The sequence below is a fragment of the Lynx rufus genome, unplaced genomic scaffold, assembly GCF_022079265.1.
Source record: "Lynx rufus isolate CCGP_SWC_20201006 ecotype Redwood Valley unplaced genomic scaffold, mLynRuf1.p SCAF_8, whole genome shotgun sequence".
Classification (NCBI taxonomy): Eukaryota; Metazoa; Chordata; class Mammalia; order Carnivora; family Felidae; genus Lynx; species Lynx rufus.
The window spans coordinates 32,020,945-32,165,123 of NW_025814896.1; the positions used below are offsets into that span (position 1 = coordinate 32,020,945).

Sequence of the window (144,179 nt, forward strand, 5' to 3'; positions counted from 1 at the left end):
ATGGTGGAGGGCAGGAGCCTGCGCTGACCAGAGAAATGCCCAGAAAGACCAAAGCCTGTTGAATGAGTGCACTTGGCGAAGGTGAACTTACAAAGGAGCCATTGTGCCCCATGAGTGGCTTTTCCCCGGCAGTCCTTGAGAGCGGAGTTATTTGACTTTTTATTGTCTTCTTGGGGCAAGGACTTCCTCCTGATTCCACTCTATCATCCTGGGAATTTTTTTCCTACAGATCCAGGAAGAGGGAGGAAATGAAGGGAGGCTCAGAAAGAAGCAGTTTAACTTATATGAAAAATATTTTGACTAACTCATTGAGTTTGTCAAGTAAAACAGTGAGCAATGTGAGACCTGGAGAGAGGCAGAGAAATTCAGAAGATTCTGAGAGAAATGTTAAGGACAACTGTTAGAAGAAGGCTAGTGGTAAGTTTATCTTATCACCTTAATTCAGAGCTTGCTCTCACTGCATTTTGTTTTGTGGTTGAGTGAGGAATCCCTTGCTCAGAGCTCAAAGTCCTAACACTTCCTCGAGTTAATCTCTGAGATGGTTTTCTGAAGGGGATGGTACATAGGGTGTGTCTGTCTCTGTGATTTGCTAGCTCCTTCCTCCTTGCTTGCCACTCCTCCCTCCCCCCAGTTCCATGCTGTCTGCAGATTAAATAGACATTAAGAGTTTTCTGTTATGACAACCTCTTCACAGCCGGGGCTGGTGGGAATGGCCCTTAGTTTAGTGTTGCTGGCACTCAGGGGATGGTAGGTTATATGCTAAGAGAAAGAATGTGAGTGTAGTGAGTTCCTTTTGCGGGGGGGGGGGGGGGGGGAAGCATTCCTGTCTAGGACCTTGAGATCCTTAATCAGAGCAGAATACAGACTCATTCTCCATGGAAAGGATTACAAAATCCATGATGACAATATAATTTAAAAACAAAAACAAAAAAGCCAGTTTTCTGGGGGTCAGGAGTCCATCTTGGAAAGATCATGTCTGCATCTAGGCACTGCCCATAGCCCAGCTCTGTGTGTCTACAGAGTCTCAAAGCACAAGAGAGAAATAACGCCAGTGAGTCACCAAGTCTAGCTATTTGCTGGGAAGGTGACTTCAGAGGGAACCCAGCCAAAGCTGGAGGCATTTGTGCAGTTGGAAACTAGATTACCAGCCTGGCCCTGTTTATGTGGGACATACTGACCTGGGAAGGACTAGAGCTCCTTTAGTCCTAGGGGTGGTCCAAAGCTGGGAATAGTAACTCTGATTCCTTTTAGAATAATCACATTCTTTGCAGTTTGTTTATGTTAACATCTTTTTGTGTCTCTCTTCTGGGCAGGCCCCTCCTAACCTCCTAACTTGAGGACTGATTGACCTTCTAGGCATTACTCCCAATGACCCAACTTTGAACTAACTGCCCATGTGGCAAGGTGATGTGAAGATACTTTCATTCTGAAGGAAGACTCTAACAATACAAAGGAATGAATATCTAATGGTGGAACTTCAGGTACATAAAGTGTCCAAAGACGTTTTGGGCCAGGATGTTCTACCTTGTGCTGTTCAAATGATCGACTAGGTAGCCTCCTACTTTACCCTCTTGAGAGGTTGGCTCTGCCCTTTGGAACTTCAGAAACATCTGGCTCATTGTCTTTCTCAAAGGTTAGTGGATTTCAGTTCACTCCAAGGACTTACTGATAATGGGTATTTATAACTTGATATTATCAGTGGACAGTAGGTAAGTGCTTTTCTCATCACTTTGATAGCAAAGGGAGAGTACGTTTACATGCTGTCTTCAGGTATGGCGGGGAGGTGGATTTTACTACCTTCTTTTATAGAACAGGAATATTAGGAACCCCAGGAGCTGAGGCTGCGAACTCTCAGAGTGTCACCACAGACATGAAGTGAGCACTCTGCCTCTCTCATGAGTCTGTCTGGCTATCCACAACAAAGGAGGCAGCCAATTTAAGATAATAAACCCAACGAAGGGGCTGTCTTCACATTTTTATTTTCTACATCAATGGGTTTGGAGCATTTGAGCTTTGTAATTACACATTTCTCCTCGTTTATGCTTTCGCTAGTGATTTGCCCTCTCTTGGCCTTTAAACAAGCCAGTTTAGCAACCATGCATTCTGACATGGGGTTTTTATAGCACACACAAAGGGTATTTCTAAAACACACAAAGGATTTAGGTCACAGATATCCAGTATAAGGCTGTGTCTGCTCTATTTTAATAATGCTCTTAAAAAATATTTTATGAGTTCAATGTGCTCCGGTTCATTAATTTAAATGAAAACTTAAATCATTCCCTAAATTATAAATTATTTTTGACTTATTTTCTAAAGCTAGGAATAGTACCACTGATTCTTTTTAGGATAATTGTATTCTTTATAGTTTATATATTTTAAAATCCTCTTAGCCATTTACGAGCTTTGTCTCTGTGACTCGGTTTCCTCATCTGTGAAACAGACATAATAGTACCTTAGCCACAGCATTATTACTAAAATTACATGAAGAAATTCATGTCATTAATGCCCTTAGCACCGTCTAGAGTGCTCTACCAAACTTAGCTATTGTTAGCATATTATAATTATTTTGAATTACAGAAGTAATGTGTATTGTTGTAAAAAAAAATCCAAAGAATTTGGAGGTTTATTTTTTTTATTTATTTTTTTTATATATATATGAAATTTATTGACAAATTGGTTTGCATACAACACCCAGTGCTCATCCCAAAAGGTGCCCTCCTCAATACCCATCACCCACCCTCCCCTCCCTCCCACCCCTCATTAACCCTCAGTTTGTTCTCAGATTTTAACAGTCTCTTATGCTTTGGCTCTCTCCCACTCTAACGTCCTTTTTTTTTTTTTTTTTTTTCCTTCCCCTCCCCCATGGGTTCCTGTTAAGTTTCTCAGGATCCACATAAGAGTGAAACCATATGGTATCTGTCTTTCTCTGTATGGCTTATTTCACTCAGCATCACACTCTCCAGTTCCATCCACGTTGCTACAAAAGGCCATATTTCATTTTTTGTGTATATAAACCACAATTTCTTTATCCATTCATCAGTTGATGGACATTTAGGCTCTTTCCATAATTTGGCTATTGTTGAGAGTGCTGCTATGAACATTGGGGTACAAGTGCCCCTATGCATCAGTACTCCTGTATCCCTTGGATAAATTCCTAGCAGTGCTATTGCTGGGTCATAAGGTAGGTCTATTCTTAATTTTCTGAGGAACCTCCACACTGCTTTCCAGAGTGGCTGCACCAATTTGCATTCCCACCAACAGTGCAAGAGGGTTCCCGTTTCTCCACATCCTCTCCAGCATCTATAGTCTCCTGATTTGTTCATTTTGGCCACTCTGACTGGCGTGAGGTGATACCTGAGTGTGGTTTTGATTTGTATTTCCCTGATAAGGAGTGACGCTGAACATCTTTTCATGTGCCTGTTGGCCATCTGGATGTCTTCTTTAGAGAAGTGTCTATTCATGTTTTCTGCCCATTTCTTCACTGGATTATTTGTTTTTCGGGTGTGGAGTTTGGTGAGCTCTTTATAGATTTCAGATACTAGCCCTTTGTCCGATATGTCATTTGCAAATATCTTTTCCCATTCCGTTGGTTGCCTTTTAGTTTTGTTGGTTGTTTCCTTTGCTGTGCAGAAGCTTTTTATCTTCATAAGGTCCCAGTAATTCACTTCTGCTTTTAATTCCCTTGCCTTTGGGGATGTGTCGAGTAAGAGATTGCTACGGCTGAGGTCAGAGAGGTCTTTTCCTGCTTTCTCCTCTAAGGTTTTGATGGTTTCCTGTCTCACATTTAGGTCCTTTATCCATTTTGAGTTTATTTTTGTGAATGGTGTGAGAAAGAATTTGGAGGTTTATAAACTAAAGAGTAATCGTGTCCACTCTTCACCAGCCCTACCCGGTCCTACTTTCTAGAGATAGCCACTGTATATCGACTGCAGTTTTTCTCTGCGCTTAGAACTTTGCTTGCCATCTAGCAACTGGCCATGGACATGCTTCCAGAGCAGGTTCCCTAGAGCCCCCTCTTTACATAAGATGGGTATTAGCTCCTCACCCGATCTGTCTGTGGCTCTGATATGTGTTTAGGTCAGCTTTGCACATTTCTGTGCAGTCAAATCCTTGCTCTTTCCTTACACCTTCTGGGGTATGTAGAATGCATAGGAAGACCTTCTTAGGGACCAGCATTTAGAAATACACTTCCCAGAACTGGAAAATAAAGACTTGCACAATTCAAGAGAAATTTTGGAAGATACATTACACATTAGTGTGAGTGTATTTTGCTTTTTACTGGAGAAGTTCAAAGACTGGACTGCTTTTAGGTGTCATGGACAATGCTACCTTCAGTTAAAGATGAGAAATACAGGAATGAAGACATCTTCCAATCTGCACAGCCTCTTCGTGGCACCTGCAGGCTTTTTAGAGGTCATGGTGTGGAAAGAATGGGGGGGAGAAGTCAGTAATTTGGTGCTCGATGTAGTTCAACCTGTGATTTAACCAGCATGGAGTGTAAGAAGGTGGCTTTACCTTATTTCATTTCAGAAGGTTGTTGTCAAAGATCATAACAGCAAAATCATTTGGAGACTCAAAAATTACCAACAAAGCCAGCTGAAGCCAGCAGCTCTTGGCAAGTTCTGTCAAGTTCTCCACATTCTTGCTCACATCCAGGCATTGAGACACTATCTTTGAGAACATGACTCAAAGGTATTTTCCAAAAAGACAAGTGGATATTTAAAAAGAAAAAAATTTTTGAGTTATTACTGTATCTTTGACAGTGAGGTATTTCCATAAATATTTCACTACTCATGTTTTTCCTACATTTTTCTTTTTTTCTTAGTAAACACATACTGTGTCTATGTAAAGTCAGCACAACTGGCTGAAAAATATGAGGCCCACTATTTCAAAATAATTTTGTTAGGAGTTGTGTGAGATTTTTGAAGATAAAAAGATAGTCTCCACCCATAATCTAGTTATTTATATTCTTTTTATTTTCTAGACTTTTTAGGGAATAATTTAGAAAAAATACCAAGCAATTAGGAGTAGAATATCTTATATTTTGAGATAAGGACAATTCTCTGTGTGCTCTATCATGCTAATCAGTTGGTGTGCTGCTCAGACATATTATTTTTAAAGGCACGGTGTAGCAGTGTCCTCCGATGATCCATGCCTTTATGTACTCCTCTCCCACAATGAATCAAGCCCTGAATGACTAATAGAACAGATGGGAGGGGATAGTGTGTGACTTGGCAGTCTAAGTTTTTGAATATATGGCAGCTTCCATCTTGGTCTCTTGGATTGCTTACTCTAGGACAAGGACTGGAATTAGGGCTAATGGGCAAAACCCAGCCTGCAAATTGTTTTTGCATGCCTGTGAGCGAAGATTGGCTTTCTTATTTTAAAAAAAAATTTTCTTTTTTGACATTTATTCATTTTTGAGAGACAGAGAGAGAGATCGTGAGCAGGGGGAGGGCAGAGAGAGAGAGAGGGAGACACAGAATGTGAAGCAGGCTCCAGGCTCTGAGCTGTCAGCACAGAGCCGGAGGTGGGGCTCAAACTCATGACCTCAGCTGAAGTCAGACGCTTAACTGACTGAGCCACCCAGGCTCCCCTCCTATTTTTAAAATAGTTTTCTAGGGGCACCTGGGTGGCTCAGTTGGTTGAGCATCTGACTCCTGGCTTCAGCTCAGGTCTTTAGTCTCACGGTTCATGAGTCAGAGCCCCACATCAGGTTCTGCACTGACAGCACAAAGCCTGCTTGGGATTCTCTCTCTCCCACTCTCACTTCCCCTTCTCTGGCTCATGCTCTCTCTCTCTGTCTTTCAAAATAAATAAATAAACTTAAAAACAAAAAATCAAATATAGTTTTAAAAATTTTTATTATTATTATTTTAGAGAGAGAGAGAGAGCGTGTGCACTGGGTAGAGGGGCAGGGGTAGAGGAAATCTTAAGCAGGCTCCAGGCTCAGCACGGAGCCCAACGTGGGGCTTGATCCCATGACCCTGGGATCATGACCTGAGCAGAAATCAAGAGTTGGACACTCAACGAACTGAGCCACCCAGGTACTCCTAAAATAGAGTTTATTAAAAAGGGGAGAATATGTGGCAGACTGGAGGTGGCCCACAGGGCTTAAAATATTTGCTGTCTGGTCCTTTACAGAAAAAGTTTGCCACCCCAGATCTGAGGAATGCAGGCAGCTTGCTGTGAACACACTTATCTGGAGTGCCCTGGGCCTCAGGCGGTCCTATGAAAAGGCCAATATGGAGAGGAACTGAGGCCTCCCGTCCAGAGCCAACACAAACTTCCTCGTCATGAGTGAATCAGCAGGGAAGTGGAGTCTTCAACTCCAGTTCAGCCTTCAAAAGGTTTCAGCCTTACCTGCTATCAGCCCGTATCCTCATGAGACACACCGAGCCAGAACCATCTAGTCAAACCACTGCCAAATAACTGAAGCACAGAAACCATAAGAGATAATAAAAGATCAAGTGTTATTTTAAGCCTCAAAGTTTTGGGGTAATTTATCAGGCAGCCATAGTAAATAGAATACATTATGTATTGTCCCCAGGTAAAATGCTCATTCACTTCCTTTAAAAGTTCTTGGAGGTAGGAAGAATATAAACACATAAAAATCTTCATCACCTTATTATATCTGATGATTTCAAAGCTTTGCAATAACTACTAAGATCTCAGACATCACATTCCAATAAAGGTATAGGAATCAAATTATTTCTTTAGTATTTATAAATATCATCAATGTTTTCATCTACAGCCTCTACAAACTGCCTTTGTTCCCTGCTGACATCATACTTTCGTTATACCTGGTATTCTTCAAATCACTCGTTTGCAAGGAAAGTGAATTTAGAATTGCTAGCCATCAGTCTGTCAATGACGCCATCAAGCAATTTTGGTTTTTTTTCTAAGTAGTCCTGGAAGGCATTTATTGTTCCCTTTTCACAGGCAAGGAAGTTGAGGCTCACAGAGATTAAAGGGCTACAGCCACATAATTGGTTATTGAGAGCTAGGACTGAAGCTCAGCCTCCTGACTCTACACTAAGAGATCTTGTTTCTTCACCTCTGAGTATAGATAGTCCAGAGTGGCTTTGGGTTATAGGTCAGACAGTCTTTACCATTGTGCTAGTACTGACTCTAGAAATTAAGGTCCAAGCTTATGTTCATGATAAATATACACGGTCCAAGTGCTGGGTATCTATTGGCAAATAAAACCCACATCTTCACTTTCATGGATCTTCCGGTCCAGTCTAGGAGCTTACAGTCTATCTGATACGTATTTTTTTCCTTAGACATCTATTTATTGCTTAATTAAGGCTTTATAATATCGCATGAATGAAAAGCAATAGGATGCCTTGAGACTCATCAATTACTTAACCCTTGAACTTTTGTAAGGTTTTCTTTCTTTCTTCTTAAAGCTAAATTCCCCAGATGGGTGAGTAATTAGATCAAGGTTCAGAATAACAAAGACAGATAAGATAACTGCAAACAACATCATCCCACGTTGAAAGAGCTATTCTGGTCTTTCACCTAAAGTGACTTCTTTCTGCTGAAAGAGATTTGGCAGCAGCTAGCTTAGCTGATGGCAGAAAAATCAACCATGAAATATAAAGGTTTCATAAGATTGTGACATAACCCAGTTTTTTACAGCCATTATATAATCAATGGCAAAACAGCAGGGGGACCGAAATAACTTATACCTTACTTTTGGAATGCAATAAAATCTCTATTTTGCTGTCTCCACAGATTTAAAGTCCCTATTTTGTTTTGATGATGACTTCAATTAGTTTTCATTTCTTATGCACTAACCAATTGAAAGTGGTAAGAAAGGATGGTCAGAGGCATGCTATATGGCAAAGACAAGTCATTTCAGAATTCAGAAATTTGCTCCAGGAAGCCCATCAGAAAGATAAAACTTATTATGAAAAGGCCACAGGAGAATAAAGAAGAATTAGTTTATAAGCAAACAAGTATGTTTTTTCTTTTATTATTATTTTTTTGTTTATTTATTTTTGAGAGAGGGAGAGAGCATAAGCAGGGGAGGGGCAGACAGAGAGAGGAAGACACATAATCCGAAGCAGGTTTCAGGCTCCAAGCTGTCAGCACAGCCCAACACGGGGCTGGAACCCATGAGCCGTGGGATCATGACCTGAGCTGAAGTCGGACGTTTAACAGACTGAGCCACCCAGGCGCCCTAACAAGTGTGTTTTTCAAGGAAAGGGTGACAATGGCAAAATATTCCAAGGTTTGTTTCACTGATAACAGGTCAGGAAGAAGGTATGTTTTTGAGACTTCTTGGAGAGTATAAGGGTTGAGTCAGATGGCAGTGGGGAATGCGGGACACCTGGGAAGAGACTTATTAATTCATGCATATAAAAATGCTTTTGAGTCACTGGGCTGGGATCTGGACTACAAATATGAAATAGACACAGTCCTTGCCTTCAAGGCAGTTACAGTTAGTGGGAGAAACAGAAAGGGCAAAGGAATTTAATCATGGTAAATGGAGGAATGCAGGGCTTCTTAGGAGGGATAACTAACTTTCATTTGAAAAGTCAGAGAAGGTTTCCTGGAAGAATTCCCTAAAGCTGAGATCTGAAAGATGAGAAAGACCAAAGAAGAGTGTCCCTAAGGAAGCAAACTATCTACGTAAAAAGCTCAGGGGCGAAAGCAGGCAAGCACAGAGTATTTAAGGAAAAGAAAAGAGTGTACAGGTGGAGGGTTGGGGGATAGTGGTGGGAGATAAGGGATAAGGGTCCTCTAAATCTAGTAAAGAAGTTTGAGCTTTAGCCCCAGCGTAAGGGAGTGGTGTGCTTAAACTTCATTAAAACAAAACAAAACAAAACAAAAGAAACAACTGGCTGCAAGAGAGGTGGAAAGCTGTTGTCATCCAGGTGGCAGATAATGGTGAGCTGTACTCAGAAAGTTGCTGTGTGGATGGAGAGAATTAAGAAATAGTCAGTAGATCTCCAAGAAAAAGAATCAGCAGGGTTATGGTTGTATACAGGACATGCTGACAAAGGAGGAAAAAAAACGTTCTGGCTTTGGCAACCAAATGGTCCAACTCACTGAGACAGGAGACACTGGGGTAGGAGCAGGTTGACTGAGAGGTGGGAGAAGTTTGAAATAAAGGTGACTGAAGGATATGTTGATTTGAATCTCAGGAGGAGCCTCTCAGGAGGCTTAGAGGTTTGGGAATCATGAGCATAGATGGGAAGGAGAAGATTCAAGACAGAATCCTGAGAAAGGCCCACAACGAAGAGAGAGAAGAGCTTATAAAGGAGATTTAAATGAATTTTTAAAAGAGGAAAAAGAAAAATAGGAAAGTGGTATCAGGGAAACCCAGGAAAAAACATTTTCCAGAGGGAAGGCATGATCAACAGTGCTCAATGCCATTGGAAACCAGGCTGAAGCATCAGACAAACTCCAGTTGAGGGACATTCCACAAAATAAGTGACCTGGAATCTTAAAAAACATCAACACCAAGAAATACAAAAAAAACTGAGGAATGGAGATTCGAGGAGACCAATGAAACATGGAAACTGAGAATGCAATGCATGATCTCAGATTTTTTTTTTTTTGCTGTATTTTCTATCATCTTTAATGGTTGTATAATAATTCAGATAATTTCATTTAATTATATTTGAGTTTGTCATTTTATGAAACAAACAGGAAAGTAACTTAGTATTATTCCAGGCTTTCTCTAATCACAATTTGTGTTACTTTAGAAGAATGTTTTTAGGGCACCTGGGTGGCTCAATTGGTTGAGCGACGACTCTTGATTTCAGCTCAGGTCAGATCCCAGGGTCCTGGGATGGAGTTCTCCCCACAACCTCCACACTTAGCATGGAGCCTGCTCAAGATTTTCTCCCTTTCCCTCTCCCACTTCCCAGCTCACACACATTCTCTCTCTCTCAAATAATAATAATAATAATAATAATATTTTATAAGATATATTACATGAAAAAGGGTGAAAATTGAATCTATACACTTTGACTACCAATGCTGGAAGAAAAAATGAAATTTACAGTTGCTGTGTTAGGTTTGTCTGAATATGTTTTTACCTCTGCTTCTATTTTTATTTGCCTTCAAATTCAGCATGTGGTTGGCCAAACCTCAGCTAGCATTATTTAAAAAATTCTTCTCAAGTGAAGGACTCCCTAAATTATGGGATTCTATTCTAAGATAGGAATCTGTAGGAGGATGTGAGTGTACAGGACTCTTTCAAGAAGATGGTGAAATGGGACAATGACCTTCAGTCTCCTTTCTGTGATCCTGCAATTCTGGCACTGGTGTATGGCTAAGTCGCATGCAGCATACTAAAATATTTTCATTCTCTTTGTTAATTTCTCTCTACTCTTTATGTTTTTTAAAACCTAGGCATTTAAATTTTTAAAATTAAAAATGTTTCCTGTTTTCTTCAACGTCCACCAAGAGCATTTACCAATAAGCCTTTGGTAAAGTTTAGTCAAGGGCACAAAATTTCACTGGCTTGGCCAATGCCCTCAGTCAAGATGGCGGTAGCTACATTCTATTGCCCTTACTTGCCCTCAGCAAAGGTGGCTCCAGTGACTTCCTTTCAAACCCTCTTTTCCCATAACAAATATGGCGCCTCCGCTTCCGGATTTGGATGTGCTGCTGTTGCCGGTCGGTGAGTGTAAACGGGACTTTGCAATTTTTCTCTATCAGTTGTCTTCGTGGAACAAGGAGTGCCCTGGGATTGGGATTCGGCAGGGAATCTAGGCAATGTTATCAGATCAGTCTCATAGTTGGGAAGTTATGGCGGCTTCCCCTGGCACACTTCCAATTTCCCGTACCACCCCTCCTCCACCCCAACAACACATGGCCTCTGCAGACACCTCTTTGGGGAAACCCCGTAAATTTGCAGGCAGTGTGACCGGATGCCCTTGGGTTCTTCTCCTTTTTGAAAAGCAGCTTTTTAAAGCAATAAATACATATCATAAAATTCGCCTGTTTAAGATGTAAAATTCAGTGGCTTTTCATATATTCTCAGAATTGTGCAGCCATCCCTACAATCTATTTTTATCTTTATTTTTTAAAGTTTATTTATTTAGAGAGAATGAGAAAGAGAGAGAGAGAGAGAGAGAGAGTGCACGGTCAAGGAGGGCAGGAGCAGAGAGAGAGAATCCCAAGCAGGCTCTGTACTGTCATTGCAAAGCCCATCAGGGGTTCCAGCCCATGAACCATGAGATTATGACCTGTATATGACCTGAGTCCTGAACCAGAATCAAGAGCGGGATGCTTAACTGACTTAGCCACCCAGGCACACCCCCCCCCCCATCTAATTTTAGAACATTTCCATCACCCCAAAGAAATGCCCTGTGCCCCTTAGCAGTCTCCATTCACTTTGACCTTCCAGTTCTAGGCAGTTACTAGTCTACTTTCTATAGATTTGTCAATTTGGACATTTGATACAAATAAAATCATACAACATGTGGTCTTTCTTTACTAGTGTTAAAAGATAAACTGAGGCATATTTAAAATTCTAAGTTAATTTGAGTCAAAAAGCAATTTGAATTGGGCAGGATCCAGTCTAGCAGATAGAAAGGAGCTCTGAGGAGTTGAACAAAATGAGAGACTTATAGGCAGAAGGGAGCAGGAACAAGAAAGTGATACTAGGCCAAAAAAGCAGGTTGGTTATTGCATGGTTACTCCTCTTTAGGGGATGGCAAGGTTCTATCTGGCAGATTACCCAATTAGTGCTGATGAGGCGATTCCTGATTGGTTGTGGGGTTTAGCACAAGCAAAACCATTTTGGATCTGTTGTCTTGTTTTTTAACACTAGGTTTTTATCACTAAGTGTACATGTGGCATGTATTCGAACTTAATTCTTTTATAAAGCTGAAAAATATTCCATGTGTGCATATACTACATTTTATTCAACCATTCATCAATTGATGGACATTTGGATTGTTTCCACTTATTGTCTATTGTGGATAAAGCTGCTGAGGGGTGCCTGAGTGGCTCAGTTGGTTAAGCATCCAACTTTGGCTCAGTTCAATGATCTCATGGTTCATGGGTTCGAGCCCTGCCTTGGGCTCTGTGCTGACAGCTCGTAGCCTGGAGCCTGCTTCCGATTCTGTGTCTACCTCTCTCTCTGCCCCTCCCCTGCTCACACTATCTCTCTCTCAAAAATAAACAAATATTAAAAAAAAAAATTAAAAAAAAAAAGGCTGCTGTGAACACTTGTGTAATGTTTGTGTGGATGTATGTTTTTAAAAAAAATTTTTTTAATGTTTATTTATTTTTGAGAAAGAGAGACAGAGTGCAAGCAGGGGAGGAGCAGAGAGAGAGAGAGACACAGAATCTGAAGCAGGCTCCAGGCTCTGAGCTGTCAGCACAGAGCCCGATGCAGCGCTTGAACTCATGAACCATGAGATCATGACCTGAGCCAAAGTTGGATGCTTAACCAACTGAGCCACCCAGGCGCCCCTGGATATATGTTTTTATGTCTCTTGAGCATATGCCTAGCAGTGGACTTCCCAGGTCCAAGTGTAACCTCGTTTAACCTTTTGAAGAACTACCAAACTATTTTCCAAAGTGCTGGCAACTTTGTATGTGGATATCCACTTGTCTCAGTGAAAAGACTGCCCTTTCCTTTTCCTATGTCTTGGCACCCTGTGGAAAATCAATTGACCATAACTGTACATTTTACTTCTGGACTCTCAGTTCTATTCCACTGATCTATATGTCCATCCTTATGCCAGTACTCACAGTCTTGATTAGTGTGGCTTTTTACTAAGTTTTGAAATTAAAAAAAAAACAAACATGAGTCCTCCAACTTTGTTCTTTTTCAGGATTGTTTTAGCTATTGTGGGTCCCTTGAATTTCTGTATGAATTTTTTAAGTATTTTTGTCAATGTCTGCAAATAGAAAAACACACACACACAACTGAGATGCAACTAAGAATTACATTGATCTATAGATCAATTCAAGCCATATTGCCATCTTAAAATATTAAAATATTAGATGTGTTTCCATTCATTTAGATTTTTAATTTCTTTCAACTCTTTTTAAAAAGATTTTATTTTTAAGTAATCTCTACATCCAACGTGGAACTCAAACTTATAACCCCGAGATCATGAGTCATATGCTCTACTGACTGAACCATCCAGGAGCCCCACTTTCAAAAATTTTTTTTCAGTTTTCATTGTGCCTGTCTCACATATTTTTATTAACTATATTCCTAAGTATTTTATTCTTTTTTGATGCTGTTTTTTTTCTTAAGTGTATTATTTTGTGGGGAGAGTGTGAGAATGGGAGGGGCAGAGAGAGAGGGAGAGAAAGAATCCCAAGCAAGCTCCGCACTGTCAGCACAGAGCCCCTTGAGGCCCTCAGTCCCACAAACTGTGAGATCATGACAGAGTCGAAATGAAGAGATGGACACTCAACCAACTGAGCTACACAGGCGCCCCTTAATCTTTTTTGATGCTATTGTAAATGGAGTTATGTTCTTAATTTAATTTTAGGATTATTTATTGCTAGTGTATGTAAATATTTACACAGTATTTTTACATATTTTTTATTGGCAGTTTAAAATCATTTGCATACAATTTTACTATATTGATCTTGTATCCAGTAATCTTGTTTAACTTGTTTCATGGTTCTACCAGTTTTTTAAGTGGATTCCTTGAGATTTTCTTTTTTCTTTTTTTAATTTTTTTTTTAACATTTATTTATTTTTGAGACAGAGAGAGATAGAGCATGAATGGGGGAGGGTCAGAGAGAGAGGGAGACACAGAATCCGAAACAGGCTCCAGGCTCTGAGCTGTCAGCACAGAGCCCAACGTGGGGCTTGAACTCATGGACTGTGAGATCATGACCTGAGCCGAAGTCGGACGCTTAACCGACTGAGCCACCCAGGCGCCCCTCCTTGAGATTTTCTATCCACAAAATCACACCTTCTGCTAATAGAAATAGTTTTACTTCTCTCTAATATAGAAGACTTTTATTTCATTTTCTTGCCTCATTGTGCTAGCTAAAACCTCCAGTATAATGTTGAATAGAAGTGATCAGAGAAGACATCGTTGTCTTGTTCCTGATCTTAGGGGGAAAACATTTTACCACAAAATATGCTGCTAGCTATGCATTTTTTTTTCAAAAAATACCCTTTATCAGACTGAGGAAGTTCCTTTCTATTTCTAGTTGTTGAGTGGTTTGATCATGAAAGAGTGTTTGACTTTATCAAATGCTGTGTGTGTGTGTGTGTGTGTGTGTGTGTGTGTGTGTGTTGTGGTTTTTGTCCCTTATTCTTTTTGTCCATTATTCTAATATAGTATATTACATTGATTCATCTTGAGATGTTAGAACAACTTTGAATTCCTAAGGTTAAGTTCCACTTGGCCATGGAGTCTAATCCTTTTTGTATTTTGCTGGGTTTGGTTTGTTAGTATTCTATCAAGGATTTTTGTGTCTGTATTCATAGTATTGGTCTGTAGTTTTTTGTGGTGTCTTTGTCTTGATTTAGTATCAGGCTGATGCTGAGCTTAGACTAAATTGGGAAGTGTTTGCTCCTCTTCCATTTTTTAGAAGAGTTATTTAGGGAAGGGAATGACAAGTGTAGTGGGAGGAAGTGGGGCTTATTGGAGAACCTGAAGAAAAGCCATTATGCTTGAAGCCTGGAAAGCAGTGGGGCCTGGCGTTGGAGGATCTGGGCTAGAGAGAAATTTCTGGATGGTGATTAATGTCTCAGAGGAGGAAAGAAGAGGAGAGAGCCTTGGGCTAAACATGGAGAAAGTCCAGTTGCGGATGGAGGATGAGCCACAGAGCAGGATGGAAGGAACAAAGGCAAAGAGATGGGAAGACAGGAGAGTGGTTCCCTGGAAAGCAAACAAAGGATGGCAGAAGAAGGAGTTTCCAGAAGTCGTATGCTAGAGTGATTGAGTTGGTGGAGATGAGGAAATGAACCAATTTAGACTTTTGAGAATTTTGTGGATAGGAGAGGAGACTGGCTGTGGGGAGTGCAGGTGTCAAAGATTTCCGTTTCACTTTTCTTTCTTTCTTGACAACCTTTGTTTGAGAGAGAGAGAGAGAGAGAGAGCGTGTGCTTGCACACGGGAGCCAGGGAGGGGCAGAGAGAGAGGGAGAGAAAGAATCCCAAGCAAGCAACGTGGAGCCCAATGTGGGTCTCAACTCATGAACCATGAGATCATGACCAGAGCTGAAATCAAGAGTCTGTTGCTTGACCAGCTGAGCCACCCAGGCACCCCACTTTCTTGACAACTTTAAAAAAAAGTTTATTTAATTTTGAAAGGGGGGGGGGAGAGAGAAGGAGTGGGGGAGGGGCAGAGAAAGAGAGAGAGGGGGGGACAGAGGATCCAAAGAAGGTTCTGTGTTGACAGCAGAGAACTCCATGCAGGGCTCGAACTCACAAACCATGAGATTGTGATCTGAGCTGTAAGTTGGACAGACGCTATAACTGACTGAACCACCCAGGCACCACTTCTTGACAACTTTTAATGTTGATATGATTTTATATCTTCAAAAAATTGCAAGACTTGTACAAGGAACTCCCAAATAGCATTTTCCAGATTCACCAGCTGTCTATACTTGCCCCATCAATTTACTTTACCATTCTCTCTCATACACACACACACACACACACACACAGAGCGCTATTTGAGAGTGTGTTGTGCACACCTTTCCCCCTACCAATTAATGTTTGAGTGGCATTTCCAAAGAACAAGGACATTCTCTTACATGCTAGGTTTTGTTGAAAATGGGAGCAATTTGGGCATATTGAAAAATCTAAGTGAAGATCCAGTGGGAGAGAAGTGAGAGAAGGGGTTGTTGTCACTGAGGGCTTGTTGAAGGGTCTAGAGAGCAGGATTTAAGGTGCAGGTGGAGGGGTTGGACTTTGCCACAGGAGGGACAGCTCTGTGTTGTGAAGAGGAGTGAAGCAGTGTGCAGACATCAGAGACTTTGTTCTGCTTGACGGGTGGTGGAGGAAGTTCCTCTCTGCTGGATTCTGTTTCCTTTGTCAGTTAGGAAGTGAGCAGATCTACTGAAAAGAGCAGGAAGGCGTGTGGCAGATGGGAAGCGTCTGAGTTAAAGAAGACAGGAGAAAGCACAAGAGTCAAGGAGAGGGGAAGAGGAAGTAATGAGATAAACATCTCAAGATTCATGTGGCCAAACAGCCCATTTCTAGTTGATGTTTATTCAGTTAGAGTGAGCCAGCTTGCTCTATTCAGTGACTCATGTCTAGCCCCGCAGAGGGGGGAGATAAACTGAGTTCATCTAGGCGAGGGTTTTGCCAAACGGGTGTGATAAAAGAACACAATGGTTCGGGAAGGGAAGTTTAGGGTACTGACAAGATAATGGACTATAAAATTCACTGGATAAGAATGAAAGAAGTAAGATGGCTACTGAATGGGAAATAGAAGGGCAAATGGATAGGAGGTAGACTGGGAAGATGGAAACCTGTAAATTGTTTTCTAATTATTACTACTTGACTTATTGGATCTAGATATTATTGAGCATGCATTCTCTACTGAGTATTTTCCATCCACTAATTTCATATAATTCCTATGACAACCCTATGAGGTAAGCACAGGCATCAAGCCATTTTTATCGATAGAGGAAACAGACGTTAGTGACTTGCCTAAGGTGACACAGCTAAAAAGTGAGTCTCTAACTTCAGAGACCCTGCGTATCTCTGGACTGCTCTGCAGAGCTTCCCAGCTGTGCTCCTTGCTCCACTTTGACCCTCCTCTGACTCACACTTCACTTAGCTAACAGTGTGAGCATTTGGAAATGCAAATTGATTGTACCGGGCACTAACTCAGAACCTTTCATTACAGGTCACTGGAAATATGTAAAAAAAGAAGAATTAACAGATGAATAAAGACTTGGACAGGTGGATAGTTTTATGATAAAGAAAATCATAGTATGATGTTAATTGTGAAATCTAGACGGTAGCTATAGGAATGTTCATCAGATAATTGTTTCCAGTTTTCTTTATGTTTGAAACTTTTCACTGTAAAAACATGAAGGGAGGGAAGACCTTTGGCTGAAAAAAGAGATGAAGCTAAACAGCTTTTTATCTGAGGACCCTGACTGACTTGGATTTATAGGTTGGTAAGAATCTGTAGTCATGGGAGAATGGCTGTCTTCTCTCGGTAAGCAGGTTTTGATGTACCGAGAGACATCTTGTGTCTGTGCCCCTATGGTATTGGAAAAGAACACTTAGATTGTATAATTAAAGCCTTTTTTATTTTTTTAAGTTTTATTAATTTATTTTGAGAGAGACAGAGACAGGGCAAGTAGGGAAAGGGCAGAGAGAAAAGGAGAGCGAGAATCCAAAGCAGGCTCCACACTGCCAGCGCAGAGCCCGATGGGGGCTTGAACCCATGAAACCATGAGATCATGACCTGAGCCGAAACCAAGAGTTGGAAGCCTTAACAGACAGAGCCACCCAGGTGCCTCGGCACTTTTTTTTTTTTTTTTTTGAAAGATCCTTTTAAGCAATCTCTACACACAATGTGGGGCTCAAACTCACAACCGTGAGATCGAGAGCCGCATGCTCTCTTGACTGAGCCAGCCAGGTACCCCAAGTACTTTTAAGAGAGGAAAATAAGCTCTTCTGGAGAAGGAAGTGGAACCCCGTGTTAAAAGTTTTAGGGCAGAGATAATCATTGCATCGTACTTGTCAGCTTAGGTGGTTACAGGCCATAGGAAGGGTCTCATCTGTACCTATTACTTGCTTTCTCCTGGGCAACTTCAGAATTCCAAAGAATGTTTTGCATGCACAGTTTCTTACTTTGCAATAAACCAGGTTCTGCCTTTCAGTAGACTTTCTTTTTTCTTTCTTCCTTCCTTCTTTCCTTCTTTCCTTCCTTTCTTCCTTTTTTTTTTTTTTTTTTTTTTTTTTTTTTGTTCAAATGCCCAGTTTGGAATATATTTGACATTTAATAGCAGTGATTTCTAAAAGAAAAGACAGATATCACATCCATCTGCTGCTTGTATCACTAATGACACTCTTGCTTGATGGTCAATGTCAAGGCTCCTTTTCAGGCAGGCAGGATGTACTGCTGTCCTTCACGGAACTATTTTTTCCCTTCCAGAAGCCTCCAGAGCAGTGTTTGTTAACACGAGGGGAGAAGGAAGAGACACAGATGCCTGTGGCGGAGGTGTTTGATGAAACTTCAGGCTTGGTTGGCTAATGTAATATGTGTGAAGAGACAGGATGTTCTTGCTTCTTTGGGAACCTTGATCCCTCTGCTTCTTTCAGAAGCAATCAGCTGCTTGCTCTCTTGGCTCACTCTCTGCATGGGCGAATGTCCACAACAGCATGCGACCGTTGTCCTCAAACAAGAGGAATCTTGCCAGGCCTCTGTGTTGATTTGTTTTTATACACACCCTATCTTTGCCTGATAGGGTAGTCCTTTGGGCTGTGCAGACACAGGAGGCTGGGAGGTCTGGGAGGTGGGTTCATTCCAGATTGGCATTTTCTAGATGAAGTTTCTTTGGGCAAGTTACTCGACTTCTCTCTGTGTCTGACTGTCTGATTGTAAATGAGGGTCGTGGTAGGATTGCCTGCTTCATGGAGCTATTGCAGATGAAGCTCTTCACACAGTGCTTGGCACCCAGCAAGCACTGGATAAATGTTATCTACCCTTATTATTATACTGTTCCTGTTATTCTGAAATTGCTTGTTTCATTCAAACATATGTCTTTGAGATCTTTCAGGTTCCAACTGTCATCTTAACAGCTGTACAGTATTCCATAATTTGGAATACCACCCCCTCCAAAAACTATTCCTTCTCTAACGCAGTTAGATAAAGCAACCCAGTCATTAAAGCTGCCATTCCTCATTGACTCTCTTTCTCTTTAGCCCCTTTGCCTGTTCAGTGATGAAGTTCTACTCTCATTTTAGTTCCTACATATGTTCTTAATCTGCCCCCTGCTCTTGATTACCCTACCCTAGTTCACATGCTCCTTGTCTCTCACCAGGACCATGGCAGCTGAATGAATTCCTGTTGCTTCTAAGATTGCTGGCCACTGGGCTGAAGCGCTATAAAGCCATCTCCCATCCAGCTGCCAAATCTGCAGATCTGACCGTGTAAACTCCTCTGCATGGCACGTGGCGACCCACGGCAGTCATGACGCGTGGTGTTGGCTACAATATGATTTATTGATGACAGAAATTTATGAGGCAGAGAGTTGCAGAGGGTTTAGGCTCTCCCCAGGCCCGTAGTTATTTTATAGAGAGGTGGGCAGAGCTGAATGCACTGTAAAGAACCTTCCAACAGAGAATCCAGTACCCACAAGTAGATCGGGGTCTACCTGGGGAGGGAGGATGAGGAACACCTAATTTTATTTTATTTTATTTTATTTTATTTTATTTTATTTTATTTTAGGAACACCAATGTAACAAGAAATGTCCAAGTGATGAACCCAATAAAGCACCTTTGTGGTCTCGAAAGCTCAGCCGGAGCGTTTGTGCATCCAAGTGGCTATCAACAGCCAAGCCTCGCTGTCCTTTCCAGAGCTGGGAACAGAAGAGCCCCACGGCCATCCAGCTGAAACCACAAGGTTTGTCTCTCCCCAGTTACCCATGTGCGATTGTTCTTTGACTCTCACTTTAAACTCCCAGCACCCCATGGCACTTGTGGTTGCCCAAGCTGGTTCTACTTGCATTTGCGCTGTCCCCCAGGCATTGGCCTGGCCTGTCCCATGCTTGGAGATGACCTTCTCCAGAAAACTTACTGTTGCTTCCTGGGTTCTTCTCTGTCTTGTCGTTGTGTTTACATGGTATGTTGGTGCGTTTGCATCATCCCAGACTGTGAGCAACTTGAAGGAAGGGTCTATTACATTCACCTTTGTATACCCAGGGCCTGGCGTGTTAAATCATTGGCTAAATGCATGTTTGACTAGGCCACAGATAAAAATACAAGTCACCCATAATCTCACTAGTCAGCAATTAAACCACTGAATTAATTATCATTGAAGTTTATTTGGGATTTATCCTTCAAGATGCTTTTTTTCTAGCTATAGATATGTGTATTTCTCACTTACACAAACATACACACACACACACACACACACACACACACACACACACACATACACCCCACACATGATTCTGCATTTTATAAAGTCTGGATCAAACCCTACCTATTGTTTAAAAATCTTTTTTCCACATAATGTATCATAGACAGTCTCTCTTCTCATTACATATTCTTGTAGTCCTTGGATTATCGTGTTGCACAGTGCTTCATCCTTATCAGACATGCAGTTTATTCTCCAGCTGAAATTGTTAATCTTTCTGTGTCGAGAGTATTTGTTTCTCATGATGAAGAAACATGGTAAACAAATACTGGGTCTAAAGTAAGCACAAGGAAGACTGTTACTAATGGGAAAGTATTTTGGCCAAAGTACTGTTTGGCCTTTAAGGCGCTGGGACTTTAGTCCTTCAAGCTGTGACTGAAATGGGGGCCTCCTCTTAGGCAATGCCTCTTGTATTGAATTATTTTTTCCACAGCAGGACTATGGCGACCCAGGAAGCCACTCCAGGCAGCCAGTCCGAGGAGAGCAGTGCCTTGGATTTGCCAACAGTTTATGACATGAGAGATTATGTGCTGCAGAGACCCCACCAAGAGGCTGACAGTGAGGCTTTTAGTTCTGTAGAAGCCCTTTCTAGTCCTTGCTCTTCTGATGCAGATCCAGGTAAGAAACAGGGTTTAAAACAAGCTAACACTGACACCCCCCCCCCCCATACATACAGGTATGTGGTTGTTTGTTTCTCTCTTTTCCAATAGCACCTCTCTGAGGAATGATTCATTGTCTCGGGTAGAAAAACATCTTATCTAAGCACAACTGTGGGGAGAGACTTCAAAGGACAAGCTCCCTGGTGAAACCACGAGGAGCTATTTCCTGGAGGCCTTTTTGTCTGAGGACCTTTCTAATCTCCATCCAACTGCATTCAGAGGTTCAACAGGGAGAGGGTGGAATTGAATTTTGTTTTGTTCTTTTAAAACTTCAGAAAGTTGGGGTGCCTGGGTGGCTCAGTGGATTAAGCATCTGACTCTTGATTACAGCTCAGGTCATGATCTCATGGTTTGTGAGTTTGAGCCCCACGTTGGGCTCTGTGCTGACAGCATGGAGCCTGCTTGGGATTTTCTCTCTCCCTCTCTCTCTGACCCTCCCCTACATACACTCGCATGAGCACATGCACACACTCTCTCTCTAGAATAAATAAGTAAATTAAAAAATAAAATAAAAACTAAAACTTCAGAATGCAGCAATGTGGGCCTGTTAAATGTTACAGGTGACAGTAGTAGGGCACTCAGTATTCCTCGTATAGAGTATACTCTGCATTTGGGGAACAACTTTTCCACAAGTTTCCCTGACTGAATTGCCAAAAAGTTTATTATTTAAGCTTAATGATGATTGTTGACGTAGTTACTGACCATCTCTGGTTGTAAAGCCCTTGTCTTTCCCATTCTTTGCCCAGTCCAGACCTGGAGGTCCACAGACCTGGGCCCAAAGCTCTCCCACTTACTGGCTCTGGGACTTGGGGCATGTTTCTTAATGTCTCTGAGCTCTGTGTAGTTGACATCATCACTTAGATTTCTGTTAGACTTCTGGAATTTGATATATCCTAAAGCAAATTGCTAATTCCTCCACCCCCTCCCCAGTCCATTTCCCCTTGTATGTACACACCTGTTCGTTGACCCTTTCTCATCTCTAAAAAGCATTTTTACCCATCCATTCACTTAGGCCCAAACTTTGGAGTCATCCTCAACCTCTCTCACATCCAGTCTATCACTGTCAGCTTTACTGCCAGAGAAAGATCTAGAATCTAAACCGTTTTGCCACCCCCTCTGCTGCCACTATTGCCTGTCTTCTGGATTATTGTTACAAACTCCTAACCAGCTCTTTCCATACCTGCCCTTGACCTCCTACACTCTCTTCTCAACACATCCACCAGAGGATCCTTTTAAAAATGCAAATCAGATCATGTGAGCCCTTGGTGCAAAACTCCCATGGCTTCTCATCTGTCTCAGAGCAAAAGCCAAAGTCCTATGGCACCCATGCCCTCTGGGCCCTGGGTCTGCCACGTCTCTGCCCTGACCTCCTACTGTTCTTATCCTCACTGGGCGGGGCCTCTGCCTGCCACCTCTAAGAGCCAGCCACCCTCCTCCCTGCTGACGTTCTTTGTTGTACCCTTCCCTGGCTTTATTCTTTGCCTCGGCAGGAATGCCACTGGGCACCCTAGATTTGACTTTAATTGATTCATCTCCTGGAATATAAATTCCAGGATAGCAGGTACTCAATAAATACTTGTATGAGGAATGAATGGGTGAATGTTAACTGCTATTGGTATTTCATTAAGAGATATGCTTGTATGGATGTAGGGCTGAAGCTGATCCCAACGTAAAAACATCTCTGGTCCCCTCTCCACTGCCCACACATGTAGCTTAAGGCTGGTTAGGAGTAACTTTGGAAAGTTCCATGTATAAGGAGTGGGAGTCATAGGCAGCACTGAATCAGGTGAAGCCTTGAATTTAGCCCCATAGCACAATCAGTGTTGGAGGAGATTGTCAGATTGCATCTGCCTCCCAGAAGAAAAGTCAAAATGTGTAATTGATGGAGACGTGGCCCAACTGTCAGCCATTAACATGTGCAAAGTGCGTTATCAACTATTGTGCAGTGATATAAATCCTGAGCCACTTCTGCTAGGATAGAACACATGCACCCCAAACCCAAGTGGGTCCAGTCCAACTGGAGGCCCAGTTCTCACTTTGTCTTCTCCTTGCTTGGGCCTCCACCCCATTCCTACGTGCCCTGGGCCTTCATATGTCACCCTTCAGAGCCTCCCCAAAAGACGATTTGAAACTTGGACTCAGAGACAAATAGCTTCAAGTGTCAGCTTTTCCAGGATGGTCTTCATTTAAGAATACCTAGCCTTAACCTTAAAGAATGGTTTAATTTCAGGAATCGAGGATAGGTAGAAGAGAGATTGGGGAACTCTGTCTGTCTGATGTTCCTAAAATGCATCCAATTTATGTTTTCCACCCTTACACATTCTCACACCCCCCCTCTGCACCCTACCCCCCAATTTGACCTTTCTAAATGGAGCCATTCCTAGCATCCGGGAGTCTTATCTCCTCCTTCTTCCCTGTGGCCATGCCTCCTGATCTGCAGCATGTGTCTAAAACACTCATGTTGGTTTGCACATACTACCCCAATGAAGGTTCTGTGGTTACTTTTCTCTGCAGAGCTAGACATCGGAATGTCTTAGAATACAGGAATAATGATCACTCCCATTTATGGCAGCCTGGCTGCCTGTCAGGTTTTTTGTTGTTGGGCTCCATGCTAAGTGGTTCACAAAGATTGCTACTTTTAATTCTTACCACAAACCTGAGAAGCAGAAAGCAACCCTATTTTATAAATAAGGAAATGTAGATGTGGAGACATTAGGAAGCCTGCCCAGTGTTACTTAATAAATGGCGGAGCTGGGCTGAGCCCAAAGGCACTGTTTTAAATCACATTTTTATTGGAAAAAAGTTGCTTTTTATAACCTGGAAAACAACCAAGTAGATGATATCACTGAGATAAGGAATTGCCCAGAAATGAATCTAGGCAAGTTTGTTTGCTTGATACAGCAAACAACTCATTTTTGGAGGGGGGACAGTTTTAGGGAGGAATATTAAGTTTTTGATACTATTTTATTCAGACTTACATATTTAAAAGCAATCTTAATATTGTGGTGCAGTCCACCATTCTGCAGTACTTTTGTATGCTATACCATTTATTACTCACGATACTTGTTATGGTTGCTTAAAATTGGACCAGATCGGGGCATCTGGGTGGCTCAGTCGGTTACGTGTCTGACTTCGGCTCAGGTCATGATCTTGCAGTTTGTGAGTCTGGCCCTGCGTCAGACTCTGTGCTGACAGCTCAGAGTCTAGAGCCTGCTTTGGATTCTGTGCCTCTCTCTCTCTCTCTTTCTCTCTCTCCCCCTCCCCCGCTTGCACTCTTTTTTTCTCTCTCTCGAAAGTAAAAATAAATATTCAAAAAAAATTAAAAAATAAAATAAAATAAAGTAAAATTGGACCAGATCACCTAGAGCTTCCCAAGAACTGAGTGGAAATGATATCCGAAAGATATCATGATGGGAGCAGGGATTACGCTAGTATCCAATGGAAGGCAGCCACCTTTATATTTAGTAGCTTTGTAGCGGATAGCTTATGGTAGGCAAGAGTAAATGCACTTAGGTGTATCCACCACAAAAGGAACTTAATTCTGATCTCACTAAGTGAAATTTACACAGCATGGGAAGCTATTTATTTTGTTGTAAACATTTCAGAGTTGCCTTTTGTGAGAAAGAGATTTTTACTAAGTAAATTTAGGAAAGATTGTCACTGGTAATCCAACCATTACCAGCCAGTGAAATGGCTGAGGTGGACGGTCCTACACTGTGGGGGAAATCACTGCCCTAACCACCCAGCCTGATTTGCTCTTGGCTGACCATCTTGCACCTCCAGTTTCTCAAAACTGTCTATGGTCTTGAGTTTTGATTTTCTATTTATAAGGAGGACCTGGGGTTGGGGGGTGCCTGGGTGGCTCGGTCAGTTGAGCCGCGATTTTGGCTCAGGTCATGATCTCACGGTCTGTGGGTTCGAGCCCTGCATCGGGCTCTGTGCTGACAGCTCAGAGCCTGGAGCCTGCTTCGGATTCTGTGTCTCCCTCTCTCTGCCCCTCTCCCGCTCATGCTCTGTCTCTCTCGCTCTCAAAAATAAATAAACATTAAAAAAAATACATAAAATCTTAAGTAAATAAATAAATAAATAAATAAATAGGATCCGGGGCACCTGGGTGACTCATTCAGTTACGGGGCCGACCCTTGATTTTGGCTCAGGTCATGATCTCATGGTTCGTCGTGGGCTAGAGCCCCGTGTTGGGCTCTGCACTGTCAGCATGGAGCCTGCTTGGGATTCTCTCTCCCTCTCTCTCTGCCTCTGCCTGGCTCTCCCTCTCTCTCCCTCTCAAAAATAAATAAACGTTTAAAAACTAAAATTTAAAGAAGTATATATAAGTAAGATCCACTTTCCTTCCCTTCACTGCATGCTCATAGGTAGTTGTAATTACAGATTCTCTCCCCCACAGCCCTTCAGCAGATTTTGCCCACATTTTAATCTAGTTCTGATAACTCTGGATCTGTTGTTTGCTCAGAGACACGGCCTACCTTTACATTGGTCTCCGTTGGTGTTCTGATGGCTACTGTTCTAGCTCTGCTTTTTAACATATCCAGCTCCCAAGCCAACTTGCATTCTTGGCTTGCTTGTTTGCTGTTGTGTTTTGTAAGGAAGTTGATCTTCTAGAGATTGGTGAACACAGCCAAAGTTTTCCAGCTGATAGTCACCCAAGGTATCTCAGCATTGGGCTGCACCCAGCCCTAGTACTCCCTTAATGTTGGTTGCACTTAGATAGCCTGTGCTTACCTCAGAGTATGGTTGACTACCTCAAGAACTGATGGAGTATGGCAGGTTGCTTACAGAGGTCTGAGGGTGAACCCAGGACCTGGCTTCTCTAGCTACTGGGTGAAATAGGAGCCAGGAGCTGACCCTTAAGATTCAGTCAAATTAGCCCAGTTGTCAAAACCTATGGTTAAAATTCAGACGCACAGTTAGTAAGGAGATGGGGTCCACGGTGATGGTATAGAATAGCCTACTGGTAGCAGAGCACAGCCCTGCAACAGGTAATGCAACGAGAGTACCCAGAAATCCCAGCAAGTGGCAGGCAGTGTGCAGGTGGCTTATCAGTGAGTGGGAAGGTCCCAACTTCAAGGTCGGAGTCAGCATCACAGTTGTAACCTCTGGAAGAATAGCAGGCAAGGGACGAGTGGCCTCAATTTTAGGAGATGGCAGGGACCACTGGAAAAACCAGGTTTTAAGGACAGGGACCTGGGCTGAAGCCTAACTTTTATAAAGGATCCCCCATTTCACCATGTAGCTGCCTCTGGCTTTGCCCATCACTGACCTGTTCTTCCCAGCCAGGCTTTTTGAAGGGGTTGCCCATATTCCATTCTACTTCCTCTTATGATTGTTCTTCAATTCTGGGCACATGTCCTTCACCCCCACTACCCACTAGACTAAGCCCGCCCTTGCTCAGATGTTGGTGATTTTGCCCGGGAGCTAAACCTAATGGACACTTCTCTGCCCTAATCTTGTATGCCCAACTGCCATATCACTGTTCATGCCCTGGAGGAGGATATTAGCAGCAAGGGACATGAGAGTTCAGAGCACTTTCTAGGAAATGAGTTGATAAGAATCGGAGAGTATTAGTCAGGAAAACCTCAAAGCCTTGGTCATTTCAGTCTGGGTACCCAAAAGCGGGTGAGTCTGGGCTGTGTCTCTCTAGATAAACACCGCTCCTCTGTCTTGAACTGGTGTCTTGAGCAAGCATTGTCTAGCTACTTCTTATGAAGTAGTAGTAAAACAAACAACAACTTGGCACTATGTCCAACCGGGCATAGGAGTACAGAACTCCCTCCCTTCTCTTCCTGGTGAGATCTGACAGAAGAGCCACACGGCCAAAGAGGTCTTCTTGAAACAGCATTTCCATCACGTTCCTCTATTTAAATCCCTTTGAGATATCATTGTACACCCCCACTTTCCTTCCAACTCCAAACAAGCCTCCTGTGCCTCCTTGTCAAGGCTCTGCATAATCTCATGTCCAAAGCATTTGTTCAAGATTAAAAAAAAAAATTATTTTAATGTTCATTTGCTTTTGAGACAAAGAGAGAGAGACAGAGTGTGAGCGGGGGAAGGGCAGAGAGAGAGAGAGAGGGAGACATAGTATCTGAAGCAGGCTCCAGGCTCTGAGCTGTCAACACAGAGCCTGATGCGGGGCTTGAACCCATGAACTGCGAGATCATGATCTGAGCCAAAGTCGGACGCTTAACTGACTGAGCCGCCCAGGCACCCCTGTTCAAGATATTTAACAGCCAGTTCAGCAGTATTGCAATATTTTAGTAACTGGCAAGGCACCAGGTAACATACAGGTGCATGCCAGCCTAATGCAGGCCCCTGCTGGTGTCTAACTACTCATTAACACAGGCCTGCTACTCCTGTCGGGCTTGTTTTTATGCTGAGTCAGGCCTTAATGCCTCAGCTGCGTTGTTCCTGTCCTTGAAATGTGCTCCTTCCTTCCTGGTCAGCTCCAGGCCACTCCAGAAACTGTTGAGCTGAGTCCGTCAATTAGTCCCCCATACACACTTAGCGATGGGCTTGGATTCCCTGCCTCTTAGATACTTGTTTCCTTTCTCTTTTGTTACTGGGCTGGAGAAAAGCATAGAGTAAACAGAATGCAAGTGCCAAGTGAGATGGTCAGTGGTCTCGGATAAACCCCTCAAAAACAAGGTCACCAGGGTTTCCTGGAGTGAAGTTCTGTGTGTACTGCTATAGGTTGAGAAAAGTCTGAGATCGGTGGCTGATCTCATCAGGGCCCTCTGCAGCCTCTGTTCTGGAGATGCATTCTATTAGATGCCTTCTAATATAGGACAAAGAGTTGCTCTGGAGTTATTTGGCTTAGACGTTGCAATATGGAGTTGGTAAATGTTTATTTTTGAGCCCTTTCCTCAAACTTTGACTTCTAAGAGCATTTGTTGAGAAAACCGGTTGCATGTGAACAACAAACTGAATGTTTATGATTAAGTCTTGATGATTAAAAGCCCTAGCTGGTAGCCCTAGTTGTATGTCTAAAGTAAATAGTGATTTAATGTCTCCTTTTTTTTTCTTCTGGAATCTGTCAAAATCCCAATCTTCAAAGACCATTTTGTAACCTATATAAATATATAGGCATTTCATCCAAGGAATTTGCGATTTAAGAATAGATAAATGTGTCCTTTTTCCTTTCTATGATTCCTATGGTATCTATTTGTAATTCTGGAAAATTTTATTTCCATAAGAAACTTTAAGCTCTTGGGGCGCCTGGGTGGCTCAGTTGGTTAAGCGTCCAACTTCAGCTCAGGTCACGATCTCGCGGTCCGTGAGTTCGAGCCCCGTGTCGGGCTCTGGGCTGATGGCTCAGAGCCTGGAGCCTGTTTCCGATTCTGTGTCTCCCTCTCTCTCTGCCCCTCCCCCGTTCATGCTCTGTCTCTCTCTGTCTCAAAAATAAATAAACGTTAATAAAAAAAATTATAAAAAAGAAACTTTAAGCTCTTAAATCTGAAACTTCAAAATAGAATTTGTATATAATAACTATAGAATTCTGAATGTGGTGTTGTCATCTTAAATAGGAGTCAGGATGTATTCTACACATGTAAATAATGGTAAAGACATTTTCCTTAGAGGTGACAATCCAACCTAGAAGTGACATCCAACCTAGCAGCTAATGACCCAGCACCCTTTAAACCAGACCTGAAATATAGGGAGGAAGGGAAAGAAGGAGATTGAGGAACTAATTCTCTGAGAAATCAGAGAACAAAATCTGGTGCTTACTATCCCATGTCCAGTTGATGGGTTTTATTTGGAAAGTTTGAGTGTCCTGCATGCCAGTGCATTTCTGATTTGTTACCACTCATTGGGGTGAGTTCTAGAGATTCAGCCACTATAGGCTTCATTTTTAGGTCCAAAACAGGATGTTGAATTCTTTGCTTGCTACTATTGGAAGGAAGCAGTGTGTCCTAATTGTATGGCCCAAGCAGTGAAGGATAAACTATCCGTGTATATGACTAAGGCCCACAGAATTACAGAATGTTACAGCCCCTGGGCCGGTGGTTTTCAAACTGTGTTCTAAGCATCCCTTTAGGAGCTATAAGGTCAGGACTGAACTTATGGGGGCCCTGGACTCTCCACTCTTGCTCTCCATATCAACTTATTTGCATCATAGGCTTCTAGATGAGCAGTCATTGGAAGAAAGGATGTCAGGGCCAAACAGTTTGAAAATTGCCAAGCTCACCCAGATGTGTCATTTTCTGCAAGAGAGTGTCGAAACCCAGGATAATGAAGAAAATCACCCAAGGTCACATAGCAACCTGGTCACTTCTATTTTTAGGTGGCCCTCTCTACAGACTACTTCTAACTGTGACTTTTCTATCCCTTTTCTGAAAATAGAAGAATATTCTTCTCTAGTTTAGACTGCCAAATTGTAGATAACCTTAAATAGTCGTTAAAGATAGTAGTTTAAGAGGAGAGTTCTTTTCAAAGGCTCAAGAATGCTATTTGCCATCTTTGACATCGCTCATTGCTCCTCACTTTTGAGTTTCAAGGACACCTGCTATGGGAGAAGAGACTTGTTTACTTCTGTGTACTTTGCCTATAGTCACAGGGTTTTTTAAATTTTAATGTTCATGTATTTATTTTGAGAGGGGAGGGGAGGGGCAGAGAGAGAGAATCCCAAGCAGGCTTCATGCTCAGTGCGGAGCCCAATGCAGGGCTTGATCTCACAACCGTGAGGTCATGACCTGAGCCCAGATCGAGAGCCACATGGTCTTCTGACTGAGCCAGCCAGGTGCCCCAGGAAAACTATACTCTTATCACATTTTATAGCATTCTGAATTTTCCTGCTCGCAAAATAATGAAATTGTGTGGAAATTTTAAATAAATTCTAAAAACCGACAAACAAGCCAAGAGATTTAACTCTGTTTCTTCACAACATATTCAGTTGTTATATCCAGAATTTTCTTCTGTAAAGAACTCTTCGAAAACATTAGGGAATGTTAAGCGCAGTGCAAGTGAAAACATGAGGAAGCTACCCGTGGGCCAATGCCATTTTAGAACATGAGTTTGAGGGAGAATGGGTTAAAATAATATTCTGTGTTTTCAGCCAGCAAAACCCAAACAGCTGCTCCGGGTCTAGATCCTGGAGATGGTGCTTGGCAATTGCTTGCCATGGGGCAGTGTTCGAGTCTACTGCCCTCTAGTGACTATTTTTTACATATTCCTGAGCGTTACTGAGAACAAGAATTTCAGTGTACCAGATGTGTTAAGCCTTTATAATTCATCCTTTGCAGAGCTTTTGTGCCTATTAGAAATAAAACTTCAAGTTATTAGAGATTTTTTTACTCGAAATCTGAGACGCTAACTTGTCTTAAGGCCACCAGCGTTAAGTCTAGTTACTGCAAGTGCATTATATAATTTGAGGACACCTTTTCATTTATCTTGCTTGATTGATTGCAGGTGAAAATGTAAACATAAAAATAATATCTGATTTTTTTGTGTGCATTTGCCAAGAAAAAGTTGCGTTCTTCTGCAAAGATAAGACCAAAGGATTTAAATTTGCTTTATTTGATGAAATTATAGTAGCATTAAAGGGTAATGAGATTTTTAAAATCTTTCGGGATTTCTGATCTGATAAGATGGCATACCCATGACTCCCTGCTAAGTACAACTATAAACCATGGAAACACGAGAGGTGATCAAGGAATAGTGGGCAGTGGTAAGAAGAGGAATTGGTTTCAGGCCCCAGGACTGAAGGAACAACACAGAGGCAAAGTGTCTTCTGTTCTCCCACCTACCAGAAGAAGGTGACCAGAACTTGGTGCATTTCAGCCTGCAACCTAGCAACAAGAAGGGGCCTGGGTAGGCTCATTTCTCCACAGTACTGAGCAGTGGGTCATCCCACATCACCAGGAGAGCCCAGCACCCAGCAAGGGGGCATCTATAGCAAAACCCATCATAGTAAGTGGCGAGAGGAAGCACTCTCCTACATTGGGCCAGAGACTTCACTCCTCTGCTAAACCAGACCCAAGTGGCCCACAAGCACAAGTGAAGGGATTCTGCCAACTCAAGTAGTGACCTGGGCCGAGAATCCCCTTTGTCTTTGTGGGCCTGAGATTCCCCTTGCTCCCTACCTTCTTACATTCACTGGGGCAGCTGGAGGCACTGGAAAAGGGAAATCCCACAACAACAAGCAGCCCATCTGGAAAACCTTCTCTTCCCAGGGGGCCTGAGATCAACCCCCTACCAAGAGACACCCACGGGCTGGGTCAGTCCTGCAGGCAGTTCCAGCAGGGTGCTATGGGAGCCTCAACAGTACCTCATAAACCAAGGAGACCAAGATAAGCAGCAGAGGCTCTGAAAATTAAACTGTCATTGGAACCATGCAAAAGTAGGCCACAACCTGCGTGCTAAACCTGAACAGGATGGATGTGTGCTCAAGTACAGGACTTAAATAGCGCCAAGGTCACTCGTCATACCAAGAACCAAAAATCACAACGTGAATGAAAAGAGTCACAGACACCAATCCTGAGATGAATCAGACACTGGAATTTGCTAAGGATTTTAAAGGAATCACCATAAAAGCACTTCAGCAATCAGTTATAAATTCTGTTGAAACAAATGAAAAAATAGAAAACTCAGTGAAGAAATACAAGTTATAAAAATACCTAAATGGAAATGATGGAAATGAAATAGACCATAGCCAAAAAATTGATAAATTGGACCTCATCAAAATTTATTAAATTTGTGGGGCGCCTGGGTGGTTCAGTTGGTTAAGCTTCCGACTTTGGGTCAGGTCATGATCTCACCACTCGTGGGTTCGAGCCCCACATCAGGCTCTGTGCTGACAGAGCCTGGAGCCTGCTTCAGATTCTATGCCCCTCCCCTGCTCACGCTCTGTCTCTGTCTCTCTCTCTCTTTCTCTCTCAAAAATAAATAAACATTAAAAAAAAATTTTTTTTAAATTTGCTCTCTGAAAGCCCACATAAAAAGGATGAAAAGATAAGGTACACACCAGGAGAAAATACTTGCAAGTCTGTTGTCTGACAGAGGACTAGTATTTTGAGTATAAAAGAACTGTCAAAATTCAGCTGCAGAAAAGTAAACACTTCAAATAGAAAGTGGGCAAAAGACATGAAGAGACATTTCTCTGAAGAGGGTATCCAGATGGCAGATAAGCACATGAAAGTATGTCCAACATCAGGAGCCATCAGGAAAGTACAAATTAAAACAATAACGATACCTACAGAAATGGCTAGGATAACACCACCAAATGCTGGTAAAGAGGTAGAGAAGCCGGACCACTCACGCATTGCTGTTGCGAGTGTAAAATGGCACAGCTACTCTGGGGAACGGTTTAGTAGTTTCTTGTAAAACTAAACATGGAATTACCATATGAGCACCTGGCATTTATACTCTTGGACATTTATCTGGCAGATGAAGAGTCACATTCGTGCAAAAGCCTATACATGAATGTTCGTAGCAGGTCTCGTCTTAACACCCGAAAACTCGAATGTCCCAGATATCCTTCATCAGGAGATCGTTAAGTAGATTGTGGTGCATCACTGGTATGGCCAGTGAATACCGCTCAGCAGTAGAGTAATGAGCCATCCAGACACACAGCTTGGATGAATGAATTCCCAGGGAATTCAGCTCATGGGGAAAAAAGTGAATTCCAAAACTTGACGTACTGTCGTCCGTTACACAATATTTTTGAAGTGCAAACATTTTTAGAAATTGGAGAACAGACTAGTAGATGTCAGGGTTTGGAGTTGGGGTGGGCAGAAGGGAGGTGGCTGTGGTTCTAAAAGGGCAATGCGTGGGATCCTTATGATGAAAATATTCTGTATCTTGACTGTGGTCATGGATGGGTGAACCCAGATGCGTGATAAAATTGTAGAGACATACATAAATGCATACAAGTAAACTGGAGAAATCGGAATAAGATTGTTGGATTTATTAATGCCAGTATTCTGTAGTTGGAAGTACATTGAGGGAAAGTAGGGAAATGTTCACAGGATTTGTCTGCATTGATCTCTAGCACTGCATGGGAGTCTTAAATATCTCAAGAAAATTTTCAACCAAAAAATCTGTCGGGCATCATAAAAATCCTGGCCCTTTTTCTTTAAATGCTTGTAAGCTCACCTTTTCTTTGTTTTCTTTTGTTTTCTTGTGTTTCTCTGAAATAGTTGCATTTTTCTCTGAAACAACTGTAAAAATTGCTATACAAATAAACAATTCCCTAGCTTTGATCATTTTCATTGTTTCTAATGTGTTGTTGTTATAAAGGGCTGTGTTCAACATCCTTCTGGTTAAGCCCTTGTATTTATCTTAAATTATTCTTCAAGCTAAATTCCTATAAGAAAAATTGCTCTGGTTAAGCCCATGTATTTATCTTAAATTATTCTTCAAGCTAAATTCCTATAAGAAAAATTGCTCTATCACATTAAAACTTTTTTTTGACACGTGTTACTAGTTTGTCCTTCCAGAAAAGGGAAGAAAACCATTTTTTCCAAGGCTCTTCTCAACACTAATATTATAATTTTTTGAAACTTTGCTAATTATGGGGGGGAAAAAGACTTTTGTTTTAATATGCATTTCTCTGATTATAGTGTAAAGAAATACTGTGTTTTCTTGGACATTTTCTTTTTTATGAATTGCCTGTTTTCTATTAAAATTGTCATCTTTTCTTACTAATTCATAAGAGTACTTTATACATCAAGAATACTAACTCTTTAGCATTTTTTACAATAATTCATCCCAGTTTTGCCTTTTAATTTTTATACACTCTCTGATTGAAATTTGTTTTCTCTAAAATGACCAAAGTAATGGGTACTTTAAAAAAGGTAAAATAGGGGCGCCTGGGTGGCTCAGTTGGTTAAGCCTCCAACTTCAGCTCAGGTTGTGATCTCATCATTCATGAGTTCAAGCCCCGCATTGGGCTCTGTGCTGACAGCTCAGACCCTGGAGCCTGCTTCAGATTCTGTGTCTGCCTCTCTGTCTCTACATCCCTCCTCCACTTGTGCTCTCTCTCTTTCTCAAAAATAAATAGACATTAAAAAAAAAAAAAGTAAAATACCACAGATGAAAAGGAAGCAAAAAGAACATTCTCTATTCTTCCCCTCCCTTTCTACTTCCTGGTGGTAACCAGTAGTGTTGTGTATATTTTTAGGGAAGTGTACTATAAATGTATATATCTCAGTGTTGGTAAACTGTGCATGTAAATGTGTGTATTTTAGTACGGTTGATTATGCATAGCTTTTAACTTGTCAAAGTTCAGGAAAAAAAAAAAAAAGAAAACAGAAGTAAAACCAGTGAATCACTGAAGTAGTAATTAGTTTATTGTGCATACACTAAAAAGACACTGCAAATTGGGAGTGCTCAAACCAAAACACAGAATGAAGCTCAGAGGTATATTGTTATAAAGCAGCTTATGTAGTGTGGAGGCAGTGACTGGCTTTTGCAGTAATTGGTTACAATATTAGAATTTTCTTAAATGTAAGGGTTTGGTTAGTGGTTACCTCCTATTAGTTTTGGGGAATAATTTAAGTTTTGCTTATGATTTTCAGACACATAACCAAGAAGTGTCCCAGGTCAAGTTAGCCTCTCTTGTCTTGCAAAGTAAACTAAATTAAGCTTTACATGTATGACTAACTGGTTATGTCCATTCAGGGAATTTTCAAGTCTGGTCTCTGTTTGTGTTTGATTTTAGCAAACCAGAAATCTCTAACAAAAACATACTGTTTTCCAACTTGCCTTCTTAAAAATTTATTTATTTTTTATTGTTTTTAAATGTTTATGTTTGAGAGAGAGAATGAGCGGGGCAGGGCAGAGAGAAAGAGGGAGACAGAATCCGAAGCAGGCTCCAGGCTCTGAGCTGTCAGCACAGAGCCCCACACAGGGCTCGAACTCACGAACCGTGAGATATTGACCTGAGCTGAAGTCAGACACTTAATCAACTGAGCCACCCAGGCACCCCTCCAACTCACTTTTTAAAATTCCATGTTCTATCACAATCATCTTTAGATGTTAATAGCTCAACCAAAGGTCTGTGTAGTATTCTGTAGTACAAATACACTATAATCTTTTTCACTGTCCCCCGTTAATGGTCATTAGTTTGTGTCCCAGTTTTGGCTACTACAAGTAAATGTGTTGTTTCGTTGTTGTTGTTGTTGTACAGATTTTAACTTCTTACATAGTTAATTTTATCCATCAATGCTTCTGCTTTGGTATAATATTTAGAAAATCATTCTCTCCCAAGATTATATAAATTGGGTATCTCCTGGTAATTTTACAGTTTAAATTTTTTTTTTTTTAATTTTGAAATGTGTTTCTTGGTGTAGAATGTGAGGCAGGGTGATAGCTTTATTATTTTCTCAATGGGAGCCAGTTGTCTTAAAGCTACTTATTTAATTGTATCATTTTCACTTAAAAAGATCATATTCTGCATTCTTATTTTTGGTTTTGGAGCTAGACTGGTTTGGGTTTGACCTTGATTCTGACCTGGGGCAAGTTGCTACACTTTGCGTTGTTCAATTTCTTCATCTGTAGAATGAAAATTATAATATTGCCTGCTTCTTAGGTTGTCATGACAACTGAATGAGGCAACAGAGCTTAGAACATTTAGTAAAGGCTAGCGGTCATTACTGTTGCTGCTGTTATAGCTAGTAGTGCCCCTGTGGGTGTTTCTAGACTTCTACTTCTTTGTTGAACTCCTTTCAACAAGCAACTATAAGCCTTACCCTTTATGGTGCTCAGTACTGGGCAAAAAAAAAAAAAAAAAAAAAAAAAAAAAAAAAAAAATGATTTGTACTGGCACAGAGCCTTTACAGGGAAGTTATTCTGATTCATACTGACCCAAAGTATCCACAGAATTATTTCCTAGAATTTGCTGTTAGGATAGATGTTTTCTGCTAACTCAGCGTATAGTTGTAGGCAAATTATCTAACCCTGTTCTCATATAATCTCTTCATTGCAAATGTAGATGTCAACAGATGCCTTCTCATTTGCAAAGTGCTTTTTTTAAAAATTTTTTTTTCAACGTTTATTTATTTTTGGGACAGAGAGAGACAGAGCATGAACGGGGGAGGGGCAGAGAGAGAGGGAGACACAGAATCGGAAACAGGCTCCAGGCTCTGAGCCATCAGCCCAGAGCCTGACGCGGGGCTCGAACTCACGGACTGCAAGATCGTGACCTGGCTGAAGTCAGACGCTTAACCGACTGCGCCACCCAGGCGCCCCTCAAAGTGCTTTGATTTGTATTTGAAGAGGCTTCCGTGCAGTTTCCACAAATCATCTTATGGTGAAGGATCCCCATTAATTTCAGGTGGCTTTAAGCAGCGCCACGTCTGTGAGAATGTGTTTTATGGCATGCTTTTTTTTTTTAAAGGTTTTATTTTTAAGTAATCTCTACACCCAACGTGGGGCTCAAACTCACAACCCTGAGATCAAGAGTTGCATGCTCTACCGACTGAGCCAGCCAGGCGCCTTTATGGCATGTTTGTTAGAGGTCTATCTAACCAGTCAATAGTCAATGAAACATTTGTTTATTGTCCTCTTTGCATCTATCACCATGCTCTAGGTTGAGGGTGACATAAAACATGAAATCGTGTGGGAACACATGATTTCTGTATGCAGGGAGTTGAGGCTAGTTGGGAAAATAAAATATGCAAACTTAAAATAAGAGGAACAAAATCAGGCAGGGTAGGTATCATAGCTTCACAGAACAAATAAATAGAATGAACAAATTCATTTAAGAAAATAACATCTCTTCAGGAAAGAGCAGGTATCTTATTTCCCATGTCAGAATTCTCTATGAAAAGAGTAGCTGTTGAAACTATTACATTCTGAGGATGCTAGAGAAATATTACTTAATGAATAGAAATTAACAGGTTATTTTACATTTACAGTTCCCCAGAGAAGAACAATAATACAAAATTTAATCAGATCTTGGAGGAAACATTTTTTATAACCATTTATTACTAGACCTCAGAGTTTCCTTATTTATTGTCAGTACTTTTAAACCTGCAGAGTTTTAAATTATGCTTTAAAGTTGCTCTGTCAGCCATAGTTATTAATAACATTATCAATATATCATTAATGAAATATAGAGAAATAGTCATAATAAGAAACAGGGAGTTGCTCATTTGTGATTTCAGCTGGTGTCTGTGGAATTTTTCCTTTCATGATGCATCTGAGAAGTACCCTACAGTTTCCCACTGCTTTATCTCTGGCTATAAATTCTCAGCTAATTGCCTAAATTTGAATTTGAGCTACTTTGTGAAGATGAGAAGATCATTGGTCTTTGTGACCAAGTCTGTGCCTTCTTTCTTCAAAGAATGAGTTGATTGAAATATGTTGTCTTTCAAATCTGGACTTCATGAATATAGATTATGTGGTAACTTCCTACAGGTCCAAGGCAATAGCAGCCTGAGCAAAAGTATGAAATGGCAAGATTTCGAAATTGGGAAAAACAAATTTGGAATTATCTACATAAGGCTGTAAATGAGCATTTTTTAATGCATTCGAATGCATTTAATGCATTCGAATGCATTTAATGTATTTTGCGGGCTCAGTATGAACCAATAATATCAGATAATCCTACTTTACTTATTTTACACAGTGAACACTGTTTAACATTATTTTCAGACATTCATATTACTCTCTATTTAATGCTTTTTATTCATCCAGTAAGCGTTGAGTAAGTGCATGCTCTGTTTTGAATACTGTGCCTGCTGTTGGCTATCCAGGTGCCTTACAGAATGGTGGAAAGGAAATGAGTTTCCTACTGCCTGTATGTCCATCCAGGTAGAATCTTCCTACTTGTAATCTGTTTCTGATTTCATCTACCGAGGAGGTAACGTGGCATTTACCCATGCGGTGGACACTCCATAAACATTTCCAGGGTGTTAGAACATGGGAGGTGAACTGAAAGGTAACTGGTCTCTGCCGGTAGTAGGCTGTAAACCTACATATCACTTTTCAAATATTAACTCAACCTTCAACAGGCGTGAGAAGTTGAAGTTGTTTGCAACTAGCCAGGAAGTAGGAAGGATATTGAATTCGTTTCAGCATATTAAGAACTGGGAAGAAACAGCCATAAAAAAGAATGAAATCTTGCCATTTGCAACAAAATGGATGGAGCTAGAGTATATTATGCTTAGAGTATTAGAGTATATTATTAGAGTATATTATAGTATATTATTATACTATAATTATATAATATACTATTAGTATAATATACTAGTATATTATAGTAGTATATTATATAGTATAATATACTATAGTATAATATACTATAATATAATATTAGTATAATATACTAGTATTAGAGTATATTATTAGAGTATATTAAGCGAAATAAGTAAGTCAGAGGAAGACACCACATGATTTCACTCATACGTGAAATTTAAGAAACAAAACAAATGAGCAAAATAAAAAAAGAGAGAAATGAACAGACCCTTAACTATAGAGAACAAACTGATGGTTACCAGAGAGGAGGGGGGGAGGGGTGAAATAGGTGAAGGGGATTAAGAGTATGTGTATCATGATGAGCACTGAGTAATGTATAGAATTGCTGAATCACTACATTGTACACCTGAAACTAGTCCAATACTGTATGTTAATTATGTTGGAATTTAAAAAAGAAAGAACTGGGAAGGAAAAAAAAACAGCTCTGGATTCTATTTTTTGCTCAAAGTTTAACAGGAAGCTTTCTTACATCTAACAATGTATGATGTGATTTAGAAAAAATTTAATCTACCTTTTCTGATGAAAGAAGGAAGCAGGAAAGAAGAGAGGGAAGGAAAGAGAGTTGGGGGGAGAGAGGGAGAGATAAATATTCTTATTTTTCAAGACTGTTTTGAGGAATAAGGACAATGCATGGAAAGTACCGAGCACCATGTTCACGCACACTAAACACACTATTAATAGTATCTGCCATGATGATCATGTAAAATTGCATGTTCCAGGAAATAGTATTTGACTGAAGGCACGTCTACATTTGTTTAAGAAGTCACGTTATGATGACTTTGTTACTCATGAACTTAGAATGACTTGATATCACTGACCTCTTTGGAATTATACACCCCTGGCCATGTGACAAGACTCTGCCGTTGTTAGAGACCTCTCTGCTCCCTGTTTCCTGGGCTACTGCTTGGACTCCTGGCATGTCACACATGTACATTGGACCCTTCTTTTGTTATTGTTGTTACGTTTTTTTATTTATTTAAGTTTTTTATTTATCTCTATACCCCATGTGGGGCTCGAACTCACTACCCTGAGATCAAGAGTTGCACGTTCTTCTGACTGAGCCAGCCAGGCGCCCCAACATTTGCCCCTTCTGGCCGCTGTCACCAACAGTGGTTCTCTCTGAGATTGTGTTTGGGTTATCTGTTGCAGCCTAACTCCTCCAAAACATAGTGACTTGAAACAACAACCATTTTATTAACTCTCACAGTTGTGTGGGTTGACTTGATTCCGCTGGGTAGTTCTTATGCCCAGTGTGATGTTGGCTGGGGTTGCAATCACATGGGAGCTGGAGTTGTCTGAAATGTTCAAGATCTTATTCACATCGCTGACAGTGGATGCTAGCCATCAGCCAGAAGCTCAGCTGGGCTGTCTACCGGAACACCTCCACGTGGCCTCTTCATGACCCAGGCTTCTCACAGCATGCTGGCTGAGTTCCTAAAGGGAAGATCCCAAGAGGGAGCCTTCCAAAAGAAGAAAAGCAGAAACTGTTAGTCTTTTAAAGGCTTGCCTCACTTCTGGTTTATTCTGTAGGTCAAAGCAGTCACAGACCAGCTCAGATTCAAGGGGTGAAGGCATCAATTCCACCCTTAATGCAAGAATGGTACATGCACACAAGGAGAGGACGGGGTTAATGCGTGGCCACCTTACTATAGAGTAAATACCACATTCCTTTAAATTTGTCTTAACTAAAGTTAAGTAATAAATAAAATAATTAACTAAAAAACTAAGTCTTCAGTTATTTAGTTATTATTTCATTATTAACTAAAAGACTTAGATCATTTATTTATTTTTATTTTATCAACGTTTATTTATTTTTGGGACAGAGAGAGACAGAGCATGAACGGGGGAGGGGCAGAGAGAGAGGGAGACACAGAATCGGAAACAGGCTCCAGGCTCCGAGCCATCAGCCCAGAGCCTGACGCGGGGCTCGAACTCACGGACCGCGAGATCGTGACCTGGCTGAAGTCGGAGGCTCAACCGACTGCGCCACCCAGGCGCCCCAATTTATTTTTATTTTAGAGAGAGAGAATGAGAGTGAGTGGGGGAAGGGCAGAGGGAGAGAGAATTTTTTTTAATGTTTATTTATTTTGAGAGAGAGAGAGAGACAGGGCAGGGGGAGGGCAGAGAGAGAGGGAGAGAGAGAATCCCAAGCTGACAGTGCAGAGCCCCAACACTGGGCTTGATCCCACGACTGTGAGATCATGACCTAAGCTGAGATCAAGAGTCAGATGTTTAACAGACTGAGCCACCCAGATGCCCCGAGTCTAAGTCTCTTAAAAGGACACTCACAGGCTCAAGGTTCATGCCCTGGAAGTAATTCTGGAAAAGGTGGCCTAACCTTTGGAACCCAGACCGATTTGTCTTGGATCCAGTTCTGTGGCACTGGGACAACACTTGTGTCAGTATATAAACATGACAATAATCTTCAAGGAAGGAAAATCGATATCCAGTTCTGTGGGAGAAAGTTTAAGTCCATTTGTGATTATAGCTAGCTCAGTAATTCTCAACTGAAGGTGACCTGTCCCCAGGGGATGTGTGGCAATGCCTAGAGGCATTTTTGGTTTTCGCAACTGGGATGTGAGGCAGTGCTACTGCCATCTGGTGAGTAGAAACCAGACGACAGTAAACATCCTACAACGTATAGGACAGCCATCTTTCACAACAAAGAATTTTCTGGCCCCAAATGTCAATAGTCCTGAGGCTGAGAAACCCTGAGCTGGAGCAAAGGTTCTTCCTAGACTGCCTTGTAAGTTCATACAGAGTGCACTGCTTTTTATACTCCAAGGCATCATTTGTGCCTTTCATCTTGTGAAGAAATTTCGTATCTATATATTTCCAGATTAAAATTGTGAGATTTCTCTAAAGGCTCTCAAAAGCTGCAACTTATTTTTATTTTTAAGTTCATTTAATTATTTTTTTAGTAATCTCTACACCCAATGCGGGGTTCGGACTCAAGATGCCAAGATCGCATGCTCCTCTGAGCCAGCCAGGTGCCCCGCTGCAACTTCTGTTTACTTCTGTATGTAAATAATTTATATACAGAGACTGGAACAAAGTGGCTGGTAGTCCACACATCCTACCTTTCCCCTCAAACTTTCAAGAACTGACAAGAAAAAATTACATCTGTGTCTATATCCGTCTGTGTCTATGTCTCTATCTCTATTTCCATCTCCATCACTATCTCTGTCTCTGTCTTTATCGCTCTATCTCTCTCTATCTTCTGGCAAAGTAGGGGTGGTCACTATGGGCCAGAAATACTGAGCCTTTTTGAAAGGCTGTATCAGCCAGAAGGGGTGAGGTTATGCCGTGGTAACAGAGCCCCCAATCTAAGTGATTGGAGAGTGCACAGTTGATTTCTCATTGATGCTGCATGTTTATTCGGGCGGTCAGGATGGTTGGCACCCTTTCTCAAAAGTTGCCCTGGTCATGTGGAGGAAGAAAGAGAACTCTGGAGGGCGTCGCCCTGGCAGTTTAAAAGGACAAGCCCCAAGAACCCCTTCTGCTCACAACTCATTGCCAGAACTATTGACATGGCCCCATTTCCACAAAGGAACCAGGAAGAGCAATCCTGGAAGTGCCTGCAGCAGGAAAATTAAAAATATTTGGCATATAGGTTTACTGACCCCCCTCAAAGGCCAACATGGAAGGAAGGGATCTGACAGAGGGAAGAAGCTACAGCTCAAAGTGTGCACCAAGGGAAACCGGAGGAAGTAGTGGCTCCTGAAGGTATAGGGAGGGGGAGGGGACCCTGTACAGTAAAGCAAGTAATTAACTAGAGCTGTGATAGGAATAGCCTGGGAGGCTGGCAGCCACTCATATCCTAGAAACAGAGAAATCAGGAGGGCTCTATTTTAAAATTTAGAAATTTTTTAATGCTTAAAAATACGTGATGTGCTATGGAAATTACATAAAGTCTGTAAAGTCCTGTGTTCAAAATCACTATGCCTACTACAGTGCCTGGTACACGGTATGTGCTCAGCGAATACTAGCTGAATTGAATGGCAACACTAAAGCAGACGCTATTGTTGTTGACGAAAGGATTCCTAAATAATCATATATCCTTAGCAGCATCCACATCAACAACAACAGCACCCTGTTATCCTGTCTCATAGATCAGGTTGGTTTTGGAAGTAAGGCAGTGTCCTGGCTCCTCATGAGGTCACTCAGGAATACCTCCATCAAGCTGCCAGCATCAAAATAAAAGGCATGTCCACCACGGGGATTTAGATCCTGGCTTCCTTGGTTTCCTAGCCGAGTCCTCGTTTTTCCTTGCAGCCTCCTTGACCCACCCACCATGACTGCTTTCCTCACTCTCCCACTCTCTCAGCTGGTCACCCAACTTTCCTTTGATGGCCTCTGCCTGCATCAGGTCTCCGGGGACAGAGGTTAGAAGTGCATTCTGGAGTCAGACCGCCTGGGTCCAAATCCTCCACCCACTCTATGACTTTGAGCAAGTTACCTACTTAAGCTTTCTGGGTCTCCTTTGCAAAACTTGAGTAATACTAGCCTACGTCGTAAGACCCTGTGGTGAGTCGTGAATGAGGTGACATTGTGACAGTTCTTGAATGGTGCCTGGCCCTTAGTAATACCTGATCCGTGCTATGGGTCATCATCGTTGCTGTCAGTGCCACGTTTCCTCCAAGCTCTGTTCCCATCCAGCTCCCAGGGCTTCTCCCGGGAGGGGTCCCCATCTCTCTGCCCACTTTCGCTGAGCTGCATGGTGGTCTTTCTGATTTGGTGGGTTTTGTTTTGAGTCAATTTTCCAGTGCCTCACAGTCCCAGGATATCATTTGTAGGGCTGGCTTCGTGTCAGCTTATTTCTAGCTTTTAACCCACATTGCTTCAAAAAGGATTACATGGCTCTGTGCCCTGGTTTCCTTCTCTGTGAAACAGAAATAATGCCTTTTTCTTCCCCCTTCCCAGGGGTTTTGGTTTTCTTTTTTCCTTGGCTCTGCCTTTATTTTATGCCAACTTGTCAACTTTTGTGTGTCCTTAAAGCCACCTTCAGTCCTTGATGGGAAGAGGTACAGGTATTAATAAATAAAGAAGCACATAAATAAAATAAAGAGTAGTTATGAAAGCGCTGGAAGAGGTTCAAAGCATCACACACACAAGACGTTTTTAGTCAGTAAGTGGCAGAGATTGGAAAATCCACTCTGTAATTTTGTCTATTGAGCTTAGAAATGTTCAAATCATTGTAGACTTCATGTGATATTTACAGAAAATAGAATGTACGGAAAACGTGGAGGAGATACATTTGCTTTGGTCCTTTCAAGAGAGAAGTTGTGAAAGAGTCAAGCGGCAGAGCTGAGAATATGCTTTTAAAACATGTGACCACACGTTCTTAAAGGGAAGAATTAACACAGAGATGACAATAAATCTCTCACCCTGAGGAAGGGTTCACTGCAAAGGTCACACATGAAAATGATTACAAAAGGAGTGTAACCTCTCCTCTAACTAGCAGTCATGATCCCTGACATTTACTGTTTACTTGGCCTTATCCCAGTAAGCAAAGGTGGGGGGGGGGAGGATACTATTTTTAGCCCCATTTTACAGTTGAGAAAACTGAGTCCCAGTTAGGTTATTTAACTGAGGCTGTGGTAGGAGTAGGCATCCTTTCTCCCGAGCTTGATCAGTGATGACCACTTGCAACATTGTTCCGTGCTTAACCGGGTGATTCCTTTAAAATTCTCTGTCAGCATGCTACAGGGCCAGGGCCCATGCCAAAACAACGTGAGATGGGTTACATTTTGCTCAAGCTCCCATTTGACCTGTTTACCAGCCCTGGCCATTCCTTCTCACTTGGCGGATTTATTGGTCCTCAGCACATACTCCATAAGCCCGTAACACTTGCAACTCAAAAGGGGCTGTATTTTATTTTATTAAAAAAAATGTTTTAAAAATCTTTTTAAATGTTTATTTTTGAGAGAGAGAGAGAGAGAGGCAGAGAAAGGGAGACACAGAATCTGAAGCAGGCTCCAGGCTCCAAGCTATCAGCACAGAGCCCAATGTGGGGCTCTAACTCATGAACCGTGAGATCATGACCTGAGCCAAAGTTGGACACTTAACCAACTGAGCCACCCAGAGGCCCCAAGAGGGGCTGTATTTTAATACAACATTCTTGAAAGCTTGAAGGCATTTTTGCTTTACCTTGGTTCAACTGCAGATCTCTTTGAGAATCTGATAGAAAGAATAAAAAGCTTTCCCCAGGGGGGAAAAAAAAAAAAAGGTAGGGAGCTTCAAATGTGGCATGGTTTCACGGAAACTCCCTAGAAGCCTGGGCCTCAAATTTAACATTTAAAGGAATAAAACAAGAACCCCAAGAGCAGGTGGTGGTGGGCTTGCAGTTGGGGTGTTGGGAGCCTGTCTCCTGCCTCCTCAGTCAAAAGAGGACGCTGTTGGCCTCCGTGCTGGATTGATAAAATTAATGCAAAACATTAGCACAGAGCAGGAAAAAAAAAATGACCAGTTTATACTGTCTCCTTTGTATTTTTTATGTGACTTCAACGGTTCCTGCAGGCCAGCTTTGTTTGCTCCAGGTCTGTAACCTTTCGCTTTGTTAGAGCTGATCTGTGGCTGCACGAGAACATGTCAGTCTTGGCCTGACATAAGGGATACCCCAGGAATGTCATGGGGGGAGTTGCCCAGGATGAAGGTGCCCATCAGCCATCCCTGTCACCTAGTCCTGTCTCCCGGTGCCACTTGACACTTTGTGACTGGCATGGAAACACCTGCTGGTGCATCGAACAGGAATTTGTGTCGAGAAGCAGGGTTTTGTTCAGTTTGGCACAAGAGGTTTCCTGTTGACTTCTGGAAGTGTTTGCAGGCGTGGGGCAAATGACAACAAACAACCCAAGAGTTCCCACTTACTCAAAGACTCCTTGGCAGTTTGTTTGCTGGAGAGAGGGCTGCGTGCTGGTGGCGAGCTAAAGCCTGTGCGCCGCGGGGGGATCTTGGTGGAGTCCTGGCAGTGGGAACCCAGGCGATGCTCCGGTGATCTGCGGAGAGAAAAACCAAAATGCTAACAACGCAAACCCCGAATGCCCTTGTTCCCTCCGGGAACATAGTATTGTCCCAAGCTCAGAAAGCTGTACCTTAGTGCCTAACTTTGGGTCTAATTGTCATGAAGCTGCAGGGTGGTAATGGTGTTTCCCCTTCATTCTCTTCTTTATCAACCAGTGCCCCAGCCCCCCTTTTGCATTGTTTAGGACGTTAGGCCCTTCTACAGCAGTACATTGTGTCACTTTCTTTTTTATGTAGTATCTTAAAAAAAAAAAAAAGTTTATTTATTTTGAGAGAGAGAGGGAGCACGAATGAGTGCAAGCAAGGGAGGGGCAGAGAGAGAGCAAAAGCCAGCAGGCTCCGTGCGGTCAGTGCAGAGCCCGTTGTGGGGCTCGATCTCACGAAGCACGAGATCATAACCTGAGCCAAAATCAAGAGTTGGACGCCTAACGCCACTCAGACGCCCCTTTATGTAAACCTTTCTAAAAATTGAGATGTGATTGACATATAAGGTTATAGTAGTTTCAGATGTACAACATAATGATTCAGTATATGTATCCACTGCAAAATGATCACCGTAAGAAGTCTAGGTAACATCCGTTCAATTCATTAAAAAAAAAAGGGTAAAAGGTAGATTATTTGGGACAGACAACAAAATAGGGATGCAAATACTTGAACTTTCTGATAAATTTGTGATCAGACAGAGGTGGGTCTAACATGGTAGGACTCATGGCTGGGCCTGGGTGGCCTCCGTTTCTCGGTCGAACGGGGAGAGAGTACAGCCTTTGGGGTTTGAAGGGCTTTGTGACTTTTTACTTGGTGTCCCTAGGTGTGTTAAAGAACTTGTCTGAGCCTCAGTTTTAAAATCTGTTTTGTGGGGATAACGATACCTACCCAAGGGAGTTGGGCACACAAAGGTGTCACACATGACAGTCCCACCCCACACTTTAAACTCTTTAAGCATCAGGCTCGGTGGTCTATGATGTATGCATTTACAGATTATATCTTCTTCCTCCCCGTTGAAAATGAAAAAATTTGCCTCTTCTTCCGTTCCTATATCCCATCCCTTATGATTAAGAAGCAGTGATCATTTCCTGTATTACTGTGAGGAAACAGATTCTCTGCAATAAGTGTCCCAGTCCATTTCCACTCTTACAGTCAGGCAGGCAGTTTTGGTAAACTACTTCCCAAGTGCTGAAGGAGTTAGATTAGGAGAAGGGTGGCGTTGTCCCAGGGACTGGTTGAGACTACTGGGCTCTGCTTCTGGCCATGGACAGGGAGATTCAGCATCTCCCTGTTGCTGCAGAATGATGGGAGAGTTGGCCTGCCCGTGACATGCTGCTGAGTCCGGATACCAACATGCCTTGTCACAGCCCGTGCTTGTGTTTTGCTGTGTGCAGGACATGTGAACGAGGTAACTTGGGGCAGGGGAGGGTGCAGAGTGGTGGCTGTGATGGTTGCCACATGTATCTTTCTTTTTTTTTTTTAATTTTTTTGGTAATGTTTATTTTTGTGTTTGTGAGAGAGAGAAACAGAGTCTAAAGCAGGCTGCAGGCTCTGAGCTGTCAGCACAGAGCCTGACGTGGGACTCGAACTCATGAACCACGAGATCGTCACCTGAGCTGAAGTCAGACGTTAAACTGACTGAGCCACCCAGGCGCCCCTATTGTATCTTTCTGTTACAAGACTTGCTTTTAGTGTCTGAGAGTAAGTGGTCTTGTAACCATTCCCGGTGATTTTCTGTCCAGAGTTCTCATTTTGCTCGTGAACACACTGGCTTAGGAATCCACTGGCTGGCAGCTGCATGCCAGGACAGTGCCCACCTCTCTCAGCTGGAGCCCCACGGGGCCGTGCCTCTCCTCAGTCAGCCTTTGCCTCCTGTCCCTCTCCTCTGCTGGGCCGAGGGCAGCTCTTGGCCACATTTGATTGTGCTTGAACTGTGATTCAAAACTGGCACGATGATATCATTGGTTTAAAAAATTTTTTAATCCAGAAATATAATATAAACTCTTGACTTCCGAAAATATTTCCGAAAATAATATCCATCCCGATATATCCCTATATATATAAAACACTGCATTATTCAAAGCAGCTTTGTAAGTTAGAGTCCTATTTTTGTGGAATGTTCCCGTTTTGGCAAGTCACATGCCCTAGAATTATTTTAACATTGCTGGAAAAGAGGCTCCCCTTAGACTTCCTTTTTGAGGATATAGCCTTTCTTTGTAGGTTTCAGGATTCATGTTCCCTAGAAGCCATTAGGGATTTCAGGCAAAGAGCTATAGAGAATAAATCCAAACCATATCTTTCTTTTTGTTGAATACTTACTGCAGCTTGTCTTTGAAGGCAGGTCCCCTTGTGATGAAGGCAATAGTGATCCTTTTTTTTTTTTTAATTGTTTTAAATGTTTATTTATTTTTGAGAGAGAGACAGAGACAGAGACAGAGCACTACATGGGAGGGGCAGAGAGAGAGAGGGAGACACAGAATCTGAAGCAGGCTCCAGGCTCTGAGCTGTCAGCACAGAGCCTGACATGGGGCTCGAACCTACAAACTGAGATCGTGACCTGAGCCGAAGTCGGACACTCAACAGACTGAGCCACCCAGGTGCCCCAGTAGTGATCCTTTTAAAAGAAAAGTTTAGGAAAATAAATGGTACAGAAGGTACACAATGAAATGTAAAAGTCTTGTGTCTCCTCAGTGCTTCTTCCTAGAGGTAATTGTGAATAACTTTTGTGTATCTTCCTAGATATTTTCTATGCAATTATAAGCCTAAATATTGATATAGCTATACATACACATACGTACATATACACATATTGCACACACAAAACAGCACATGTATCTGTTTTTTAGAAATGCAAATGGAATTTTATTGTACCTACCATTTTGTATCTTACTCTTTTCACTTAATGCTATATCAAGGCATCTTGCCATATTAGTACACGCAGATCTCATATTTTTAGTGGCTACGTCGTATTCTGTTGTATGGTCGGACCGTAATTTATTTAATGTGGTGTCTATTGATGGATGTTGAGGTGGTTCCTACTCTTTTAGTCTCACAAACAATCTTGTAGTGGGTTTTCTCAGTGATATCTTACCCAGTGCATTTGGTGAATGCATACTCTCATTAGTTGAATCACATCTTGAGAACTATATTGCTGTATTTTAAGTATAGGTTTCTTGTGCTATATACATAAGTAGAATGTTCCTGTGAAAGCTTTCATCAGCCAAAATGGCATAAAGTGAAGATGCAATTATCATTAATTTATATGGAAAATTTTTTGAGCATTCCCAGACTCCAAAAATAACCCCTTTTAGGCATTTCTGACACCTTAGGACACACCTTGTTAACAGATGCACATAATAAATTGAGATGAAGTACAGATGTCCACAGACACAGGTCAAAGTTATGGTGGCTCGACGCAGAGATTATGAGTATAGTTCCCAGGAAGGAGCTTGGTGGGGCCACTCTGGCTTCTCAGGTACAGCTGCCTCGGTATATAAGCAGTGAACGCTATTTTGCCATTTTTGATCAAAGTGAAAATCCTCTTTGGATTTCTTTTGGTTAGTGAAAATAGGTACTAATGAAGGTCTTTTGTAAAAGCAAAGTGGTGAGACATGAACTTTGGAAAAGTAGGGGATACCTGTATTAGTGATTTAGATTTCAGCAGAGAATATTTATAACGAAGCCTAGCAAAAAATCTCCTTAAAAAAGTACAAGAGGGGCGCCTGGGGGGCTCAGTCAGTTGAGCATCCAATTTTGGCTTAGGTCATGATCTCACGGTTCATGGGTTCGAGCCCTGCCTTGGGCTCTATGCTGACCGCTTGGAGCCTGGAGCCTGCTTCGGATTCTGTGTCTCCCTCTCTCTCTCTGCCCCCACCCCTCCCAGCGTTCACGTTCTGTCTCTCTCTCTCAGAAATAAATAAACATTAAAAAATATTTTTTAAAAAGTACAAGAAACACATTTACAAATAGTGGAAGTGTTATAGAAGCCAGTTTAGTTAGGTTAATCTTATTATTCACTAGGAATTAATTCATGGTAAGATATTTGTTTTAGAACATCAAATTAATACACCATGAAGGAATTTAAGGGGGTGGCATTTTTTAACGAGTTGCCATAGTGGCAGATACAGCACTGTGGCACATACATCCTTAGAATACGCTTCCATAGGTGGAATTAAAACAGAATAATTTCTCATAAGAGGAGGTGAGAAATTTTGGGGGTGGATTTTTCTTTCTAAAACAGTTTTCATAAGTGATTAAAATGACAGCTTTTAAAAAGTCATCAAAGAACTAGATGTATGCCTAATAGAAAGGATCTGAATGTTCATGTTTGCACAAAAATAGGCAATCCATTTTGATTCCATGAAATGAATATTTACTGGTTAGAGTCCATCTTGATGGCATTAACAGATATAGCTCTCTATAAGTAGATTCTTAGATTTATTTGCTCTGAATTCACAGTTAAATCCCTATTTCTCTTTATTTAAAAAATTTTTTTTAATGTTTATTTATTTATGAGACAGAGAGAGACATAGCATGAATGGGGGAGGGTCAGAGAGAGAGGGAGACACAGAATCTGAAACAGGCTCCAGGCTCTGAGCTGTCAGCACAGAGCCCGATGGTGGGGCTCGAACTCACGGACCACGAGATCATGACATGAGCCGAAGTCGGACACTTAACCGACTGAGCCACCCAGGCGCCCCTCTTTATTTTTTTTCATTAAAAAATTTTTTTAAGTTTATTTATTTTGAGAGAGACAGAGAGAGAGAGTGGAGGAGGGGCAAAGAGCGAGGGAGAGAGAGAATCCCAAGCAGGCTCTGCACTGTCAGCATGGAGCCCAATGTGGGGCTTGAACTCACAAACTGTGAGATCATGACCTGAGCTGGAACCAAGAGTTGGACGCTTAACTGACTGAGGCATCCAGGCGCCCCTCCCTATTTCCCTTAAAATTTTTTTTTAATGTTTATTTATTTGCAAGAGATAGAGACAGAGTGCAAGCTGGGGAGGAGCAGAGAGAGAGAGGAAGACACAGAATCTGAAATAGGCTCTAGGCTCTGAGCTGTCAGCACAGAGCCCGGCATGGGGCTCGAATTCAGGAATGGTGAGATCATGACCTAGACCGAAGTTGGACACTTAGCCGACTGAGCCACCCAGGCGCCCCCTATTTCCCTTTAAAGGTACATGCATGTGATCAGGTGTCTGATTGCCATCATCCGTGTAGCAAATGCTGTTTGCCTTGCGTGAGTGGGTCCCCGGTTCCACAGCTCAGCATACACCTGAGTGGAGTGCCATTCTTCCAGCAAGTATGAGTCAGTGCCATTGGCCCTTGCCATCGGCAGCCACAGCCCGGACAAGTTTTCTAACTACCACTATCGTGTTTGATAGCAACTGCATCCATCCTCCCTCATTTGTGTAGGTAACTCAGGTATTTACACCACATTTCTCAACCAGGGGTGATTTTGCCCTCCTCACTCTAGAGATGTTTGGCAATGTTTGGATACATTTTTGGTTCCCCTTCTCCTCCTCCTTCTCCCTCCCCTCCTTCTTTTTTGAGGACCAACATAGATTGGCCCCACTTTTTATTTTGCCAAGGAAACACGTTGAAAGCAGCCCATACCACTGATTCCACAAATCTACCTTCATTTCATAAAAGAAAAGCTAATTTAATTTCTGAAATAGAAGGAGGACCTAATCCCCAAATAAAGATCAGCCTCGTGTGGTTGCTAGTTTTCTCACTTGGCCATGGACTGGTGAGAATTTCATCATGGCCTACCATGAGTCAGAGGCCAGTGCTTGGGATGCTTGGCATACATAGTGCAGAAAGCACTGCTTACAGTTCCCTGATGCTTAACAGGCAACTGGAAAATGGTAGTAGTATGAATCATAACTATTGCTTAGAGATGCTGCTGCATGAAATTTAAGAGCCCTTCCTTCCATTTCTGAAAATTCTGGTATCATTGAACAAGTGAATGGATGGCCTCTTGTAAGACAGCAAGGCTATTCTTTTCTGTGTATTAAAAGTTTCCTTTGGTGGAGAGATTTTTGTAGAGTTTATGGATCATATTTTTAGTAGATTATACCAAGCTTCAAGCTCAGTTACACCGTTTCTCTGCCTTTCAGAGTAAATCATTACACCGATGGGAGGCAATGATGCCCTATGCGTCACTCTCACCAGGCATTATGCCTCAGCAATATACTGAGTTCTTTCAGTTCTCTCCATGTTGAATTGGGTTGTTTACCTGAACCCCTGATGACTAGGCTCTTTAAAAATGCAGTGGATGTTGTTTGTTCATTCAAGAAATGATTTTTGAGTACCTACTATGTGCCAAGCCCCGTGCTTGACCCTGGGGATACACAGTGAACAAAACAGATAAAGGTCTTGCCTTCAAGGAGCTTTTACTATAGTTACTGCCCTCATGCTTGGAGGGGGTACACAAGGGGTAGAGAGATAACAAAACAAATAATCTATCAGCTGGTGCTATGAAGAAAGGGGATGAAATGTAAGAGATGGGGGTGTGATTTAAGCACCATGGCCAGGAAAGGCCTCTTGGATAGGTGACTTGTGAGGAGAGTCTAGAAGAATTTTAGTATTAATGGAGTAAATTAATACATTTTTCTTGCTTATAAACTTATAATTATGGGATAAAGAGCTTCTGTACTTTCCTATGGGTGGGAGAAAATGCAAATATTGGAAAAGAGCAGTTGGAGAGAGAATCATATATTTACAACACTATTTCCTCAGAAGAGGAAAAGGCAGAGAAACAAACAAAAAGAACTGAGTCAAGTGGTTGTTCTTTATACCAAGAAATGAGCCAGCTTTTCTCAAAACACCTATTACTGCCTCTCTTTCGTGGCATCCTGAGTATTGATCCAGAAAGCATCTTTAAAGGTGTTAAATATTTATTAACACTGGAAAAAGTAAGTCTCATCTGTGAAATTGTTGTTTGGGACCCAAGAATCTTGAAGAAAAGTACTGAACACTCATTGGTGGTTTATTTAGGAATATCTGTATATTTTCTGTTAAACATTACTGAATTTAAAATGCCTCTAAACTCAGCCCTATAGAATTAATTCCTTAACATAATCCCAAAGTCAAAAAGATTAGTAAGTTGTCTACTTTTAGCTAAATGTTTAACTTTTGAGATGAAATTGGTAACATCTTTTTAAATACGTTCTGCACTTCCAAGATTACTTTTTTTTTTTATTTTAATGTTTATTTATTTTTGAGAGCTAGAGCGTGAGTGGGGGAGGGGACAGGGAGACACAGAATCTGAAGCGGGCTCCAGGCTCTGAGCTGTCAGCACAGAGCCTGATGCAGGGCTCAAACCTACGAGCTGTGAGACCGTGACCTGAACCAAAGTCAGACTCTTAACTGACTGAGCCGCCCAGGCACCCCTCTAAGATTATGTTTTTTAGTGGCACTCACCACCAGAGAGGACTGGAAAGAGACATCCAGAACTAGCTCTAATACGTCGTGTGATGACAACAGCTACACTTGTGGTGAGCATAGCATAAGGTATAGAATTGTGGAATCACTATGTTGTACATCTGAAACTAATGTAACATTGTATGTCAATTATACTTCAATTAAAAAAAAAAAGTATCTGGGGCTCCTGGGTGGCTCAGTCAGTTAAGTGACTCTTTCCCTCTCTCTCTCTGCCCCTGCCCTGCTCACTGTCTCTCTCTCCCCCAAAATAAATAAATGAACTTTAGAAAAAAATATTAAAAAAAAAAAAAGCATTAGCTTTAATGTTCTTTTTCACCACTCATGCTCCTTGGGAGTTTCTGTGATTCTGGAATCCATCTGTCTCTAAGAGGGAGGCTGCTTTCTCTGCTAGCAGATGAGCTTGACAGTTTGACTGTACTAAGTAAGACTTTTCAACCTTGATTCTTAGCCTTAGCTGCACATTGGTATCACTTGGAGGGAGTTTTAATGATACTGATGTCTAGGACCCACCTCTAGAAGCTCTGATTTAATAAGTAAGGAGGGCAGCCTGGGGAAATCAGAATTTTTTAAAAGCTCCCTAGGTGGTTCTCATATGCAGCCAAGCTTTAAAAACCCCTGCTTTAGTGCAGTGCTTTTCAAAATGTAATGTGTGTATCAGTCACTCAGGGATCTGGTTAAAGTGCAGATTCTAATTCAGTCGAGTATGACGTGCAAAGACCAGGGACACCTGAGTAAGACTGTAGAGCAGAGGTTGCCAGACCTGACCCAAATCTGACCCAAGGGCTGATTTTGCATAGCCTTTTGGCCCTTTACAGGAAAAAAATTTGCTGACTCCTGCTCTAAAAGGACTTTTGATAAAGCTCCCTATAACCACTGAAAAATCCCTTCTTAGTAATATCCCACTTTATAGGACCCATGCACCACTTTTTTTCCTATACTCAGGAATTTATTTTTATATAAAAGTAATGGCATAACTGGTAGATTACTTGCTGGTAAACTTGATCCTTTCAAGGCTTGTTTGTAAGCTTGTTAGGGAGATTTTAGGGCAGCCTTTATGTATCGCTAGTCTGGCTTCCTACCAAGGTGTGTCCCTTTCTGGCTCTCTTATTGAATACCTCAGTTGTTCAACAAGGACTTTCCACTCTGGCTGTCAAAACATGTGTGTCCCCCAGCCCTGTGTGAGTTCTAAAAGGTGGCCAGGTCATAACTGCCCTGGCTTTGCCTGGCTTTATAGACTTCTGCTCTAAATATGCACAGCTTAGGGGCACCTGGGTGGCTTAGTCGGTTAAGTGTCCGACTTTGGCTCAGGTCATGATCTCACAGTCCGTGAGTTTGAGCCCGGGTCGGGCTCTGTGCTGACAGCTCAGAGCCTGGAGCCTGCTTCGGATTCTGTGTCTCCCTCTCTCTCTGCCCCTCCCTCACTCATGCTCTCTCTGTCAAAAATAAACATTAAAAAAATTTTTTTTTAATGTACAGCTTAGTGTCCAGTGAAAGACTTAAAAGAATAATCTCTATGCTTATTTCTGGAGTTTTATCTCTGTGCGGCTCCCTCCTCTACAGGACTTGGCTTCATAAATTTCAGGCACCTCAAATTCCAATCTCTGTGCCCTGCTTGGATTCCCCCTCCTTGCACTGTGGTCCCTAAAGTGACTCCACGCAGGTTAGTTGGGGCAGTCGTAGGCACATTTTACTTGCTTCCCTTCTCTCTCCTGAACTCCCTGTGTTCAATAACTGAAAAACGTTGTTTTGTCCAGCTTTCTAGTTGTTTTACAGCAGAAGGGCAGGTCTGGTACCAGTTACTGTATCATTGCTGGAGACTGTTTACTTGGATTTTTTTCCTTCTAATATTTTTCTACAGTAAGTAAAGGCAGGGGTCCTGTCACCATTTTATAGGTTAGATGACACAGAGTTGCCAAGAGTGCGTAAGAGGCTTGAAATCACACGCAGAGTTGGTAGGATGGCAGGATCCTGGATCACAGGACTTAACCTTGCCTCACTAACCTAGATCCCACCTGCAGACCTACACATTCCAGTGGGTGTTACAGGCAGAGTCCAAAGCAGTGGAGAAAAGAGAAGAAAGGGTAAAACAGGACAGTGGTGGAAGCGCGGGGAGAGGAAAGTTCTTTAGCTGTCTATCGGGGTAGAAATTGGGGCTTCTACAGTTACCCCAAGAGTTGCCTCAGATATCACTCACTGTCACTCATGACAATATAGAAATAATAGCCACCGTTGGCTCCATCCTTACCATTTTGCTGAGAGCTTTCAATGTATTATCTCATTTATCTTCGTGCTCTACCCAAAGAAGACACTATTATCCCTATTTTACAGATTAGGAAACTGAGGCTCAGAAAGGCTCCTCTCTGCCCAGAGACACAGCTGAGACTGCAGCAGTGCTGAGACTTGAGCCCAGATCTGCCGACTCCAGAGCCTGTGCTCTTCATCACAGGTTGCCTTTCCCTGACTCGTTGTTGATTTGCCTGATGTTTTTCCTCCTTCCACCTCATTCCGCCCCTTTAAGAGTACATTTATTTTCCTCTGACTTTAAACTAATACATGTTAATTGTAGGAGATACTGAATATACAGAACATTAGAAGGAAAAAAAAAAGCCATCTATACTCTCACCCTTATACGTATAATTATTTCCAGTCCCAAACTTGGCTTATTAACTGAAATACTCACCTTTGCTTTCATCAGTGAGTACCCAGTGAATGTGATTGATTTCAGATACCACAGGAACTACATAGAATATTTAAAACGTCACGTAACTTGTTAAGAAAGTCAGAGCTTTGTGTTTATGTGTAAAGAACTACTAGATTCCAGTGGATACACAATGAGGACTTGATCGTCTCTTTAAGTGCTTCAGGTGTGTATATGTTATGTTAAGTTCGTGGTCCTTACAGCTCCTTGCACTGTGCTATACCCATAGCCACTCAACAGATACCCTTTGATTGATTGATAGGCCTTCAGAGATGGCAAGTGAATTCCAATATTCAGTAAGCACCTACTGTGTGCCAGGCACTGTGCTAATTCCTGCAAATGAAGTGTGAGCTAGATACGGTCTCTTCTATCTTGGAACTTACCCTCTAGCAATAGAAAACCTAAGAAATCAGCCTCTGAAACGTTCCCATTAGAAGACATTCTCCTACAGTGGTATTTTTACTAGGCAAACTTGGAGTTGTTTGTCATGGGTAGGCTTAAAAAAGAATAGTTGTGAAAGATCAAGCTAAGTTCATAAAATAAAGAAGGGAAAATGTTACTTGAGGCTGACATTCAGTGATAGCTTAGCCAGCTGCCATACTGTCTCACAGGGAAAGGTTTTATTTATGTCTCTTTTGGTCTTGTCTTCTTTTCATCTCCATGTTTGATGTATAAGCTTTAGCCAGAGCCTTTGATTTACAGTGTTCTAGAGAAAGAGACCAGGGATGACAAAACCTGCCAGGCCATACCTAAAAGCCCCTGTGTTGTCCTAGATCGGAGCAGTCTGAGAGCTGCACGGAGGATTTCAGCAGGTGCTCAGGGAGAGCTTGCTGGGAAGGCAGCTCCCCTAAAGCCTCGTAAAATAAAGACCTTCCTAATCCTTCTTTGAAATACACAATTTGCTTGGGTATTGGATGTTATGGCACCAATTTGTAGGCCTTTGAAAATTCTTTTACTATCTGAGTTCAATCAATAGAGAAAACTGAAAAATCCATTAATTATGAATATATTAAATAAGGGGCTTTAAAATTTATTGAAAATCTGTAGCCAACATTTTTTAACCTCTAAAATACAGTTTACTAAAACTATAGTTACTGTTATAACATGCTGGATATTGAGGGGGTAGGGAGCTTAGGTATCTATCGGGAGTAATAACAAATTACCCCACGACTCAGTGGCTTAAAACAATAAACATTTATTATCTCATAGCTTCTGGGGGCAGAAGTCTGGGTGGCTTAGCCAGAGGGTTCTGGTTCAGGGTCTCATGAGGTTGCAATCAAGCTGAAGCCTTGACTAGAGCTAGAGAATCTGCTTCCAAGAAGATTCACTCATGGGACTCTTGGCTGGAGTTTTTGGCTGCCCACATGGGCCTCTTCATGGGACACAGGCTTGTGTCCTCAAGACATGACAGTTGACTTCTGCCTGAGTGAGGAGAGAGAAACTTGGAGGGGGAGGGGTTCAAAACAGAAGCCACAGTGTCTTTCAAAACCTAATCTGAGAAGTGACAGACCATCACGTCTGCCTATTCTATGGGTCACACAGACCAATCCCACTACAGCATGGGAGGAGACTACACAAGAGTGTGCATATCAGGAGAGGGCCATCCTTGGGAGCCATCTGGAGGCTGGCTACCACATGGGCTATGTTAAGATGGAAAGTAAATTCCAATATTCAGTGAGCACCTACTGTGTGCCACGGTTCAGCAAAGTTCCATTTAAAAGTCTATCATGTTGGTTGTATCTTCTTGAGAGAGATAAAAGTGAAAACCCAGAGCCATGGGGTTGTGTGTGTGTGTGTGTATGTCCCTAAGTCTCAGCCAATTGTACAATTCCTTGTCATATTGTAGGGCCAAAGAGCTGACACCTGAGAGGCAGGAATTGATCACCAAAAGACTTTCGAGTTTGCGTGAATAAATCTCAACCTGAATAAGACCAGTGATCCAGTACAAAGGAGAAGCCCCATCTGTTTTGTTCACTGATGGGGGCACTGACCAGGCTTAAGTTGTAGGAAATCTGAGGAGGGAACCTTTCTTCAGTGCAACATCCTGGAAACACCTTCTCCAGGCCATGGTCTATGCTCCTTTCAGTGCTCATTTTCCAAAAGGGAAAGAAAGGGACCCAGTACCATCTTGTTCGTGGAGCCCTTCCTTTATTCTCCCCCATAGGAGACCTGAGGTCTGGTCTTGAGCAAGTCACATGCTTGCTCTGTATTAAATTCTGTAACGGTACCAAAGTGGTAGGACTAGAAAGAAAGGTAATGAGTACAGTACGTGGCTAAGTCGTGTTGCAACTGGCATTTTACCAGCTATTGTTCCAATGAAGAATCACCTGGGCATTCAAATGTGAAAGCTACTGGTTCCCAAACGGCCTTTTATTTCAACTCAGAGCCTTAAATGAGCCAGTCTTATGGCATGCGAGGGGAGGTACCCGATAATAGCAGTTTCTACAATAACAAGTAGTCAGGGGGAATTACCAGAACCTTTTGGACATCCTGAGCAATGTGCAAGCTATCTGCCTGTTTGCACTCAATGCTTTTTCCAAAGGGTTATGGTTGTAATGAGGATAATAGGTTTTCATTGTAAATACAGAAAAACTTCAAGAAGAAAGCTTAGGAAGAAGAAACTCTAGAAGGAAAAGGGTGGAAAGAAGTTGGGATGGTGTTCAAATATATCTAATGATATATTGTCTTAAAACTTCACGTTAGTTTACTCTGGTTGGTTTGCTGTATTTGCTTTTGATTGTTTCCTGCTCATTTGGATATTTCATATGTTTTTGTTTTTTTGTTTTTTTTAAGTTTATTTATTTATTTTGAGAGAGAGGGAAAGAGAGAATCCCAAGCAGGCTCTGCACCATCAGTACAGAGCCCAATGCAGGGCTCAAACTCACAGAACCGTGAGATCATGACCTGAGCCGAAACCGAGAGTCTGTCGTTTAACCCACTGGGCCACCCAGGTGCCCCTTCATATATTTTTAAAAAGCAATGCAGAGGAGAACACAGTCTCCTGTTTAAAACCTGGAGGTAATCATTAATCATTGTTCCCATTTTTGTGATTTACTTGTAGCTTTTCATTGTTAACCAAAGAAAGATCATACTCTCTGTATGGTTTTGCATGCTGCCTCTTTTTCCCTCTGTAGAATAGGGTCCTAGAAGTGGAATGCCTGCTTTGAAGGGCATGCACATGTCACATGCACATCTTACAAACAGTGCCACTGTGAACATAAATGTCCCATGTGTTTTGTGTTGCACCCTGCTCACACACACACCAGAGCCGACAATTCTGAGAAGAGGCAGTTTTGTGCTATGTGTTAGGGAGCAACCGGGCTCAACTGTTCTAATCCCTTTAAATGACACCCAGCCAGATGTCACCTCCTCCTAGCCCCTTTCCCCACCCTTTCTCCTTCCACCTCCTCCTGTTTCTGACTGTAGGATCATTTCAGGTTTCTGCTGGGAAACTCACTTTTTGTGAGCCACCTTCTTTTAGCTGGGTGGAGTGTGGGTATGTGGCACCTTTGGGTTTTATGCTCTGGCTGGCCTTCCTCCAAGTTGTCCACTGGAGGCGCCCTCCTCGCCTTCCAGCATGTAGTGGATTGATAGGTGTGCACTTGGGGATTCTGAGCCTGCCTGCTGATTCTTTCTTAAGAATAGACTCCTGGAAGATAAATTACAGGATTAAGGTATTTGAGTCCCTTGGCCCTCTGGGAAAATGACACCTGCTTATCCTTCACCCAGCAGGCTGGGAAGGGGCTCATCTCCCCACATCCTGGTAATATTTACTCATTCCACCAGTATTGATGCCCACTGTGTGTCCTCACTGAGAATACCCTATGGGTTCAAAGTGTCATCTCATTGTTTTAATTTGCATTTATTTGCAAATCATTTATAATGAAATGTAATATTTTAAAAGCTGTGGCAATATACACATATTACATAAAATTTACCATATTCACCAGTGGCATTAAACTACATTTACGTATTGCATAGGCATCACCACCATCCATCTCCAGAACTTTTCTATCTTCCCAAACTGAAACTCTGTCCCCATCAGATGCTAACTCCCCATACCTCTTTCCCCAGCCCCCGGCATCCACATTCTATTTTCTGCCTGTATGGATGAAATGCAATATTTTCATATGTATTGGCCATTCACATTTCTTCACCTATCAATTCTTTTAAAATGTTCTCAGCCTATATTTCCTATCAGGACATTAGTATTTTTCTCATGGAGTGGGAAGAGTTTCCTAGGAAAGTTGAGAGTGACTGGATCAAGGATTTTTTGTGTTTTAAGCACTGTTAAGATTGGTGGGTTTTCTCTGCCTGGTCTTGATTCTGGAGAGATTTGCCTTCTTTTATCCCCTCCTGGTTTCTAAGCTGCGATCTCCCAACTGTTTCCTCTCCTTAGAAATGGGCTCAGTATTTTTTTTTTTTTTTACAGCTTTACTGAAGAACAATTGACAAAATTGTATGTATCTAAAGTGTACAACAGGATGATTGTTGTAAAATAATTACCAAGATCAAAGTAATTAACACATCCATCACCTTAAGTAGTTAACTCGTGTGTGTGTGTGTGTGTGTGTGTGTGTGTGTTGAGAACACTTAAGATCAAAAAATGCCCTAGGCTTATGGTGCTTATACAGCTATAAAGCCAAGACAGTAAACAACAAAACTAGTAAATTAACAGCATTAATTTAACGTTATGCATTATATTGTTTTGCTGAAACTAAGTCACAGTTTACAACATGAATGTGACCTGCAGTGACAATATGTAAATAAATAATTTTTGAAAAAAGAGAGAGAGAAAGAGAGAAGGAAAGAAAAAGTGGCTCAGCAGGCCTCAGGGTGAGCTTTGGTGCCCCCACTGGTCCAGCCCAAGGCTGCTTGTTGCCCAGGCCTAGAGGAAACTGGGTTGTTTCTACCTCTTTGTTTTTTTTAATTGATTTTGAGGTTTTTTATTTATTTTGAGAGAGAGAGAAACAAACAGACAGACAGATGGGAAGGGGCAGAGAGACAGAGAGAGAGAGAAAGAGAGAGGGAGAGAATCGCAAGCAGGCTCTGTGCTGTTGGCATGGAGCCCGATGTGAGGCTTGAACCACAAACCTTGAGATCATGACCTGAGCCAAAACCAAGAGCTGGACACTTGACCAACTGAACCCCCCAGGCGCCCCTGTTTCTACCTTTTCTCAGGAGCACCCCATGAACCCCAAACCTTGCTTCTTGCTTATTTTACCAGGAAATTCAAGCAACAGAAAAAGAACTTTCTCATGGCCCTGACACCTGCCCCTGTCCCCATAGGCCCCCATCTGTTAGAGTGGGTACGTTGTCTCTGCTCCTATTTAAGGCTGGTCCCTCCTAAGGTATGCTGTCCCCATCTCCTCTCTCCCAGTCACGTATATCACACCTCCACTTATCTCCTCTCTCCTGCATTATTGATTTTCCCCTCTTGACTGGCTTATTCTTAGCAACATAAAACATGCTGCAATGTCCCTCATCTTAAAAAAAGAAGTCCTCCCTTGACCCCATATTGCTCTTGGGCTCCTGCCCCACTTCTCTGTTCCTTTTTCCAGCAAAGGGCTGTGAAAGATGTGTCTAATTTGTCCATACTCACTCTCTCCCTTCTTTCCTTCCCAATTCCTCTCCAATCCCCCCCCCCCAGGCTTGTGCCTCCCCTCCCCACTCCCCACTGACCACCACCTCCCCCCCCACCCCCCCCACCCCCGCCCCCACATCCACTCCACCACTGCTGTTAGGAACTTAAGTCATGTGGCCACACTTGGCAGCGAAGGAGGCTGGCAATGCAGCCTAGCTGGTGTGCTCAGAGAAGGGGACACAGGATTGGGGGTGGGGGAACAGGTAGAGCAATGTGAAGGGGAAGAGGGAGCTATTTCAGAGCTACTACTTGCAGTTCAATGGGGCCGGATGTGAATGCACGCTCTCCTCCACGGGAACCTTAACTGAAGAATGTAAAGAACACGGCTGCTATGAATAGCGCAGGCCCAGCCCGCAGGGGCAGGGCTGCTCTTTGTCTAGCGGGAGGGCGGAGCAGACCAGCAAAGGTGCTTTCTGCGGCTGGCTTCCGATCTTGACTTCAGATGAAGGCTGCTTTTTTTGTTTTCATGTAAAGAATTGGATTCTTTACTTGTGATATCCATCAACCTTGCTATTCTATATTTCTATCAGGAAGGCGGTTTTCTCAGCTTGAATTTGATCACGTGAAAGGGCTACAATTATACATTTGTTAACCAAGCACAACACATAGCTATTTTGCTTTACAACTTGCACCTAATATATCAGTACAGCTGGTTCATCAGTTGTCATGAAGGTTGCATTTTTTTTTTTTTTTAGTAGCCCAACGCAGGGCTTGAACTCAGGACCTTGAGATCAAGACCTGAGCTGAGATCAAGAGTCAGAGGCTTAACCAACTGAGCCCCCCAGGTGCCCCACGAAGTTTGCATTTTTTTTTTTTTCCAACGTTTTTATTTATTTTTGGGACAGAGAGAGACAGAGCATGAACGGGGGAGGGGCAGAGAGAGAGGGAGACACAGAATCGGAAACAGGCTCCAGGCTCCGAGCCATCAGCCCAGAGCCTGACGCGGGGCTCGAACTCACGGACCGCGAGATAGTGACCTGGCTGAAGTCGGACGCTTAACCGACTGCGCCACCCAGGCGCCCCGAAGTTTGCATTTTTTAAGGGAAAAATGTATCTAGTATGCAGGAACAATTTTCTGATGAAATCTCCAGTTTTCTGCAATGTGGACTGGAGCTTGTGTCTTTCCAATTTTATTTGAAGATCCTAAAATTTAGATTGCCTTTTCCAAATCCTAATGTTCAGATTGCATTTTTCAAACCAAAAATTGTGGATCAATCCCTGTGGCCTGTATACATATCTCCATCTTCACGGTCATCAGAGGCCTTAGCTTCCTTTCCAAAACCACTGGACTAAGTGGGGGAGTAAGTCTCCCATTGTGGATCTTTTTATTATTACTATTATTACTATTATTATTTGAGAGAGAGAGAAAGAGCACGTATGAGCAGGGGAGAGGGGCAGATGTAGAGAGAGAGAATCTTAATCAGGCTCTGTGCTCAGCACGCAGCCCAATACGAGCTTAGCTTGGGGCTCGATCCCATGACCCTACAATCATCACCTGAGCCAAAATCAAGAGTCAGACAGATGCCAGACAGATGCTCAGCTGAGTCACCCAGGCTCCTCTCCCTTATGGGGTCTTTAAGGATGATTCCAGCACAGCCACAGAAATTACAGAGAGGCCTATGAGATGAAAGGGTCTATTGTACTCTCAGGGCCTAGAGGAAGGAGAGCCACGTGGAAGGAACAGCCAGGGAGAAGACTCAACCAGGCCGTGGGGGAGCACACCCCAGGGCAAGTGCCTTTGTGGTGGTCATGGAGGGGTCGACCAGCAAAGGTGGGAGGGCATTTTACTGGTGTGTTTGAGTGTCACTTGGTCAGAGTCAGGGGGGAGCAAGAAGAGGAGCTGTAGCAGGGACCAGCCTTATCACACTGGTGTACCTGGTTGCCTGGGCAGGTGCTCACAGCATGCTTGTGGGGGGTGTTGAGGCATCAGAAAAATGGGAACTTACAAAAATTAACAGCACATTTAGCTAAGCCACGTCCCTTCCAAAGTGCTTCATCAAATCTCTCCTGCTGTACCCAAAAGGAGGGTGCACTCCTTTAAAACAAATGAAAGGATAAATACTCGCCATAGCGCCAGCTTTTCTTGGCTCCTGTTGTACGAATGGATGGAACGTCACTGATTAACAAGCGTCATCTGCCGGCCACCCCTCTTGCATGGAAAAGCTGAGCGTCCACACAATCACGGCAACCAGCCCTGGATGTGGAGTGACCAACTGTGGAAATGAACCGTTCTCTGTAGTCCTGTCTCTACCATGCGTGGGACCCAGCAAGAGGATATTCAGGAAGAACGGAATAAGGCAGGGGCCGGTCAGTACAGTTGTAGCTGTTATGCAGCACCCCCTTGTGTGGCTGCAGGCCCCCAGCCGGCGTTTTAGGAGCTTGTTATCGGATTCCTCAATACAGCCGCGGCAGGGCTGGCACGCTTGGCAGCCCACGGTGCAAATGAAAAATATAGGAGTCTGACTCAGGGAGCGTTTCCCTTCCTGTCTTTCTTCTGAAGGAAAGGAAAGTGATTGCTGTGGAAGCTATTTTTGATATTCATAGGAACATGATGGCCTGGCTCGGCTGGCCAAAGGAAGACAGACAGCCTCAGTTAGGAAGGTGAGGTGCCATTTAAAACCAGTGACGGAGGCACGTGCTGTTGTCACCTGTCTCTGGTGCTCCTCATTTTCCAGAACACTGTGCTTTTCATGATCTTATCTGCTGCAAGAGACCTTGTACAAACATCACTGATGGATATTTTCCTTGTGGCAGAACCTTTCATCTCAAGAACTGGTTATTATGCACCTGTCCATGTGGGAAGCATGGTTTGCATTTTCTGGGCCACTAGGGGTTGTGATTTAGGCACCATCGGAGGGAGCCCTGGGCTTTTCTTTATCGTCGGTGGGTGTGAACTTGACAGCAGGTCATGTTTCTGTGCTGTTCACGGTTCTCTTTTGTTAGTCTGTGATCAAGCCATTTATTATTTTCAGATGGCGACAAAAAGTAATTAAACTCTGTTATCAAAGCTCCTACAGGAAAAATTATTTAGCTTTATCAATCCTCTGTAACCATAGCCCTCCTTTTCCCATCTTGAAGTAACTATTTGTATATGTTTTTTGATAATGTTTCTTAGGAATATAAGTATAATTTTATAGCATGAGTGACTGTGATTTGTTTGGGTATGTTTTTTGGTGGGTTTTTTTTTTTTTTTTTTTTTTAGGATTTCTTCCATTCTGATACCTTTACATGATTCTGCATTGTCACTGAGGCAGAGTTTGTGTAGGGTAGCAAGATTTTCTTCAAACAGCTTTACTTCAGCAATCTACACATGTGTCTGTCCCAAGAATTTCATCACGAGTGTCTTGCCTTCTGCAAAGTCTTAAATTCTGAAGGCCCCTTCTTTGCCCCAGCCAGAGTGGTCAGTCTAGCACAGAGGCTGAGAACTGGACTCTGGTACTAGACCTCCCTGGGTTTGAATCTGAGCTCCACCACGTAAGTAGCTGGAACCTTGAGAAACTCACTGGGCCTCTCTGGGCCTCAGTTTCCTCACCCATTCAAGGGGATGCTTCATAAGAAAGTTTCAAGAGTTCAATGAGTTATGTTAAAGCCTGTGGAATGGCACCTGGCACGGGGTAGGTTTCTCATAAGTGCTGCAGTCTGTGGCTAGTCTGTCGCGCCACCTCCCCCATCACCATGACCTTCCGCACTCCCTTCCCCATCTCTCCCACAGGCGACTCCCTGTCTGCCTTTACCTCTCCTGCTTCCACCAGCACCTCCTCCCTGAAATCTTCGCTGCGCGACCGTTTCAGTTCAGGTCCTAGGGGCGGCACAGATAACACTGTCCAACCAGGTAATTTGAGGAAAGCTTAATAAAGAGAGCACGGGCAAAGGTGTGAGCATGCATGAGGAGACCACAGGGGAAGCACAGTGCCCAGGCCTTGGCAACCCCGAGAGAGCATGCTCACAGGAGCTGTGTGGAGAGGGCTGCCTGGCAGGGGCCAGCGAGCTTGGTAGAAGGATGCAGCCAGCCCATGGCAACCGCCCTGGAAGACAAGCAGGGAGGTAAGGAATCTGACCTCACCTTTTTCTCTCCTTGATTCTCCTGCCAAGCGCCACCCCCTGGTTCTCAGCTCCAAGACGGAGAGCAAAGACACTCATCCATGCCTGCAGTGCGTGGAGTCACCTCCCAGGGCAGAGCAGGGCAGAGCCAGCTGGAGAGTGGATTTAGACCAGAGGAGTGGGGGAAAATACTAGCCTACTGCCCTGAGGCCCTGGTCTGCGGCCCCCACTCAGCTAGAGTCATGGCCCCCAGCGGTCTGGCCTTCATACATCGCCCCTCGTGGAGCTCTGCCCGGTACCTACCGCTGTGGTCTCTAACCCTGCCACATGGCCAGTCTGCAGGCGGCTCAGCAAACACACCCGACCTCTGTGCCGCTTTTCAACTTGTCACAGGGTGCCCTTCCCTCCTTCTAGGCCTGGAGAAGTGCAGCATGCTTACAGTATCCAGTCCAGATACCCTTGCTCTCTGCAGTCTTCACTGCCTCCTGTTAGGTTGCCTGTTAGGCTGGCTCTGCATGTATCCCTGCTGCACTGCATGTGCTTTAGAGCCTTACCTGTGGGACTGCCTCCTCTATAGACTAGATCACCCTCTCTTTTTTTTTTTTTATTAAAAAAGATTTTTTCAATGTTTATTTATTATTGAGAGGCAGAGAGAGACAGAGCATGAGCAGGGGAGGGGCCGAGAGACGGGGAGACACAGAATGTGAAGCAGGCTCCAGGCTCTGAGCTGTCAGCACAGAACCTGATGTGGGGCTCGAACTCATGGACTGTGAGATCATGCCCTGAGCCGAAGTGGGATGCTCAACCGACTGAGCCACCCAGGTGCCCCTAGATCACCCTCTCTTTGAGGAGACTGTGCCATACTCTTCTCTGCATTCCTTTGTGGTGCCTCCAAGTGGTTGAAATAAAAATGCTCAAAAAGTCAATTGCATTGAAACGACTAGTTGGAAAGATGCAATAAATACCACTTAACGTGGCTAAAGGTGGTGTTAGTTATGAATAATGGATTCAGATTTTTTTTTTAATTTTTTAAATTTCTTTATTTTTGAGATTGAGAGAGAGAGAGAGGGAGAGCACCCACGAGCTGGAGAGGGGCAGCTCTGTGCTGTCAGTGCAGAGACTGACACGGGGCTCAATCCCATGGAAGTGTGAGATTATGGCCTGAGTCAAAATCCAGAGTCAGACGCTTGACTGACTGAGCCACCAGTCACCCCTGGATTCAACATATTTAACACTGGCTAAGTGTATCATATGTTGTGCATAAATAACCAAGTCACTCTCTGACCCCCTGTCCCCGCATCCAGCTTTAGTTGCTGTCATGTTCTTTGGGGGCACCCTATACATCACTGTTTAGAATTTATCTTTGTAGTCATTTATTCCTTCTAGATCTTCTAGATCTTTAGCTCCATGAGGACAGGGACCATATCTGTGTTGTTCTTCACAGCATCTCCAAACCTTAGAACAGTATATGGTGCACACTAGATCCTTCACAAATGTTTGTTGAATGAATAAATGTGTTGGTCATAATACCTATGACATGTCATAACTTCAAGAGTCCAGCAGAGTGGGGATTCTAGTTTCATACCCTTCAAGTCATTTCTTGTGTCTCGAAGGGATCATTTCTTTATGATCCTCCCCCCTCATCATTACAGCAGCCACCCTTTCCACTTGTACAGGAGCAGTCTTGTACCAAGGACAAATTCCCTTTTCCTTCAAACTCCATAGGGAATATAATGTGTTTGGGGGAATTGTTTTTTCTGAAATTATCCTATTTCTCATTTCTCCCCTGATTGTGTTTATTTGTAGTTTATTAATCTGATGGTGCCAAATAAAATATATTTGATTGTTATCTGGGCCATTTCAAACCTATTCAGTAGTCTTGAAAATGTGTCATAGGGCATTATCAAGTCTTGTAATTGAAAATTGGCATCATTTTATTTTATTGACTATTGTGACAGTCTAACCAGATTTTATTATGAATGAATGACTTCAGGGAGTTCTCTTTAAAGGTCACAAATGATGATGTTTAATATCCTCAAAAAAGATTACTTTTTGGAAACGGGAAGTAGCAACACAGCCTGGGAGCCTTAATTTATTTAAGCTCTATCATTGCTCAGTAATCTTTTCATCTGCCGTTTTTCTGACGTTTAATATTCTGAAAAAAAAATGTTCTGGAGAGGAAATTAAACTTGAGGTTTGAGATAACAGGACTCTTTACAAAGCTTATATACTGGAGATATTAGAAAAAGATCCTGATTTAAAAAAAAGCGGTTAGTTTTAGAGGGACTAAGTTGGATTGTCTAAAGTGAAAACCTGAAAAAATTGGACAGATGTACTTCATAAACTTGGAGAATATTAACTGTGGGGCCATGTTGTAACAGGTTTTACTGATGCTTCTGTTGTAAACTAGTTGCCTCTTTTCTGCCTGATAATGGACGTTTAAGTTTGGGGGTTTTGTGACAGAAGCAATTAAAAGCTCAACACTGTTATATTTTTCATTAATTTACCAGTGAGTGGTTGGGTTTATATAAATGATTGATTTATTTTGAAGATAGTTGCAGTTCTAAGTTGTGTTTTACTAGACAGCTTGTCCTTCATAATATAATTTGCCTTTAACTACAATATAATTTCTTCCACCCTTCTGGTTATCAGCCTTTACTTTAGGAAAAAAATAAGCATAGGCAATATCTTGAAGATAATTTTTAAAAATTTATTTATTTATTTGTTCTGAGAGAGAGAGAGCATGAGCAGGGGGAGGGGCAGAGAGAAAGGAGAGAGAATCCCAAGCAGGCTCTGCACTAACAGCGTAGAGCTTGATTTCATGACCTTTGAGATCATAACCTGAGCTGAAATTAAGAGTCAGATGCTCAACCCACTGAGCCACCCAAGCACCCCTGAAGATAATATTTTTAAGGTGATGAAAATAAAATGGTTTGGGAGCTCTCAATCTTACATGACAGAAGGTCAGATTTGGACCAGGCTTGATATAGAACATCCTAATTAAAGCCAGGAACAGGCAAAAGCAGTGATGGGCCCTTAATACTCAGATAAGCTACTATATCTATTTGCAATATCTCCAAAAGCCAAACATTGATACCCTGCATTCCAGCATTTCTGCTCCCAGATACATACCTAACAGAAATGCATTCTTATGTTCACGGAAAGATGTGCCCTGAAACAGTCATAGTGGTGCCAGTTATAACAGCCATAATTAGTTCCTACCCAAATGCCCATCATCGGTAGAATGGAGAAATAAGTGGTTATGTATTCATGTGGTGAACACCATACATCGTTGAAAATGAACAAACTGCTACCCTTTATAACAGTGAGATGAGTCTCACAAAAATATAGGGTTGAGTGGAAGAAGTCAGATGCCAAAGAGTACCCACTGTATAATTCCATCTGCTTGCAGCAGAAAACAGACAAAGCAATCTAGGTGTTAGAGGTCAAAAAGGCAGTAACCGTTGGAAGGGTAGTTGCCAGAAGGGGGACACGAGAAGGGCTCCTGGGCTTCTGGCACTGCTCTGTTTCGTAATCTGGGTGCTGGTTAAACTGGGTCTGTTCAGTTTGTGAAAAGTAGTAGAGCCATTATTTAGGCACTTTTTTATATGATATTATAATTTAATAAAAAGTTACAAATATATCAACTTGCAAATTGGACATTGCTGTAATTTTCCAAGCTGACTCATTAGAAAGGCACAAGTATACAGTGCCACTCTGACAAAGGTTCAAGGGCACACAAGTACTGTACTGCACTGTCTTTAGGCAGAACCATATTATCTACCAAATGAAACCAAATGAATGGGACACTTCAACCTAGCCATGATTTTGTTTGCGGAGAACCATGGGAGCTTATCCAAACCCCCAGTTCCTTTAGGGGCCAGCTCTGGTGTTCCAGTTCAGTGAAATCTTTATGGCACCTCTGACCTCTGTTCTCTTATAAGCTCTGATCACAGCCACCATCGGAACTGGGTTAGAAGTTAATAGTACTCTAGGCGTTTTGTTTCTTTTGATTCTTTCTTGACTGCGAGTTTATCAAGGCCACCAGCTCCACCTTTCATTTCTCCATCCGGGGTCAGGCATTTGTGGACCTTTGATAAATATCTGACAAATGACCATTGCTCTTGAAGACACAAGAAGATGAACAGAGGCTCTGCCTAAGGCAGAGCAAGCATTTGCTTTCTTTTTTTTTAATATAATTTTTTGTCAAATTGGCTAACATACAGTGTGTACCGTGTGCTCTTGGTTTTGGGGGTAGATTAAGTGGCAATAATTGTGTTGCTTTGAATCATCTCAATTTGATTTCTCAAATCCCTTTGATATCTTTTTCTCTCTCTTTAACATTTTCTTGTTTACATGGTTGGAAATTATGAAAAAGCACACAGAAGTAAAAGAGAAACACTCATAATCCTTCCTACTCCGAAGAAAAACTCTTTTACTGTTCTGATGTGTTTTTTCTTTTGCTTTTGCTATAATGCCATTGGCTTTCATGCTCCCTCCCCTCCCCGCTGCTTTCTTTCATTTCTGGAGAGGGATGGGAGTGAATCCAGGATAGAAACTGCTCCACTTTTTTCTTTTTTTTTTTTCTACTGCTTCACATTTTTAAAGGGTACTCAGGTAGGTTAGAAACTAGGTGTGTTACTGCCTCAGTTTTCCTTACTCTCCATATATGAAAGTGTGACTTAGCTTAAGAGCTGGGCTTTCATGCCTTGCTACAGAATAGTATAACAGAAGATGTAACTCAGGCTTCTCTTATCCCCTGCTTAAGCTTTTTAGATTAGCTTGGCTGGTGCATGCATTATACTCCAAATCTCTGAAAAGAACTTCGAGTTTTTTCCAGGATAGAACTATTATGTTTACTAATATTACTGTCCTCAATCTCATCCCAGAAGCAGGATGAGAGCTTTTAAATGTCTTAGACTTCAACATCTTTCAGACCCTGAAAATCCCATGAATCCTATTTCTCTGCCTGAGAATCTGAACAAAAGAGTTGCCTCTCCAGGTAGCCATTTCTGGGCTTTTGTCCTGGGCTGAGCTGTTCTTTCTGTCTCTGGAACCAGAGGGTGATCACCTTCCCTCCATCAGCGCTGTGTGGCTGACACGCCTGTCTTCCTTGTCATGACCTGGAGCTCCCCATCTGTCATGTGCCCGGGTACACACACCATGTGGTGTTTGCACTCTTGCTTTTTCTCCTAAAATAGACTCCTGTGCTTCTCTCCTTCTTGACTTCCGGCTTTTCCTCCAGACTCCTCAAAGCTTTGTCCCTAGTTTCTCTTTAGACTCCTGAAGTATTTAAATAATACTCATTTAAATGAGATTATTCATTGGTAAGAAGAAAAATCACCCCCATAATACTGACAGTCTGTTTCTCTTGACCTTTAAAACAGCTTAATAGGCACATTGTTTTGTTTGTTTAGCTCCGCTCTGGTTGGACTCCATGTGACATTTGCATTATATCTAAGCCTGTACTTTACTGTGTTGCTATAAATGATTGTCCTGATCAGAATCCATCTAAAGGGAGTCCCCTGCTCTATAGTGTGTATGTGTGACAGAGAGACAGAGACAGGAAACAGAGAGAGAGAATAATTTTAGAAAATCTAGTTACCAGAATAGTTATAGAAAAGAGAAGAGAATGGACATAGTTTGGATTTGCACCTTTACCGTTTCCATCTTGACTAACTCTTGGCCTATGTTCAGTTACCTGAAGTGGCTCTATAATCCTCATATAAGATGCCCCTGCCGTCCTTGGCCTTGAGGAGACAAGACTTCACATGTGTTTATACTTGATGCCCTTCAAGTTGGTGACCCTTGGAATGCAGATACCTGCTGAGGGCAAGTTCACGTTCAAGACGTGATGTTTATGTTCATATTGGAAAGGCAGTGCTCAACGTTTGGGAAAGCAAATGGGCAATTCCTACCCATGTCCGAGCCTTCTCTTGGAGGCCCAGAACCAAGCTGCCTGCCAGGAGGGAGGTGTATGTATGGTGGAGCCTTTCTGCCTCTGGGTGAGTGGTTCTCCTATCCTGTGAGTCCTTTTCTTCAAACATGAGTTTCTGAAGTTAAAAAAAAATTTTTGATAGAGAAATTAACAGTGTATAACTTTTATGCAGAGGAATAACTGGGAACGGGATCATTTCTATCATGATACAGAAAAAAAAAAAAAAAAATATATATATATATATATATATATATATATATTACAGACTTATCCAGCTGGGTTGTGTTCTAATTTGACTAATTCTTTGAGTAAAATAGCTTTCTTGGGTTTTTTTTTTTTTTTGGCTTTCTCATTTTTAAATTAAAAGTAATGTGTAGTCATTATGAAGAAAAATCTACTGAGTATAGATGGATGAGAAGGGTAACAATAATGAAAACAACAGTTAGCATTTATCAAGCACTCAGTCGTGCTTCCCCATTTTGCTTCATTTCATCCTCCTCCAGTTCTGTGGGTGAGGTACCACTGTGCAAAGTCTATGGCAAAATAAATCCGGTTAATGTTTTTAACCCTCCCATCTTGAACTTATTGAAAACCAAGTCCCCCTTTTCATGAACACCTGCTGCCATCTCTCAGGACGCAGGTGGTGTTCTGCAGATACTATTCGGAAAAGGAGAGGTCAGTGGTCTCACCAGCAAGGGCCTGAACTGGGACCAGACACGCTGCCTCCCTCTACCACCTACCAGCTTTCAGATGCTTCATGCTAGTTGTGTTGATGGTGATTTAATGCGTCCTTCCACATTAAAACCTAGAGCAGGATATTAATTCATTTTTTCTGGTTCACTAAAACCAGTTGCCTCAGCCCTCGTGTCCCACTAAAGATAGGACAGGGACCCCATGTCTAGGAAGTCACAATCGGACAAGAAAACAGCCACACACAAGCTTTTAGTAGTGCAAGGAAGGAGACGCCGAATACCATGTCCTGGGCACTGTGGGCCCTGGGGGAAGGCCCAGCCAGCTCCACCTGGGGAACAGCGGGGAGGGGCATGGGCACAGGGTCCCCCAGGAGCAGTGGAGTCTCCAGGAGGAGAAGGCCAGCCAAGGGAGAGTTGAGACCATATTTGGCAGCGTGCAAGTGGCCAGGCTTTGAGCAGGATGCCCAGTGAGGAGCACAGATGGTGTTTAAAGTCAGCTCTGAGTCACTCTTTGAAATTACAGAAATTCAGGGAGAAGGATTTGGAAGCCCTCCAGCCAGCTCTGTGACCTTCTAGTCTCTCAATAACCATTGGGTCTAGCTCATAAATGGGAGCTCTCTGTAAAATTGGAGGATATAGGAAAAGTGGCAGAATGATTTCAAGAGAAGAAAAGGGTTCTCGTGCCTTAGTCTGCGAACCACTGGGTTTACCATCACTCTCCTGACTGGCTTTTTACTGGCGAGTTGCCTGCCTGTCCAGCTTTGACCAAGGTCCCAGTGCAGTGGCTTCTCAAGTCTTGCCCCATCTCCACAAATGACTGGATAAAGGTTACATAAAACCCCCAAAGCAGGGCCAGAAGGTACTTGGCTTCTCAGTGTGAATGTGCTTAAGATGGAAACTGTATTTTCTGTCGAATGATTTTTTCGTTGCCTTGGCAACTCCTTGGGTTTTTTTTTTTTTATGCTTTTGATTTCTCTCAACAACATGAGCTGCTTCCTTTGATTTAGCTCAGACGTGTGCACAGATTTCTATCTTATTCAGAGTCTCTAGCGTGTTTATGAGGTATAGATTTTTTTTTATTTTCCACAGTCTTCACAGGGTTGAACAGTGATAAATAATTTCACATAACCGTTAGCCTGCCTGATTAAACACAAAAGGCAAGTCATAGTAATTTTTTTTTGTTTGATGTCAAACACTGTAAAAATGATTCAAATTCATTTTTATAAGATATCGCTAAATATTTTAATATTAGGATTTTAAAGTCTCCAACAAGGTCTATGTGGAAAATTGTTTCCATACATTATAAATGCACATGGTTCCTTCTGTCTCCTCTTTGCTCATGGGCTCCGGCCCCATTGGCTTCCTGGTTGGTTCTTATCCTTGTTAAACCTGTTTCCATCTCAGGGATCTTCTGTTGCCTCTGTCTGGAACTTAGCTGCTCAGATACTGGCATTGCTTCCTTCCTTGTTGCATTCATGGCTCTTGTTAAATGCCACCTCTTCCAAGAGGGCTTTCTGGACCTGCCTGTCTAAAACAGGATCTTCAGAGCGCCCAGGTGGCTCAGTCGGTTGAGTGTCCAACTCCTGGTTTTGGCTCGGGTCATGATCCCATGGTTCATGGGTTTGGCCCCACGTTAAGCTCTGTGCTGACGGTGCAGAGACTGCTTAGGATTCTCTCTCTCTCCCTTTCTCTGTGCCCCTCCCCTGCTCATGCTCACTCTCAAAATAAATAAAACTTTAAAAAGTTAAAAAACAAAACAAAACAGTGTCTTCATTCATTGTTCTGGCCAGTTTGGAGATGAGGGGATCCATCTCTGGAAAACCTGAATGAATTATCAGTCATCCTATACAAAGCCCACCAACCTATAAGCTGGACATTAGTTTTTTCATGCCACACACTTAAATTATGAACACATAGCCAAAAATCACCAGATATTTGCAGGAATCCTCCATCACAACAGATAGAGACTCAGACTAATAAGAAATGAAGAACTTGGAAGAAACAGAGACAATGATGAAACAGAAGAAATACATACACCCACACATGTACACATGCACAAAACAGAAAATGGGGCAGAGGAAATCATCATGGAAATAATACAAGTAATTCAGGAGAGTGAGAGTGACAGAGGGGACACCTAAGCCAATAGCTGGGGAGCAGGCCTGGAGAGCAACCTAGTCAATGGCAGCAGAAAGGTGGAGGGCTCTCAGGGGGAGGTGACCAGGAGTGCTGGGGAATCAAGAGGCTGTCCTGCCAGTTTGACACAGGAAAAATGATACCAAGAGGCTCTTTGAGGGTGTGGGTAGAGTTAGAGATGGTTACAAAGCCAAACAAGCAAATGCAGAAAGAAAGAAATAACTATTAACTACAAAAACAATAATATTGTACAATAAAGGAAACATTCTCTTACTACATTTAGCAGTGATCAACTTTATATAGTTATAATAACATAAACACTGACTGTGGCTTTAATAAAAAATCGACATAACTGTATTTAGAGAATGGGGGAAGGTAAGCCTCTGTGTACGTGTGCGTGTATGAGTGTGCACCTGAGGCCTGAGGATATGAACATAGAATGTGGATATGAATATAGGACGTCTAAAACCGACAAACTACATTATTGTTATATTAATTAGATACACAGAATTTTTAAAACGAGAGGGAATAGCAAGTTGAGACGTAGACTGAGGAATGGGAAGGAGGCTGGGGGAGACAGAGCACTATTGTTCATTGTAAGACTTTTAGCCTCATCTGACTTTTAAAAGCTATGAGCATATATTACTTTGATAACCAAAAATTAGTTAGGAATTAAAATATAAGCTTCAAGCAGCCCTCTGGCTGTGCACATGTCTCTGATAGAGTTTGATGTGTATTTGATTAATATGAAATTTAGTCCAGCATGTGGCTGATGTCCTTGGCTGGTAGGCCCATTTGTTTAACCAAGTCCATTTTCACTTGCACACAGAGTAATTAACTCAGACTCACTTTGTTGGAAGTCATGCTGAAGACATTTATCATTTCTTTCTACACCATGGAGGTAGATTGGACTATGGCTCGGGGTTGTTGCGACTGTATGCTCATTAAAACTGGAGTAGATGCACGTGGCACTAAATTGAACTTTTTAATTACTGTAGATTTAATGACATCCCTCTGCCATGCACTTAATCTTCAGCAAATATTTACCCTTCCCAAACTGGCAGATTTGCAATTTATAGCTTGTCATGTCAAATGAAGCATTTTCTCTTTCCCCTGCTCCTAGAAGGATCTCTGTTCAAAATTATAATCATTTAAAAATAGCTGACACATTGTCTTTGTGGGGAGCTTTCAACATTTCCATCTTATTTGGAACTGACCCTTCTCACTCCTCTCAATCTTTGTATTCATTGATATATTTATTTTGGATACAGTTTAATGTTTTTATTCTGTTATCTGGGTCATTTGCATAGAGCAACGGGTGAGTAGGGGGAGGGAGGGATGGATGGATGGAGAGATAGATGAAAGATGATAGATAGGTAGGTAGATAGATAGATAAATAGGTAGATAGACTGAGAGGCCAAACTGTACTAAGCGTGTGTGGAAATACAGTTTCAGATAACAGAGAACACATCACAAGCTTTAGTCTTAAGATTTCCACTTCATAAGAGCTATGTAGTAGCTTTCCAAGAAGAGGCTAAATAACCATCATTCTATTACATCAACATAGTTTCCCAGACTTTATGATGAAAGTGGAATTAACAAGATGTTCCATTAGAAAGCCCTGAAATAACTTCAGGATACTTGTAGATGTTCTTTTAATTTGTACCATGGAACTAATGTGAGGAGCTGCAGCTGGAAGCCCGGTTATTGAAGCCTGGGTATGGATGTCGTAGGTCACTATCTGGTCATAGAAACTTTTCGACAACCCTGCCTTGTCAACACTTGAGAACACTTCCCAAACCAAAAATAAAATGGTCAAGTAAATTAATATATTTTTGAATTTTGAAGATGAGAAACTGTGAGACCTAAAATTCTAGAGGCGATGTCAGGATCAATGAGTACAGTCGATTGAAAGTTGCTCGTTATGACATAAGCACGAAAATTTGTACATCAAGACTGGAGGCCCCACAGCCATGAGCTTGCCTGTGCACCATATCATTATCCTCTTATGTGCCTTCTTAGTGTTTGGGGCCATACTTCCTAAGTTTGAATCCTGACCTTGCTCCGTACTAGCTCTGTGTCTTTGACCAAGTTTCTTAATCTTCATGCCTCAGTGTCATTCTTCATGAGTGTATCAGTTAGCTCACTCAATGCCTATTCCAGCCTCCTCTTCTTACAGAGTATGGAAGTTCCCCCTTTCAGAATCTCTTATAGCTAGTATTCTGGATGTGAGTTATATCTGCTAATCAAATGCATTCCCATAAACATGTGGATTCAGACCTAGATTATGTAGGAAGAGGGATGGGGCATGGGACATTCATTTTTAGCTGGGGTGGATAATGGCAGAGGCAGCATGGTCTGGAACTAGCAACTTTAGTGATGTCTTCCTGATTGGGAAGCTTCCAGGTTGTAGCAGAAACTAACTTGGAGCAGCATCTGTAGCAGCTCTCTAATTGTTTAGCTTTCAAATAATGATAGAGCCAGTAGCCTCTTTGGCTGATTTGAGTAGTAATTTGTAAAAGCTCAGCCTAGAGTCCGTTTGTACAGCCCTTCCAACAGCAATATATACTACGGTATACTTTTTTTTTTAATTTTTAAAAAATGTTTATTTATTATTGAGAGACAGAGAGACACAGCATTAGCAGGGGAGAGGTAGAGAGAGGGGGAGACACAGAATCCGAAGCAGGCTCCAGGCTCTGAGCTGTCAGCACAGAGCCCGACACGGGGCTCAAACTGCAAGATCATGACCTAAACCGAAGTCGGTCGCTTAACCAACTGAGCCACCCAGGCGCCCCTGGTATACTTCTTAAGTAGCCAAAGTGATTTACATCGGCTGCACCTGAAGAGTAAGAACAGTCCACTTACCTTATCGAGTTGTTGAGTTAATAAGAAAGCATTTACAGTGTTTAGAACATCTGGCGTGCTTTTTCTTTTTTAAACGTGCCTAGGACTTTTTCTGGCCCTAGTCAATGGTACACCTACAACCATAATAACCGGATATTTATTAGCTTGTTGGTTTGTTCATTCATTCATTCATTTATTTATTCATTCATTTATTTATTTATTCATACATTCATTGAAACAAATATTTGCTGAAAATCTATTCTAATCAAGAGTTGCCCAGCTGCCCTAGGATAGTGGTTACCAACCTAACTGAACATTAGAACCTTCTGGGAATCTTTTTTTTTTTTTTAATTTATTTTTTGAGAGCAAGAGACAGAGTGTGAGTGGGGGAGGGGCAGAGAGAGAGGGAGACACAGAATCTGAAGCAGGCTCCAGGCTCTGAACTGTCAGCACAGAGCCTGGCGCGGGGCTTGAACCCACAGACAGCGAGATCATGACCTGAGCCGAAGTCGGACACTTAACTGACTGAGCCACCCAGATGCCCCTAATGTTTATTTATTTTTGAGAGAGAAAGAGCATGCGAAGTGGGGAGGGGCAGAGAGAGAGGGAGAGCGAATCCCAAGCAGGCTCCGTGCTGTCAGCACAGAACCCAACTTGGGGCTTGAAACCAAGAACCATGAGATCGTGACTTGAGCTGGAATCAAGAGTTGGATGCTTAACCGACTGAGCCACCCAGGTGGCTCTATCTGAGAATCTTTTTTAAAAAACTTAATTTCTGTGCCACACAGGGAGTGTGTGTGTGTAGATATTTTCTTAATTGAGATACTATTTTCATAAAGTAAAGTACCCAAATTTTATGTGTTACAGCTTGGTGGATTTTTCCATATGTATACACCCGATTAACCACTACCCAGGTCAAGATACAGAGAAACAGAAGTGTTCATGAAAGATTTATTGTGTGTATGGATTTGGGGGAGCTTTTTTTAGAAGCTGAAGTTTCAAATGCCTTTGAGATTTTGCCACTCAGAGGTCAAAAAAAATTTAGTCCTCTGGAATAATCAGTATAATCAGGTTACTTTTCCCTTTTATTTTTCATAGTCCTCTATAAGTTTGTTGTCCTTTCTAGATTTATGGAAGAAAACTATTTCGTTTATACATGAAATGAAATTAATTTGAGGACTTTAAATAAGAGAAAATTGCAAAATATCAATAAGGCAGTAAATATTATCAGTGGTAACTTTGTGATTCAAAACCTCTGACTCTGTTTATCTTCTTATAAGTGATTGGCACAGTTTTTTGACTAAAAGAAAGCTTAACTGCTTTCTTAAAACTAACCTATACAGCTTCTTTCATGTGATCTCTTCCAAGAGAGTGAATATCATGAAAGTAAAAATAATTATTTTCCTTTTTTTTCAAAAGAGTGTTTGGAGCCAGTGACTGCATAATTAGAATTGCAAGGCTGAGGCCACTAGAGCAGCAGGCATGAGCTGAGTTAGGAAGATAAAGTTAGTAATTATTTGAAAAGCAAATGGAAATCGTTGATTACAGAGAGAGAAAATGTCATCAGCAAAACATTGAGAGCATCTGCCTTTTTTTTATAAAACCAACTAGAACAACTTTGATGTTGAATTGTTTTGCATAATTGGCTCATTACAGAATGAAACTTTCAGAAACAAAATATAAGGTGGACATGAATTATACTTTTAAGGTGATCACGTGTGATTTGGGATCAAGGTCTAGCATTGGGACCCTGTTTCAAGGATAGCTGGGACCCTATTAGTGAATTAAATAGACTCCCATCACCAAAGGAATAGAAAACATGAAGATTCTATGTAGCTCATTTCTCTGCCTTCAGGAAAAATCTCCATAAATTGACTTAGGTGATATGAATATTATCCATTTTGAGCATTCTTAAAAGAATAAACTTTGGACAGGAAGGCAGTCTGGCTATGACATTTATTATTCTGTTGATCTGGCCAGGTAAGAGAATGTCTTAATTTCCTCACCATTTCCTTAGTGACCCTAGGTTAGAACTTCCCCTGCCTTCTTGTTTCTATTGCTGCTGTCGAGACATCAACCATCAACTTAATTGTCATTCATTTATAGGTAATCTGTCTTTTCTTACTGGGTGATTTTAGAATTTTTGTTTTTGCCTTTGATAATCTGCAGTTTTATCTCATGCCTAGCAATAAGGTTCTTTTTATTTATCCTGCTTGCAAAACCCTGTGATTGCTAAACTGGACAATTTATGCTTTCACCAGTTCTAGAACATCTTCACCCATTAACTCATTGTGCATTGTCTTTCCCCCATTCCCTCTCTTATCTCTGAAATTCGAGTTAGGTGCATGTTGGACCATTTCACTTTGACTTATGTATCTCTTAATTGTTTTGTTTTCTCCATTTCTTTGTCTCTCTCTGCTAAATTCTGAGTAATATCTTCAAATCTGATTTCTATTCTCTAATTCTCTTTCCACTGGTGTTTAATCTGTTTTACCCATCTACAGAGGGATAAATACCTATTATTATAATTTTCTAGTTTTCTAAGTTATTTTTGTTTCTTTTTCTAATTTACCTGCTTATTTTTTTGTAGTCTCTTGTTCTTAACTCAAACTTTCTATTTCCTATTTTCTTTTTTTTTAATGTTTATTTTAGAGAGAGAGAGAGAGAGAGAGAGAGAGAGAGCAGAGCATGAGCAGGGGAGGGGCAGAGAGAGACGGAGACACAGAATCTGAAGCAGACTCCAGGCTCTGAGCTGCCAGCACAGAGCCCGACACAGGGCTCGAACTCACAAACCGCAAGATCATGACCTGAGTCAAAGTCGGATGCTCAACTGACTGAGCCACCCAGGGGCCTCCCTATTTTATTTCTTTGACATAGTAAACGTACTTGTTTTATATTCTGTGACCATTAACTGATCTCCAAAGTTTCTGTGAGTCTCAGTCTGAGGCTGGCTCCAGTGCCTTGTTTTCAGTGTGTATTTTGTGAGTACCGTTTTTATTGTGAGCTCCTATTCAGTGGAATTTTATTTGAGGGGTTTCTTATGACATTTGAGTGAAGGTACATTCCTCTGGAGAGGATTTTCATCTGCTTTTCTAAACATATAATGGCACATTATTCTGGAAATATACTAAAATAAATTCCTGACTTGGAGGTCTTTAGACCACAAAAATAGTCTCAATTTAGGCCACAAACACATGTGAGGTCTGGCTCATAGTTAAATCTCCAGAAAGATGTTTTTTGTTTTTGTTTTTTTGTTTTTTTTTCTTTTCTCTACCCAGGGCCAAAGCCAAGACAAACAAGTTTCTTATTGGGACCCTTTGCAAAGCTTTTTTTTTTTTTTTTTTTTTTCCTAGTTCATCTTTTCTCCAAGTGTGTGACTTCAGGGCTCTCAGCTTTATGCAGTGATGTCCTTTCAAGCACCCCATCTTGACTTTTGGTCTCTGAGGATTTCTTTTGCTTTTGGTCTCTGAGGATTTCCTGTACTTTATTCCAGCTCAGTCATGCATTTTAAAAGATTAAAAAGAAAATTTACCCAGAATTTTTAGATATTTGGTAACAAGAAGGATCTTGTTACCACCACATTTTTTTAGTCAAAAATATATAACTATCTTTGCAGGCCTACTAGAGATGTCCTTGTAAAGCTAGAAATTCAATTCCCTATTTGCCTCCACTACTAGCTCTTAATAATTCATGCGAGAAACATTTTCAACACAAATACATCCTAAACCCCTCATGTCTAATATTTTTGTCATTCAGTCAGCCCCAGCTTTTACTTCTCTACTGTCTATAAGGCCTTTTTTGCGTAGGTTGTATCACAGCTGGTTTTTTTAAATTAAATTAAATTATTTTGAGAGACAGAAAGAGAACCAGCAGGGGTGGGGCAGAGAGAGAGGGGGACCGAAGATCTGAAGCAGGCTCTGCACTGACAGCAGAGAGCCCTATGAGGGACTCGAACTCACAAGCAATGAGATCATGACCTGAGCTGAAGTCAAATGCTCAACCAACTGAGCCACCCAGGCACTCCAATCATGCTGTTTTTAAGTGTTTATGGCTCCCCCAGTTTCTTCTTTTTTTTTTTTCTTTTAATTTTTTTAAGTTTATTTGTTTATTTTGAGAGACATAGAGACAGCACGAGTGGGGAAGGGGCAGAGAGGGAGAGAGAAAATCCCAAGCATGCTCAGAGCCTGATGCAGGCCTTGAACTCACCAAAGTGTGAGATCATGACCTGAGCCAAAACCGAGAGTCTAATTGACTGAGCCACACAGACGCCCCCTATGGCTTCCCCAGTTTCTGAGCTTTCTATGTTTTCTGATGTTATTTGCTCCAGAAAAGAGGGCTCAAAGCTTTGCCCTTCTTCAACTTCAACGGTAAATGGGGGAGTGCAGGGGGAGAGGGAAAGATTAACTCCTATGACTGTTCTCAGTGTATTTCCCAGTCTTACCTTGCCTTTTAAACTTTAACTTAGCCCTACAATTCTGACTCAGCCAGCAGTCATTCTGTGAACATTAGATCTTTTCTGCCTAATTTCCTGATCTCTTTTTTTTTTATTTTTTTGATGCAGTCTGTTTCTCCTTCTTCAATGTATTTACTAACCTAAACTTTTCCCTGAAGCTTTTCACTTGGTTCATAGTTTCTATCAACTATGAAACCACCACTGCCATCAGGCCCCTGGAGGTTGAGTCACTACAATCCCACCCACACCCTGGTGCTGGTCCCCCTTGGGGAGACATGTCGGGGGACAGCTGGAGGCGCCCCCCCCCCAGTCTGGGCTTCTGTGTTTGACACTCCCCCACACTGAGGAACCTGCTGTTTCCACCTACACTGGGATCATATTTGCTTTGTAGAGCATGCACTTGGGACCTCTCCATAGTCAGTCCTAACCGTGAGATGGGTATTGTTTACTGTGATTCATCCCAGCAACTCTGATACCAGGATGAGGCACAGGCTGTTGATAAAGGTGATGTTCCTTCCAGTCAGGAATGAACGCTTGTTTATCTGGACTTTCCTTGTGATATGTATCTGTCACTGCATGGAGACATACAAGAGCATTTACAATTCACTTCTTAAAACCTTGGATGTTAAATGACAAATTTCTTAAATATTTACATGTAACATCACTGCTGCTGGTGCTGCTCTTGTTACTATGATAATAATTACCAAGTAGCTTTTATTTACTGAGTGTGAACCGTGTGCTAGGATTTATGCTAATAAATCATTAATTCTTACAACTGTCCTGCAAGGCATGACCATTATCATCCTCATTTTACAGATGAGGACATGATGATTCAGAGATGTTAAGTGACTTGCCCAAGGTCACACAGCCAGTAAGTGGCCATGCTGGGACTCAAACGCAAGCCTTCCAAACCCAGCCCATGCTCGTAAGCATTTCATCTATCAGGACAGAAACAGTCAGATTTCTGATCTATGACTATGAGCTGTTTTACAGAAGCCAGAACTTAAATTCACGTTAGTTCTGTCCTTTACTTACTTACTTACTTACTTACTTATATATTTATTTATAAAAAAGATAGAAATTCATTGAATATACCTCCAGGGAGCAGCAGGCAGGACAGCAGAGGAGGGGCTGTTGCAACCAGTTATGTCCTTTAAAGCAACAAATTTGAAAGTGTATAACACCATGCTGCCTGCCATTATGCACAATTGGTTTTGGAGTCCTTTGTAAGAACTGCTTTCAGAGCCAGTGTGTGAAACATAAGAAAAACAATTTTTTAAATATTTTATTTATTTTTGAGAGAGAGAGACAGAGACAGTGCATGAGCAGGGGAGGGGCAGAGAGAGAGGGAGACACAGAATCCAAAGCAGGCTCCAGGCTCCGAGCTGTCAGCACACAGCCCGACGCAGGGCTCGAACTTACAGACCCCAAGATTATGACGTGAGCCAAAGTTGGATGCCCAACCGACTGAGCCACCCAGGCGCCCCAAGCGATTTCTTTTTGGAGATGAACTTTGCTTTTTATTCCATTCCATGTTACCCTACTTGATCACCTACATTATTTATCAGATTTTACTCCTAATGCCTTTTGACAATTTCCAAAAAGGTAATTCTGTCCTCTGAGGATGGAGATTTGCCACCAATGAGGACATTCAGAAGAAGCTTTCAGGGGGAGTGGAGACACTTCCTAGGAGGCTCCAGCATGTTCTCAGTGATGTCAGCATTTTGAAAATGAGAGCTTGGCCTCCCAGGATGATTACTTTGAAGGGGAGAGCACTCAGCTATATATTCACATTCTGCTGTATTTGTTTACAGTTCAATCTGTTACTTCATAGATATACTTAAATTGATTTGATGTGAAGTCTGTTTATACAAATATGCATTTAAGGAAAATACTACTGTGTTTAGAAAGACATCAGACTTTCCTTGTCTATCACAGTCTCAGAAACTCTGCTGATGTCAACACTGGAACTGGCTCTGTTTTGATAGGATTCTGTTCCTCTTTGTATCTTCAAAGTAGCAAATACTAACTTGTGGATTTGGACAGATTGTGAGTAGGCCCCCATTCTTCTTCAGGAAAAAAATCAGTTTGCTGCTTCCACAGCAAAGGGAGATGATCCCGCTTCTAAAAATGTCTCCAGCAACACTTCAAGCATCATTTTTAAAGTGCTTTTTTTTTTTTCTTACAGTGAAGGTTAGGGTTAAAGTTTCAAGCCTCATCTTAATTAGCTGCTCACATTTAACTTAACTCTGCCAAAGTAAACAGTCGTATTCAAAATAGCAATGTTACCATAGCAACCTAGATCAGAATCGTTTGATTTTCTTTTCTGCTCACGATTGTACCTTACTATCTAGGCCATGATGTGAGACAAATCTGCAGAAACATCCCGTGTAAAATGAGATTTCAAAAAAAACATTTAGGGGGGAAAACATTTTTAAATGATTGCTTTAAGTGTTACAGGAAGCTCCTAATTCCCAGTGGCTCCTGAAGGAGATTCTCTTTCAGGTTCCCTTGTCTGACAGCCTCACCACTCAGTCCCCTCTTGGGGTTCTGGGTGGTGAAGTACCCCAGAACCTGGACCGGGTCGGGGGATCGCTGTTCTTGTTCCAGTTCTAGCTATCAGACTGTGGTCCTCAAAGTGAGACCGCTGAACCAGATAATTCCCCATGGCTTTTCTACTGTAAAGGGGGGCTCAGGTTCTGATCCTTTAATTTGGTTATTACTTAACAAAATGCAAAACCAAGCTGTTTTAAATCAAGCCTCGGGCTAAGCCTTAATCTTCTAGGAAAGAAGAGAATTGTTAAGCATTTTTAAGATCCAGGCCTGTGATTCCTAAATTTGTATTACCTGAATCATCTAGGGAGGCCCTCGAACTCCCCTGACTGGCTCCTCACGGCCAACATGTAAAGCTATCATTGTTCCTAATTATGGCAAATGTTAGCCACATGAAGAGCATTTTAATTAAGAAAATTAATAAGCAGATTAGCCTTTTCCGTGGTCTATTTTCCAGGCCCTTCATGAAGTGATTCTGGAGACTTGGTCTTTGTCTCAATTTTCTTGCCTGGCAAATGAGACTCCGGAAGCCAGATGTTTTCCCTGCCCCTGGATCCAGCTTGGTGCGTGACTTTTTTTTTTACTAAATGGAGTAGAGACACAGTATTATTTTTGGAAGTGATAAACTGACACTGTGAAAGTTGTTTTACTTGAGATTTGCCATTAAAACAAAAGCAAACCTCAAGATCTTTTGTCCAGCCTCAGACAGGGATAATCTAGTCATGAGATCAAGTGGAGAAAAGTCAAACAAAGATATTGTTTTCTCTGTAATTTATTTTGTGTGCCATTAAAAAGAAGGTAGAGGGGCGCCTGGGTGGCTCAGTCAGTTAAGCGTCCGACTGGCTCAGGTCGTGATCTCACGGTTCCTGGGTTCGAGCCCCACATTGGTCTCTGTGCTGACAGCTCGGAGCCTGGAGCCTGCTTCAGATGCTGTGTCTCCCTCTCTCTCTGCCTCTCCCCCACTGGTGTTCTGTCTCTCTCTGTTAAAATAAATAAGCATTAAAAAATTTTTTTAAATAAAATAGAAGATAGAAAAGGGACAAAGCCCAGTAGAAAAATGGTAAAGAATATAAATATGAATGGTAAAGAAGTGGGCATGAAGCGTATGAAAAGCAGCTTAGCCACATTGAGTGTTAAGGGAAATGTGAATCCGAGTAAGGAGATACCATTTAAAATGCCTGACAGTTTCAGAGTTTGGCAAGGCTGTGGAGAAACAGGAAAATATAACAGATACTGCTGGGGGGATTGCCACAGCCAGTTGGAGAGCGATTTGGCAGGTTCTGGTGAAATTGAACACCCACGTTCCCTTGGACTAAGCAGTTCCGCTACTGGATGTAATTCCAGAGAGTGTCTCTGCAAGTACACCAGGAGGCAGGCACTGGGGGTTCACTGAGGCCTTGTTTGTGATGGGGAAAAAATCAGACACAATCTACATGTCTACCAGCAAGAGAATGCAATAGACGAAAAATAATGCAGTATGTTCTTTTTTTTTTTTAAGTTTATTTATTTATTTTGAGAGAGACAGAGATGAGGAAGGGCAGAGAGAGAGTGAGAGAGAATTCCAAGCAAGCTGTGTGCTGTCAGCGCAGAGCCCAGGGTGGGGCTCAATCTCACAAACCGCGAGATCATGACCTGAGCCCAAATCAAGAGTCAGATGCTTAACCCACTGAGCCACCCAGATGCCCCAATGCAGTATGTTCTTATATTAGAATACTGTAAAGCAGATTCATACATAATATCAACAATGGCTGAAGTAAAAAGTCAAAGTTAAGTGAAAAAATGCAAAACTTTGTATATGGAAAGTAAAATTAAGATGATACTCACACATGTATTATGGGAACATTGGTATAAGGTATAAAAATGTGCCAGAAGGGGTGCCTGGCTGGCTCAGTTGGTGGAGCATGCGATTCTTGATCTTGGGGTCATGAGTTCAAGCCCCACGTTGGGTGTAGAAATTACTTAAAAATAAAATCTTAAGGGGCGCCTGGGTGGCGCAGTCGGTTAAGCGTCCGACTTCAGCCAGGTCACGATCTCGCGGTCCGTGAGTTCGAGCCCCACGTCAGGCTCTGGGCTGATGGCTCAGAGCCTGGAGCCTGTTTCCGATTCTGTGTCTCCCTCTCTCTCTGCCCCTCCCCCGTTCATGCTCTGTCTCTCTCTGTCCCAAAAATAAAAAAAATAAAAACGTTGAAAAAAAAATTAAAAAAAATAAATAAATAAAATCTTAAGGGGCACCAGGGTAGCTCAGTCGGTTGAGCATCGAAGTCTTGATTTTGGCTCAGGTCGTGATCTTGCAGTTTGTGGGATGGAGCCCCATGCCAGGCTCTGTACTGATAATGCAGAGCCTGCTTGGGATTCTCTCTTCCTCTCTCTCTGCCCCTCCCCTGTGCATGCTTTCTGTCTCTCTCTCAAAATAAATAAATAAATAAACATTAAAAAACACTTTAAAAAATAAAATAAAGTCTTTAAAAAATTATTAAAACATTTTAAACATGGGCTGAAGGAATAAATTTCTATATAGAAATGGTCAATTTTAAAAGATTTACTTCTTTTTTTGTTGTTTGTTTTTATTTTAATTCCAGTATGGTTCAATCTATAAAGAACTCACCAAACTCCACATCTGAAAAACAATCCAGTGAAGAAATAGGCAGAAGACATGAATAGACACTTTTTCAAAGAAGACATCCAGATGGCCAACAGACACATGAAAAGATACTCAATGTCACTCATCATCAGGGAAATACAATCAAAGCCACACTGAGATACCACCTCATGCTGGTCAGAGTGGCGTGAACAAGTCAGGAGACTATAGATGCTGGCAAGGATGTGGAGAAACGGGAACCCTTTTGCACTGTTGGTGGGAATGCAAACTGGTGCAGCCGCTCTGGAACAGTGTGGAGATTCCTCAAAAAATTAAAAATGAACTACCCTACGACCCAGCAATAGCACTGCTAGCAGTTTACCCACGGGATACAGGAGTGCTGATGCATAGGGGCACATGTACCCCAATGTTTACAGTAGTGCTTTCAACAATAGCCCAGTTATGGAAAAAGCCTAAATGTCCATCAACTGATGAATGGATAAGAAGATGTGGTTTATATACACATACTTAGCAATGAGAAAGAATGAAATCTGGCCATTTGCAGCAACGTGGATGGAACTGGAGGGTATTGTGCTAAGTGAAATAGGTCAGTCAGAGAAAGACAGATATCATATGTTTTCACTCATATGTGGATCCTGAGAAACTTAACAGAACCATGGGGGAATGGAAGGGGGGAAAAAGTTACAAAGAGGAAGGGAGGCAAACCATAAGAGACTCTTAAATACAGAGAACAAACTGAGGGTTGATGGGGGGTAGGGGAGAGGGGAAAATGGGTGATGGGCATTGAGGAGGGCACTTGGGATGAGTACTGGGTATTGTATGGAAACCAACTTGACAATAAATTATGTTAAAAACAGTAATTCCAGTATGGTTCACATACAGTACTATATTCATTTCAGGTGTGCAATATAGTGATTCAGCTACTCCTTATGTCACCCAGTGCTCATCACAAATGCACTCCTTAAACCCCATCCCTAAAATGTTTCCTTCTTTAATAAGAAAAGAGGCTTGAAGCAAATATGACGATATGTTAAAGGCCTGAATTTGGATATTCCAGTTCCTGTGTATTTTTCAGAACATTTTCATTTCTTAAGACAAATATAAAATGCCAAGGTAAAAGTAAGGCAGCTGACAGATCAGACAGCAAAGATGAGCCTTCTTAATTGCCCTGAGCACTTAATTTTAGGGCTTTTCGCCGATCACACAAATTTTTGGGTTTTTTCCCCCAGCATTATTTTCTTTCTCAGCAGTTGCCTTTTAGAGGACCCTAGCTTTTGCCCATTGCATCTGTTCGTCATTAGGGTGACAGCATAGGCCACCTCCTCTCGGGGTGATTCATCAGGATTAGCTTTCAGATATAAACAAGTACAGACTTAGGCTGAGGTTTCGGAAACACCTGACAGTATCATCCATCTTTTGAAGTGTTCATTTGGGTTAAATATCTTGATATCCACACCCCACCCACACCCCTTTGTGAGTCTGTGGCTTTTGTCCTTTAAAGGAACAGTTGCAGATTCTAAAATGCACAAACCGCAGATGGCAGGCTGCTATCTGGCAAAAGGAGGCGTAAGCTTACTGATTTTTTTTTGTCATTAATTTTATGTTATTAATAAGACAGAGAGTAAGGTACCTTAGAACTCCAGGGCTGCTGTTACTGTACAGTGGTGGAAAGCCAGATGAAACCAGAGAAAGGAATCAAAGTGAATTACTGATGGGATGAAGTAAATTGAGGCCCGTATTACTTGCAGGGCCGAAACCAAAAGGTCCTTGCCCAGCCAGGGGGTAGGTGAAAAATGATTGCTGTGGAAGCAGAGGGAAAGGAAAGGAGGACTGTCTCGGAGGACAGGAGAATAGAAAGTTTAGGGGGTACCTGGGTGGCCCAGTTGGTTAACCAGCCCGCCCTTGATTTCGGCTCAGGTCATCATCTCTTGGTTCCTGAGATCAAGCCCCACATTGGGCTCTGCACTGACAGCATGGAGCCTGCTTGGGATTGTCTCTCCCTCTCTCTCTGCCCCTTTCCTGCTTGTACTCACTCTCTGTCTCAAAATAGATAAATAAAATTAAAAAAAAAAAAGAATAGGAGAAAACCAAAAGTGTGTAGGCATCTTATTATTAACCCACAGACCAGATTATTTCTGGCATCAAAACTCAGCCCTCCTGTGACATAGGGATGTATGACAGGAACTTATATGTGATGTATCATGATACACGTATACATGTAATGAATTATGTGATCAGGGCCCTTTTGAGAGTGAAAGAAGGTGCTATTAATAATTAGTTGGGGCAACAGGCATAAACTGGGGTCATCCTGGGCAAACCTCCTAGTCACCCTAGTGAGTACTGGTCACCCAGTAATCATGTACATTTACATCTTTGTAAATGAAACTCATCAGGGGTGCTGGTCTGGTTTGGTCAGTGCAGCATGTGACTCTTGATCTCGGGGTTGTGAATTCGAGCCCCATGTTGGGTGTAGAGATTACTTAAAAATAAAATCTTTAGGGGCACCTGGATGGCTCTACTGGTTAAGTGTCCAACTTCGGTTCAGCTCATGATCTCAGGGTTTGTGGGTTCAAGCTTCACATTGGGCTCTGTGCTGACAGCTCAGAGCCTGGAGCCTGCTTCAGATTCTGTTTCTGTCTCTGCCCCTCTCCTGCTTGCACTCTGTCTCTATCTCTCAAATATGAATAAACATTTAAAAATAATAATAAAATAAAATTTTTAAAAGAAAATTCATTAAATAAATAAAACATCAAAAAATTTTAAATGCATCTACCATGTGCTAGCACTGTTTTAGGCCCTGAGGGTACAACAGGTATCAAGAGAAACAAAAATCCATGAGCAGAAGCTAGACAATAAACAAATCATATGTTATTAGATGTTAGTATGTTTATATGGAAATATAAGGCAGATAAGGGAGACAGGGACAGCCAGGGCCTAGGGGAGTAAGGGAAATAGAATTTTCTTTCTTTTCTTTTCTTTTTTTATCAATAATTTACTTTTTAATTTACATCCAAATTAGCATATAGTGCAACAATGATTTCAGGAGTAGATTCCTTAATGCCCCTTACCCATTTAGCCCATCCCCCCCCCCACAACCCCTCCACAACCCTCTGTTTGTTCTCTAAATTTAAGTCTTTTATGTTTTGTCCCCTTCCCTGTTTTTATATTATTTTTGCTTCCCTTCCCTTCTGTTCATCTGTTTTGTATCTTAAATTCCTCATATGAGTAAAGTCATATGATATTTGTCTTTCTCTGACTAATTTCACTTAGCATAATACCCTCTAGTTCCATCCACGTAGTTGCAAATGGCAAGATTTCATTCTTTTTGATTGCTGAGTAATACTCCATTGTGTATATATATCCATTCATCCGTCAATGGACATTTGGGCTCTTTCCATACTTTGGCTATTGTTGATAGTGCTGCTGTAAACATTGGGGTGCTTGTGCCCCTTTGAAACAGCACACCTGTATCCCTTGGATACCTAGTAGTGCAATTGCTGGGTCGTAGGGTAGTTCTATTTTTAATTTTTTGAGGAAGGAACCTCCATACTGTTTTCCAGAGTGGCCGCGCCAGTTTGCATTCCCACCAGCAGTGCAAAAGAGATCCTCTTTCTCCGCATCCTCTCCAACATCTGTTATTGCCTGAGTTGTTCATGTTAGCCATTCTGACAGGTGTGAGGTTGTATCTCATTGTGGTTTTGATTTGTAGGGAAATGCAATTTTTAGTTGTATGCTCAGGGATGGTTTGGTAGACTGAATTATTGTTCACCAATACTCTCTGCCTCCTACGGGAGAATTTTGCATCCTCATTCTCTTGAAATTAGTTAGCATTGGCCAATGATATGTGAACAGAAGTGACAAAGCCCTCCCAATCACTGCCTGCTCTGTCATGGTCTTTTCCCTCTGCCGCAGTCACTAAGTAATGTTGAGATAGTGGCTGCTCCATTGGCCTAGGGTCTGGCATAAAGGCAAGGATGATACAGACCTGCTTGTATGACACAGAGCTGTAAGTAGTGAGAAATAATCCTTTGTTCTTTTATACCCCTGAGATTTGGCACTCGCTTGTTATGTAGCATAACCTGACTGATACAGAAGCCCTCACTGAAAAGATAACATGTGAACAGAAACCTGAGGAGGTGAGGGAACCAATCATACAGATGTGTAGAGAAAGCATGTTCCACACAGAGGAACAGCAAGTGCAAAACTTCTGAAGAGGGAGCTTGCAAGGATCAGAAACGAAGCCAGACTTCTCAAGGCAATGATGCAGAGGTATTGCACCAGTCAGATTTTCATGCAGCTTGTGGGGCTGGAGACAGGACTTAGTCTTGTTCAGCCGGTGATGCTGCCACTCCTTTTTATCTCTGCAGGGCATGGAGTGGAGTGGCAGGAGTGATAGGGACAGACGAGGGTAAGAAGGAAAAGAAAGATCTGGGCAGAGAGATGCAACCTAGCAGAGCAGGGCTCCAGATCATGGGCACTAGCCACTCATATATTATAGATCATAGTGTCACCCACATAGAGAGCCTGTGAGGCCTCTGAAGTCTTACTGCCATCATAAAGGAGATGAGTCTGTGAATCCAAAGTGTGCTAATCAGTGACCACTAATGACCACGACACGCCCCTTCCCCACTCACCTTGTTCTTACACCCCTGACTTTCTTAGAGCCACACAGACTCCAAGGAACCTCCAACAGACAAACCAAGGCAGAAGGACCACTCTTAGCAGACTGTGCACTGCCCTGAAAAAGGGCTGCTTTCCCTTTGAGCAACATGAAAGGAGACCATATGAGCCACATGTTCCTTCTTTCCTTAAATCCTGATAATTCTCTCTTTTTTTTAAATATAAAGTCTTCCATTTCTTTTGGCTCTGTGCAGCCTTGAAACCACAGATCCTCCCAATTAGTAGTCACTAGTAAAAGAGAGTCTGAACAAATAAGGCAGAGTGGGCGGCTATTGAGGCTGATGCATGAGGGAGACAGAATTCAAAATATCAAATCCATTTAGGAAAAAACTTGTTAAAGTTGAAAGCTAAATGTTTCACAGAGATAAAATCCTGCTGCGCATTTATCAACCACAGAAGTAGTCACGGAAGATTCTCTGGAAGAAACCCCCATTAAACATCTGGGTTTCTAAAAGCTGATGGCATCTCACAGAATGCAACCATTCATCTCAAATCCACATGCAAATTGATTGCCTAGAATTGCCATCTATGACTCCTAAACATATAAAAATCGCTTTAGATTTGTAAGAATCTTAAACAGCTATGTTATCTGTTTTCTCTCTCATCAAAAGAGAATTTAACAAATGGATGCTCTGGTAGATAGGTGACCTTGAAAATGCATGCAAAAGTATGGCCATACCAAGTGCCACCTTCCTCCCTTTCTTCTTGTCAATTCCTAAAGAAATTGGAACAAAAAGGGAAATTCCACTCAATTTAGACAATGCCAAAATGATTGGGACTGGGGCCCTTGCTGAGAAAAATAAAATGCCATCTCGAGGTCTGAGAAGGGAGGAATGCATGGTACAAATGGATGCCAGCAAGAAAGGCATTGATTGTGCAGGGATCAATAGCAAAGGTGCCTTGGGAAGCCCAACGCAATTCAATATATTACAATGCAGTGGGATTCACCATTCACTTCCCACTCTTTCCAGAATCCATCCTTTGAGCCACTGTTCCTCTCAAGGGATAGGAGGCATAATTGTGATTTTGGGGAGGATGACTCTTTGTTGTATGGGATTGTTCTGTGCATTACAGGATGTTTCCATCCTTGATCCCACTCATTAAGTACAACCATTTTCCAATCGCTAACACAAAAACATCCCCAGACTGTCCCTAGAGTAGATATTACCATCCCAAGTTGAGAGCCTTACAAGTCTGGCCTATATTAATGTAAGATTAAAGTTTGAACTTTAATGTAAGTTTGAACTATTAATGTAAGATTGAAGTTTGAACATAACTGTGAGGATGCACCACTGAGCAGGAACTGAGTTATCAAAGAGCATCATTCTGTACACATGTAGGTTCATGAGGAAAAGAAAAGCAATTAGCTCTATTTGCTGGAAAAGAAATCCCAGGTATCAGAAAGGCCACAACAGCCACATGATTAGAGAGATGGCTTTGTTGTTGTTGGTAAAGCAGATTTTAAAAGAAAATCAAAGACTGAAATGAGCTGGAGACAGTGTTCAAAAGAACTGATATGGTAAATAACTCAACCCATGTTGTCATTACTTTTCTGGAAAAGGGAAGGAGGGTTTCTTTAAGATGAGTTGCAATCTGCTTGATATTTACATGAAAAACAGAGGAGCCACACTAGTTTTTTAGGCTCTTTAGGCTCAAATCAAAGTTATTGACCAGTTCCTTAATAAGTACATGCTATGCTACTTGGAGGGTTCTGTATAAATGGCTACCTCGGTGGGCAGTTTCAGGAACTCTCCAGCCTTTTCAGTGTTACTGCTGAGGAGCTTCCCTCTCTCTTTCACTCTTACCATTGACCTTTCTCAGCCCCTGTCTTCCTGCCTTACTTCCCCAGGACCAGATCATCTTTGTGGAAGCAAGTGGGAAGGGACACCTCATCTAGCCATTGTGGGACCCCTTGCCCACCCCCTTCTCCCCTTGGCTCTCCAATAGTACCGTTTATTAGGCAAGTACTGTTCACCAAGCCCTGGGCTAAGGCTTTTGTTTGTTTGTGTTAGTATTAAAGTAGGCCACCAAAGGAAATTTTAACAGTTATTCTTCCAGAGGAGGAATTTAATGACTTAATTAAATAATTCTGTAATTATTTAATTATTTTTCTTGAAAGAATCTCAAACTCATAGAAAATGTGCAAGTATAATACAAAGAATTTTTTATTTTCTGGAATTATTTGAGAGTAAGTTGCCAGCCCGATGCCCACCACCCCTGATTTTCCAGTAAACAAGGACATTCTACATAACCGAATGAAACTATCAAAATGAGGAAGTTCACAGGGTACATTACTACCATCTAATCCTCAGGCCCCACTCAGGCGATCCCAGTAACGTTCTTTATAGCAAAAAGATCTAGTTGAAAATCATGTGTTGCTTTTAGTTGTCATGACTCTTTGGTACTCTTCAGTGTACCATCTTTTGCTCCGTCTTTTCTGGGTTTTCATGACCATGGCACTTCTGAAGAGTACAGGCCAGTCAGTTTGTAGAACATCTGTCCATTTGGTTTTATCTGTCGCTCCCTCATAATTGGGTTCAGGGGCTGCACCTTCGGCAGGACTATCAGAGAAGTGGTGTTGGGTCTTCCTCCTGCATCTGGTCAGGTGGCAACAGGGTTTCGATTTGTCCCATTACTGGTGATACTCACTTAGGTCACTTGATTAAGGTGATATGTGCCATGATTCTCCACTCTGAAGTTATTTTTTTCCCATTTGTAACTAGTAAGTATTTTATGGGGAAGTGCTCTGAGACTGTTCCTCAGCAAACTTGCAATTATTTTATGGATTTATGGTTTTCTATTTTAATAAATGGGCTACCATCAGTTACAGGTACTCTCATAATTTATTTTGATGCTTAAGTAGTTCCAGATGTGGCCAGGTGATCCCTTTGGAGCTGGCCTCTGCTCCCCCTTGACAAGCCTCCATCAATATTTGAGCATTCTAGATAGTAAGATGCACCAGGCCCATCTTGTACTGTCCTTAATCAGCCTGGAATCGCCATTCTTCAAGGTGGCTGAGCGCTTTGTTTTTGGGCTACTTGTGTGGTGGACCAGTGAATGCTCGTCCATGTGTGGGCTGCGTGTGTCTCACACCATGTGTCCACATCCTTCTTGGGTGCTTTGGATTAACTACTCCTCTGTTCCTTGTCTTACCATAGAAGTTTTAGAAGAGAGATCATTTACTAAAACTCTTGTAGATGAGAACTCCAAAGCTCAGCAAGGTGGTATGGTGTCTAGCTGGTAGCAAAACTGGAGTCAAAACCGTAAATCTCTTCTCTTTTTCTATAACCATCCACTGCACCACACAACTTTTTTAATCGTTAGTGAGTGCAAATATTTTTATCATAGCTACTAGTTGAGTTAATGGGGTGAGGGGTGTATGTGTGGAATTAAAGCTAGTAATTTATTAAAGCTTATATCAGAGCAAAAAAGGAAAATATATTTTGATTTAATGTATACAATTTTAAAAATTAAAACTGGTTGGTGTATAAGGAATTCTGTAAATTATTTGTGGGGAATCTTTTCTAGAACACATTGTCAGCTTGGGATTCTCTGTCTCCCTCTCTCTCTGCTCCTCCCCCGCTCATGCTTGCACACATGTGCATGTACACTCTCTCTCTCTCTCTCAAAAATAAATAAACATTAAAAAAAAAAAAGAATTAAGGTTCCCAAAGAGGTACAGAAAGTTAGATCAAGGACTAGGATTTGGCTCCAGTTCTGGCTTCTTATTGTCTATTTTTTTTTTTAATTTTTTTTTCAACGTTTATTTATTTTTGGGACAGAGAGAGACAGAGCATGAACGGGGGAGGGGCAGAGAGAGAGGGAGACACAGAATCGGAAACAGGCTCCAGGCTCTGAGCCATCAGCCCAGAGCCCGACGCGGGGCTCGAACTCACGGACCGCGAGATCGTGACCTGGCTGAAGTCGGACGCTTAACCGACTGCGCCACCCAGGCGCCCCTTATTGTCTATTATTAAATCACTTAGTTTATTTGTTACTCCTTTAAAAAACAGAAAGGTGGTGATTTTAATTGAGAGATAAAGAGTCCATAGGATTACTGTAAGGAGTAGAAAAAGAAAATGTCTGAACTGTGTAAATGCCCAGCACTGTCTACGTTAGGGGTCTGTATCTGTGCCTGTATTAGGCACTGTATCTGTGCCATGGATCCTTTTGGCATCTGGTGAAGCCTTCCCACTCTTTCTTAAATAATGTTTTAAGTGAAAAAATTGAAATGTATGGGATGATCAAGGGAAAAATATTGAAATGTAGTTAAGTTAGTTAAAGAACAAATTTACAATATTATAATGAATATTTTTTAATTAATGTTTAAATAATAAGTTCTAGTATCAGGACCAATAACTGTGTCTTAGTGTTTGGGCCACCATAACAAAATACCATAGACCGGGTGGCCTAAACAACAGAAATTTATTTTCTCAGAGTTCCAGAGACTGGAAGTCTGAGATCATGGTGCCAGCATGGTTGAGGTCTGGGAAGGGCTTCCTGGCTTAGAGAAGGCCACCTTCTCATTGTGTCCTCTCATTGCCTTTCCCCAGTCTTGCACCTGGACAGACAAGAGAGAGAGAAAAAGCGAGAGAGATCTCTCCCTCTTTTTATAAGGCCACTACTCCTATCAGATTAGGCACCCACCCCTTATGACCTCATTTAACCTTAGTAACCTCCTAAATGCCCCATCTCCAGATCCAGTCACGTTAGGGACTAGGGCTTCAACTGTGAATTTTGGAGGCCACACTTCAGTCCAGAGCATAGTGATGGCATAAATGATATTTTGAAACATCTTCTGCAGACTGTAATGTGGTATGAAAATAGCTGTGAGCTATTGGCAACAAAGTCATACGTACTGCTGCTAGTAGGTTTGTTGCTTACATTTATTATGGAAGGGAATGCTTAATTTTTGATCGAGGGTAGTGAAAATAAAGATACAAGTTTTCTCCCTACCCAAATTCACAACTACCCTGAACTTCTGTACAAAGACCATAGATAAGAACTCCTGAAACATGCACATAAGATGTTCTTGTTTGGAGCAAACAAGTGGCATAACCCCCAGGATGGTGGGGATCAATTCCAAAATCGGCCAGTCCTGCCCAGTACCAGTCACCCAGGAGCAGCAGGTGACTTGAAGAGACATCATCTGCTTCTGGCCTTTTTGAATGTGTGTTCAAGTACTGGAATGTGTTTTGTCTTGCAGATACCAGTAACCTAAATTCTGAACAAAATGATTCCTGGACCTCTGAGAACTTCTGGCTGGACCCTTCTGTGAAGGGCCAGGTGAAGACCAAGGCAGAGGATGATGGGCTTCGGAAATCCCTGGATAGATTCTATGAAGTGTTTGGCTGTCCACAGCTGGCCTCTGGAAATGCACTCTCCGCAGCAGTCTGCCAGTGCCTGTCTCAGAAAATCAACGAACTGAAGGGCCAGGAGAGCCGAAAGTATGCCCTCCGCAGTTTCCAGATGGCCCGGGTCATCTTCAACCGGGATGGCTGCTCGGTCTTACAGAGGCATTCCAGGGATGTCCACTTCTACCCATCGGGAGAAGGAAGTGTGTCTCTGGATGATGAAAAGCCAACCCCGGGACTTTCAAAAGATATCATGCATTTCCTCTTGCAGCAGAATGTGATGAAAGACCTCTAAGTAGTGCCTGGTGGTAAGAGCAGGCAGTGTGGAGGGTGGTCCGGTGGCCAACGCTGTTAGTGCACACCCACTTCCCCTCCAGCCCCTCTTGCCGGCTCTGTGTGTCCAGCCCCTTGTGTGTCTGGCCCCTGTGTCCACACCACCTCCCACCCCACCCTACCACTCCCTTTGACTTAAGGCCAGTGACTGACTGATTGTGGAGTCCAGAAGCACATCTTCCTTGCCCCAAGGAAGGAAGGACATGCTCCGAGGCATAAATTACTCTCCAGAGCTCCCCTCTGGATCAGGCCAAGACTGGGACTTCACACGAAATCACTCCCTCGCTCAGCACCTGCCGTTTCCCTGTCCTGCCATTCATCTACTGGTGTCTCCCAGGGGCCTTTCCTTAATATATCTCTTGTACCTGGATCCTTGACTCAGAGTCTACTTCTGGGAGAACCCAACCTAAGGGAACAGGCTTTCTTTGTTACATGAGTTTTTTAAAGGATTTAAAGCTCTGCGCCAAAGCAAGTATAAGAATTATACCAAGTTGTAGAACTGAGACCATGTGACTGCGCATGTATTTCCCAAAATAACATAAAGATTTAAATATGGTTCCCAAAAGTGCATCACATCTTCCTCATACCCTTGCCTCTCCAAAGCCAGAATTCCCTGTTTTGTCATTCTAACAGGGTGTGGAAGGAACATTTGGATCATCTAAAATAAGAGCTAAGATTTGCAAATTCAAAGAAGGGGGGGCGGGGCTCTCGGTCTCCACCAGATTGCCAGTGTGGAAGGTGTGAAGAAAACAAATGTGCGCCACCTACCGAAGGACGCGCCGCGAGGCTGACGGGACGCGGCCTTGGCAGTTGTGGTGGAAGAGAGTAAGGAATCCTTTGCCCAAGTGGACTCCTCCCTGTCATTTTTGCTTTCTGCCTGTACCCTCTGTCACCCTCTGAACAGTTGGCCCCTCACCCCTGTCCCGTCCTTGCTCCGCCAGGGAGTGGCTTTAAATAGCCGGCGCCGCCTTGCGCCGGCAGAGGCCCTGCTCCATGGCCGTGTCCTGAAACCCCCCTTTGAGACTCGGGGGGTAGAATGATGTCACCTGGCACCGAGCTCTTGGAAGCTGTAACTGGAGGCCTCGTGCTAATCCCTGCCTCGACAGCCCTTCAAATAAATTACGTTGGCAGAAAGAGGGCTATCGTTTGGGGGAACAACAAGATGAGGCTGGCAACACAGTGCAGTTAGATTTTGAGAAACTCGAGGTGAAATTTCATTGGCCTAAGGCTCCATAAGCTTGCCAGAAAGCGGAGTTTGCAAACGGATCGGCCTCGAGGCGCGCATGAAGAGTGAGTGAGCCCTCTCAGGCAGGTCTCTTGGGGACTCTCCGAGCAAGAGTGGGGATTTTGCTTGAAAGGTCAGGGGTTACATACCAAGGCTTCCAGTGCCGGGAAGAGCAGAGGTAAGAAACAGTGTTTCACACTGCAGTGCAGAAGCCCCTTGGAAGAGACCTAAATGATAGGAACTAGGAAATGGGGAGGTCTCTGAGAGATACTGAAGGAAACAAGACTCCGCGTTTTCCTCTGACAAGCAATCATGTGAGTCTCTCCCCAGGAGCTTCTCCTATGCAACACCCCCAAATTACTCGTAAACCAGTGGGCCTTACAATTGAAAATGTGCAGGTTGAATTTTAAGGTCTGTAGTTTTATTGTTTTTTAAGGTGGAGCAAATTAATAGACGCAGCTGAAGAATGCTGTAGATTTCAGAATTATTCATTCACTGAAAGGAATATTGGAGATTAGTTTCCATGGCCACCGACAGAAGGAAACTGGATTATTTTATACTGTTTTTATAACACAGAAGATGGAAGCTATTCCAATCTCCATGCCGGAAGCAGCCGCTTCTGTTTGGCACCGAGATTTTAGTATTGGTAATTTTGTAACCTTTATTATTATCAGTGCTGAGGGTGCTCAGTAAAAAGAGGTAGATCCTGAAACCAGAGCATTTAGAAACCTGGAAGCCAGAATCACCTTAGGGTGAAGGAAAAAAAAAAAAAGAGGAAGAAAAGAGTGTGGTGTGTGTTTGCTTGTATCTGAGTAAGTGCTTGTGACAGGTCAGTACAAGATATTTGATTCCCTGCAGTCTCGCTCTCTAATTTGATCTTCACAACGTTGGGATGGCATTTTCCATTTATCCCTGTTTACCTTTAATAAAGACTAAGAGATAAGGGTGTTAAGGCTCTGGCCTTTGGCATTATTGTCTGTCTCTGCCCTCCTGATCACTTCACCGTCTTATCATCCCGTGAACATTCTCACTGGCCTATGATATCATCTGTGGCCCTTTTCAGAGGTCTCTGCGAGGGAGGATTTGCTCGCAGGAACATCAGAACTCCAAAGAAGAGAACCTGCTGCCAGTGTCTTGCATGTGTATGACTGTTACTCACTTCACTAGTCATTTCTTTACGTGACCTACGTGAGAACACGTGCCGTAGATCTTATTACCAGCAATTAGCACAAGACAATATGGAGATCACCAGCCAGCCCAGGTGGCTCCTTGCTGAGAGAGAATTTTCATCTGGAGAACAGATGGGGATGGTTTGCTCAAACTACTCGTTTCCAGAGCTGCTGGTAGTATACAAAATAACTGTAGGTGCCACATGGACGAACAATGTTTATCTTCATGGTTATCTATTTTGTTTAATGTGTTAGAAAAATATATAACTACCACGTTGAATCTGTGCTTTTACAGACAGCATGTAGGACAAGCCTAATATATTTAAAATTTTAAAGCGAATTAGTGAAAAAGTTAATGCTGTCGACAATATACAGATATGTCAAAAATTATAAAGGTGGTATACCAGGAAATGACTGAAATTTGGGATATAAGGGGACAGCGAATCTATTCTACCTTCTGTATCCCCCGTCTCTCTCTGGGAATACTGCAGGAAGCTTCCATCAGGTCAACCCACATCTTCCTTTGCCTCTATTTAGTTTTTAAGTTTTTTTTTTTTAATGTTTATTTATTGAGAGAGCGAGAATGAGCAGGGAAGGGGCCCAAAGAGAATCCCAAGCAGGCTCCTCACACAACGCAGAGCCCAACTCGGGGCTTGATCCCATGAACAGTGAGATCATGACCTTAATAAAAATTAAGAGCTGGTTGCTTAACCAACTGAGCCACCCAGGTGCCCTATCCTTTGCCTCTCTTTACCCTGCAGCTGTGTTGCAAACCCTTTTAAAAAGCAAACAGATGTGAATAGCCAGCAAATTAAAGAGAAGGGACTAGCCTTGTCAAATATGGAGACGTTTTTACAGTAAAGCAGCAACAAAACCAAAGTAGACAAATCAAAGAAAAAGCGTTCAGCCCATAGACCTAAATGTACATGTAAATGGAGTATTTAATGAAGGTAACATTTCAAATTTGCAAGGGAAGGTGGAGTTTTTAGCAAATGGTTTTAATTTTTTTTTTTTTAGTTTATTTATTTATTATTTTGAGAAAGAGAGCATGCAAGTCGGGGAGAGGCTGAGAGAGAAGCCCAAGCAGGCTCTGCACTGTCAGTGGGGAGCCGATGCAGGGCTTGAACTCATGAGCCGAGAGATCATGACCTGAGCTGAAGTTGGATGCTAAACTGACTGAGCCACCCAGGTGCCCCTTAGCAAATGGTTTTAGAATAATTGGCTCCCCAACTGGGGGAGGAGAGTAAAAAAAAGGCTAAATTCTTCGCCTCATTCTTGATATCCAAATGAATTTTAGGTGGATTAAAATTTTAAAGTAAGGGGCACCTGAGTGGCTCAGTTGGTTAAGCTTCCAACTCTTGATTTTAGCTCAGGTCATGATTGCACGATTCATGGGTTTGAGTCCTGTATGGGGCTCTACTCTGGCAGTGTGGAGCCTGCTTTGGATTCTCTCTCTCTCTCTCTCTCTCTCTCTCTCTCTCTCTCTCTTTCTCTGCCCCTGAGAGAGAGGGAGAGAGGGTGTGAGCTGGGGAGGGGCAGAGAGAGAGAGAGACAGAGAGGGAGACACAGAATCTCACTGTGCTGAGCTGCCATCACAGAGCCTGACTCGGGGCTCAAATTTGCAAGCCACGAGATCATGACCTGAGCTGATGTTGGACACTTCACTGACTGAACCACCCAGGTGTCCCCCCCAAATTTTTTCAAGGTAAAAAGATAAAAATCATAAAATTCTAGAATAAAAAATGAATGATATAGATACATGCAGCTGCACTAGTAGTGGCTTCAGGCCCAGTGTCTCCTCCATGCAATGACAGACTTAGGGGGTGACTTAGGGCACCCCCTACATCTGCCCAAGGATACCCATGTAGGCATCACATGCAGGGATCTGGTGGGAGCTTAAACAAAGCCAGAACATAGTAGACCAGAACAGCATTGCAAGGGCTCAGAAAGTTGTCATTGAAACTATAGACTACAAAAGTAAACCTTAAAAACAAAAACAGGGTGGCTGCCTACTAAAATAGAAGATTTATATAAGATTAAGAGTCTCCTAGGATGCCTGGATGGCTCGGTCAGTTAAGTGTCCAACTTCAGCTCAACTTCATAACCTCATGGCTTGTGAGTTCAAACCCTGCATTGGGCTCTGTGCTGACAGCGCAGACCCTGGAGTCTGCTTTGGATTCTGTGTCCCCCTCTCTCTCTGCCCCTCACCCACTCACCTCTGTCCCTCTCTCCTTCAAAAATAAACAAACACTAAAATAAAAAAAAAAAAGAAAGATTAAGGGTCTCCTAACGTAATATGCAAAAGTTCAGAACACAGTAAAAAAATCACTTGTCTTACCAAGAACCAGGAAAATCACAATACGAGTGAGACAAGATAGTCAACTGACACCAACAGTGAGGTGAATCAGATGTTGAAACTATCTGGCAGAGATTTTATCTTATTTTTTTCACTTTTTTTTTTTTTTTTTTGAGAGACAGAGCATGAGCTGGGGAGGGGTAGAGAGAGAGGGAGATATAGAATCTGAAGCAGGCTCCAGGCTCTGAGCTGTCAGCACAGATCCCTACACAGGCCTGGAACCCACAGACTGCAAGATCATGGCCTGGGCTGAAGTCAGACACTTAGCTGACTGAGCCACCCAGGGAACCCTATCTGGTTGAGACTTTAAAGCATTTTTAAATGGTTTCAACCAATAATTATGAAATCCCTTGAACCATATGAAAAACTATAAAACCTCATCAAAGAAATAGAAGTTATAAAAAGGAACCAGGTGGAAATTACAGAACTGAAAGCACAACCACAAAAAACAAACAAAAAACCCTCACTGGATGGGTTCAGTGGTAGAGTGGAGATAACAAAAGATGGGATCACTGAACTGAGACCAGATCAATCAAATGTACTCAATCTGACAAACATAGAGGAAAGAGACTGGGGGAAGACAAGGAATCTGTGAAACAGTAATAAAAGATATCGACATGGCTATCATCAGAATCCCAGAAGGAGATGAGCAAGATTGTGGGGCTAAACAAATATTCAAAGAAATAATGGCTGAAAACTTCCATTTGGCAAAAGATGAAAACTACAGATTCAAGGGCTATGTGAACTTGAACTAAGATAAATCTAAAGAAATGCTCATCAAAACAGCATAATTAAACTTCTGGAAACTAACAAAAAAAATCTTAAGAGCAATCAGAGAGAAATGATGCATGCCTTAATTATAGGCAAACACCAATTCAAATAAGAACAGATTTCGCATCTGAAATCATGGAGGACAGAAGGAAATGGTACAACATTTTCAAGGGCTGAAAGAAAAAAAAACTCCCAAGCTTGTCCTGTTGTAAGTTACCATGGAACATTCTACTCAGATGCATCCTTGTCACCTTAAACAAAATGTATAAAAAAACCAAAGGTATCTTCTTTCCCACAGGCTAATAATACTCCTATTTGATGCATGTAATTCATCAATGGCATTAACATTTGCTAAGTCATTCAGGCTTGAAAAACTTTGGATTCATCATGACTTTTACTTCTAAACATTCCACTATAGCACACAGTGGTTATTAAGAACTGAGACCTGGGAGCTTCCCTGCCTGGATATGAATCTTGCTTCTACCATTTATTAGCATGTGTCCTTGGGCATGTTACTTGACCTAACTGTGCCTCAGTTTCCTCATCTGTAAAACAGAAATAGCAATCATGTCTAATTTCAGGATACTCACATGAATTCAGATTTGTTATGGTATTTAGAATAGCACCCAGCAGGTAGCGTTGGTTTTTTGGGGGTGAGGGGTTGCTTAAAAATTGAAATTCCTACATTTGCCTCTTCTTTCTCTTCTCACTGCCATCGCCTGCTCCAAGCTTTCATCTCCTTAAGGACCTCCTTAAAGTTCCTGCTTCCAGCCGTTCCCCACACTGTTGCTACCATATTGGTCTTCCTAAATCTAGTCAACACTGGATCCCATCCCACCTCCCACAGAAACTTCCCAAGGCCCTTAATACCAGCAGGGTGAAGCACAAACCAGGTCCATACTATTCTAACCTAGGTGTTCTGCCCTTTTCTCAGCCCTCAGACCTTATACCCAAGATCCATGGCCTCCAGAACATCCCATCCCTTCTCTAGCCCTGACGGCTCTACCCAACCACTCATTTATACTTTAATCTTACACAGTAGGACCTCCCTGTAGCTATTAACATATATACATCTTCTTTCCCAAAAGAGATGGGAAGTTCCTAAAGGTCAGGGAGCTTCTCTTAGCCAGACTAGACACAGACCAGTCCTGGGTAAATACTGATTATGAAATGAGCTTGTTCTGTAGTCTCCTCTTCTGTTCAGCCTCCTGGTAGAGCCAGCTTGACAACTCTTTCCCTTTCCTGCAACTGAAACCATATAATCTTAAACCAGGAATAAAGGACAGGGAATAGGAGGTGGCTTTATCCCTTTTGGGAAACATCATGGCTGGAGAGAGAGTCCAGTTGTAGGCATCAGAGGCAACAATGCTGTCATTAACAAGAAGCTCCTCCAGGAGTTCGAACTCCTCCAGGCCTCATTTCCATCTGCAAAATGAGGACATTAGCAAAGCTCCAAGTCCCTCTCAGGCTCAAACATTCTGTGACAAATCTCCACAAGGGTGGATTCGGGAAACTGATTTTCAAATTGATTGAGCTGTATGGCATGACTGCATGGAGAGTTAAACTGTTTTTCATAGCAATTTATTTCCTGAGTTTAGCCTATCAGCCAGTATTTATTAAGCACCATTTACTCAACATTTACCCTGTGTTGAATCCTGTGGAGACACAGAGTGGTATCTCACAGGAACCTTGGCTTCAAGGAGTTTATTATATAATCAGAATTTATTATATAATAAAAGCTCACCAAGCTCATGATCTAGCAAATTGCTTTGTTTGTTTACCCACGACTTCTTCTGTAAAATAAAGTTTGACCTGAATCATTACATATAATCCCTATGAAGACTATGTATTCTGTGGGTCATTTCCGTATTATTTTATTTGAAACACATACATATTGTATAGGTACTATATACGCTTAGATATAAGCATATGAGATGTATTGAAAATGTACATATTTAAAATATCTCCCTTGGCTAGATTTTTAAAAACTTTTTATTAAACCAAATGATATAGATTTTCAAACTTTCACAAAAGTAGAGAGAATTGTGCTATGTGCCCATCACCTAGCTTCAACAGCCATTAGCTTTCTGCCATTGTTTTTCATCACTCTCCTCCACCTGCTTTTTGTGTGTGTGCTAAAGCATTGCAGAAGCTATCAATGGCGAAGGACTTTTTGCTTAATTTCCAGTCTCTCATGGACCACTCAAGCACACAGCTTGTGCTCATGCACACGCAGCTCACCATGCAAGTTCAACAATACCCAGACTGGGCTCTTCCCAGGCCAATGAGACACTAATCACTGCTTGGATGGCTATGACAACACAAAGCATCGTAACAGTTTCTAAATACATAGTGTCAATGTCTGCACTTATCACGGACCAATAGCACACAATTTGCAAACTGGCATTGATACACAGACCACAACTTGAGTAGTACTACACTAGAGTGTTTTTGCTTTTAATTTTTATTTTAAGGAGAGAGAGTGTGTGCGCAAGTGGGGGAGAGGGGCAGAGGGAAAGAGAGAAAGAATCCCAAGCAGTCTCCATGCTCAGCTCAATGCACAGCTCCATCCTATGACCCGGAGACCATGACCTAAGCCGAAATCAAGAATCAGCCATGCAACTGACTGAACCACCCAGGTGCCCCTACGCTACAGTATTTTAAAGCAAATCCAGGGCATTCTTTTATTTCACCTGTGAATTGAACATCTGTCACTAATGGATAAGGACTCAACAAAACAAAACAAAGCATCACATGACCATTAATATTCAGTCCATGTTCAATGTTTCCCAACTTTCTCAAAAATGCCTTCTTACAGCATTTGAATCTGGGTTAAAACAAGGATCTACGATTGCATTTGTATCTTTTTTTATAATTTAATTTTTTAAAGTTTATTCCTTTTGAGAAGGGGGGAGGGGCAGAGAGAGAGGGAGAGAAAAAGGATCCCACGAATCATGAAATCATGAGCTGAAATCAAGAATCAGACGCTTAACCAACTGAGCCACCCAGGCACCCCGCATTTGTATCTCTTAAACCTCTTTCAATCTACACCAGCCTCCCTCTCTCATAAAAACTATTTGGAACTACCATCCAAATAAATTGGTTTATCATTAAATGCAAAAGTTTTCCTGACCCGTAATGTTTCAAATGGTTTTTTTCCTGCATTTGTTATAGTGTGAAAGGGCTTCAAAACAAATGAACTCTACTCTCCCCCTAAAAATCCATAATCTATGCTATGGATTGTTATGACCACCTTTCCCACGCCCCAGACTTGTTTTCATGGCTACAAAATTATTTAGATTACTGCATACACAAAAGTGTCAATCACTCTGTCTTCCCTCTGATTTTCTTCGTCCCCAGTGGGAGATGCTTGTGAACAGTGTTAAGTGAACCATGGATTTTCTTTGCCTTGACATGCCCAAAGCAGTGTTTACCAGATATATTCACCTTTCTGGGGACCTGTGCATACAGGATAGTGGCTTGAGATACTCTTTGATTATTTGATTTGGACCAGATCTATCTGTGGGTTTCAGAGTGACATCTTTTTCCAGACACACTTTCCCTATCGCTAAGGATGCAGAAACTCAAGTAGCTTTGGTTCTTTGCTGGTCAACACTTCACTTAGAATCATAGACTTTGAGGGGTGCCTGGGTGGCTCAGTCAGTTAAGTGTCTGACTGGCTTGGGTCATGATCTCACAGTTATGAGTTTGAGCCCCACGTCAGGCTCTGTGCTGACAGCTCAGAGCCTGAAGCCCACTACAGATTCTGTCTCCCTCTCTCTGTGCCCCTCCCCTGCTCACACTCTGTCTTTCTCTCTCAAAAATAAACATTAAAAAAATTAAAAAAAAATCATAGACTTTGAACAGCAAAGGAAACTCAGCAATCATGTAGTCAAGCCCTTTGCAGGGAGGGAGATAAAGACCGCTTTGTCTAGATATCTAAATGCCCCCTGGACAAGAGCCCAGGTCTCTGACCTCCAGGGGTGACTCTGTATACTAGGAGATATCACTTTCTGTGCAGTCAGAGTTCTGGATTGCACACAACAAAAGTGGACTCTAGCTGCCTTTAGTAGAAAGTTGGCTAATGGGTGGCAAACAGAATTGACCAGAAGTCTGGATAATCAGGTTTTGAAAACGGGCAGCATCTGAGGGAGGATGGGCAGCAGGAACACAGCTGAGGTCATACTTCAGGGACAGACTGGATGGAATGTTCCTAAGTCTGGCCCTGCTGCCACTCTGGCTGTTGGACACGACTGCAGCTGTGGCCAGGAGCCTAGGTGCCACTGCTGCACTAAATTCTGCACTGTGCCCGAGTCTAAATTAAGCCCTGGGTCGGAACATCTGATTTGCTGAGGCTGGATCATGTGACTGTCCTCTAGCAGTCAGGGATCAGGGAAAGGGCCATCAGGTGTGGCTCCCTTGTATAGTAGGGGGTGAATCCTGCTTCTCACCATTTGCCACATCATAGAGGAAAGGAATTAGGATGCTAAGCATTCCTTGAAAACAGCAAATGGCCCACCCATCTCCCCATGTGGACTTCTGTTAGTATATAGACATAGACAACAGTAGTTATTTTATTTCAACAAAATATGGAGAGATTTCCTACCCTCCAAAATGGATTACATTGTCAGAGAAACAGCACTTTTCTAAGCACCGAGTTTGTAAAGGCTTTAGCCTCACTGAAGAGGTAGGTTAACAGTTCTTCTGTGCCTTGGTGTTTCAGTGATTGTCTCTTGGCCTAATCTCCGGGGGGTGGGGGGAAGCCAAAGACCGATCTGTCCACTCAACTTTCACTCAGATGCTCAATGTAATCACAGTGGCTTCTAGGGGCATTAAAACTTCTCCGAGTTCCATTAGTGACTGGACTTGCACTTGAAAGTATCCCATGCTGCTATGTATCAGACTGGGGCAAAGATGAACTGGGACATAGGAGATTTGTTCAGGCAACAGCCAGGATTCTGCCTCTGTTCCCTCAGTATTTCTAACAGCTTTCAAATTCCATAATGGGAAGCAGTGGTGTGTGGTTAAGTAATATGAAGCCAGAGCTGACACTGTGACAGCTGTTCCCAAAGGCACAGGATTTCTTTGTTACTAGGAAAAGATGCCCTTGAGTTTTCTGGGCTGAGGTAAGAGTGTTTGGCAGGCCCTATCTTCTCTGCTTTCTGATTGCCTTGACGGATTACAAGATGGAAAATAATGAGCCAGAGGGACCTTCAGAGCATTTGTCCACTGCCTATGTGGCTTAGTTTTAGATCCCCTCAGAAACAGATTCTGGGGCACAAATTCAAGTGCAAGTAGTTTATTTGAGTGGGGGAGTGGGGAACTGAGATGGGAGAAAAGCAAGCCAATAGGTGGTACATTATCAAGCAAGTTGCTACTGTGCACAACTGGAACTCAATCCTACCGCAGAACTCAGGGGGCCAGGGCAGAATGCAAGCCTCAGTTATCCTGCACCAGAAGAGAGAGAGAGTGTGGGGGTCTGTAAGCACCAGTTCCCATCAGTCTTTGGTAAAAGGCAGCAACCAGGAAGGCATTAAATCTCCAGCATGTCTGGCCTGCTGTGTGTATGGGCAGAGCAGACCCTGGCCACCTAACAGAGCCCTCTGGTAAAGAGGGCAGATGCTGGCCATTGGAAGTCAGGCTGGTATACATGCAATGTCAAAGCCCAAAGAGATAGGGCCAGGGCATCTACAGCATCTGCTACTCTGTGTTCTCTCATCCTCCAGACTTGTGGGCAAACTTTCTGTTCCCCACCCATTCAAAGCCCAAAGTAAACTCCCCCAGAATCAAACAGGGGATGCACTTCCTCTGCCACCCCAAACCAAATTTCTAATTGGTACAGATTACTTATTTCACCATTTGCTATTTGGTAGCTCTCCACACATGTCACAGGGTCATTCTGCATCTAGTCCTCTTTAACCCTGCCTGGTAACGTGTTAGCAGCTCACACTGACCATGGTCCTGCAACCACTGAACAAACTTCACAGACTGACCCTTCCATTCAGTGAACATCTTCTTGGATACTTGGAATCACGGCAGTCCACAGCCAATGTACTTTATGTAGGTTCTCGTCAGCTTTGATGTTTTGGAGAGATTTACAATTTGCTAAACATAATGAGTTTGGGGTGTATAAAAAACTGTGATTCTAGGGGCGCCTGGGTGGCTCAGTCGGCTAAGCGTCCGACTTCGGCTCAGGTCATGATCTCACAGTTTGTGAGTTTGAGTCCCGCATCGGGCTCTGTGCTGACAGCTCAGAGCCTGGAGCCTGCTTCAAATTCTGTGTCTCCCTCTCTCTCTGCTTCTCCCTGCTCACGCTCGGTCTCTCTCTCCTTCAAAAATAAATAAAAACATTTTTTTAAAAAATTTAAAAAAAAAGAACTGTGATTCTAAAGAATATATGTTGCTCATTTCTAGGGAAAGAGGTCAGGTTCCTCAGGACTATGAATAGCACTTGCTTCAACTGTGGTTCAGCCAGCTGTGAGCTGGCAACTTGGAAATGTCTGTGAGAAAGGCAAAGACGTCAGGAAAGCAGAAACATTTACTCACTTGTTGTCTGGTGTATGAACATCCTACTGTGGTTTACTGAATGAGTTGAGTTGTAAGACCATCTGAGGCTTGTCATGTGATCTTGTACTAATGAAGCTACCTATATCTTGAAGTAACGGCTTTCTGGTTTTCATCATTTTTTTTCTTTTTTCAATCTAAGTATCAGTCTTTAGTAGAGAATGAGAGATGTCAGAATCAGCTGGCTCTATCGAAAGGACCTTAAAAGATCACGAGGCAGTTTCTCTGCCTTCAGGCAACATCACACTTAAACCATTCCTGACAGGATGCTGCTTCTGTGTGGTCTGAAAACTCTCTTGAAAGAAAAGTGGGAGAAATGCCACAGCCTGCCTGTTCTCAATGTCTCTCCTTAATAAACTCTGGGCTTATCTTTGTTTGAACTTTTGCTTCAAGTTTTTAACAAATGTCATGATGATCTCCTAAATCCTACAAAGAGATATTCTGCAAAACATCCCAGTGACCTATGAGCATCCTAGGCTAGATGACACTATATAATTATAGGAAGTCAAAAGTGGTATTTGGGGGAAATTTAGTCTTCTAGAGAATCAGTGAAAAACATGTAGGATTTGCTTTGAAATGCATCAACAAATAAGATGGAATGATGGATGGATAGATGGACAGACACAAGACACAAGACATAGTAGAGCAAATGTATGGTAAATGTTATATGTATAGTAAAGCAAATGTTAATGGTATAGTAAATGTTAATGGTAAAGTCTAAGCAGCGGGTATAAAGGTCTTATTTGTAAATTTTTATCAAGTCTTTTTTTTTTCAAAACAAAATGTTAGGAAAATATATGCAGGATATGTTTTGAGTATTTAAGTGTCTACCCACGTACTTTTATTTATAACTTGGAGATTTAAATAACCACAAACTTTCCTGAAGACAATCTGTTTTCACAATTGAAAATATACTGGAATATAAGAGATAACTTCATTGGCTCCTAAGGGTTAGAACTAATGAAACAATCAACAGATCGTTAATGAGTACCTCCAAATTACTCTGGGAGATATGAATATATAGATATGATTCCCATCTTCAAAATTTTAAATTCATGTTGGGAACATTCTTTTTATATTGATCTATCTAGATATGTATCTCATATACCTAAACTCTTCATTATACCTAATCTATGTCATCTGCATCATCAACACCAGCATTTTTCTGCCCAGATCATAAAATTTACATTTAGACCATCAACATTAGCTATATCAAATATGTCATCCACACCTATGTTTAGACCAATAGCACTTATATCTCCTCTTACATCATCTCCTCTGTCTGTATTTACATATTCTTTACCAACATCTATGTTTGTGTCTATATTACCTACAGCTACACTTTCTTGTTCATCGTCTACATCATCTACATCTATGCTCACATCCACATCAATGTCTACCTCGATTTACATCTACGTTGTCTAAATTGGTGGTTCTCAACCAGAGCCGCTTTGTACCCAGGGGACATTTGGCAACATCCAGAAACATTTTTGATTGTCACAACTCTGGGCGGGAAAGGTGTGCCCCTGGAATCTAGTGAGTAGAGGCCAGAGATGCTGCTAATCATCCTATGAGGCACAAGACAGTCCCTGAAAATAAAGAATTATTCAGCCCCAAATGACAATAGTGCTGAGGTTGAGAAACCCTAATCCACATTATCCACATCAACTACATCCATGTTTACAGCTATGCCAATCACATCTACATCTATATTGACATCTACTCTATGTACATCTATATTTATATTGACATCAGCTACATCTGCATTTACATCTGTGTCACTGACAGCTACATCACATCACAGCATCTGCAATATCTACATCAACATCACTACTTGAACGTATACAACATCTACAACTATGTGACGTACATCTTTTACTTCTACACCTACCTGTATATCTAACTAGCAGCTCAGAGCTTATTCGTTACATCAGAATGAGAATTTTAATTCTCCCCTCCTCTGGCCACATACAAAAATGTGAGTGGAACAGAGGTCGACCATTACTGATCACACTCCTTAAAGTATAAGAGGCATGAGCTCTTTACTGGCTTTGTCCTGGCTTCAAAGGACAACTTTGATTTCTGCTAGTAGAAGTCAAAGAGGCTTCCATTTTGAATTGGACTGAAATGAGAAGTTAAGCTTGTGCCTGATGAATTTCATCCATGCCCTCTCTTTGCTTGCCAGTCTCCAGAATCAGAGGTTCATCTGGTACAGACACCATTGTCTATAACAGGGTGATACAGAATAACTTCTTCTCAAAAGAGCAATCAGTGCTGATAACTTGACATGATTTGATCACATCTGGTTCAACCTGAACTGATCTTGGCCGGAAAACAAGCAGTTGGGACAAGGGAAACGGCTGATGCTATGTGGTTGAGTGCTTTACCTACAGCTAAATAGTTAAAAGACCTCGGATTCTGGACCAAACTACCAAACTGCACCTCAGGTTGCCACATTCATTTAAGCCTCCTTAGGCATATAAGTGGACTTGTCAGCCAAGACAAAAGTGAAATGATGTTTCTAGGTGAAATTGAGAACATGGGGGATAAGACAAACAACAGCAAATCCCTGTGGCTTCTGTAGCCTGTGACATTTACCAAATAACTTTGCTTCCCTGCAAACCTCTACCTCTTGGACACCATTATTTTTCCTCTGGGAGTAAGATTGGCCCTGGGCAGAATTTCAAAACAGACTCTCTCCACCGTTTAAAATCCTCAACATTGTAGTGTTTCTAAATTCTCAAAAACACATGAATCTTGGGGACTTGGAAGTAAAAAATCCAAAATTCCTTACTCATTATTATGGATTTATTAAAAAAAAAAATATATATATATTAAAGTAAACTCTATGCCCAACGTGGGGTTTGATCTCATGACCCCACGGTCAAGAGTCACATGCTCTACTGACTTAGCCAGCCAGGTACTCCTATTTATTAAAATATTTTTAATAAATGAGAAATACACAGCTTATATATGTAAAAAAAATTGTAGCCCATAGCAAATATCCAAACATTATAAAATGCCAGTGAACATAATTGAGTAGTTCTTAAATAATCTAACATTTGAATGTAATCCAGCAATATAGACATCATCACCCAAAAATCACAATTCAAAATCACTAATTTATGGGCTTACTTTGCTTTCAAAAGTTGTTATTTCTTAGGATCTGCATAAAGTATACCATAATAAGTATAAGGTATTGATATTTATTTTGTTTGCAAGAGTGTCTCTCAGTTAGCAGATAGGACCAGGAACACACACTTATAATACAGTAACAGCTACACAGGCAGACCCATCAAACTGTGACTTCTCTGTGACATTCTCCAAAAATGTTTACATTAACCTTCAACTCCTGGGCTCTGGTGGCTCCTGGTCTTTCAGTGGATCCCTTTAGACCAGTCATATCTCTCTGCTCATTGTTAAGCTTTAATTCATACAGGAGAATTGTAATACCTTCTCCTGTTTTCCCAATTTCTATTTGGAAAGTATATAAATTGTCTAAGAAACGCTGGGAAGGAATTCCCTCATGGAAACATTACTTAGCAGCTCCTCAGTGGGTACTACCTCTTGTACCCTCTGACTGCCCAAAGCCCCTTTCTACCCGATCCCACTAAACCTGCCCTTTCTCCTATATCATTTAAGCTTCAAAGATACACACTCCCCACCAGCAAAACTTCAATTCTCTCTGGGTTGGTGTTAGGCTTCAGGAGGGAAGCAATCTGATTGAACGATTTCATCCTGGGATGTGAAGAACTAATATATCTCCCATGCGGGTTAGAAGCGCAATCAAGAGAATGGAAAACTTTCTGCAAGTGTGGGAAAAATAGTACAAGGCATTCTTTCCAAGGATCACAGAAGCAAATGCTTCCAAGGGACACAAAGGTGACAAACTGTGGGAACTGGGCTAAGAATTAAACCAGAAGTGGTGGAGACTGGGAGTGGCCAAACAGGAGAGTGCAAGCCTCAATTAAAAGTATTCGAATTCAGGGAAGCCTGGGTGGCTCAGTCAGGTAAGTGGTTAAGCGTCTGACTTTGGCTCAGGTCATGATCTCACGGTTTGCGAGTTAGAACCCCGCATCAGGCTCTGTGCTGCCAGCTCAGAGCCTGGAGCCTGCTTTGGATTCTGTCTCCCTTTCTTCCTGCCCTTCCCCCCACTCTCATTCTGTCTCTCTCCCTCTCAAAAATAAATAAACATTTAAAAAATAATGAAAATAAAAGTATTCAAATTCAAATATTTAAAACAACCAACTGGTATAAGTCAAACCATCCACTGAGGCCCAGGCTCTGCCAGTTTGGGATCTCTGCACTGAATGCTTCAGTGGGGCCTAGTGTTCCTGGGGTAGGTGCCCCCTGCATTCACAGTCACACCTCAAAAGACTGAGGACAGTATTTTCCCAAAGGCTAGAATGCAGAGTCAGTGAAATACAGGCATAGCCTTTTACTAAGTACGGACCTAACGGAAATCAATTCCAGTTGCTAGGCTGACTTCAGCTCTCAACAATTAAAGTCACAGATTAAAAGATCCTAATCAAGCAAGCTCTGTGCTGTCAGCACAGTGCCTGATGTGGTTCTCAATCTCACAACTGTGAGATCATGACCTGAGGTGAAATCAAGAGTCTTATGCTTAACCCAGCCACCCAGGTGCCCCTCTCCCAACTTGCAAACTCTCTCTCTCTCTCTCAAAATAAATAAATAAACATTAAATATAAATCAATAAAAGATCCTAACCAACCACAATTTAGAAGCAATAATAATTTTCAAAAACCAAGTAGGCAAAATGACATTTTTAATCTTAGACTTTTAATAAATTGAATAATCATATGAGAATATTATATCTCATATGAAGGCTGTGTTTTTGTAAACAAGGCAATGTATAGAACCCATTATATTCTCCACCATTCAACTATTGCACTTATGTTAGTAAGTTCCCTTTTATTAGATAACTGGTTGACTATCTTTATCAATATACAAGTTCAAACACAATCCTAGTATTATATAACCTAGAAACATTTTTACATGAATCTACTTGAGGTGGGGGGAGGGGGACTCATTGGTAATATAACTGCAATTATTCAATGTGATCTTCCCTTAAAACGCTGGTGGAATTATTTTTTTTAAGTTCATTTATTTATTTTTGAGAGAGAGAGAGAGAGAGTGGGGGAAGGGCAGAAAGAGAGGGAGAGAGAGAATCCCAAGCAGTCTCTGTGCTGTCAGCACAGAGCCTGACATAGGGCTCAAACCCACAAACTGTGAAATCATGACCTGAGCCAAAACCAAGAGTCTGACACTTAACTGACTGAGCCACCCAGGTACCCCTGGATTTATTTTTATTTTTAAACCAAAGCTTGTCTAAAGTGTACAAATGTGTAGAATGTTATGTGACTATTGACTGTTTTTCTAGTAGCTAGATCTTTATTTCTTTAAGTTCAAACCATGATGCCAGATAAAAGGCACGATTTGGGGGGAGAAAAGATTCTAACCAATGTAAATGTCAGCTACTTGGATCTCTTCTGACTGTGATGGTGGTTTCCTTCCACATAAAGGGTCTCAGTTCTCTTATAGCATTTTTCTTAGCATGTCTGTATTTAAAATTCCATTTTAAAAATGACATCTGGGTCTTTCTACCAGATCAATATTTTTTGCAGTGCAAAAGGTGTTGAACTCTACTTGGATCCTAAAATCTCCTTGCCCTGCTTCCTTGAGGTAGATAATGAGGATTTTAATATCTTATCCCTGTCTCCATCATTTATGATTGTTGAGATGGTTCTTGCCCACTTGGGAGAGAACATGAAGGTGAGCATTAAAAGCTCGACAAGCTTGTTTTTGGGGGTTTGTTTTGTTTTGTTTTGTTTTTGAGAGAGAGAGCAAGCATGAGAGGGTGAGAGGGGCAGAGAGAGAAGGAGAAAGAGAGAATCTTAAGCAGGCTCCATGCAGAACACAGAGCCCAACACGGGGCTCCATATCACAACTGTGAGATCATGACCTGAGCTGAAATCAAGAGTTGGTTGCTTAAATGGCTGAACCACCCAGGTGCCCCAGACAAGCTTGCTTTTTAAGTCTAAGTTCTGTTATTAATTGCTGTGTACTCTTGTGCAATAACTTGACTTCTCTGAATTTTGATGTTCTTATCTTCAAAATGAGGATAATGAACCCTACCTCATAGGATTATTTTAAGGATTAACAGAAATGATGCTGACCGTAGGAATGGAGGAAGCATATAAAGCCCTCAATAAATGAATGACAACAGTTCTTACTTTTCCTCTCCTTCAGCTATCTCGTGCACATCCCACCTCATTCTCTTTGTTCATGTAGTTCTGTATTAGTTTCCCAATATGGTAACCTAGTTCCTGATATGGTAACAGATTACCATAACCTTAGTGGCTTAAGACAACAGGCATTTATTGTCTCACAGTCCTGGAACTAGGAGTCCAAAATCAAGGTGTCAGTAGGGCCATGCTCCCTCTGAATCCTGTAGGGAAGACTCTTTCCTTGCCTCTTCCTACTTCCCAGTGGTTTACAGCAATCTTTGGCACTCCTTAAGTTGTATCTGCACCACTTCTGTGTCTCTCCTCACATGCCTTCTTCCCAGGTCTTTTCTCTCCATACCCAAATCTCCCTCTCCTATCTCTTGTAAAGAAACCAGTCACTGGATTTCAGGCACACCTGAATTCAGTATGACCTCACTGTAACCGAACTAACTACATCTGCAAACACCCTATTTCCAAAATAAAGTTAAATTCTGAGGTTCCATGTGGAAATGAATGGGGGGGGGGACATTATTTCACCCAGTACATTCACTTTGGCACATCCAAATCTCATCCTTTGTGAAGGCCTAGCTCATTTACCATCACCACAGTCCTTGACTGTGACAGCTGCTATGGCCATCCCATCATATGAAACCTAGGATCATGTCTGCTCTGTGCCTGCTGGTATGTTCCTGGGTGTTTAGCAACCACCTCTCTTGGGGAAGGGAAGATCTGATATATAGAGGGAGAGAGAGACCAGATATATATAGAAATCATATATACATATGGTTTCTGTGCTGTAATATGCCCACCATGGCTGAGTTCAAGCTGCCAATGTAATATCAGCCAACTCTCTTGAAATTCCTGAAAATTTAACAATCACCTCTCATGAACCGAACAAGCTAGCTCCAGCATGAGTGGCACAGTGCCTTGTAACTGCTGTTTTGTCTTTAAAGTTATTCATCATCCTATGAAATAATAAGCTTCTCTGGCATATGTTTACTTAAAAGCCAGCTTAAAATCAGCTCCAGTGGAAGCCTGGGGGCCCCCCTGCCAATTGTTGGAATTCTTTATTGGCCCTACTTTATATTTCCTCTAAGGAAGCACTCGGAACCCTGTATTATAGTTATTTATTTGCACCTCTGAACTCCTGAGTTAGGACAAACCTCCTGATAGGCTCGTTGGGGGAAGTTATGGTTTGTCCTAACTGTCCGTGAGTCCCAGCAACTCACACAATGTTAGACTCAGCAGTTGCTCAATGGTCAAATTGAGGGAAAGGGTCAGGGCCTATATCTTGTTTTGTCTTTCTCAGTGCTATGCTCACAGCAGGCACTGAGTGTATCCTTCCCAGAACTAAACAATGTCATTTTAGTGTCCCCCAAAGCAGACCACCTACTCTCCTGTTGGTTGAATGTCCTCCCTAGCAATGGTTCCATATCTGGTTATGCATCATTCATTCATTCATTCAACAATATGCACTGAACAGCCACTATATGCAGGTATTATTCTGGGTACCAGGAATAGAGTATAAAAGGAAACAGGCCAAGCCCTTGCCATGTGAACACAGTAAACGCAAAGGACCTGAGGAAGAAGGATGCTTGGCATGTTTTAAGAACAGCACAGAAACTAGCATGGCTGGAGCAGAGTGCATGGGGGTGCATGGCAGGAGAAGTGAGAGACGTAAAGGGAGCCAAATCACAAAAGGCTGGTGGCCAGTGTAAGATTCTGGCTTTGTGCGTGAGATGAGAGACCTTGGGGCATTTTGAACAGAGATACGACATGACCTGAATAGACATTTTAGTCTCACTGTCTGGCTGCAGTATGGAGAATGGACTATTGAGACAGGGGAGAAGCAGGGAGACCAGTGAGGAGACCATTCATTTATCTAGCTGAGAGAAGATGGTGATTTGCAGCAGTGGTGGTAGGAGTTAGAGTTGGAAATCAGCAGTTAGATTCTGGACATATTTTAAAGTCTGAGTCTTCAGGATTTTCCAAAAGATCAGCTGTTGGATGTAAGAGAAAAGAGGAGTTAAGGGTGATGTTCAGGCTTGTGGCTGAGTACCTGCAAGTATAGAGACATCCTTTACTGGGATGAGGTCCCAAACTCTTATATATTAGATAATCTTGGGTTATAGAAGAGGTGGCTCAGTAAGGTCAGAGATGAATCAGAAACAAGACCAGTCACAAGAAGTCAGACTCCAGTTTGGGCTCGACCAACAAGAAATGTGGCCTGATGCTGAACTCTGTGCTTCTCTCTTAATAGGGGCAAAGGGAGGTCCAAAGACTCAGGCAACGTTGAGCCCATAGGCACAGGGTAAAGTGTGTTAGCTATGCTCAAGGTTGAGCACAGGGTAAAGCGTGTTACTTGTAGACTGAGAGCAACAGGCAGTCAAAAGACACTTCAAGATCAACACCTCCTTACCCCACTAAGGTTGGGCCAGATGCTGTCAAGGTCTGAGATAAAAAAAAAAAAAAAGACTTGCACCCTCCTTCCAGGAGTTCTGGAAAGTCTTCCAAACCACCAGTGTTCACATAAATGTTCACTTCAGCAGCAGCCCCTGATCCCAAGAATGTTATCATGGGAGCTATTTTTTTTTATGGTCAGTAAGAGCAGAGTTGGTCCACTGAGTGGGCCTTTATTCACAGGTAATGTATGAGCTGAGGGATCCCAAGAAGGTTCTTAACTGAAGTGGGTTTCTGGGGAACCTCTGCACTGCGGTGAAATTCCACTCAGATTTCCTCCTCTTGGATGTCTTCAGGGATGAGTTGTTCTGTTCTTTTCTTTTCTTTTCTTTTCTTTTCTTTTCTTTTCTTTTCTTTCCTTTTCTTTTTTTAAGTAGGCTTCATGCTCAGCACAGAGCCCCACACAAGGTCTGAACTCATGACCCTGAAATCAAGACCTGAGCTAAGATCAAGGATTGGATGCTTAACCAACTGAGCCACCCAGGCGCCCGAGGGCGAATTGTTCTGAAATGTCCCCAGGGGTAATACTGGTTTGGAGTCTCCCAGCATTCATTAGCACTTTGTAATAGAATATTTTGTACAAATTACCTCTTCAATTTTAAATCTGGTATGGTGGGATGTTAATCATGTACTGGAAAGACAGACAAAAGATGGAAGCTGAGCCATGTGAATGCTTACTTACTCTAGAGCAGAATGACAAGAAGACAGAACATGGTGCCTGAATCAGTTCCCCCTTGCCACCCAAAGTTCTTTTGTTTTTTCTCTTTAATCTGGAGGGATAAGGAGAAATGGAAAAGGGGTATGGAAAGGAGAGGACTGGGGGCCATTGACTGACTTGGCATTTTGATGCCTGCTCTGAGGCTTGAGTTACCTCCAATGTGCCCTTTTCCCCCAAATGAGGAAGTAGCAGTATCCAAGAATGCCACCATGTGGGTTTACCTAGAGCAGGGGTAGGAACTTGTGCATATGATACTCTGCCTCTTATATATTCTTCCTGGGTTTTTTCTCCCTCACATCCCCACTGTCAAAACAGTGTCCAGAGTATCATAATAAGACAATGAATTATTATGCAAACAAACCATTGCTCTAGATTTTGAAGTACGTTGTCTATCCATTTCATGAAGTCCTTGGGTGAATTCATGAGTTGAAGGATTCAGGTTCACTTTTCAGTGACTAAACCATCTCCCCTGAGGCAATTCCTGTGCTGCTCTGACCTTTCTCCAACATTTTCTTAGGCTATAGATTCAGTGAGGTCTTTTGGATGCCCTTTTACTTCCTCTTCCATCTCCAGGCCAAGAACTGGCCCATGTTCCAGGAGATGCAGGTCCAATGAACTGAGGCTTCTGCTTTAGTGTGCAGGACTTAGGGTACTACTCTGTCCCTCAGGTCATATTCCAGCAAAAGTTCTTTCTCTTTTCCTAAATTAGCTATAAAGTCTGCTTCACTATACTTCTAGGGGGAAAAGACCAAATCCTGTAAATGTTCCAATGCTTATTTTCATACCTGATAGGATAATATGCCTTCTGAAAAACAAAAAGATTTGAGTTGAGAATGGCTCATCCATTGGTAATTTATAGTTCCAGGTAGTACCATGTTTATATGGTATTATTATTATTATTATCATCATCATCATCATCATCATCACTATTTGGTGCTCTTTTCTCTGCCTTATGACTGAGTACAAAAGAAAGAAAAGGCAGCTAGGGGAGAGTGAAAAAGAGGTGAAGAGCAATCCTTTAATAAAACCTATGAGAAGTGACCCACCATATATATATATATATATATATATATATATATATATACATATATATACACACACACATATATCTTTGTTACCCAGAACAAAAATATGGACAATTACATCTTGGGAGGTTTGGGACTATATATATGAACTTAATAGTAATGGCTCCTGGAGGACCATTATGAATTATTGGGAAATAAAATATTCATAGGTGTTAAACCGAAATTAGCCTACATGGAGTTTTCCCAGAGTTTACATCCACAGAATACATTTTTGTAGAGAAGAGACCTGCCTGGGAGTTGATGTGCTCTAATTTCACCATAAATAATTAAAAATTCAGCATCTGCTGAATGACTCCTCCCAGTGCAAAGAAGGCTTATTAAGTCTGCCAGATTTTTCAGAATCACAGAGGCAGAACCAACCTACATTTCATGATTCCTGAGGATGAGTGCAGAGAGAAGGGCCAGGGGAATGCAGCAGACAGCACAAGAGTAAGACCTTAAAACACCCTGCAAAGGATGGTCCAGTAACAGCCAAGCTGGCCTGAGGGTGGTATGACTTCAAGGTTATGACCACCATTTCTGGCCTGGTGCTGGAAATTCCAGAAACCGAAATACATATTTTTGAGAACAAATTTCAAAAATGCCTATGAAGAGTGCCACAGACAGAAGACTTTCTGATGGGAAGAGGACAAAGAGACTGTGGGCATCGAGGCATCAAGGTGGAGAGAAGTTGCTACTAAGAGTGGGAAGAACCCAACAGAACAGGAGGCAGGTCCTGAAATCTCTGCTACCCACTGCTTGGCACAAGTGCCGGAGGACGGGAGGGTCACACCACCTATGTGCTTCTACCAGGTACTCCGTTCATACCCTCAACAGTTACTCACAGATTCCCTCCTGCTTCTAGGCTTGGAGGAACCTCAAAGCAACTCCAATCTTTTGCATTAGTTCTATTTTAGGGGATGTGAATTTTCTCCTTCACTCTGAACCCATCTGCTTTCATCTTTTGGGGATTCCTCATGATTTCTGGTCCAGCAGGAGCATTCCCTCTTATACTGCAGCACTCATATATGTAAACAATGTGGAAGCATTTTTCAATCTTATATTGCACGTATATCATTTTGAACATGCTGAACTTGGAAGGTACACTCAGGAAACAGCTTCAATCTTCTTTCACAACTGCCTTCAAGCATGTTCTGTCAAATCTCCTTTCCTGGTCCTTGAACAATATTTTAGGCAGGAACGACAGCTTTTCATTAACTCTGGACCATTACAACAGTACAGACTTCTATTTTTCACCCACTTCAAAGCTCCTTCAGCGCCCAGCTGCTGCCTGACTCAGAACCAATCATGGAAAAGAAGGAAAGGATGGGCTCATTCTTTTGTTCTCCTGGTTTCTTTCTTTCCTATCATAACCACCCCACCCTCCACCCCCTCCACCTAGCTCCTTCTGGTTTGGAACAGGGTGGAAGATTAAAGAAGTCCAAGAAGGGATCAGAGGTTGCCAGTGTCCTCTGTAGTTCCCCAGAGGATGTCCAGATGCTGCCTTGCCCTTTCATTAGAGACCTTTATCAATTCTTTGGAGTCCTCATGGCAACCTCCTCACTCCACCAATTCCTGACAGAGGTGATGCTCCCTGTCTGGCCTTTTACAACACCTCTCAGCTACCATAATCAGTACATCCCTGGAGTTCCCTTGCTCCAGCAAGCAGGGGCCTTTTCGGGTGCATGCAGTCCACTTGCCAGGGAAGAGCTCTAGATATGCAGATGCTCCAACCACTGTCCTCCCCGACCTGCCACTGCAAGCTGCTCCAGCTGACCTCCCACTGCCTCCATCTTCACTTAACTCTTGAACTCTCATTTAAAATTGCCCTATGGTCCCTTCCCACTCTCCTCTAGTAGCATTATAGCTGCAGCTCAGTAAGCATCCAGCCAGGAAATGAGATGCCATCTCTCTTCCTTCAGACAGCCCCATTTTTTGTGAACTATTCTCTAGGGGCCTTTCACCTGGCTAAGGTAGGAAGAACCATCATAACACAGTACAGGGCTCCGTTGCAAATAGATTCCTTCTCCAACCAGTCCCTCTTGCATTTCTAGTTCTCCCTCACACAGAGGTTGTGACAGTCACTGTGCCACTTCACTGTGCCTGTGTTAGTGAATCTCATAGTGAGGTGCCTGACTCTTCTCTTTGGATCATGGGAGCACTTAAAATCCATGTTCCCTCACTCTGAGGCTTTAACCAAAAGTTGGACATACTAAGAAAAATTCTATTAAACAGCCTGCAATGGGTTTGTGAATATATGGGTCGTCATTCAATTTCCTCCAAAAGTTGACCCTGAAACAAAAATATGACTGGAAATAATTTATTTTGGAGATAATTCCAGGAAACAGTGACAAGAAGCAAAACAGGGAAGGAAAGAGAGCTGTAAAGAGCTTGCTATCAAGAAAGTTTCCACTGCGGGTAACTAAAGCTGAGTCCCACCAGGAAACTCTCAGAGCCTGTGTGGAACACATACCTCAGAGGGATCTGGGAGTCTGGGGGAAATCTCAGAATTCTAGAGATGTACATTTGCAAGGTAGCAGTCTCCATGGTAGTGCCATTTTCCTGGCATGTCATGCTCTCTCACCCTCCTCCGCAGTCCTGGAGTCTACCCTACACCTCTCCCACCTTTTCTCCCTGACTGCCTGGTGAACTCTGCTAGAGTGGATGGAATATATCTCCTTTTGCCATTAATGTTGGGATTGACCACATAATTTGTTATAGCCAAAGTAATATGCATGTACCACAGGGCTTGACATGTAGTAAGCATATATATGCACAAATGAAATTAATTGATGAGTTTTGAGGGAAAACATAAATTCAGTGACTGTACTGCTAGGTGGTTTTGACCTATATGCCATTCATTTGTCTGTCTGCTTTCTGATTCCATGCTCTGTTCTGTATCACTAGAGGGACTGTTCCTTGAAAATTATGTTGCTCAGGCTTCCCTGTCAGTCATACCCAGGTATGTTCAGCCACTAAGAGGCATATACACTGAAAGAAAAGAGAAGCCAAAATAGTTCTCCCCCTTTCTCTCCACTGGAAGAGGGGGATGCATGGGTAGCAGAGGCTGCTTCTCTTCTGTGGGTCTAGTTCTTACCAGACAACCCTTCCTCCATGGCTCAAATTCTGCCTTCCTAGCCTGTAGAACTTTCCATTCTTACCAAGTGATTCATGTTTCTGCGCTCCAATGTGGACACATTCTTTTTTATCCTTCCATTCCCGAGGGGTGTAGCAGCTGCCTGTATTTACCAATCTTTGGGTTTCCTCTTCTTTCCCTATTTGCTATTTCAGCTTTTTTAATTCCTGTGTATTATTTCCTTTATTAAATTCCTTCTAGGGGTACCTGGGTGGCTCAGTTGGTTAAGTATCTGGCTCTTGATTTCCGCTTAGGTCATAATCTCAGGGTAGTGAGATTGAGCCCCACGTGGGTTCCACATTGGGCATGGAGCCTGCTTAAGATACTCTCTCTTTCTCTCTCTCTTCCTCCCTCCCCTGCCCACCCTGTGCACATATTCTCTCTCTCTCTCTCTCTCTCTCTCTCTCTCTCTCTCTAAAAAAATAAACAAAATAAATTCCTTCCAGTCATTTCTTTTTACTGGCTGGACCCTGATGGATAACCTATTTCAGAAGCCATGTATAAAACCATGGTTTATTCTAGACACTGGTTCCTAAAAGATATATATTTCCCCCTTATTTTTCTTCGAGAGCATTCCTGAGAAATGCTCTTCCCCATGGGTTCTTTTCTTTTCTTGTGGTAATAGTATTTATACTACTTGAGATAAGATTATATCCAGAACATTATCAGTAATCAAAAAGCTAAGTCTGCCCAATATGGTAAAGATGTCAGCTGCTCCCAAATTGATCCATAGATTTGATGCAATTCCTATCAAAATCCTAACAGATTTTTCTCATGCAGTTGACAGAAAACTGATTCTAAAATTTATATGAAAATGCAGAAGGCCAAGAATAACAGATACTCTCCTGAAGAAAAACAGGGTGGGAAGACCTTTTCCACCAGATATCAAGACTTCTTAAAAAGCTGTGGTGATAGAGAAAGTGTGATACTTCTCCAAGCATAAACAAATAGACCAATGAGATGATGAACTCTAGGGTTGTTGTTGTGTGTGTGTGTGTGTGTGTGTGTGTGTGTGTGTGTGTGTTCAGTGACACTAAACAGCAGGTGGGTAAGGATGGTCAGTAAAAAAATTCTCAGAACAATTAAGTGGCAAAGCGGTAAAAAGTGTGACTGTACCCCTATCTCATTCCATGTTTATTGTAAGCCCTGGTTCCTAAGGAAAATATTTTTTCCTCTGTCATCCTGCTTTGAAAGAATTCCTTAGAAACGCTCCTGCCAAATGTTTTTTTTTTTCTTAGTACATGGAGATCTAAATGTGAAAGGCAAAATAATAAAAAGTTTGTCAAATAATGAGAACAAAGAAAGGTAAGTCTGAATATAGGAACTGGCTGTGGGCCAATTCACAATAATGAAAAGACTTTTCTTGATGACTAATAAGCTCAGCCCAAGCCCTGTCTGAGAAGCCACAAAATGACATTAATATTTTTAACCCTGTACTTTATGAGAAAGCAAGATAAAAGGGAAATTGATGAAATACTGGAATGTAGATGCTCCTGGAAGGTGGCAATGTTTAAGTACTATTGGCAATCAGTGCATTTTAAACAGCAGTTGGAACCCTTATATAATTTCAATAATAGTAGAAGAATTTCCCCCAGATCAGCACTCAAAGAAAGGCCTTTACTCAACACCTTCTTTTTCTGTACCCACTTCTTTACAGAGGTTTTATAAGACTCTTTTGTGCCAAGAATATTCTTTTCTGTTTGTTTGAAAATAGTATCAGATTTCAGAAAAATGCAAAAATAGTATTAAAAATTCCCATATACCTTTCACCCCAATTTCCCAAATGTTGCCCTGCTTGCCTTAGTATTCTTTCTTTCTTTTCCTTTCTCTAACTCTATATTTTTCTAAAACATTTGGGGGTAAGTTGTATATATGACACCCTTTTATCTCTAGCTACTTCAACATGCCTTTCCTAAAAACAAAGACATTCTCTTACATAATCACAAGAACAATTCTCAAGATCAGGAAATTAACACTGTATTGTATTGTAATGATACAATATTTATCATGTAATCTACAGATCTTATTCAAATTTTACCAACTGCTCCACTAATATCCTTTTTAAGACTATTCTCTTAAATATCCTGCAGCCATGGTCCTGGGGAAATCATTCCCAGCCTTTTCAGGAAGATGTAGTGCATGCATAAAGAATTTGAGCCTCATTGATTTTCAGGAAAAAGACACTGAAACTTCCTTTTAGTTGTACATGCAGACATCTGCCTTCTCTAAAAAAGACTCCACATGATGGTTCACTCTATTCCTCAAAGCCTGTGTTATCAGAGAAGATTCTGAGCTGTTTCTCTTTGGTGCCCATATGCCTGCTTCTTTTTCCTGATTCCTCATTAGATTGAGAGAAGTCACATTAAAAATATCCTGGAAGATGTTTTCACCTTCCTCTCACAGAAAACAGAATGCCTTCTTATTTCAATTTTAAAGCCAAAGAGGATGAACAGTGCTTATGAGATGTACTAGATTCTACAAGCAGGTTATTACATGACCTGCCCCTGACACTAGAGCTCTGTTGTAAAGGAGTAATTAAAGGCCAAAGGGTAATAACCTACATGAATGCCCATCAGAAAGGGAACTGGTTAAATAAACTCCAGTTAATACAGTCAATGTAATATAGTGCCGCCATCTGAAAGAAGATGTAGCTATATATGCTCCAAAATAAATTAAGCCTAAACAACAGAAAGTGGTTAGGTAGAGTAGACTCTGCAGGGGGTTAATTAGGAATGTGGGGAAATAGAAGTAGAAGGGAGATGTTTCTAGTAAACTCTTTTGTGCCATGTGACTTAAAATTTTTTCCAGTGTGTGTGTATGCTATGTGTTCAGAGAGAGAGATAATCACAAATAGTACATAGGTAGGTAGGCAGAAAGGTAGATAGATACGGATAGATAGAAAAATGGGTAGATAGATTTAAGACTAAAATTTTTAAAGAACGGCAGGTTCCATATTCTCCCTCTGCACCTTTTATTTTTAAAGCCATCATTGCTCCTTCCATGTCCCCCCACCGTTTAGTACTCTCTAGTTAGCAGGAGTTTTATTGATACTTCGCTGGGTAGTGGCGACACAAACCAGACTTAGTCCTAGATACACTCTCAACAAAACTGCACACGATACACAGCCTCATTGAAGGTGGCGTGGAGCGAGATGAGGAACAAGCTGGGGCAATCTATGCGGGACCTCTGCCTCTCCCCTCGCGTCAGATTTGCACTGCCTCCCCTCAAACTTTCATTCCGACGTCCGCCTCACTCCCACACCCGCTCCAGACCTCGAGCACCCGGGAGACTGGACTGGCGTAGATTTCCTCCCACTTGCGCCGCGGGCCCCGGGGCCGCCTCCTGACGTCAGCGCTGAGCGGAGGGGGCGCAGCCTCCTGGATTCCCGCCCCTCCCGGCCCTGCGGCCCTGGCTTGCCCTTTAAAAGAGCGGGGCCTGCGCCAACCGCGCCACACCGCGGGGACCAGGACGCACAGCGGCTTTCCCGGAGCATCTTTATCTCGCCTTCCGCCTGCATCCCACTCACCGGTCTAGTCGCCATCCTCTTCTCCGCGCAGATTCGGGAGAGCGGGGCCATGCAGCCGGCCGTGTTGCTGGGCCTCCTGGCAGCGGCAGTGGTGGCCGGTGAGTGGGCTCGGCGGGCTGTTCAGCACCGCGGACAGCGCTAGCCTTGGTCCTCCAGGGCGCTCCGGGAGTCTTGGCTTGTAGACACTGGGGGAGAGGAAGGGTTGGTTGAGTGGAAGGTTTTTCCATCTTGGTTGACATTCTTAATTTCTTCTCTTGGCTGGGTATTTTCCTTCAATTCCCCGCTTCATCGTCTGACTTGGAAAAAGCCAGAGGTCTTCTTAGCCCAACCAGAAGAGTCTCAGTCTTTTCATATCTGAGTTTTCCTGTAGATAGAAAGAAAACGTGCAGTGTCTCCGCGGAAACCCCACATTTTGTGCTACCTCCTAAAATGTCACTCTCTCTCTACCTGTCTAGACGCTGTTAAAGCCTTAATATGTAACTGGAATGGAGTATTTCTTTGTTTTTTTAAAGCCAGAGGACTACAGAGACACAGGAGTCCATGTATTATATATTAGTTGGCACCTGTGTAATTTCCTTTATTATTATTATTTAAACATGATGAGATGAAAGTAAGTCTTGTATGTATTCTTATATCTTTTAATTAACATGTTCATCTATATGTGTGTGTTCATGTATATGTTATGTACAAACTTAATGTAATTTTTTTTTATTTTATAGTTCCATTTCTGGGAAGAGGTAATTTCATACCCAAATTAATCCATTTTTAAGTTATGAATGGAAAGTGCAGTAGATATTTTGTCTTTTGTACTGCAGGAAAATAACAAGTATAAAATAACCACAAAATATCCTTGGAGAAGTTAAAAAAATCATTTTAGTCAATTTGGGAGGATGAAACTTAAAGTAGTAGATATCTGACAGTGTCTCTTTATGTGTGGAAGACTGCAGGATTAATCTTTCAAACTACTTTGAATCTTGAAGAAATGATCTCTGGAGATTGGAAAAAATGTGGTGTGTGTGTGTGTGTGTGTGTGTGTGTGTTCATGTGTATTGAAGTAAAATTTCTATGAGTATTGAGACCATTGGGAGGTAAATATGCACCATCAGATTAAACTGGAGGTTTTCTGTGGCTATTTTAATGACCCCATAGGATATTGTTCTTTATCTGAGATTGAGACTCCTACCTGGAATTGAAGTATTGCCATCTATGAATATAAAGCTTTCATTGACAGCAATTGTTGGATACCAAATGTAAAGACATAAAATGAAAGCCAGTGGTAATTTATTTTACTGCAAGCTACAAGCATTTCAAATTTTCTAACATTCTTGTCACTCTTATACATTACCTATAAATGTTCTTAATTTAAATATTTTCAGAAACAAATTGCTTAAAATGCTATTGCTATGCTATATACATTGTGCTAGAGACAACAAAACAGAGATTTATTTTATTATAGTGGTAAAACACTTAGAGCTCTCCTATGCAAGAGAATATTTTAAGATGGGTTCATATTTTAATATCAGCTAAAATGGAGACATCACATTCTTTAAAAAAATTATTGAGCTATAATTCACATGCCATAAAACCCATATTTTTAAAGGGCAGAATTGAGTATATTCTGACATTGTGTAATCACTATCAAATGTCAGAAGTTTTTCATTACCCTAGAAAGAAACCCCTGTGCCCATTCCTGCCATCCACAAATGCCTGGAAATGAAACATGGTAGCTTTCAAGCAAAGTTTGTTATTTAGCAAAATCACAGGGATGAAGAAAACCTCAGGAAACCATTTGGTTCATTTCCTCCCCTTAAGAGCTTCTGAAGGGAGATCCATACCTTTCCATAGTAGCTACATGTGCACTCTAAAAATTAATATAAGTGAAGTTACTACATGATATCTATATTATACTGGGTAAAATGGTTTCTTCATTCAGATGAAGTTGCTTAACTTTTAAAAATTTTAGCTGTATTTTTATTGTGGAATCAAACCTTAGTTTGATAGTCTTATGAAATATCATACATTTCAAGTTATTCTCGGGTATATCATACAATATTATTTGAAGATTTTCTATCATCTGATTACTTCACCTTTATCATAATTATTGGGTTTTCTTTGGTGCCTCCTGAATCTTTATACAAAAATAAGTTAAACTGCTTTAGGGGAATCAATGTGTCTTTAACTATCACTTTGCTGTTACAGATTCCATTGGAAAAAATACAGTGGAACTTAGGTGTCTCATCAAGGTGCGTAATGCACTTTTATAAGGAGACCTTAGTTCCTTTCCATCAAAAATAAATCTGAAGAGCCTCAATCAGAGAAATAGGACTGTTTGCAATAACAAACATGAGCTATAAATTGTTTAGAGTGAGTGCTCGCTTCAGCAGCACATATACCAAAAACTGTTTAGAGTGATAAAAGAAAAATATTTATCTCCTCCCAAATATGATAACTGCTAATACTTTGGCAATGCCAGTAGTTAATAAAAGCACCTATTTTACATATATGGAGAAAAAAAGAAAAGTTATTAGCAAGAAACTACATTACCAAAGAAGGTTTAGTAATGCTAAAGTTTAAAGAGGCATCTTCTAGTTTATTAGAGGAGTAATTCTCTCAGTCATTTCTTTCTAGAGAATTTTACAGATTCGGGTGCAAAGAATAAATGCCAAAGTGAAAATGTTTCCCAATAACAACCATTTGGGGGATAAAATAATGATCTAGCCAGTATATTTGGCCCTGGGTGCCAAAGGTAGGACATCTGGATCTTGTCTGAACTATGTTTTAGAAAGATAGTGGGGTCTTTTTACCTTGTTAGGCACTTCTCAAACATTTTACAAATGGTTTTAATATGCTGGATAGCTTTGGACTTCTTGAAACAATTGAAGTATATCCCAAGTCATGCTTTAAAAAGGAAAATTAAGTTAGGTAAGTACATGAAATAGGTTTTATTCCTAGGTTGAGCCTGGGATGATGTGTAACTGATTAGAGACAGGTAGTTAAAGAGACTTGGAGTGTAAACATTTGGGGAGGAGAGGTCAGATTGCTGGTTAAAAATAAATTGCATTTGAGTAGCTTTCATCTCTGATGTCTGAGTTTTGCTCTTCCTTCAGCTAGCTCTTTTCTTGTCTCAGGGACCTAGAAGAATTTTGTGCACTGAGCTTCTTCAGCCATAATGGCAGCTGTCCACTCCAGGGAGTGTCAGGAGAACTGTGGAGATGGGCCTACATGTAAATGCTTTGAGCTTCTCCAATGGAAAGGGCTTAGACAGAACAGAGTCAAAGCGAAAGATAAAAGAATCAAAGAAGCTTTGAAAGAAAAAAAATGGCATTGGAAAATTAAAAGCACTTGAAGCATTTCCTAAGAAGACAAAGACACTTTAATCGCTGGTTCAAAACAAGCAAAATCTTATGAAATTTAATTTAAATAAATTAAGATTTACTGTTTAAAAATATTCTGATAATCCAGTTGTTAAACACCTATTTCATATATGATATTATTAACTAGAATCAGATCCCTCCCCTGCTGTTTACAGCCAACATGGGGAAAGGGAAACACAACACTGATACACATGCGTAAGCAAGCTTGTTCAGAAAAAGGACTGGGGATAAAAACAAGGTAATTAGTTATGTAAAATAATCACAACCATGACTTCAAAAATGAAATGAGTTGTGGGGAGGATATTTTGGTGGGGACAGCAATAGGTAGAGGGAATCACAAATCTTTACCCATTTTGGGTAGGCATAAGGGTTGAGGAGGGTACCCTGGTTTCATTTAAAGTAGGTTTTCAATCTTTTATTGAAGTATAATATCCAATTAGAAAACTGCACAGATCATAAGTATATGGATTAATGAATTTTTCTCTCATTGAGCACATCTGCATAATCAGTACCGCAATCAAGAAACAGAACATTGCCAGTATCTCAGAAGCTCTCTTTGTCTGTCGTCTGGATTTGATTTATACTGCATATAAGATAGTATTCATTTCTAAATCATGTTTAAGACATTGCTAGGGAAAACAGGTGTGTGTGTGTGTGTGTGTGTGTGTGTGTGTGTGTGTACATGAGCAACTGGGGCAATTATGACTCCTGGACCAATCTTACCCAGCTATCTCCACTCTGCTCAGCTGTGACTCTGCCACTCTTTCCAAGTAATGTGCAAGGAGTGGGAGTGATTTTGTGAGTTTGGGGTCACACAGCTTCCAAAAATCAGCTCAAGTCATTTCCCTTTTCTTTTTCTCCTTCAAAGCAGTCAGTTCTATGCCAGTGGATAACAGGAACCACAATGAAGAAATGGTAAGTTGAAATGGAAGTCTAGAATGTATACCTTCATCTAGACTCTAGATTCTCCCACTCCTTATCATACCAAACAAACAAACAAACAAAAGAAACAACAAGAATAAAAAACCTACAAAATAGTGTTACAAAGCCAGGTTTTCATCCCTAAGGGAATGGGGGCAAAGGATGTCCCTCCTGCCTTGGGATCTCACTTCCTTCCCAGTGTCTTTAGTGCTCCTGAGGATAGCTGTCATCACTATTTTCCTTTGGATCTGCAAGAAATGGGGGGGGGGGGTAAGGTAGTTCTCTTCTCTTGTGTAATCTTGACCCAGTGCCATTGTGCAGTGTTCTGTGGAAAAGCCTGGGATGTTTCATGATGGTCCTGTAAATCTACATTTCTGCCCCAAGGATCCCACACCAGTATAGGTCACAGAGCCGACCCTCTCTCTACAGCAGCTCTGGTTTTGGTTAGGCCATCATCCCAGTGACACCAGCTTTTGCCAACCTGCTTTTGGTTTCCCCCCAGGTGACTCGCTGCATCATCGAGGTCCTCTCAAATGCCCTGTCGAAGTCCAATGCTCCACCCATCACCCCTGAGTGTCGCCAAGTCCTGAAAAAGAGTAAGTGTCCTACACTGCAGGAGATCTTTGTCCCTCAGGTGATCCTTCCTCCTGCTTGCTCCACTTCAGCTTCCACTTTACCTCCAAATGAGGGGAGAATCAGGGGAGTGGGTAATGCAATGGAAAGAGTACAGACTAGACTAGTATCTGAGGAGACAGAAGATATGGCTTCTAGTCCCAATCTGCCACTTAATAGCTGTGTGACCATGGGGAAAGACCTCTTGCCTTTCTGGGCTTATTTTCTCAAAGTAAAATAAGGGAGTTGAACTCAATGATAGTCTTTGAGATGTCTATCAGTTCTTAAATTCCTTGGTTCCAGAGTTTGGATTTTTAGAACAGGCTTTTACTTGGGTGGAGGGAGGTGTGGGGAGTGCTTTTTTGTTATTAGGTAGTAGGGGTTAAGTGTTCTGGGAGTGTTGGAAGACAAAAAGATAGAAGTAGATCTTAATTATTCTTCTCCCTGCCTTCTGCTCTTCTGACAGTGAGAAGTTACAAGCTTGAAGGGCGACTTGGAAACTTCTGCCCTCTTTACACGACAGATTGTTTAAGCCATTTTCATTTACAGCTGATTAGAATGGGAGGTACTACCAAATGGTAGAGGTTAGGCCTGAGAACTAAAAAGGGGAGGGTAAAAGCAGAGCATTCAGTGAGTCAGAGCAATGACCTTCTGAATCTAGAGTGGGATGTATTCTCTATACAAATCAACTTCTGTCGAAGACAAAATCTGAACAGTAATGCAAGCAGTATCCATTGGGCATTGACATTAAAAGATCAATTTCTCAAAACTATGCTGTCTCTTTTAAAATTTTTTTAACATTTATTTATTTTTGAGAGAGAGAGAGAGAATGAGTAGGGAGGGCAGAGAGAGAGAGAGGGAGACACAGAATCTGAAGCAGACTCCAGGCTCTGAGCTCTCAACACAGAATCTGATGTGGAGCTTGAACTCATGAACTGAGAGATCATGACCTGAGCTGAAGTTGGATGCTTAACCAACTGAGCCACCCAGGCGCCCCTATGCTGCCTCCTTTATACATGAAGTCAAACTGATGCAAACAAATCCAAAAACCACTGTTCTCTTCAACACCTTCTCTGCTTTTCAATTTTTAGTGAGGCTGGGAATGGTGATCTTTTTTTTTTTTTTTCTTGTCACCTCCAAAATCTCTTGTTGCAGGAGAATACTCTTGCTATTGCTGCACACGAGCCCTCATACATAAAATGGTAAAAACAAGTATTGGCAATTGACCAAAAGAGTAACCTAGCAGGACTCAATCCACCATTGGAGGCTTCAGGGTAATTATAGTAGATGTGGGGACCTGAGTCTGCAGGGGCCCCATGAACAATGGGAGGAAGCTTCCCTACCAATCCCAGCCTAGACATCTCTTTCTGGATTTCTCCCGAACTTTCTTTTCCAGCCGTTACAGGGAATGTGTACAAACAGAATGAATCTTCAGGCAGGGACAAAAGGCAGCTCCTCTGGGCAGACCCATCTCACTATCTCCCTTCTCTTTGTTTCGTTTACCAGATGGATGCAAAAGTGTGGGGTTTGCCATACTAGGTCATCAAAGAACTGTGATTGCTTAGGAAGAGCTGTTGAATGTCGGATTCTGCTTGCCTGCTCAGCCCTTACTTTGTGGCCATGGCAATTCTAGCCTCCCCTTATCACTGACTGTGCCCTGGGGTCTTTTGATGTCCTTTGAGACAGCCTCAGGGAAACTGGTTAAAATCTAATGACTCATGTCTAACAGGACCCTGGTGACACTGCACCCAAGAACTACACAAGGGTTTAAGAGCTCCTCTGGGTTGCAGACTCAGACATCAGCCAGGGCCAGACAGATAGCATAAGGAATAAGGCAGAATAGGAAGTAACTCACAGACTGGAAGATACATGTCCGTTCTGGAGGGGGTGAGGGTACAGGGGGAGATATTTTTCTGCTCCAACCGAGAAATATAGACTTTATTATCAGATTTGGGATTTTTCAAGAGAAGTGAAAATTTGGATTTGTAAGCAATATCTCCTGGTATTTGAGTATTGCCTCTGAATTCAAAATTGCTAAAAATGCTATTTAGGCCAAAAAGAACTCACCTCTGGGTTACTAGTTTGTGGCTTCTGCCCGATTCTAGTTTTCTCTGCTGCTGATATGTCTTAAGCTGATCAGAAGACCGGTAGAGGTTTTGCCAGCTGGATGGATGAATTCTCCCTCCCACCTGTAGCTCATCTCCATCTCCACTCCCCACTCTCTTCAGCATGTCTGTGGAGCAAGCATACGCTTACTGAGTAAATGAGCACTGGGAGAGTGGAAGAGAATCACTGTTTGTGGCTTGAAGAGACCTCGGGGAATACATAGTCCATGTCTTAATAGGTACGAGAATCTCTTTGTCCAGGTTAATCTGGTTATCCTTGCAACATGAAAGTTAGGGATGGAAGGTACATTTCCCCCATTTTTACTTGAAAGTAAGGACGGGCTTCACACCTTGGTTTTACAGATTGACAGTGACTATGTGCTGCTAATCACAGTACTCTGATCTCACCTGTGGGGACTTAAAGCTAAATTTAGGAGGAAGTGCTAAGCCTCAGTCACAAGCTGCTACAGGGAGCACACATATAACTGGGGAAAAAGAAAAATACTTCTGTTCCTGACCAGTAGGCAGTAGGAAAGGGGTGACACAGCCCCTGCCCTGGAAAGCTGAGATCCTGTCTGATCGGGGTTATGTCATCTGACTCTCAGAATGATGTCAGTCTCTGCCCAAAGCCTCCTTGCTTACCTATGCCTACTTGGACAACCTCACCTGCCTCAATGTTGCACTGGTTCTTAAAAGACAAAATCACTGGAAAGGCACCAGCTCTTAGGTGTCTGGGTGTGAAAGGTCAGAGACATTTCAGTTGATTCATAAAACATGAGAATGTTATCATGCCAGGCTGGGCTTTAAGCAGAGAGGTACAGACCATCTTGCTATTTTTTCGACATTTTTACAAAGACCCAATTTTGCAAACGTCAGTTCAAAATGACTCATCAGTACTGTTTTGTAGAAATATAATGTGAACCACAAATATAATTTCAAATTTCTTAGTGGCCACATTAAAAAAGTAAAAAGAGACAGGTGAAATTAATATTCATAATATATTTTATTTTTATCTAATACATTTTATTCAATATATAATTCTTATACAACCAATAGATTTATTTATTTTATTAAAGTTTTTTTTAAGTAATCTCTATGTCTAACATGGGGCTCAAACTCATGACCCCGAGATCAAGAGTTGCATGCTCTTCCAACCGAGCCAGTCAGGTGCCCCCACACCTAATGTATTTATAATATATATTATCCAATACATCCCAAGTATTATTTCAATATATAATCAATATGAAAAATTGAGATGTTTTGCTTTTTTTTTCATACAAAGTCTTAGAAATCTGGTAGGCATCTTACACTTATAGCTCATCTCAGTTTGGATCAGCCGCATTTCAAATACTGAGTAGCCACCAAAGGCTGATAGCACAGTGGGACAGTGCAGATGTAGCCCCAGAGTTAGGAGAGGCTTGGGCTTCAGGAGTTCTGTCTGAACTCAGTGACAAGTTGAAATTCAAGGCCTTCCAGCTATCATTCAGACAGCGTTAGCTGCATATCTCCTCTCATGGGACTCCCCTGAATTAAGGAGGATTTAGTAAAAGAGCTACTGACATCTGGAAAAGATAGAACACATTCAATTGAAATACCAGTTATACCATCTACTGTTGACCAATGAAACACAAAGATAACTCAGTATACTGATTTTCATCTTGAACATCTGAGAATATGTTGGGCAGATAGGACCCGAGTGATGGAAGAAATGGTTCTTTCTACTGCTGTACAGTTTTCTAAGGGAAGAAATATACCCACTTCTTGTCACCAGTTAGTAAGTTATATTGTCACTTACTGCTACCTTGGGTCTACACAGTTGATTGAATAAAAAAAAGGCTGATAAACTAATAATTTAAAATTTTACATCCTCCTTTGAATCCTGATGTTTCCCTTTGGCTATTTAACTTCATTTAGCTGGATTCTAGTTAGAGCTATTTACATAATGCTAATTTTTTAGATCTTACTTACAGCCAATATAGAAAGAAGGGTCCCTAAATACACCTTTCTGAATTTCACTGTCTTTGTCTGCAAAAAGAGGAGGTTGAACAAGATGAATTCAAAGGTTTCTTCTGGCTCTAAAGTCTAACATTTCATAAATCTCTATTTGGATTTCCATTTTATCATTAATAGTACCGAGAAATGCTGGTTGGGTGCTATGAAAAAAGTGAAAATAGAAATCGTTTATTATTAGATTTAACACAGCCAAGGAGCTTTCATACCGTTTGCTTTCAAAAGTAATCTGAGTATATTTTTCATTAACTTAAAAAATTACCCAAGTGGGGTGCCTGAATGGTTCAGTCGGTTGAGCATTCAACACTTGGTTTTGGCTCAGGTCATGATCTCGAGGTTGGTGGGTTCGGGCCCCACATCAGGGATCCACGCTGACAGTGAGATTCTCTCTCTCCTGCTCTCTCTGCCCCTCCCCCACTCACTCTATCTCTCTCAAAAATAAACTTCAAACAATTACTCAAGTGATTTTTCAGGTCCTTACGTTTTGCAGTGATCACTGAGGCTGGTGCTTGTTGAACCACAAGCAATTCTGAAGTTATGCTTATGCTTTTTTATTTTCATGTTAGGTAGAAAAGAGGTCAAAGATGAAGAGAAAAATGAAAATGAAAACACACGATTTGAAGTAAGGTTGTTAAGAAACCCAGCTGATGCCTCAGAAGCCCACAGGCCTTCTGGTAGGGAGGAAACAAGAGCCCCAGGGGAGGATACCCAAGGCCTGACAATGGCAGACACAGCGGGAGGTGGGCATAGCCGAGAAGAAGCAGGTGAACCCCAAGGAGGCCTCTACCCCTCTAACAGTCAAGTCTCCAAAGAAGCAAAGACACACCATTCTGAGAAAACCGAGGAAGAGGACAGGAAGGAAGAGGAGGGAGAGAAATACCAGAAAACGGAGCATGGGAAAGATGGCAGTGAAGAGAAAAACCTGGAAGAGCCAGAAGAGACACAAAATGCCTTTCTCAACAAAAGAAACCAGGCTACTGCTAAGAAAAAAGAGGACTTAGTTGCCAGATATGGTATACACTCTGCTGGGCCGCCTGAGGAGATGACACACAGTCGAGAGAGGAGTAGCCAGGAGAGTCGTGAGGACACAAGAAGCCAGGAGAAACACCTTCAAGAGTCTAAAAACCAAGTTGGGAGCCAGGAAGAATCTGAGGAAAGTCAGGAAGATGCTGGCCCTGAGGTGGACAAACGACGCTGGAAGCCAAGACACCACCATGGGAGGAGCAGGCCTGACAGGTCCTCTCAAGAAGGGAAACCTCCCTCCGATGAGAGGGGACACTTTCGTGAGGAATCGGAGTCAAACGTGGGCATGTCCACTGTAGGGGAAAGGAGGGACCATCATCCAGCCCACTACAGGGCTTCAGAGGAAGAAGAACCTGAATATGGGGAAGAAGTGAAGAGTTACCCAGCTGTCCAGGCTCCTGAGGACCTGGAGCAGGGACAATATGGCAGCAGAGGAAGTGAGGACTACAGGGCTCCAAGACCTCCCAGTGAGGAGAGCCAGGAGGAGGACAAGAGAAATGGCCCCAGCTCAGAGCTTGACAAGATGGCACATGGATATAATGAAGAAAGTGAGGAAGAGAGGGTCCGAGAAGGGGGACACCACTATAGAACCAGAGGAGGGGAACCAGGTGCATATTCCATTCCAGACAATAAACAAGAAAAACGGTTCTTGGGTGAAGGACACTACCGTGTTCAAGAAAGCCAGATGGACAAGGCAAGGAGGCATCCACAAGGCGAGTGGAAAGAGCAGGACAGAAATTACCTCAACTATGGTGAAGAAGGAGCCCAAGGGAAGTGGCAGCAGCAGGAGGACCTGGAAGATGCTAAAGAGAGCAGGGAAGAAGCTAGGCTTCAAGGCAAACAGTATACTCCCCTTCACACCACTGACAAGAGGAAGAGATTAGGGGAGCTGCTCAACACATACTATGACCCTCCTCAGTGGAAGAGCAGCCATTTTGAGAGAAAAGACAACATGGATGACAATTTTCTTGAGGGTGAAGAAGAAAATGGGCTGACCCTGAATGAGAAGAACTTCTTCCCGGAATACAACTATGACTTGTGGGAGAAAAAGCCCTTCGAAGAGGACGTGAATTGGGGCTATGAGAAGAGAAATCTCCCCCTCAAACTGGATCTGAAAAGGCAGTATGACAGAGTGGCTGAACTGGACCAGCTCCTTCACTACAGGAAGAAGTCAGCTGAATTTCCAGACTTTTATGACTCTGAGGAGCAGATGAGCCCACGCCATGCAGCAGAAAATGAAAAGGACAGGGCCGGCCAGGGAGTTCTGACAGAGGAAGAGGTACAGTGTGGGGCTTTGCTTAAAATTAATTTAAGATGGTTAATGTTGATATGTTCAAGACTATCTGATATTAATGTGGAGAAATTGGTGGGAATCAATTACCATGAGAATCTACCCCCATAAGAGAGTGGAGATAACCTCTGGGTTTGAGTCCATTGTCCATATCCCTGTGCACTCACTCTACTGCAGTGCTTCTCAACCTTTGCTGCACATTGGAATCACCTGCAAGGCTTGAGTAATTACTGATGTTTGGACCCACCTCCAGGGATTCTGTGTATTTGGTACTGGGTACTACGTGGGCATGAGGATTTTTCAAAGCTCCCAGTCATTGTTCAGTCAAGGTTGACAACCACTATTTTGGTGTCTTCTTGGTCATTTAACTTTTCACCACTATTTCCCAGGGGAAGAAAGAACAGATGATATAGAAATTAATTGCTTTAGTCTATCTTAGTTTTTAATTTTTTAAATGTTTATTTTTGAGAGACAGAGAAAGAGCATGAGTGGGGGAGGGGCAGAGAGAGAGGGAAACACAGAATGTGAAGCAGGCTCCATCCAGACTCTGAGCTGTCAGCACAGAGCCCGAGAGCAGGGCTTGAACCCACGAGCCGTGAGATCATGACCTGAGCTGAAGTCAGTCGCTTAACCCAGTCACCCAGGCACCCCATTTTAGTCTATCAGCTAAAGATATCACCCCATTTTGTTATCAGCTACTGGACTATAACAATTAGTTTACATCTTGGAGAGTTAACATTATCAGAACTGTACCAGCCTAAACAATGATTTTTTCCTAATATTATGTTGGTTGGTGTTTCTCAAACTTGAACGTGCATAAGAATCTCAAGAGATTCCTAGACTTCAGGGTTTCTGATTGAGTAGGTCCTTGGGTGAGGCCCAAGAATCTGAATTTCTGACAAGTTCCTTGGAGATGCTGATGCTTCTGGTGAGGGGACCACACTTTGAGCACCACTGATGGTAGGGTGTCTCATATGACTTCTAACATATCAAATATTCCCCTTTCTGTTCATACTCCTTCAAACTACAATAAAACTAATTGATCTGAGACCTCATGCCTCCACTTTTCTGTATTTTCTAGGAAAAAGAACTTGAAAACTTGGCTGCAATGGATTTGGAACTACAGAAAATAGCTGAGAAGTTCAGTGGCAACCGAAGAGGCTGATTTAAAACCGAAGAGTTTTAAAGAAGCAACTCTCACATTATCTATTTTCCACTCACTTCACTGAAAGACACCATTTATTTACCCAAGAGCAGAAAGTAGAATTCACTATTCATTAAATGTTTGACACAATTTGGAAATGCTTTAATTTTTGCCAGAATGCTATTGAAAATATGAATAGCATGACTTGTAGCATATCCTTTCTTGCAAAATAGACATATCAACATGCTTGTGACAATGATTGTGCTATCATCTTTGAAAAAATATGTTTGTCTTGGTTTGAAACAATAAAAGATTCATCTGAGACCAAAGCTTCATGTTGTTAGCTTCCTTTGGGCATCTCAGGGTGGAGTGTGACTTTCGAATCCATTCTTTAAAGTAAATTTGACTATGTGGATGGAACTAGAGGGTATTATGCTAAGTGAAATTAGTCAGAGAAAGACAAATATCATAGGACTTTATTCACATGAGGACTTTAAGATACAAAACAGATGAACATAAGGGAAGGGAAGCAAAAATACTATAAAAATAGGGAAGGGGACAAAACATGAGACTCTTTTTTTCTTTTTAAAAAAAATTTTTAATGTTTATTTATTTTTGAGACAGAGAGAGACAGAGCATGAGTGGGGGATGGGCAGAGAGAGAGAGACATAGACTCCAAAACAGGCTCCAGGCTCTGAGCTCTTAGCACAGAGCCCAACGCAGGGCTCAAACCCACAAACTGTGAGATCATGACCTGAGTCGAAGTTGGATGCTCAACCGACTGAGCCACCCAGGCGCCCCTTCCAGTAAGAGACTCTTAAATATGGAGAACAAACAGAGGGTTACTGGAGGGGTTGTGGGAGGGGGAGGGGCTAAATGGGTAAGGGGCATTCCTTAATACGAATCTACTCCTGAAATCATTGTTGCATAAGTAACTTGGATGTAAATTAAAAGAAAATAAATTAAATAAATAAAAATAAATTTGAGAGGATAGCACTAGGATTTGTTTGTCTCTGGGTGCAGAATAGGAAAAAGAAAAAAAAAAAGCAAAACTTTAAGTAAAAGAACGTCCAGGATATAAAGTGAAAGAGCTCAAGAAAAGACATCTATTCCCCCAGGATAAAGAAAGTTTAAGTAGACTTGAAGAAGCTGTTTCAAAAATGATCATAAGACATTACTTTTTAAATCTTATTATCTGGAAAGCTCTGGGAATAGCAAGCCAAGGGTCACTTTTCAGGGCCAAGGAGAGCCTGGATCATGGGAAACACTCGGACTGAAAATCAGAACATCTGGGCCGGTCCAGACAGATCCCTGGACCCTCAGGGCCTGTCTGATTTCTACTCTGTAAGAAGACAGGGTTCTGACTCTGTTACTAAGTAAAGGTATGACTTTGGACAAGTTGTTTTCCCCTCTCTGGACCTCAAGTTCGTCAGCAAAATAAGGATACCTGCCTCACTGGGTTGTTATGAGGATGATATGAGTAAGCAAGACACTTAGAATAGTGCCTGACATATGGCATGATGCAGGAAATGTTGGCTGCTACCACTGACCCTGCAGCTAGCTACAGGAAGACAGGTGGAAAATGTCCTCTTCTTTTACCTGTCATTTCATTCCTCACCAATGGTGTCTCCCAAGGGATAGAGCCCCAGGTGCCACAGCAGCAACCTGCTTGGTAATATAGCTTTATAGGCTGCCTTTATCTCCTTGTCCCTTTCCTACTGGTAACCTCAACTGGTGTTTCCTGGAATCATCTCCCAAATAAACTACTTGTCCTCAACTTCCTACCTTAGGGTTTGCTTCTGGGGGACCCAAACCTAAGAAACCATTCAGAGCCAAGCTTGTATTATGGCAAATAATACAACTACAGTTTCATATATTGCCATTGTAACCCTTTGTGTTATTGAATCTTGATACAAGTTACTAAGAAATGCTTAAGGGGCGCCTGGGTGGCTCAGTCAGTTAAGTGTCCAACTTCGGCTCAAGTGATGATCTCACAGTTTGTGGGTTCGAGCCCTGTGTCAGGCTCTGTGCTGGCAGCTCAGAGCCTGGAGGCTGCTTCAGATTCTGTGTCTTCCCCTCTCTCAGCCCTTCCCCCACTCACATTCTGTCTCTCTCTCTCTCTCAAAAATGAATAAAAATTAAAAAAACAAAACAAGGAAAAAAAAAGAAATTCTTAATACATTGCAGTAGACACAACAATGTCTCTCCCTTTTCTCTATTGCAGTTCAGTAGAAAAAATCACTTCCTAATAAAGAAGATTCAAGGGTCCAAGATGAATAGCTTACTCACTGGATAAGAGAAGGCAAAACACTGCAATGCACCAAATGCCAACCTGGCAAGTCACTCACACACACACACACACACACACACACACACACACACACACCACTGTTCATGAGAAGCTGCTGGCAGATGGAGCCTAGCAACACATGGTCCTGGCCTCTGGTGGATGTCCTGTGCACTAGCACATCCTTTCATTTTAGTTTGCAAATTCTTCAGGGCAGGAGAATGTGTAGGCACAGATGACCTATCAAAGATACAGGAGACATTCAAGAGAATCCCACCTGACTCATGGTGCCAGCAGAGTGTGATTAAGACCTCTGGGGATGCGATGCCACCATTTATTTAAGACAAACTCACCATTTATTTGAGACAAATCCAGGCCACTGTTTTTTTCCTCTTTTAATCAAAGTAGTATATATTGATGGCAAAACATCAAGTAGTCCTGAAAGGCATACAGTGGGTGTTTTGGGTTGAACTGTGTTTTCCAAAATGACATGTTGAAGACCTAACCCCTAGCACCTGTGAACACGACCTTACTTGAAAATCGTCTCTGCCGATGCAATGAAGTTCTGTTGAGGTCATTAGGGTGGGCCCATATCCAATACAACTAGTGTCCTTATCAGAGGAGGGAAATCTGGACACAGACACACACAGAGGAGAATGTCATCTGAAGACATAAACATGGAGGGAAGATGGCCATGTGAGGATGGTGGTAGAGATTAAAAGTGGGCTGCCACCAGCCAAACATCTGGGGTCACCACAAGCTGGAAGAGGAAAGATTCTCCCCTAAAACTGTCAGGAGGAGAATGACCCTGCTGATACCTTGATTGGGACTTCTGGCCTCCAGGTCCTTTGTTAGGACAGCCCTGGGTATCTAATACAATGAGAAACAAATGGCTTCTAACCCTCTCCTCTCAAATCCTTTTGCAGATGTAACTATCTGTATTTAGAGTTCTTTTCCTATTTGAATATTTGAATTGTCATGGTCTCTAATTAATATTTTATCAAGGAGGAATTAAAGCACAGTGATGGAACAGGAGGGGAGAAAGGGTCCTAGCATTACAAAATGAAAATGTACAGGGGCGCCTGGGTGGCTCAGTTGGTCGAGCGGCCGACTTCAGCTGTGGTCATGATCTTGCAGTCCGTGGGTTCGGGCCCCGCATCGGGCTCTGTGCTGACAGCTCAGAATCTGGAGCCTGCTTCAGATTCTGTCTCTCTCTCTCTCTCTCTCTCTCTCTCTCTGCCCCTCCCCCACTCATGCTTTGTCTCTGTCAAAAATATAAACAGTAAAAAAAAATTAACAAAATGAAAATGTACAACATATCATTGTAAAATACAGTATAATTGGGAGATCTCAGGTGCTAAAATAATTAACTCATGAAAATGAAATCATTATTACTCTGTAGCTCAGAAACCAGCCTCTTGGATACATAACTGGCCTCAGGGAGAAAGTGAAACACCCTAAAAAAAAAAGTGTGGGTTGTCAGCCATGTGGACTTCTGGAGGAAGGACACTTCAGGCAGAGGGAATAACAAGTGCAAAGGCCCCAAGACAGTAAATGTGGTCGGTATGTTTGAAGAAGTGCAGGGAGGCCCATGTGGGGGACGTAGAAAATGAAGTGGCACTAGCCAGATCACACAGGGCTTTGTATGGCCTGGTAAGGACTTTTGCCTTTGCAACTGGAGAGTTGTCAGCAAAGGACTGACATGATTTGCTTTATACAATAACAACACTCCAGCTCCTGGGTTGAGAGAAGGCTGTAGGGGAAGTGAGGACACAAACACAAAAACCAGTAAGGAGATCATTGCAATAATCCTAGTGGGTCACTGTGATGTCTTGAACCAGGATATGGCACTTGAACCAGGGGGTAGGGAGAAGTAGTCAAACTATGGATCTATTTTGAAGACAGAGGACAGGTAGGACTGAAGGATTTGGTGTGGCATGAGTGAAAGAGAGGTGTCAAGGACGAATGCTTTAGGCCTGAGCAACAGGGAAGAGCAGAGGTGAGAAGGCTTGGCTTAGGAGGGAAGATATCAGATTGGGCTATATTAAGTCTGAAACATGACCAGATACCCAACTGGAGGTGTTGAGTTGGGTATACAGGCCTGGAGCTCAAGGGAAAGGACTGTGCTACAGACATCATGTGGGAGTCATCATCACAGAGATGGTATTTAAAGCCTTAAAACTGGAGAAAGAAGAATAAATGAAGCCCAAAGTTAGTAGAAGGAAGGAAATGACAAAGATCAGAGGGGAAATCAATGATATTAGACTAAAAAGACAATAGAAAAAAAAATCAGTGAAACAAAGAGCTGCTTCTTTAAAAAGGTGAACAAAACTGGCATACTTTTAGCTAGACTTACCAAGAAAAAAAGAGAGGGCTCAAATAAATAAAATCAGAAATGAAAGAGGAGCCATTACAACAGACAGAAATACAAAGGATCATAAGAGACTACTGTGAATAATTATATGCCAACAAATTGGACAACCTAGAAGATATGGGACATCCCTAGAAACATACAACCTTCCAAGACTGAGTTATGAAGAATTAGAAAATCTGAGTAGACCAATTACTAATAAGTAGGTTGAATCAGACATCAAAAACCTACCAACAAACAAAAGTACAAGACCAGACGGTTTCACTGGTGAATTCTACCAAACATTCAAAGAGGAATTAATACCAATCCTAAAAATGTTCCAAACAATTTAAGAGAAGGAAATGCTTCTAAACTCATTTCTATGAGGTCAGTATTATTCTAACACCAAAAGCAGACAAGGGCACCACAAGAAAATTACAGGCCAATATCGCCACTGAGTATAGATACAAAAATCCTCAGCAAACTGAATTCAACAATACATTAAAAGGATCATACACCATAATCAAATGGGATTTATTCCAGGGATGTAAGGATGGTTCAACATCTGTAAATCAATTAACATGATACACCACATTAACAAAATGAGAGATAAAAACCATATGATCATCCCAATAGATGTAGAAAAAGTATTTGACAAAATTTAACATCCATTTATGATGAAAACCCTCAAAAAATAAGTATAGAGGGAACATAACTCAATATAATAAAAACCATAAATGACAAGCCCACAGCTAACATCATACTTAATGGTGAAAAGCTAAAAGTTTTTCCTCTGAGATCAGGAATAAGATAGGGATGCCACTGAGAACTCTAAAACATTGATGAAAGAAGTTGAAGACACAAATAAATGGAAAGATATTCTGTGCTCATAGATTGGAAGAATTAATATTTAAATGTCTACACTACCCAAAGGGATCTATAGATTCAATGCAATCCCCACCCAATTCCATGACATTTTTCAAAGAAATAGAATGAGCAAGCCCCAAATTTGTATAAAACCACAAAAGATCCCAAAGCAATCTTGAGAAAGAAAAAGAAAGCTGGAGGCACCACCATCCCTGATTTCAAAGTATATTGCAAAGTTATAGTAATCAAAATAGTATTGGCATAAAAACAGACATATATGGGCTTTGTGCTGACAGCATGGAGCCTGCTTGGGATTCTCTCTTTCCCTCTCTCTCTGCCCTTCCTCTGCTCATGAAGGTGTACACACAGGCTCTCACACACTCTCTCTCTCTGAAAATAAAAAAAATAAACTTAAAAAAAAACCCTCAGAGATATAGATCAGTGGAACAGACTAGAGGATCCAGTAATACATGGTCTATTAATTTACAACAAAGAATCCAATAATACACAATAGAGAAAGGACAGTTTCTTCAATAAATGGTCCTAGGAAAACAGGACAGCCATATGCAAAAATATGAAACTGCAGCACTGTCTTATCCTATACACAGAA

At 42.0% G+C, this 144,179-nt stretch overlaps 2 protein-coding genes across 3 annotated transcripts; both read left to right on the forward strand.

Moving 5' to 3' along the window:
* The first annotated feature begins 10,580 nt into the window (after positions 1–10,580).
* Positions 10,581–98,516, forward strand: SHLD1 (shieldin complex subunit 1). Of its 2 annotated transcripts, none has more exons than XM_047068264.1 (4): positions 10,581–10,642; positions 19,371–19,545; positions 20,495–20,679; positions 95,868–98,516. In XM_047068264.1, exons 3-4 carry the CDS (start codon positions 20,502–20,504, stop codon positions 96,308–96,310), a joined length of 621 nt encoding a protein of 206 aa, XP_046924220.1. In that variant the 5' UTR covers positions 10,581–10,642; positions 19,371–19,545; positions 20,495–20,501; the 3' UTR covers positions 96,311–98,516. The 2 variants fall into 2 exon arrangements, with proteins under 2 accessions (XP_046924220.1, XP_046924221.1); XM_047068265.1 differs by having other exon boundaries at positions 20,498–20,679.
* Positions 98,517–125,567: 27,051 nt separating this feature from the next.
* CHGB (chromogranin B) lies at positions 125,568–138,294 on the forward strand. Its single transcript, XM_047069357.1, has 5 exons — positions 125,568–125,683; positions 129,828–129,874; positions 130,383–130,476; positions 135,174–136,909; positions 138,003–138,294. Exons 1-5 carry the CDS (start codon positions 125,635–125,637, stop codon positions 138,084–138,086), a joined length of 2,010 nt encoding a protein of 669 aa, XP_046925313.1. The 5' UTR covers positions 125,568–125,634; the 3' UTR covers positions 138,087–138,294.
* The last annotated feature ends 5,885 nt before the right edge of the window (positions 138,295–144,179 follow it).

Excerpts from the sequence above, each read along its gene's own strand:
- SHLD1 (XM_047068264.1), top strand. The coding sequence starts at position 20,502 with ATGGCGACCCAGGAAGCCACTCCAGGCAGCCAGTCCGAGGAGAGCAGT. Across the intron at positions 20,680-95,867 it reads CTCTTCTGATGCAGATCCAG|ATACCAGTAACCTAAATTCT; the intron begins GTAAGAAACAGG and ends TTTGTCTTGCAG.
- CHGB (XM_047069357.1), top strand. The coding sequence starts at position 125,635 with ATGCAGCCGGCCGTGTTGCTGGGCCTCCTGGCAGCGGCAGTGGTGGCC. Across the intron at positions 125,684-129,827 it reads GGCAGCGGCAGTGGTGGCCG|CAGTCAGTTCTATGCCAGTG; the intron begins GTGAGTGGGCTC and ends TCTCCTTCAAAG. Across the intron at positions 129,875-130,382 it reads GGAACCACAATGAAGAAATG|GTGACTCGCTGCATCATCGA; the intron begins GTAAGTTGAAAT and ends GTTTCCCCCCAG.